The sequence below is a fragment of the Pipistrellus kuhlii genome, unplaced genomic scaffold (assembly GCF_014108245.1).
Source record: "Pipistrellus kuhlii isolate mPipKuh1 unplaced genomic scaffold, mPipKuh1.p scaffold_m20_p_15, whole genome shotgun sequence".
NCBI lineage: Eukaryota > Metazoa > Chordata > Mammalia > Chiroptera > Vespertilionidae > Pipistrellus > Pipistrellus kuhlii.
The window spans coordinates 26124112-26243369 of NW_023425460.1; the positions used below are offsets into that span (position 1 = coordinate 26124112).

At 40.3% G+C, this 119258-nt stretch overlaps 1 protein-coding gene across 1 annotated transcript; it reads left to right on the forward strand.

The window, feature by feature from the left end:
* The first annotated feature begins 9044 nt into the window (after positions 1–9044).
* Positions 9045–67778, forward strand: HECTD2 (HECT domain E3 ubiquitin protein ligase 2). The gene is made up of 21 exons (XM_036438543.2): positions 9045–9292; positions 23729–23858; positions 33108–33243; positions 34186–34288; positions 34869–34958; positions 37907–37971; positions 40923–40968; positions 42086–42195; positions 44441–44589; positions 45213–45336; positions 47679–47775; positions 51231–51338; positions 52192–52324; positions 53206–53294; positions 57794–57952; positions 59965–60039; positions 60524–60611; positions 60697–60803; positions 62112–62227; positions 63559–63702; positions 65335–67778. The coding sequence occupies exons 1-21, from the start codon at positions 9146–9148 to the stop codon at positions 65453–65455; spliced, it is 2337 nt and encodes a 778-aa protein (XP_036294436.1). The 5' UTR covers positions 9045–9145; the 3' UTR covers positions 65456–67778.
* Positions 67779–119258: the final 51480 nt, after the last annotated feature.

The window sequence follows — 119258 nt, forward strand, 5'->3', positions numbered from 1 at the left end:
TAACTGGTATACCTAGTAAAAGCCCTGCCAGACACACTTAGGGAGGATTAATAACTGTCTCTTCTGCATACTCACAGATCTTTACATACTTCTCTGTAGTTTCTTTTCACACTGTGCTATGGTAAATACCTCTACTCCTAGACCAAGAAATCCACAAGAGTAGGAACTATGTCAACATTTCCGTATTCTCAGAGCCTACCTCAGTGCGAAGCATACTATAGAATCTCAATGTGATGAACAAAACTACCTGAAAGGAACCGTTTACTGCGCTAATACCCTCATGTCACCACTAGAGAGCAGTGTGGTCAAGATTAAACATCACTCAGGCCATTGTCACTGCTGAAAAAAAATCGCTTTTAAAAAGCTCTATCTCATTTCTCAGATTCTTTGTATATTTTTGCCATGCCTTTTCATCAATTATGTATCTAAATTTGAGGAAATATTCAAAAAATGTAAAAAGAACACTTGAAACAGGCTAAAAGGAGTCTAGGGATGGACTGCCTAGTGTGGAGAGAAGAAGTCACATGCTACCAAGGAGATTGGAGGTGCTCCTATTCCTCTCAGCTATGAAGCAGCTCTCTCAACGGTACTGCTGCATCTTTTCACATGGAAAGTGCTTAACCCTTCACATTAATTCCAGGGTGAAGCATCATGGCCTTTACGAAAATACTGATGGGGAAGAGAATAAAGCAGTTGTGTGCCAGTGCTGAGAATACAAATCAAATACAAGCTTCAGTCCAAAAAGTTTCTGCAGAGCTACTTCGGAAGCATAGCAATTCTATGCTACACTTGGTTTTCCTTCTGTTTATGTTTCAGGCCACTGATGAGATAAGAACTCAAGGGGCAAGTTTCTAATGAGATATCTCCTTTGAAAATGTAAGTCAACTTTGGGAGAAACTCAATTCAGCCGTGGTCCCAGATGACACCTCCTCCATGAAACCTTTCCTGATCTTCCCAGCTAAAAGTAAGCTCTCCCACAGTTCACTCCCACAGTCCTTTGTGCCTCCCTCACCTTCCACCTGGCATTATACTTACGTAGGTATGTGCCTTGACTGGCACTCCTACAGGCAAACGCATGTCTGTTCATCCTCATCATGCAAAGAGTTTCTATTAATATCTTGCATGTAGTAGGTGTTGAGTAAATTTTGTTTAATAAAACTAAGTGGAATTGAGTTTGTGTTCCAGTAATTAGGAATCTCAATGCTGTTTTTTGTTTTTTTAATCTGTTTCCACTTTCTCTTCACACAGTTGATTTAGAAGTAGCACTTAATCAGTTTTAAGCCCAGATAGAATCTTGTTTGATTTTAAAATGTCCTATTATACACATTTAGAGTCAGTGCCACAATTTAGCTAACAGTTACGTGTAGGTGTACCTCAGTACTGTTGCAGGTTGGGTTCCAGACCACCATGTAGTAGCACAATATAGCAAGTTGTAATCTTTTTGCTGGTGGAGGGTTTGCCTACAACTTGTAAAAAACACACCTGTGAAGCACAATAAAGCAAAGTGTGCCTGTACTTATTTCACCTAACTTATTTAATCTGCGTTTTTAGGAGTATGAGGTTTATCAAGATCAAGTAAATCTGTATGGCAGTTTTTGATAATAAATGTATGGCTTTAATGTAGGGGTTACAAGTGTGAAATAACCAATAGTTTCAGTTTCCTGTATCTACAGCTTGCCTCTGTCTAGGGAACCAGTGGACTAGAATCCTTTTACCTGGAATATTCTGGTTGCATTTTCCCTGAGGATCGGTTTTCTACTGTGGTATAAGAAAATTAGCAATAATTTAGCTGCTAAAGGCAAGGGCCTTTGTGATCAGCTGGACTAAGCTGGGTTCTCTGCTTAGGGTCTCACAGGGCTAAGGCCAAGGTGTTGGCCAATTGGCTCTTATGTGGAAGCTCTAAAAAGAATCCACTTCTAGGTTTATTCGAGCTGTTGGCAGGTCCAAGCTCTTGCAGTTGTAGGGCTGAGGTCCTTGTTTCCTGGCTAACAGTCACTGAAGACTCTTTCTATCAGCTCCTTTCCTATTCACAGACTCCTCCATCATCAAAGTGACCAATGGCCTTTGGAGAAAGGGGGGCAGAGAGAGAAAAAACATCTATTTGTTGTTTCACTTATACATGCATTTATTGGTTGCTTGTTGTATGTGCCATGACCAGGGATCGAACCTGTCATCATTGATGTCTCTCTCCCCCTCTCTCTTCCTCTGCCTCTCTGAAATCAATCGTATATAATAAAAGCCTAATATGTTAAGTGTCCGGCTAACCAGTTGGCCGTTCAACCAATCAAAGTATAATATGCTAATATATATGCTAAGGCCGCTCCACTGCTTGCTATGATATGCACTGACCACCAGGGGGCAGATGCTCCAACGGGTATGTTAGCTTGCTGCTGGGATCCAGCCCATCCGGACTGAGCAAGATGGGCGAACATGCCCTGGAACCCTCCCATGGTCCTTCCCCGGCCCCGATTGTGCAATGGTGGGGTCCCTCGGCCTGGCCTGGGCCCTCTCACAGTCCGAGACCCCTTTGGGGATGTCAGAGAACCAGTTTTGGCCCAATCCCACAGGCCAGGCTAAAGGACCCAACTGGTGCACAAATTTGTGCACCAGGCCTCTAGTAAAAAAAAAATTTTTTTAAAGAGAGAAATGGAATTATGCTAATTAATTCTGAGCCAGTGCCAACTCCTATTCGCAGGCTCAGAGACATGCTTCTAAAACACATGGATAAGGGATGAGGAGTGTGCATTCACCAGAAGAGGGGGAAATGGATGCTGGGAAGGAACCACAAGGCCCACTATACTTCCCAGATTCTACAGTCTCCCAGATGGTACAGTTGCATTCCAGAGAGCACCATTCTCATGGAATGCAATGTGAAGGCTGCGCTTCCCCATCCCCACCTGACGATTTTGCAATTTGACAGCCCTAATCTCTGGGCAAAGTCTGAGTCTGTGTTTCAATAACCTACCCAGCGAGTCTACCTCACACAGTTTCTACCGTGGGAGAAACTGAGGGCACTGACATTTAGTCTGGCTTTCCCGGACCTATCAACAAGATCCTCATCAGCAGCGATTGACAAAAGAGTTTACCAACCTTATAGGGCCAAGACTAAGATCCAGACTGGCCTTTAGAAGTGCATTTCCAAAAGAGGTTTGTAATCAGTGTAAGTATAGAAGCCTATGATCATCAAGGTAGTCATGGAACTTGTTGACTTTCCCCAGGGACTTCTTTAAGAAGTATTAAAGGTATTAATACTTCTAGGTTAAGAGCATTTTTTTTTTCAAGAAGTATATGTTTTAGTGCCATTTAGTATTCTGCCACTAAGCAAAGCTCCTGCACAGTTAAAGTAAGTATCAGAGATAAGAAACAATAGTCCACAATCATCAGAATACATCAGTACAGATCCCAGAGCCAGGAACTCTTAAATGTTCTAGAAGGTGTCCTCATGCTGGCAATGCCTGTATCACTGGACACCGCTTCTATGAAGGAAAACATAGTAGAGTCGCCCCAGGAAAGTTTAATGCACCTCCTTTTATGCTGAGAGGAGACTTACCATGAGTGCACCCTGTGAATGCTAATGCCTATTGCCTAAACAGTGACACTGGGAACCCTACTGTAACATTTGTCTGCCCTTTAAAAAGAAACTCTGTGTTTCAAATTTACTATAATAAAATCTTCCCAGATGTCTGCTGTTGCTCTCCTGACCAGAACATGACTGTCACAGAGTAACATTTGCAGATTCCCACGAAGCAGTCTCTGAAGCACTTAACAGTCAACCATTCAATAATGTTTTCCAGCCTGTGGGCCTTGAGGTAGCAAAAAACCTCTGGAGGCAAAGGAATTGTTAGCCAGAGATTACTAACTCGGATTGCAGCCTGGATAAACAGTGATTGGCTCAGTATTTCTGGTAGAAAGTGTTCCATTAGAATGTCAGGCAATGGGGAGGTGCCAGAGAGGCCTGTAGTAACAGTCCTTCATTGTGGCCCAATGTGTGAGTCTTCAACATCCTGAGTGGCATACAATTATAGGTTCTATAAATGAATAAAATGCACATCTGTTCCTGCCATTGACAGTTTTTGAGTAACTATTTTGTGCTTTGTGGCGAGTAAAGAGATGCAGTTTACTAGACATGATTCCTTAATTTCCCCTCTATAAATGGGTTGAGTCCCTACACTACAGCACTATTGAAAGTAGGTTCCTGAGAAGAATACGTTAAGTTAGATTTATTAAGAAGCATCATCATTTGCAAAGCACTTATGTGTGTTTACTCAATTTGTTTCACAACATCCATGCAAGAATAAGGAAACTAACTCAAGGACAGAGTGATTTTGCCAGGGCCACATAATTAAAAATGGCAGAACCAGAATTAAAATCCAAGTTTCAGAATTCCTAATTTTACTCTTTCAAATATCTTGAGTTGAAACATAGATGCATCTTTTCTAATTCTGAAGAAGTTTATGCTTTTATAAATGTCATTACAATTCCTAATAACCTTAGAATTAAGATGACATGTTTCATTTGATTGGGGTTGTTTCTTTACAATGGAAACGTGGTAAGCCACTCAACCAATTTACCAGTTCTGGTGTGTGTGTGTGTGTGTGTGTGTGTGTGTGTGTGTGTGTACTGTGTAACAGGAATGTGTTCAGCTGCAAATGACAGAAAAACTGATTAACAAGAATTTAAACAAGATGGGAATTTGTCTCACAAAACAAAAAATCCAAAGGTAGGCAGTGCAAGCTGGTGCATCAGTTCCATCATTTCAGAAATGTCCAGATTTCTTTATCTTTCCACCACGCTGTCCTAAGTGTTTTGACATTTATCCCCGTGCTTGCAGCCTCATAGGGACACGACTGGAGTACCACATCTACACACGTCCTCATTTCAGGCAGGACAAAGGTAGCACAAATCAGACTAACCATCTGAATGAGCACAGCCCATCACTTGAAGCATTTTTATAACTGTTCTTGGAAACTGTAACTCTTCAGAGACAGTTACATTAGGCACATCAAGAAAATATATTTTTTCATTTACTCTTAGCTTGCCAGGTGCCTCCTCGCCAGCGCACTCCAGACAGTGTTCTGTACATGCAGATCCAAGGAACAATTAGGCAGGCCCTTCCTCTCTACTAGTAAGCCTAAGGCGTGACAAACAACTAATGTGGAATGTAATAGGTGTATACGTGTATGTGCAACATACTCTGGCAGCAGAAAGAAAAAACACACAATTGATTCTAATTAGGACATTAGAAAAATGCTTTCTTTGCAAAGAATTCAAATGAATGCTATACTATGGATTTCAAAGTTTTGCTTTGAAAGACCATTGAAGTATTGTTTAAAATATATTTTATTGATTTCAGATAAGGAGGAGGAGGAAGAGAGAAGTAGAAACATCAGTGATGAGAGAGAATTATTGATTGGCTGCTTCCTGCACAGAGATTAAGCCCGAAACCCGGGCATATGCCCTGACAGGGAATCAAACCCCTGGTTCATAGGTCGATGCTCAGCCACTGAACCACACCAGCAGCCAGGCACCACTGAAATATTTTTAAACAACGGACGTTTAAGAAGTCATGTATTTTGAAAAGGTCTTTCTGGTAGCCATTGGAATAGGTAAAAGACTGAAGGCAAGACCAGTTGGCAAGCTATATAAATAATTTGGGTTAGAGATTTAAGGGCCTTGACTAGGTCAATGGTCATGGGAGTCCAGAGGAAAAGAATCAATTGAGGTCTGGTTCAAAATATAATGTTTGATGATCGTCTGTTCTTCAGTCTTGGCTCTATATATCATTATGCAATTTTTTAAAAATTCATCTTCTAAAGATAGATTTTTCCACACCACGGGGGGGTATTCTAAAGAACTGAGTTGCACAGATTCAAACAGTAGGTGAGTATGTTCTTTTTCTCTAAAGACAAATCAAGAAGCCTTATTTATGTAGACAGATAGAGTAGATAGATTAGATAGATAGATAGATAGATAGATAGATAGATAGGTTTTGTAAAGATATGGACCCAGGTCTTAGTGATTATCTGATGTTGAGTAGTATCCAGAGTTTAGTTTTTTCATCTTGCTAATCTGCATTTTCTATCTTTTTCTATAATGACAATGTATTGTTTATGTAAAAAAGAAAAGCTATTTTTTTAATAATTTCAAAAGCTATAGTCATTAAATCTGAGGTGTTTTAACAATGTTTTTAACAATATCAACATGGCTAAAATAAGTTTATTTCTGCAAGTGTGCTACTTTGGGACAAAGCTCAAGTTGAAATGTGAAAAAAGATGATTTCTTTTAACAAACAAACCAAAAACTCACTATTTCAGAGCTATTCCTTATTAAAGTATTGGTTATAAAGCACTCCTAAATGGCTTGTCAGAACTAACTTCACTACTGTTCTCTAGATTAGTATCACTTGTAATTTGGTCTCCTTTTCTTCTGTGGAAGTAACCACTTCTCTAACCTTCCCAGCCCTCCCTCCCCCAAACTCCCATTCTCCACGGGCATAATTAATGAACACAGGCTTTCCATCCGGATTTAGGAATATGAAATATTTCTCCTGACTCATTCCCAGTTTATGTTTGGATGCCACCACTATTGCACTTCTCGCCGACTCTTGCATAGCTGAAAAGTACACTTTTGTACAGAACTCTCTGTATGTCCTGCTCTCTCTCCCATCTGGGCTGCCAGAAGCATGTTGGTGGTGGTTGGGAATGTGTTTCTCAAGCCCACTGGTTCCCCTGGAACCCTCACTGCAGCTTTCCAGGGCCCTGTCCTCTCCCCTTCCCCCCGCTCAACCCCCACCTCAGAATGCAAGCCCACAAAGGAAGGATGGGGTGGTGCACTGAAAGCAAGCTATTTAATAAAAAGCAGAAGAAAACATCAACAAATTAAAATTTCTGACTTGCCTTATTCTGCCAATATTTAAGCATTTTTTCTATTGAATGTGACTGAGTGTACAGACATACATACTTCTATTTAGTCTCACACATGAAAAGAGAAAGCATAAGGCATGCAATTCTCATCCAAACATTTTAATCACAAATTTCTAAATCCAGTTGAAAACAATAGAAAAGGAACATTTTCCCCCTAGTATTCTATCAACCTTGCTTGGTAGCACAAAATATATTGAATTGTAGTTAAAATAAAAGCTTCCATTTGTAAAATAGCATTTACGTTATTGCTGTACCAAAAGATCATACTGACTTGCTAAAAGTATGAAATAAGTGTAGGTGTCTTTGTATGGGATAAGTATTTCAGAGGCTTAATAAGGAAAAGAAAATCCTGGAAAATAATTTTAAAAAAATATTTTAAGCCCTAACTAGTTTGGCTCAGGGGATAGAGTGTTGGCCTGCGGACTCAAGGGTCCCAGGTTCGATGCTGGTCAAGGGCATGTACCTTGGTTGCAGGCACATACCCAGTTGGGAGTGTGCAGGAGGCAGCTGGTCGATGTTTCTCTCTCATCGATGTTTCTAACTATCTCTCTCCCTTCCTCTCTGTAAAAAAATCAATGAAATATATTTTTAAAATATTTTAAGAAGAATGCTTCAAAGTAATGTATTTATACATAATTTCCCTCCAAGCCTAATTAGCAATGAAATACTTTTTACTGACTATACAGCATATACTCCATACCTTTTGCTAATATTTTAAAAAGATTACTGCAACTATATTAAAACTAGAAAGTTTTTTTCTAAATGAAAGTTATAATTTAATGTTTATAAGGCAGTATTGAATACTACCGGTAATTGTTATATTCATTACATTGTTGCCTCAGATCTGCTTGTTACAAACTTTGGGTTTGAAAAACATGCAACTTCATCTCATGATGCACTGTAACTTAGTTACGCTAATAAATGAAATATGTAAAAAAAAAATAGATAAATGCCATCCCATCCTTCAGTTTCAGAGGTATTTTTGGTTCTTATATTTGCATTTGGGTATCCTTGATCTGAAAATTCAGTCATCCTCGAAACAAATAAGAAAGCCACAATCTAAAACCCTGAAGGCCTGAATGCCCAGGAATTCCCTATTTTCAATAGGGGATACAGCATTTTCTTACTCTCCTTTCATCTGGTCAGCAGGTGTCTCTGCCCCAGCTTCGCGCGCCCCCCCCCCCCCAACTCCCATTCCCAGAAAAGGAAAAAGAGGGGGCGATAAGAAAGGAAAGTAAATTGTCTTGTTGGCTTGGTGGTGGGGATAACGGGTGTTTTAATTTCACAACTGAAAGCTTTCCTCTCCAGTTTTAAAGTTCTTACCCATGGTAATGATGTGACATTTTATGGATTACGCAGCGGAGTTTGGGTCTGTCCATCTGTAACTTATAAAAGGAAAGGAACACGGAAGGGATAGAAGGATTGGAGGCAGTAAAAGGATGCAGGGAGAGAGCAAGATGCAGGCGTGGGAGCGGGAAGGGAGAGGCGGACTTGGCAGTGAAAGGGGTTAGGAAAGAACAGGAATGGAAAGTGTGGCCTGGCCCTGCGCTGGCGAAGGTGGAGCCTTTGACGTCTCACTCCCCCCTTCCACAGGCTTTTTCTTCGTAGATGGGGGTCCTCAGGACATCTAGAAAGGATCGGCCACATGGAGAAGAAAGGCTGTCTCCTGAGGATGCGCAGGCAGGGGACGCAGGCCTCTCTTGGGACGAGGGAGGGGGCGGCAGGGATCAGCAGCGGTCCGGGACAGCCTGGTGGGCGCAGGGGAGGGGAAGGCCCCAGCCCACATCCTGAGGGTCTGGGGGTCCCCAGCTCGGCGGTCCCTGAGCTACACGCGCCCTTTGGCGCTCTCCATCCATCGCCAACCGAGTGAGACCCTCCGGTAGGGACCCTCCACGCCGTCTCGCCAACACTCCGCAAACGTGGCATCCTGGCGTAGGCGGCGCACCTCCACCCCCGGGGCCTGGGGATGAGCGGGTGGGCGGGATGCGCGGCTGGCGCCCCAGACTTCCGAGTCCGGAGCCCAGGCGGCGGGGGCGGCGCGGGGCTCCGGCGGCGGAGCGGCGGGCGCGCGGGGGCGGCGGGCGGGGCCTCGGGCGCGGGGCGGGGCGGCGGGGGCGGCGGGGAAGCGGGACCGGAGCCCTCTCGCGGCCGCGGCGGCAGCAGCGCCAGCCCAGCCGCAGCCCGGACTCCGCCGCCACCTCGCTCCCGCCGCCCGAGCCGACATGAGCGAGGCGGATCGGGATCGGGTGCCCTCGCCCGCCGCGCCGCCGGCGGTGGCGGCGGATGAGAGGAAAGGGAAGAAGGAGAAGGAGCCGGAGCGCGAGAAGCTGCCGCCCATCGTGTCGGCGGCGGGCGCCAGCGCGACTGCGGTAGGTGCCTGGCGGCGGCCCCGGGACACTCCCATGACGGGCATGGGGAGGGAGGACCAGGGGCATCCGGGGGCCGTGCCTCCTCCGGGATCCCGGCAGATGCGCCCAGGTCCCCTTCCTGGGGCCGAGTGCGAGTTGTGCCTTGTGGACCCCCGATCTCTTGGCCAGCCGCACCTTCCACCCTCGGGAAATGGGGTGCCCGGGTCCGCGGGCCGTTCTCCGTTATTTTCTGGGTGGAAAGGTGCATTTTCTCTAAGGACCAGCACCTTGGAGTGGGCGTTATCTGTTGGATGAGCTAAGGCGCCAGGCAGGCGGGAGTGGGTTTTCCACTGAGCTGCCTGCCTGCCTGCCTACCTCTGAGAAGCGGAGATTTGCTCCTTTTCTTCGCTTTTCTTTCCTTCCTCCTCCCGACTGAAGGGCTGTGCGGCGAGTTTCCACTTCAGTGAGACAGACCTCCGCGCGGCTGTCAGGGAGGTGGGAGGCAGATGCCTGGGTGACGGTTTTCTTTTTCCTGCGGTGCAGACCTGTGGGGGGGAGTGCGGAGGCCTTTTTAACCTGTCTGTTTAAACTGAAGTTGCCTAAACTCGGCAGGGATGATTTCCCAGGTGGATTTTCTTACGGTTTATGTGATGAGCGCTCTCAGGCTGCAAATGCATTTTGCCGGATGATGTAATGGCACAGCCCCCCTCCCCTGTTTTCACCGGTGGCTATGACTCTGTTACTTGGGAGCACACAAAAATATCTTATTTTTAAGATTATTATTTGAAATCATATTTATACACTTTGAGAGTTTGCTTCGGTCCATTTAAAGATCATCACTTGCCATGCGGCTGCCAGGGACAAATAGGAAAAGTTTGGAGAGCAGGACACGTTTTTTGTTTTTGTTTTTTAATTCCTCCTTGCAATTCGTTCCTTAAACCCTCCCTCTTTCATGACTAAAAACTTAAAATAACTCATTCTTCTTTACAGTACTGGGAATGATGTTTTGATTTGGTAGGTTTTACAAAAATGCCTAACGGTCATGCTAACTGGAAATTGTTAGAATGAGCTCTTTACGTGAAAGCAGCGCAGCCAAGTGGGCAGTAATAAACGACACGTTTTAAAATGTAGGTCCAGCTGATCGGTAAATTGGAGTTGGTTAGGAATCACTTGGGGAAATGCTTTGAAGGAATATGTCACCCATCTGCCGGCAAACCCAGTTCCTTCTGTTGGTACCCCGGCTTCCAGAGAGGATCTAGGGAGTTAATAACTTGCAAATAGCTTGTGTTTCCACAGTAGCTGTTCCAAATTGATTAAAACAATGCATGCATGTGCTTTCAGAAACAGGTACCTGAATTGATGTAGGTCCTCAAGTGATCACCCTCCCAAAAATATTCATTTATCTCAGTTTAACTGAAAACTTGCCGGTTTGGAATAAAAACTTGGAGAAATTGATTCAGTGTGGATTCAGGTTACAGACTGTTATCTGAAACCCTGGGGCTTTGGGATTCAGAGTTTTTCAGATTCTAGAAAGGGAATGGAGTACATATATAATATCCAATATTCATCATAATCAAGCATATTGAGAGCTCTTCAGTGAAATCTAAGTGTGTTTATGCTAAATGAAGTGAAGTCAGAGTATAAGTAGCTTAATATCAGTTCAGATCAGGTTGGATTGTCAGAGCTCAACTAAGGTCTCTTTTGTCACCAAATGAGTTACAAAACCCTTTTATTTTCAAGAGCTTATAGGATTTTGAAAATGTTAACGGATTATGGATTTGTACTACTAGTGAAACAAAAGAAGAGTTCAAGTTTTTTTAAAAAAATTTTTGACTTAAGCTTTGAAAAAGATAGACTAAATTAGGAGATTATCAGGATAAGAAAAACTAGAGATTCTGAAGGCAATTTCTGGTACTTTACAAGGTCTTTCAGGGATGGTAGCATTTTTTCCCCTTTTTTTTTTTTTAATGCATTTAGAATTTATGGGTCTTTGAATTGACAAGTTTGCCATTAGCACCGACGTTTCGAATCATCACAGGAGGGAAAATGACTTTTTCTCAGGTTTTGCAGCAAAAGTTACAGGAGCAAGGGGAAGATGAGGAATTTGATGAGGAGGAGGAAAAGGAAGAGGAGGAGAAGGAGATGTGTGTATGAGTATATGTATTTGTCAAAGAGAGATTTCTAGAGCACGAAGTCTGAGTTACAGCAGTGAAAAGCCTAAGTCAAGAAAATATGTGCTTGGTCCTCTAGGGCGAGGGAGCCAGGACTGCTGGGATGGTGACCGAGTTCACCAGCAGGTGAGGAAGCCTTGGTGTAAGGGCAAGGAAAGGCAGCTATTAGTGTCTGGTTTGGTTTTCAGCCTTCACATGGATTAAACAAGAGCTTCTTAGAGTTTGCTTAGGAACCTGATTGCTATTAATAACTTTTTTCTTTGAGTCATTTTATTTTTAAATATATACTTAAACTTTTAGAAATATATGTTTTTATTGGTTTTAGAGAGGCAGGGAGAGGTAGAGAGGGTTAGAAACATCAATGATGAGAGAGAATCATTGATCAGCTGCCTCCTGCACGCCCCTTCTGGGGATCGAGTCTGCACCCCAGGCATGTGCCCTTGACCAGAATCAAACCCGGGACCCTTCTGACACTTTATCCACTGAGCCAAACCAACTAGGGCTAAAAATATATTTTAATAGATTTCAGAGAGATAGAAACATCAATGATGAGAGAGAATCACTGATCTGCTGCCTCCTGCACGCCCCCTACTAGGGAGCAAGCCCACAAACCTGACCAGGAATTGAACCATGACCTCGTGGTTTGTAGGTCAACACTCACCCACTGAGCCACACCGGCCAGGTTCTTTGAGAAATTTTAGTGATTCTTCCTTTTTACTCCAGGTTAACAGCTCTGTTTATGTAGATTGTGTTTATGACTCAAATAATGTAGTCCTGAAGTACTAGCTTTTTCCCCCAAATTATCATGTTTTAATGAAAGTTTGGAAATAATTTAGAGTGGTAGTGCCCTAAAATAGCTAGAAGGTCAGGTTGTGATGAGCCTAATTAAGCCTGAAGAGTTAGGACTATATCCTGGAAATTTAAAAACAGGTGCAGGGGTGGGATTGATGGTATTGGCAAGAGGAGACCTAAAGTGATTGATCCTAAGATCACCAAAGTGTGAAGAAGTCCATTCTAGCCAGGAAGTACCTAACACAACAGTCTTAAAACTGATGGACCATAGAGTTACCTTGGTAGGATGTTAAAGTCCTAATATTACAGATCTCGTGCTAGAGTGCCTTATTTCAACCTTTGATGCACAGTAAAATAACTAGGGGAATTTTCAAAGCCATATTTGTCCAGGCCTAAATGTAGGCCAATTATATCACTTTCTGGGCATGGGACTCAGGCATTTTTAAATTTTTTTCCAGGTGTTGCTAAGATGGAAAATTGACGCTTCATGTACTGAATTAGAAGCTCTATGAAATCTGTATTTTAAACAGATCTCCCCAAGTCTACATGGTTTGGGGAGCAGCATTTGGACTGGTGAAAGGTATGGAAGCACAGCAGAAATCAGGTGTGGTGGGGGAATGGCGAGAATTAAATCAGTTTGAGTTAGAGATGCCCAAGAGGCTCAAAATAGAGCCCTCACAGGACTGTCAGTGTCAAGGTTGGCCTTGCAGCTGTGGGGAGATGATGCCAGTCCACTGAGTGGAGAATATGGAATTTGAAGTAGTGCATGGGAATGAAGGTCTGATGGCGTAAATATTGAATCTACTGAAGTTGACAGCTTCGAGTGGAGCCGAATATTGTAAACTATTATAGTTGCTGATGTAACACAGAAGTTAAAAATATTGGTGGATGGGAAATGAGAAAATGGTCAAAGGAGGAACAGAAATAATAGTGACAAGTGAGGATGAGTTTGTCTACTTCAACATTTACATCAGGTAAGCAGGGAAGGGAGGTTTTCCACAGGATGGGGTAGCAAAGAATGAAGTCATGTTCAAGAAAGAGCTCAATTTTCCTTAGGTCAGGAGGTCAAGGGCAATGGAGGAAACCAGTTTGGGATTTTAAAGTGAAGTTTCCCACATGAAGACCAGGAGATGTGTCAAGTATGTGGACAGTGAGGGGAAGAATTTGAGGGAAAGAAAAAGGGCGTGGAGAGGTATTGATGGGAAGTCGGTAATAAGAATGAGTAGTCCGTATATGTTGTGTTGGATGTACATCAATGGGCTGTGGAGCCACTGTGCCAAAATGTGGCTACCAGTTACCATCTATTGTTCAGCTTCTGGGTAGATGTTACAGAAAACACAAAGAGAGGGGACTTTTTGTTTTCGTTTTCTTCTGTTTTTCAAAAAATGTTCAACTTCAGGGTGGGCAGGGCCAACACATGACATCACAAAGCAGTGTGTGAAAGCCATAGAAACATTCTGAGCCACAGAAACAGTTTGCAGTAGAGGAAATCAGAGAGAGGGCACTGTGCACAGCTGTGCAGAAAGGCCTGATGTAAAGGTGGTTATTAAGCTGCTGGCCATCAAAGGGTGATAGGACTCGGATGGGCAAAAGAAAGTGGGGAAAAGCAACCCAGTAGGGAAAGCAACATGAACAAGGCTTAAAGGGGAGAACTGGGGAGTGATAAAGCAAGCCCAATGGAAGCATGCTGGGACTGTGTGGGCCGTGGGTAGGACTGCATGGGGGCTGGAGCCAGATCACCAGGCAGAGAAATTTGGACATTTTTTTCCTGTGGTTAGTGGGAAGCCACTGGAGTTTCTTAAATAAAGGAACAGCATAATGAAACCAGTGGTAATGGTTGGCGGTACTTAGACTGGAGGGGGGAGGAGGAAGGGTGTGAAGGAAAGAGCTTTGTAGTTAATTCCTGAGTTAGTTGATGGGTACATCCACTAGGGTGGTAGCGATGTGATCAAGTGTGAAGGATAAAAGAATCTTTATGATGTGGAACCTAGCTAGATAACAGGAATGAAAGAGAAGGAAGCTTAATGAAAAGATGCTAGAGTTTCTAGATGAGTTCTGTTCGAGAGAAATGTTTACATAAAAAGGCATTCCAGCCAACATCACTACAAATAAACATATGTATGTGTGAACTTACATGAACCATGCCCATCTAAGTGTCTGAAACAATCTCATATATCGAAAATCTTATGCCTTTCGTCCATTATTTTCTAAACAGGCAAGATGACAAAGACTGAAAGTTATAGGGGTGAGGGTGTTTTAAACCATTTAGTAAGCCATGGATATTGTAAAAATGTGTCATGTATGATATAAGAATATGCCATATTTTATTATAAAATCATATAAATATATATGTATTATATATTTATTATATACTAGAGGCCTGATACACAAAGATTCTTGCAAGAATGGGCCTTCCTTTCCCTGGCTGCCAGCACCACCTTAGCTCTGGCCAGAGCCGTCTTTCCACTTTCCCACGCTGCCCAGAGGCCCTGAGCAGCTGGGTGGTGTGGAATGCCCCCTGCCACTTGGTGCCTGTGTATGCAAATTAACCTGCCATCTTTGTTGGGTTTATTTGCATACTCACTCCTGATCGGCAAGTGAGTATTGCAAAGGTATGGTCAATTTTTAGCATGTTTCTCTTTTATTAGTATAGATTATAAAAAATATATCATTCCTTACTACCCTATTCTGTGGAAAACCTCCCTTCCATGTTTATCCAATTTCAAAAATATTTCTCTGCTTTTTCTTCCATTTTTTCCTATTATTATAGTTTAGTCTTGGGTGAAGGGTCCTTTCTTGCATTGCAGAAATGTTAGACTCCTAAGCCTTATATGAATAACTAGATGTTCCTGAGTAAATATTTGTAACTTGGCGATATTTTGTAAGCACTCAGTAAACATTTGGGGAGGGGGGGTTTGAGTGTCTCTTAAAAATAATCACTGAGCCGAGACCGGTTTGGCTCAGTGGATAGAGCGTCGGCCTGCGGACTGAAAGGTCCCAGGTTCAATTCCGGTCAAGGACATGTACCTTGGTTGTGGGCACATCCCCAGTAGGGGGTGTGCAAGAGGCAGCTGATTGATGATTGTTTCTCATCGATGTTTCTAGCTCTCTATCCCTCTCTCTTCCTCTCTGTAAAAAAAGCAATAAAAAATATATTTTTAAAAAAATAGTAATCACTGAAATTTTACTAATTCAGTTGAATTGCAGTCCATCTGAAGTTTGAGCCTAGTCACTAAAGAAAGCTATATTTCAAATTAACTTGGTTTTGATCCAGATTTTTCTATTAAAGAACAAGAAATTGGTCAAGGAATGGTGACTACATCAAAATGTATGCTTTAAAAGTATTTTATTGCATATGGTAATCTATTGATGCAGTTTCTTCTTTTCCTGTTATAAATTAAGTGAATTAAACCTCTCATGCCACTTTGCCTTCCTGATAAGTCCTGAAATTTCTGGGTTTCAGGACCAACATTTCTTTTATATCAACATTTATTTTCAGTAATCTATAAGATTATTTGTATTGGGATGTTTTTGGTGTCAGAATTTTGTTTCAGAATCCACATCCTTATCTCAGCTTAGTCTCCTGTGAAAGATATAGTTTCTATCACCTAAAGAAAGCAATTCCTCTTGGGCTGGCATTACCGTATTTTTCAGACCATAAGACGCTCCGGACCATAAGACGCACCAGTTTTTAGAGAAGGGAAATGAAGAAAAAAAGATTCTGAAACAAAATAGTGTCCTAAAATATTTTATGTGCATTAAAACCCAACATCACAGTCATAAACACATGTAATCAACCCTGTAAAGTAAACAGCAGCATTTAGAACCATTTTAGAGCCGGGTAAGCACACAGAGACCACACAGAGCCGGGCAAGTAAAAAAACTTTTTTTAAAAGTATTTGTGTAGGCTATATTTGGACCATAAGACGCAGGGACTTTCCCCCCCCACTTCTGGGGGGAAAAAAGTGCGTCTTATGGTCCGAAAAATACGGTATTTAGATTGGGAGGGAAGTTCTCACCTTGAAAGTAGCTAACTTTTCACATCTTACTAGAAGGATGTAAAATAAAGCCCCAGCATCTTAATAGGGAACTGTGAAAACACATACAAAAAAGAAAAACAAAACAACTTGAGCCAGCAACAGGGCCTAAAAATAGTCTCCTTTATAGACTTTAAATACAGTGGAGGCTTCTCATCTGATGTGGCCCCAACTGGTAGCTTAGGTTAGTTTGTGTAAAAAGTTGGTAAAGCAGGGTTTATGTGCTTTTTATTTTAACCTAAAACTTAAAAATATTTTTTCACCAATCTTTGGGTATCTCAGGAAGCCAGTCACTTTTTTAAGAATTGATTTGGGGGGGGGAGGGGGTGGAGAGAGGAAGAAAGGGAGAGGGAGAGGGAGAGGGAGAGGGAGAGGGAGAGGGAGAGGGAGAGGGAGAGGGAGAGGGAGAGGGAGAGGGAGAGGGAGAGGGAGAGGGAGAGGGAGAGGGAAAGAGATTGATTTGTTGTTCCATTTATTTATGCATTCATTTGTTGATTCTTGTATGTGCCTGACCAGGAATTGAATCCTCAACCTTGGTATATTGAGACTAGAGGCCCCGTACATGCAATTCATGCACAGGGCGAGGGAGGGGGTGTCCCTCACCCCAGCCTGCACCCTCTCCAATTTGAAACCCCTCAAGAGATGTCCGACTGCCCGTGTAGGCCCGATCCCACCAGGACATCCCTCTCACAATCCAGGACTGCTGGCTCCCAACTGCTCCCCTGCCTGCCTTCCTTATTGCCCCTAACTGTTTCTGCCTGCCAGCCTGATCACCCCCTATCTGCTCCCCTGCCAGCCTGATTAATGTCTTAATTGCTCCCCTGCCAGCCTGTTTGCCCCCAACTTCTCTCCTCTGCCAGCCTGGTCACCTCTAACTGCCCTCCCCTTCAGAGTTGATTGCTTCCAACTGCCCTCCTCTGCAGGCCTGGTGCCTCTCAACTGCCCTCCCCTGCTAGCCATCTTGTGGTGGCCATCTTGTGGTGGCCATCTTGTGTCCACATAGGGGCAGGACCTTTGACCACATGGAGGCAGCCATATTGTGTGTTGGAGTGATGGTCAATCTGCATATTACTCTTTTATTAGATAGGATGATGATCTAACCAACTGAGCTACTGGGACAGAGCCTACTATTTTATAAAGTAGTTTTTCCGTGCATCCCAGATAGTCCCTGGACTCATTGGGATGGAAGCAAGTAACTTATTGCTGAAGTATTCATCTTTGGATTTGAAAACTAAATTTCACTGAGGTGTGGCCAAAGTGTTCAGAATGCCATTGTCTCTATGTACATATGAGAAATTACCAACGCAGGAAACTCAGTTCCTTTTCACTCAGACATCTTTTATTCTTTGTCTATAAAGTATTTTATACCATATTTAAATTTACCTTTCCAGTGAATCTCTTCTTCCAAAATAATGCAGGAAATTGTGAATCAGAATATTAATTCTGTTCTTTTTTCCTAAGGGTATATGTTGGGTTGGATCTAGTTTAGGAAAATCTATCTAGATCAGCTCTGTCCAGTTACAGTAATGTGAACCACAAGTGTATTTTAGAATTTTCTAATAGCCAGCCCTGGCCAATGTGGTTCAGTGTTGGAGCATGGTCCCTTCCACCAAAAGGTCTTGGGTTTGATTCCTGGTCAAGGCATATACCTACGTTTTGGGGTTTGATCTTGGGAGGAGCAAGTATGGGAGTCAACTAATCAATGTTTTTCACATTATTGTTTCTCTCTCCCCCCCCCATCCTCTCTAAAAACCAATTTAAGAAAAAAAATGTAATAAAATTTTTTTTCTAGTAACCACATTAAGAGGAATAACAATAAAGAGGTAAAATGATTTTAATAATGTATTTTTTAATCCAACATATCCATAAATTTACCATTTCAACACTTGATTATTATAGATGCATAATGAGGTATTTTACCTCTTTTTATACTAAGTCCTTGAACATTGTGTATTTTACACTTACTACAATAGTTATCTCACTTTGCACTAGTACATTTCAAGTGCTCAATAGTCACATGTGGCAAATGGCTACATTGCACAGTGCATATTTAAATCATATCTTCTTCCCAAGATTTCTTAGATTAATTCTTAGTCCTAATTACCCTTTATCCCTATTGTGACAGTCCTCAAAGTGTGGCATTCCACATCCTATATAATAAAAGCCTAATATGCTAAGTTTCTGGCCGACTGGTTGGCCATTCAACCAAAGTGAAATATGCTAATGATATGCTAAGGCTGCTCAACGCTGGCTATGATGCGCACTGACCACCAGGGGGCAGACAGTTGACCGGTCAATCAGTCGCTATCACATGCACTGAACAAGAGGGGGTAGATGCTCCAACTGGTAGGTTATCTTCCGCTGGGGTCTGGCTGATCAGGACTGAGCAAGACCTGCCAGACATGCCCTGGAGCCCTCCTGTGGTCCCTACCCAGGTGGCCAACCTCCCATGTCTCTTCCCCAGCCCAGCTGTGCACTGGTGGGGTCCCTCAGTCTGGCCTGTGCCCTCTTGCAGTCTGGGGGCCTTCAGGGGATGTTGGAGAGCTGGTTTTAGCCTGATCTTACAGGGGAAGTGCCACTCAACCAGAAGCCAGGCTCAAGGCTAGCGAGCACAGTGGTGGTTGGTGCACAGTGGTGGTTGGCGTGACAGCTGGAAGAATGCCTGATTGCTGACTTCTGGGGGAAGCGGGCCTACCCCATCAGTTGGACATCCTCCAAGGGCTCACAGACTGCAAGAGGGCACAGGCTGAGCTGAGGGACCCCTCCCTCCCGAGTGCATGAATTTTGTGCACCAGGCCTCTAGTCCTTTTATAAATACTTGAGGTCAAACTACTTTTACAAAGATACAGAGAGGTTATTTGTCTTGTCTTATTCCTGCTCATTCTTTCAGGAGTTGACAGAGTAGTTTTCTAGAGGCTATATGACTCGTGATATTGCAAAACTGAGTGCAGAAGCAGATGTAAGAATCCAGCTATCTTCTATTAAACCAGGTGTTAATAATTCTTCTGAAATTGAACATGTCCTGGTGACTCAATCCCCTTTGACACCTGGCATGCAGACACCTGAGCCAGTGCAGTCCATCTCCCTATTCATTTGTTACATACTGTCTCTTCAGTAAATAAAACCTCCAGTCTGACTGGTCTAAATAGCTACAACAATAATTTTCCTTGATATAATTTAACATGCAAGCATTTCCAGCTGTGTGCAAAACTAGTAGTTTAAAATATTATAATTAATGTATTTTGTAGACACAGAAATTCAATTTAAAATATCTTAATTCACAGACTCTAATATAATGAGATATTATGACTTTTAAAAGTTTCACTAGGGAACAGAACCAGCAATTGTTCCTGTTTCAGATTATTAGAGAATGTGAACAGAGCCCTGGCCGGTGTGGCTTGAACAGAAATGTTTTATCTCCTAAGGCAGTTTTTGAGGGTAGAAGATGAACAAAGTAAATTATACTAAAATTTTGAATATAATAGAGCTTGGTGTTCAATACAAAAGCTATTGTGGAAAACCATTAATTACCTTATTGGTGTCCGAAAGAAAAATATAAAATTTAACTCAATATAATCTGTTCCAAAGTAAAGGTTAAAAATAGGAACTCGTGTATCAAAATAAAACGTTATATAAGGCTGACAGTACTCAATTATGTGTTAGCAGGGGCAGAACTGGTACTCTAAGTATTTAATTTTTTGAAATTATATTATAATCTCACCTATATACTGTGTGATTATACTAGTATAGTCAGAAAGACCATTCAGGTCTATGTTAGGTACTTGTGAAATATGAACATGAAATTTTTCTGTTTATTAAACGCGTGGTCAGCCCTTGCTTAGTCATTTATTATGCCTGGTTCAAATAGTTTGCGGTTTTTCCCTCAATTAATTCTTAGAGTGTTTTTCCCTCGTGTCCCTTGTTTGTACTTATCTTCAGTCTATAAAAGCTGGTTGGGTATCTCGTTACCCTCTGTTCTTCAGCACATTCAGCCCTTACTTGTAGTCTGCCTACATTCCAGGACTTCATTGGAGTGCTCTCCTGCTGAGAGCTGAAGAACACTTCCAAACCCCCAGGAAACCAGATGTAATAATTATGGTAGTTGCAATTCTTAGAAGACTTGTAATGTTCTCTAATGTTTAATTTAGTCAGAGGTTTGAGGTAATGTTAATACCAAATAACTTCTTGATTTTATTCTCTAATTTTTAATTATTCAGTTTACCGTTGCACAACATACTGCCCTGCTTTTCCTCATGAAAGTCTTGGGTTATGTGTAAGATTTCTCTTGTGCAAGCTAGTATGGAGAACTGCCATTGTGAGGGTTTTCTTTTATTAATCTATAGTGCACTATCAACCTAAGAAACTGCATAATTAATTTCATGCTATCTCAAGTATAAAGTATACAGAGACAGTCACCTTACAAACAAGAGACTTATTGGGCCAAGGATTTTGTTTCATGTTGTCTAAGATTTTTTATTACAAGGAACAGGAAATCAGGCCATTTATGCTTCCTTTTGGGACAAAAAAAAGAGAGAGATTTAATGGAATGATGATGTAGATTGGGACCATAAAGCAATAGGAACAAAAACAGGCTGATCTCTGTGCTTCTGCTAGTCTCTCACTCTTGGTTGATCACTTATTCCCATGTCCCTCCATCTAAAATTTAGAAGAAGAAAAAAACCTCTTCTGACATCCCAGGAAGTATGTGTCCTTTGTGCCAGGCTCCCTATGTGTGGCCCACAGATGACACCTTTCAGTTGAGTGCCTATCTGCTCCAGCCCATGGCCACTGCTGCACAGAGGACAGCAGCGATTCTATGGGGACCAGAGAAGCAAACACTGCACTTGGCAGCTGTCTCTCTTCCCTCAAACCTTTGTACCTTCCAACCACTGGCCATTCTCTCCTTCCATAAAGCTTCTGTACAGAGCAACCCTGCTTATTGCTTTTGTCTTCTAAGGTCCCATTCATTTGTCCATCCATTTCATAATAGTTTCTGATATCCCATCACCCTGAATCTGTTGACTGTCCCCATGATTTCATAGTTGCTCATTCTTGAGACCTAACCACACTTCATCTTGTGACACTATTGACCACTTTTTTCTTAAAACTTTATCCTTTCCTAGTTTTTAGTACCATGCCTTCTTGAATATCTTATCTCTTTGGCCATTCATTCTTAATCTTATCAGCCCAGATTATACATCCCCATATTTCCCATGGTTCTGACCTTATATTCGTTTTGCATAACAGTTGCTACACAGTAGCATAATGATGATCCTATCAATTAGAAATATACCATTATTTTGGTGTGAGAAGCATGCTTTTGCCTAGTGAGTATTTGTTCCTATTCTAGCCATTTATAATAAAAGCCTAATATGCAAATTGACCAAACGGTGGAATGACAGGTTGCTATGATGCGCACTGACCACCAAGGGGCAGACACTCAATGCAGAGCTGCCCCCTGATGGTCACTGTGCTCCCACAGGGGGAGCTCTGCTCACCCAGAAGCTGGGCTCACGGTTGGCAAGTACAGCTGTGGTGGCCGGAGCTTCTCCTGCCTCTGCTGCAGGCTGGCAGTAAGGTGTGAGGGGTTCTGACTGCAAAAGCCCCAAGCTGTGAGAGTAATGTCCTGAGGGGTCCTGGACTGTAAGAGGGCGCAGGCCGGGATGAGGGACACCCCCACTCCCACCAGTGCATGAATCTCGTGCACCGGGCCTCTAATATTTATATGAACTAGTCTAGAATTTTCTCCAAGTTTTTACATATTCTTAAATTATATGCCTTCTTTATGGTGAGATGTCAAAATATGTCTAGTCTTCTGAAATCTGAAATAAAGCATCTTACTTTGTTTATTCCTTTTTAAAAAAAAATGTATGGATAGGTTCTCTGATTCTCATTATTACTTTACATTCAGACCTGAACTAGCTATTACCATTTTGCCAGCTTTGGCCCAGGCTGCTGTTGTCTTCATTCTCTGTTACTACTGTCTCAGTTCAGACTTCATTTCTTCTGATAGGTCTGGTCTAGCTTCTTGTATTAACTCCTCTTCAGTCTATTCCCTACACCCCTGCAAGAGTGGTTTTTCTAAGGTATGGATATGATTATGTCATGCCCTGCCTCTAAGTTCTCACTGATTTTTCTCTGTCCCCTTCCAGGGTAAATCTGTATTCCACAGCCTAAAAGCTCCAGGATAAAGTCCCTGCCTACCTTTCTAGTCTCATCGCACTGAGCCATTCTCTGTTCCGTATTCTATATTCTAACTACATTGCTTTCTAAATACTATTGTATTACTGCTCAGCTTTAAGTAACTAACACCCATGACAGTTATCAATGAAGAAAACATCCTTGATATATTAAGTTATTGTGGATATTTATAGCTGTTAACAAAGGGATTACTGAGGGGCCATTCACTGACCTCATTTTCCCAAATGTGTTATTTTTATTAAATAGTGTGTATAAATGAAGTCTACATTGAATCAAATTTGGTATTTGTTTCCACTATTATTTAAGATGTTCTGATAGAACAAAACATACAAATGAGCAATGGCCCAGTAGTTAAAAATCCTTACTTAAGTATTCCAATATTTATATCAAGGAAAGATTTCCTTTTTCAAATATATAGTTTATTTTGTTTTGTTTTTCCTAATTAACATACTAGTTCTGTGAGCATATTGCTTGAGCATATTGCTTCAATTTATCAAGATTATGCAAATAATGTTATTTACCAAGTTTATCTTTTTACCTGAACTTTTAAAATTGCATCAGCTGAAAACCATTTGGCTTAGTGAATAGAGCATGGCTTGTGGACTGAAAGGTCCTGGGTTTGGTACCGGTCAAGGGCATGTACCTTGGTTGGGAGCACATCCCCAGTAGGGGGTATGCAAAAGGCAGCTGATCGATGATTCTCTCTCATTGATGTCTCTAACTCTCTATCCCTCTCTCTTCCTCTCCGTAAAAAATCAATATGTTTGGGTTGTTGTTGTTTTTTTTAAATAAAATAAGATAAAATTGCATCAAAGGACAAGAAAACCTTCAGTGAATTGACCTGTGAAGTATGGCATGCATGTTAACTATTGAAAATATTTGTGGAGGTCAGAAAAACTGTTACCTAAATACAAAGTTAAAATAGCAGTTAACATAAATGGAGTCTGTACTTTGTGCTAATTATTTTATACGCATTTTCTCAGTTTATCTTCACAATAACCCTGAGAAAAGTACTATTATTATCCCTATTTCTAAACTTTATTGATTTATAAGCAGCTCATTTTATACCTAAATTTTCATTTTATACCTAAAACAATTTGGTGCCAGAAAAGGTAAGTCAATGATATATACATGTTTTGTCTATCTATCTCATATCATCAGAATAAAATCTCTATTATAAATGTTTATCATTTCTGTAATGAAATAAATATAGCTAGTAGGAATTCTGATGCAATGTTACCTTTTTTGGTTTTTAGGGTTTGGACAGAGGATCCAAAGGCCAAATTTCAACTTTCAGCAGTTCTGTTTCAACTGTCAGCCAGAAGCAAGAAGTTGCTGAAAACAGAAATTCACCCACACACCCTGTTTTCCCTAACATCAAGAACGGTAAAATAAATAAACAAATTTTGTAATTATAATTATTCATAGTATACATAATCTGAGTATCCTGGATGATATATACTTTTAAACTATTGAAAGAATAGTTTTTAATTACCCAGCATTGTTCTGATAGGTCTAGTTAATTAATACAATGAAAAAAAGATATAAACTGTGTAAATATTTACAGAAAGGAGCAAAATCATTACTTTTGAGTGATTGTTATATAGAATAAGAGAGTGAAATACAAAGCTTATGAATAATAAGAAAGTTTGATAAGGAAGCCAGACACAATGCAAATATATAAAAACTCAACAGATTTCCTTTATTTGAGCAGTAATCAATTAGAAGACTTGACAGAAATCATATTGAATACTTCAAAATAAACCTAAAAGAAAGGAAAATTTTAACATAAATATTACAGCAATGTCAGGTACACCCAATGTGCTCTCTATGTTTAGTAAATTTTTCAATAGGTTTTTTTTGGGGGGGGAAACTTAGGAAAATTATGCACAATTTGATCTATCAGAATAAATATCTGGGAGGATGCAAGAAAAAACGAGGGGGGAGCTCAACTGTCCGTCGAACCATATAGTATAGAGCTTTGCTACTGATGACACCATCACTAAGATAACCAACCAGATGGAAATAGATCATAAAGAATGTTAAGCACAAATTGTATTGAATTATTTTAAAACTAAAATGAGGTCGCCGAAACCGGTTTGACTCAGTGGATAGAGCGTCGGCCTGCGGACTCAAGGGTCCCAGGTTTGATTCCGGTCAAGGGCATGTACCTTGGTTGCAGGCACATCCCCAGTAGGGGGTGTGCAGGAGGCACACCTGGTTGATGTCTCTCTCTCATTGATGTTTCTAACTCTCTATCCCTTTCCTTTCCCCTCTGTAAGAAATCAATAAAATATATTTTTTTTAATGAAATGAGGTCAATGGGCTAAGCTGTTGAAAAAAATAACTTTAGATTAAAAAAAATACATATATACTATTGATAGAACACAGGACATTGTTTTTATAATAAAATTCTTGGGATGACAAAAATGCCAACAGCCATAAAACAAAAAATTGGTAAGTGTGAAAACATAAGAAAATTTAAAACTTCTATAGGAATTTTAAAAGTCATGAAGTTAGTCCGGCCAGTGTGCTCAGTGGTTAAGTGTCTACCTATGACTCACGAGGTCACAGTTCAATTCCCAGTCAGGGCACATGCCTGAGTTTTGGGCTCAATCCTCAATAAGAGGTATGCAGGAGGCAGCTGGTCAACGATTCTCTCTCATCACTGTTATTTCTATCGCACTTTCTCTCTTCCTCTCTGAAGTCGGTAAAAATACATATATTTTTTTAAAGTCATAATTTAAGTTCAAGCATTTCAGTCAGTGAAAAACATATTCTTGACTCATAAAGATCATGAATATATCTGTAAAATGAGCATTCCATTAGAAAAAAAGTCAAAGGGTAGGAACAGAATAATCAAAGCAGGAAATACGGACAGTTCATACATATGTGCAAGGATGCTCAGTCTCACCAGTATTTGAAGAAGTACAAATTAAAGCAAAGATTCATAGTTCCCAACTCATTTGCAGAGAATGAAAAGATTTATATCTGTATTATTGTCTGAAGAGCATGAAAATTGGCACTTTTATGAGTGGATGGCTTAAGAATGGATAAAAACCTTTCTGGAAGGCAAATTATTGACCTTATAGCCCTGCATGACATAAAGTGCAGTTTAAAATGTTCATATACTCACTGACTCCGTAATTCCATTTCTAGGAATTTATTTTAAGGAAATAGCATAACATGGAAAGAATGTACATTATTTATAATAGTTATATTTAAAGCAATCTAAGTGAATGGGCTAACTAAATTATGGTAATCCGTACTGTAAACACTATGATTCTATCAAGAAAAATGTGGTATGTATATGAAGTATCAAGGAGAAATGCTTTCAGTACATTGTAAAATGAAAAATGCAAGTTTTACATTAACAGGTGGAATATGACTCCAATTTTTTCAAGATTTTTGAGCATATAAAGAGGTAACAGAAACCATTCCATTAGTGCCTTCCTCAGAAAAAGTGGGATTGTGTGCATATTATTAATATGTTCTATTTCTATGTACAACTCTGTATTGTTTTATCACAGAAAATGTATCACAAGACAAAACAAATCTGCAAAAAGTTTAAATGTCCCTCACACCTGAGCAGAACAAAACAAACCTAGAAATGATTAAGGACATAGTTTCCGGTAAATTGGCTGTATCCATAAACTGCATGTGGTGTTGATTACTTCTGCACAGGTTTTTTGTTGACACCTCAAGTTGGTACTGAACCTATTCTACACTCTTTCAGGGTAGTATTTACATTATCCCATAACCTTCTTTGTGTGGACTTTTGGTTCAGATTTCCTAGCCCCTGATTCCACACTGATTCCTATAATCTGTTCTGTCTGTACTGGTATCTTGGTATCTGAACACAACTTGCTAACTTGTATGCCCACACGCTGCCTGCCACCTCCTTGGGTGGAAGTATTTTTTTTTTAAAATATATTTTACTTATTTTTTACAGAGAGGAAGAGAGAGGGATAGAAAGTTAGAAACATCGAAGAGAGAGAAACATCAATAAACTGCCTCTTACATACTTCCTACTTGGGATGTGCCCGCAATCAAGGTACATGCCCTTGACTGGGATCGAACCTGGGACCTTTCAGTCCGCAGGCCGACACTGTTTCCACTGAGCCAAACCGGTTTCGGTGGAAGTATTGACTGAATATGTCCACTTACTTGAGCTCCCACCACATGTGGGCTTTCCTCTCCACTCTCATCTGCACCAGTCTTGTGGAGTGTTGATGCAGCCCCAACAGAAACTGGAGTGTTTGTACCTGCCAGTCTAGAGGAATAGATCTCTTAGCAGACTTTCTTTACCGTCTTGGAGCTCCTAGCTGTTCTGTCCAGATGCCACCTGAATTCAGGTGAGGCATGTGGTTAGTATGTCAGGGCTACTGCAGAAAGAATTCTTTTACTGACGGGGAATTAGACTAAGTCTTCCAATGTAAACATGTTTATAATCCCTTGATCTTTTGGGAAGCCTCTCTTACTTGCCAGTAGCGTTCTCTCAATGATGCATCATTCCTGGCAGTTAGTACAGCTTTCTTCCCTCTTCTCTGATAGCAAGACCTGTGCCGGTATTTTCTAACAGCTTGTCGCCCAGTCTGATCTTCAAGTGGGATGAGAGAAGCTGCAAAAGCCCAGCGTGGGCTCGCCCAGCAGCTGAGGGATGCCTTTCCTCCTGTAGACTGCATGACGTGGTATGCCTGTGGAGTTGGCTGTCCTTTTCAAGATCAGCAAGTGTGGGAGTTTTACCTACTATAACAGCTGCCGGGATGATACATCTTTAGAGAAGTAATCTACATGAGAAGTGATGGGGGGAGGGGGGAGCACTAATTTCTCTCTTACTCTTTTGCATCCTCCTTTCTAAAGTGATTATGCCCCTTTCAGACTTATTTAAAACTTCTTTAAACAGCACAGAACATCTTTAAAAGGAATGAATCAATTTCTCCCCAAATCTTTAAAAATACCTTTGCACTCCTGGGTCATTCAGTAAAGAGTAGACACGAACTCTGACATTCATGTCAGGGGCCCGGCTCCTCTCCCCACTCAGTCTATCTCGTGAGCTGACTCTAAAAGAGCCCTGCATGCAGTTCACACACTCTGCAGAAAGGCATCTGGTGACCTCTGCCACGCTGAAATAGCCAAGGGAGGACAGAGTGGTCTTCGGCTCAAACGGTGTTCGGATCTGTGATTGGGGCCTTCGCAGGTGAAGTACCACAAAGTTTTACAGTTTCTCCAAGAGCAACTTGAGAGGCAGGTGGGGAAGCAAGCTGTTAGAAGAGAGCCTGCACAGGACGTGCCATCTGGGAAGAGAACGGGACTTGCAATACAGCAGTTGCTTTCAGATTCCTGTCCAAGACCTCACATGACCCCATCTCCACGTCTCCCTGGAGAATGAATGGATTTGGGACTAAATCTCTTAGATCCTTCCCTAGGTCAGAGTGAGTACCTTGCACATGGCTTTGCTTAACCCAGGCTCTGGGAGAGATGTACCTATCAAGAACTCCGAATACCTTGCTGCATTTCGTTATTTACTTGTCTGTGTCTTTACTGGTCTGTAAGTGCCCTAAGCTTTTCTTTTGAAGAGGGAAAGGGCCATCCTTTTTAATTTTTTATATTAAAGTTAATTATTTTGAATAAGTAACACATTTATGTGTTTCAAAAATCAAAACCATAAAAATAGGTGTTTCAGATGGCTCATTTTCATCCTCTTCTCTGCTGTCTTTTGTATTCTTTCCTGTGTTTTTTGTAAAAATGAGAACATGTAAATATATACTCTCATTTTTCACCTTTTCTTAATGAAACAGTAACTACATACACATTGTCCAGCACCTTGTTTTTGTGGGGTTTTTTAGTTATTGTATCCTGGATATCTTTCCATATTAGGATATAAGGAGCTTCCTTATTCTTTTTTACAACCATATTGCATTAACACATTAAAACTTATTTAATAAGATCTTAGTAAAAGAAATTAGTCGTGTTCATTCTTTTGCTATTGTAAACAATGACTCTATACATGTCATTTTGTTCACATACAGTTATATCTATTAGATATTCCTTCAAGTTGAATTGTTGGGTTTGAAAGTAAATACATTTACATCTACTTGAGTGTTGAATTCACCTGTGTAGCTCCAGGATCCAGATCCCCTGGTACATGGAGTCTTTACTCAGTACTATAAATTACTTACTCAGTGAGGAAGTATATGGGAGGCACTTTTTCTGGCTTTCTGGTCATTTTGCCCTGTTGGAATGTCAAACCCATCTAAGGCTATAATTAATTCTCTAAGTTATGCCAGAATAAGGCATCTATTCATCAGAGATGACCTTCTATGAAGAGGACTTTGGATATTTTCATAACTAGACCCATACAAGAACATTTCACCTATGCTTTTTTTTTGTGGTTTTGCAAACACATCATTTAGCTTAGTAAAAATTATATCTCCCCAAACCAGTGAATGTACGTTTTATTTGGCTCTGATGGCTAATATCCTGTGAGTCAGAGTCTTATCCCCCTCTTCCTTCATTTCTCTCTCCCACCTCAATTTTATTTCTTTCCAAATGTTCAGAAAACCCATGCTATAGAGTAATATAAACATCAACTGTGATGAGTAATCCACTCTGGTCTCCCCAGTTTCAGTTCCCTGCCACTAGTAAGTAGTCAAAAGCAAAACCAAAGTATTGAACTACCTACTCCCAGTAACTGGCACTGTGACCTGAGACAAACTTAATTCTCATGAGCCTTCATTTACAGAAAGAGGAAATGGGGCAATAAGAGTTATAAAATACCTTCTATAATTTAGAGGATTAATTTTCCAACATACTGATTTTTTTTCTCCCTGTTAAGTTTTGTTTTGTTTGACATTTCTTAATTAACTAGCACCTACTTCCATGTAAAGGTAGGGCTCAGTTTTGCTACTTGTTTTTATTTTATCTTTTATTAAAAAAATTTTTTTAATTAAATTATTATCTTTGTACATATACCATTGCCCCCCTCCTCCCATACATGCCCTCCCTCCCCAGAGTTTTATGTCCATTGGTTGTACTTATATGCATGTATACAAGTCCTTCGGTTGATCTCTTATCTACCCCAGATGCTACTTGTTTTTAGACATGATGGAAGGCTTCACATTACTTGATAGTGGGAATAACATGGGTTTTGTAACGTAACAGAGTAGTTTGAATCCTGGCTCTGCTATAACTTACCAGCTGTATGATCCTGGAAAAGTAACTTACCAGCTGTATGTAACCTCTCTGTGCCAGTTTTCCCATCTATAAAATAGGCTATTGAGGAGCGACCTCATAAGGTGTAAAGATACATGAAAAACAGCATTTGTAAGTGTTGGGTTCCCTGCCTTATGGAGTTTAGTGAACGTGAGCACCTGTGTTGTGGGGAAAGGAGTATAGTGGGCTGAGCCGCTGTGAGTGAACGCGTTCATGCAGCCCCACTTCCCTGAGGTGGCCCTTGAAGGTCTCCAGAACTTTGGGAACAACTGATTTAAGTCATCTCTTTCAAAATGTCAAAACTGAGACCTAAGCAGTTTCAATGGCTTGTGAACATTGTGAAAGTTAGTAACTGTCTAGTAGTAGGATCTTGTCCCTACTGGTGTTTTTTCCATTATTATCAATTACAAATTATTTGAAAAGAAACTTAGGGTGTAGCACTTTGCAACAGCGTATCACCAGCAGCAAACCTTTTCTATCAGCCTTTCCCCTCCAGCAGTAGGGGAATAAGGAACCCCAAGGCCCAGGTTCCTTCTACCAAACACCAACCTACACAGAGACTCCTGTTTCCCTCGGAAAATGCTGCTGCCATTTGTCTGGCTGGCCAGGAACAATCTTCCATCTCTTAATCATAGGGCCAATTTCAAATGTCTGTCTTCATTTTGGTGGCTACAGTTACGGAAAGCCATGTTACTAGTTTTCAATGAGAGTCAGCCTATGATAGCACCTTGAAAACACTGAGCTGGCAAAATGTGCCTGATAATCTCATGCCCTTCTACATAGTTGTATTATGATCTTTACATTTTTAAAAATATACTGCCAGCCTCCACCATGACTTTGACTCTTCTTGCACTGGCTTCAAGTGTTTTACTGAATGTTTCTAAGCAACCAACTAAAATTGGCAACACTATTAAAAGAAAGGGGAAATGATTACTGCTTATCCTTTTAGCACAGAGCGTTCCCAACTATTGGCTGAATGAAACCTAAATGACAGGTTTTCACTGATAAGTATATTTTTGCCTTTTTCAGTGTATTACAGTATTCTGCACTGCAGAAAAAGCTCCATCTGATAGAACAAAGATTCGCCTGTTCTATTTATAATATCAGTTTGAAATTTAATTAATTTTATCACCACAGTTATTGATTTTCTCTCTTGAATTAGACTATAATAACCATCTGGGAGAACAAGCTGAAAGCCTGTCTCTGGAGACAATGCCTTGATATTCGGGAACATGAGAGCAGCTGCAAGCTTTTAAACCTCCTTTTTTAATAGCTCAATGTCACATCCTGTAGTTTGGCTCTCATTCACTAATGTGAGCAAAGGATTCTGCTTTTATTTCTGACTCAAGTTCCATTAACATAGTACGCTACATTTCACATTACTCTTCAGTCCACATTACCTTTGGAACTAAAAATAACTCCCAACTGGGCCTCTGGTTCAGACCTCATCCTGTAATTCTCTTGGCCTTGGCATTACTAGTTCTCCTACGTAAGAATCTCACCACTCTTGGCTTTGCCAAAATCCAGTTCTCTTCCTAATTAAATTGCACTCTTTCACCTCAGCATGGTCTTAATAAAAATTACTGGGTATAGAAATGTGCATATATGTTCTGTGAGTGAATAAGTTAATTTATTTTTGAAATCAGAGTCTGTTTGTATCTAATAGTGGGTGTTTACAGCCAGGTTAGGAAAGGTGTGTGTGGGAAAGAGCAGGAAAGAATGCTATCTGGTGAAGAGGAAGAGAAACTGTAGAGGAACCTCAAAAGGTAATAGTAACAATACTGTTTGGTGTTGGAGAAAGGAGACTATGTATCATCTATTTCTTTCCCATTAGGAAAGATTTCTGAACATAAGAAATCATTTGTTGAGATAACCTAATTTTACTTTGCTACTAAACTGAGCTTCTGTCCAATTTGTACTTGAAGTACAAATTACTAGAAGTTGGATATTTTCATATGTAGTAAAGAATATAAAAACCAATTATAGACCTGAATGAAACAAGTTTAGTCACGTGTTTTATATTGTCAGCATCACTGCTCTCCTAAAGCTGATGAGCAGTGTTTCTTGGTGTGACCCTCAGACCAGCAGCATCAGCAGCATCTGGGAACATGTTAGAAATGCCCCTACCAGAGCTACTCAATCACACACTTTGGGGAAGGACCTCATAATCTGTGTCTTAACAGGCTCTCCAGGTGATTCTGTTATACAGTAAGTTTACAAACCCTTACTGTTGAGTCTAAGAAAATGTACTACCTTCTGTACTACCTTCTAATATGAAATTTACTTTATTATAGATCTTAACACTGATAAAATGTATCATAGTCTGCTGAGGTCAGTGGCAGACCCCAAGGATAGGTGCTTGTTTGGGAGAGTGGATAAGAGAGGCAGGAAGACAGCAGAGCTATGTTAGCGCTGCAATAAGTGATACGGCTGTTTGCTTACTTGAAAATATATCCTGATTATATTAAAGGAAAATTAAATTCAAGATATGTACATTTCCTTATTGTATAATTTAGAGTCTATAAGATACTAATCTATTCTATTGGCTTGGAAATATCAATACTTGAGAAAATATAATAACCAATATAAAATGCTTAGAGGATGGGCTCAACAGCACAATGAAAGAACAGGAATTAATGAGATGGAATATAGAGCAATGCAAATTACCCAGTCTAAACAACAGAGAGAAAATAGACTGGAAAGAAAAAAAAATTGCTCAAGAGACCTGTGGGACTATGACAAAAGATGTTACATCCTTGTCATAGGAGTCTTGGAAGGAGAGAAAAAAGAGCATAGGCTGAAAAGTACTCAAATGAAGGCTTCCTACATTTGTCCAAGAGAGATAAGCCTCGAGGTTCAAGAAGATGAGCAAACCGTGCACAGCATAAACCCAACAATATCCACATTAGGACATATAATTAAATCTCTAAAAGTAAAGCAAAAAAAAAAAAAAAATGTTGGAAAGCAGCCAGAGAAACATGACAACTTACCTAGACAGGGGAAAATCATTCGGATAACAGCAGATTTATCGTAGTAACCATGGAGACCAGAAGGAATTGCTGGGAATGCAAATAAATGATTTGGGCATATTCAAAGAACTAAGAAACACTTAAAACACTGAATCTCACTGAAATATTCTTTGAAAGACAACTTTTGGGGAAAGAGCAGGGGAAAGAAACTGTTTTACATCTGTAGATAACTTTTAATGTAAGATACAGCCCAATATCTGCTATGGGTGAAGTTGGGGTAGGGGCGATAGACATACTGTAAGTGCCCTTCCCTATGGTAGGTCTTTCTGTCATATGACCCCAAGGTGAATGCAACACAAAATAATTCATTTGTTTTCTGTTCATGTTAAGTTTATAATGTGGAGAAATTTTTATGATTAAATTACACTGAATACTTTTTTATGCTTCACAGCGACAGACCCACCACCAGTTTGCCTTGATGTTAGACAGAAGCAGCGTATCTCTACAGACGCATCATTGGAAATAAAGGCCTCAGTTCCTCCAGAGTCTGCCCTTCCTGTCCAGCCCAGAACTATGAAAGACTTTCAGTAAGCTGCAGCTCACTACTATATTAGGCATATAGTTATCGGCATGTCAGTACTTTATATCATTTAATAGGTTTGTGTGAGCAATTGATCTTGTGGATCATGATAAGGTATTAGCCAAGAGTGTAGTCACAAAAGACTAGATGTCTCAAGTGGAAGGTGAAAATAAATATGTAAGAAACAGGAGGGGTAGATGATGTCGCAGCAAAAGAAACACTAAATAAGAGAATATGAATCAAAACAGGCAAAGCAGGAGACAAAGGTAGTAATAAAATAATAGAATGTTTCACTTTTTTAAAAGTAAGATTTTGTATGCTATGTAATGCATGAACTATTAAATCTATGTCACTACTAAAAAAATTCAACTGAATATTTGAAGGAGCAAAGGAATAATGAGAAAGAAGAGACAATATAAACAGTATCTCTCAAGACGTTGGGCTCTGAAGTGAAGAGTATTACTTGTAATAAGCATGTCAAGAATGAACTTTTCAATAAGCAAGTAAATGGAAAAACTAAAGCCAGATTAATATCTCAATCTAGCCGAAACCGGTTTAGCTCAATAGATAGAACGTCGGCTTGGGGACTGAAGGGCCCCAGGTTCGATTCTGGTCAAGGGCATGCTACCTTGGTTGCGAGCATTCCCCCAGTAGGGGGTGTGCAAGAGGCAGCTGATTGATGACTCTCTCTCATAGATGTTTCTAGCTCTCTATCTCTCTCCCTTCCTCTCTGTACAAAATCAATAAAATATATATCTTTTTAAAATATCTCAATCTAATTAAGGATTACCGATCCATAAATCATATTTACATTAACTGGAACATGTTTCTGTATTCAGCTTCATTATATCAAGTTGCATGTTTGGTGACATTTATGTGTAAAGAAGTAATGCTATTTTATCTGAATAATATTTCCTTCTATTATAGTTAGTGTATGTTTTCATTTTAGGGAAGATGTAGAAAAATCTAAGTCGTCAGGAGATTGGAAAGCAGTACATGATTTTTATCTAACAACATTTGATTCTTTCCCAGAACTAAATGCTGCATTTAAGGTAATAATACATAAAACACATTTTCCATTTTAAATTTTAAAAAAATAGACAACTTTACCCCTTTTTTCTACCTAATATTGACTTAAGCAACTGTTTAAAAAATATATATGTATTAATTTCTGAAATTACTTGTATCACAAATATTACTTAAGTGATATCTTAATTTGTATTAAATGCTAATATTTGTTTCCATTCTTTCAGTTTTAAGTTAAAATGATTCTTTTATATTCATTTATTTGGGGGGGAGGATTACTTCTTTTTTTTCATTTTTTTTTATTAAGGTATTATATGTGTACATATCTTACCATTGCTCCCCCCACCCCACTCCCATACATGCCCTCACCGCCCAGAGTTTTGTGTCCATTGGTTATGCTTATATGCATGCACACAAGTCTTTCAGTTGATCTCTTATCTCCCCCACCTCTCCCTTCATTTTTTATTTTAGCAGTTTTGCCCTGAATGTTCTTTATTATCATACTAGAAAATATTAGAAATTATGAAGGAACTATTATGATTCAAATATGACTAAGAACAGTCCTTAAAATTTTATATACACTTAATTCTTTAATTGAATTTGCAGAAAGATACTACCACCTCATTTAATACCACTGAAGATTCTGGGATTAATGCTAAATTTGTGAATGCTGTATATGATGCCTTACTTAATACTGTAAGTATTATTTATGAACATATGCAAGTAATATAATTCTTTGTCGCTTCTGTATTTCAAAAGCAGCTACACAAATATTGTAAAAATCACTCTGAAGTAATTTTATAGTAAATTTAGTTGGAATTCTCAGAAAGTTAAATTGTTTTTACTTTTACAACTAAATGAGAATTAAGCAAAAAATGCATTTATGTCCAGTCCCTGTATTAGGGAGGCTTACTAACGTAAAATTATGCTTCACTTAAGCAAAAGGATGTCAGTTATTTGATTGTATAGGCACTGAATTGAACCTCAGATGAGTGGTTTTCAAACTTTATCATATATCAGAGTCACAGAAAGGGTTTCTTACAATGCAGACTTTCAGATTCAGAATGTCCGGGTTAGAGCCCAAGGATCTGTGTTTCTAACAAGTTCCCAGGATATGTTGATGCTCCTGATCCAGGGATCACATTTAGAGAATCCCACGCTATAGATCAGTATGTGAGGAATTGACATCCTTTCAGTCCATGAGCATGGTATATCCCTCCAATTATTTAAAACTTATTTAAATTTCTCTTGGTAATACTTCAGTTTTCTGAGTAAAGGTCTGACATATCTTATGACATTTACTTCTAGGTACTTGATTTTTTTTTTATCCTATTGTAATTTCATTTTCTAATTGTTACTGGTATGGAAATAACTTCATATATTTATCTTCATCTACCATGCTAAATTTATTCATTAATTCTAACAGTACATCAGATTTATGTGGATACTCTCTGTAGACAATCAAGTTGTTTGTGAAAAATGAGTTTTCTCTCTTTCCAATCCTTGTACCTATGTATGCCTGCATAGTTGTATTTGCCTTTTATATATAATTTTAAATAAGTTATAGCAGACATTCTTGCTTATTGCTAACCTCAGTACTTCACAATTAAATATATGAAAGGGTACTTAATAACATTTGTCATTAGAGAAATGAAGATAAGATTATATATCCATTTAAAATTAGTAAAAAATAAAAATTAAAAAAAAAATTAAGAATCTTACCAAGAATAGGCAATATTGTGGAGCACTTAGAACATCTGTAGCTTGATTGAGTAAGTATAAACAAATACTTTGGAAAACTGCTGGGCATTATTGCTAACACATTTTGCTTATGCATACATTGTGACCTAAAAGTTTCACTCCTGGGACACTTCTCTGACTTGGAATGATATTAGTATTTTATAGGCATTTAAAAAATTAGAAATATACAACATGAGGGAAAAATCCTTTAAAATGTAATATAGTTAAGAAAAAAAAAAACACCTAGCTATACTTCGAATATTAAAATCATGTCTTTAAAAAACTAAGCCAAGTAACTTTTATACTACACAGTATTTTATGTATCTTCAGCCTAAAGATTTTTTTAAAATACGTAAACAAATTTTTTGTTTTTCTTAGTTTTTGGCATTAAGACATAATAATGAACTCATGGACTTTAATAGGTGGATATGGATGTGTGTGTGTGTGTGTGTGTGTGTGTGTGTGTGTGTGTACATGTGTGTGTTTCCTAACCCTATTCTCTGAAAGGGCCTAGAAGCAGTTAACACCCAGTAGCAATGAGCACTTTAGCATGCATGGTTTCTACCAGAGCTCCCTGGAGAAATGGCTAATTCCAGGACTGAGATAGGGAAAATACAAGATGAACCTATCAATTTTTCACCATTAAAATTATGTTGACTCAAGGATTTTTGTAGGTATTCTTTACCAAACTGAGGAAATTTCCCTCCATTCCTATAATAGTTTGCTGAGGCTTTATCATGAATTGGTGTTATATTTTATCAAATGTTTTCAATGCTACTGATATGATATTTTCTTCTTCAGCTTATTGATGTGATGAGTTACATTAATTGATTTTCAAGTGTTGAGCCAGCCTTGCACATCTGGAATAAGTCCCACTTGATCATGGTGTATAATAATTTATATACATTGTTGGATTTGATTTGCTAAGACTTTGTTGAGGATTTTTACATATGTGTTCAGAAGAGATATTGATCTGTAATTTTTTTCTTGTAATATCTTTAAGTTAGTATTAGGATAATGCTGACATCATAGAATAAGTTAGGAAGTATTTTATCTTCTGTCTTTGGAAGAAATTGTAAAGAACTGGTATCCTTCCTTTCTTAAATTTTCAGTAGAACTCACCAGTTAAATCTTCTGGGCCTGGTGTTTGTTTTGCAAAGTTATTAATCATTGATTCAGTTTCTTTAAAAAATATAGGTCCATTCAAATTATCGCTGTCTCTCTGTGTGACCTTTGGGAAATTGTATCTCCCAAAGACTAGGTCTGTTTTATCTAGGTTTTAAACTGTGGGCACAGAGTTTTTCACAATATTTCTCTGATATCCTTTCAGTGTCCAGTATCAGTACTGATGATCCTGTTTTCAGTTCTGATATTAGTAATTACTCTCTTTAATCTTCCTTTCTTGGTTCATCAACTTTATTAATTTTTTCCAAAAACTAGCATTTGGTTTTATTGCTTTTTCTCTATTAGTTCCTGTTTTCAATTATATTGATTTCTCTTCTAACCTTTATTATGTATTTTCTTCTGATTACTTGGACTTGATTTCCAGTTTTAATTTCCCAAGATTAACAGCTTAAATCACTTATTTTAGATATTTTTGTCTAATACATTCATTCACTACTTTTGCTGTATCCCACAAATTTCAATAAGTTATATTTTCATTTTCTTACACAGCTAAACAAGTTTACAATATGACCCAGAAGTCGTGCCTAGTTGTCTACCCAAATGATTCAAAACGTATGTCCACCCAAAAACCTCACACAAATTTTATAGCAACCTTATTCAAAATTGCTGAAAATTGGAAGTAACCCAGATATCCTTTAATAGGTGAATGGATAAACAATGTTTAAAAAGTCACTCTAGTAGCTAATCCTAATTATTTTATGGTTTTCTTTTGCCTACAGCCTCAAGACATTCAGAAGACAGTATTAAAGGGAATCATTAACAGCTTGTTACGAGAATGGAAAGGGTAATTGTAATTAATATCTAGCTAGTCAGTACAGATGGTTAGTTTATACATCTCATACATCTTATGTTACATAAGTATGTATTTTACCCTGAGTCAGTTTTAGTTGTAATAAAAACAAAGATGAGAAAGAAGTTATAAACAATTTACAAAAAAAGTTTTTAAACTTGAGATTTGTGACTTCCCAGGAGGGTCTATGGGTGGGCTTCAAAAGATCTCTGAATCCTTTAACATCGTATGTAAAATTTGTTGCATACAGACATGAGTGCTATACAAATATGAAATAATATGGGCATTAAATTTAGTCTTGGACTTTTTCATAGTCAAAGCAAAATTTTTTTTTATTTCTAATATAAGGAAATGTAAGTTTAACAGCTAAAATGTTTTTTCTTAGAATCAAATATAGAATCATTATTTAAAGAGTGATGGACAATGCAATTGATAATGTTTTGAACTAAGAATATGTAGAATATAAAAATATGCTTTCAAAAGTACATATTTAAACTGATATTGTTTAAACAGCACTGTGATTTCAATAATAGCTTCGATAAAGCCATAAGAATACCATAATATTATAATTTACATGTTTATATTAAACCCAGTCTAAAAATATTACCAAACTAGAATTCTTAAATATAATGTCAAATGTACCTTATATATTTTAAAAACATTGTTCAAAATTTAATAAATTTTCAAAGAGATGCCTAGTTATTATAGAAAATTTTTAAAAGCCAGAGTAGTGTAAAAAAAAAAAAGTAAAAATGTTTACATTTTGCTATTTTTGTCTAGTCCTCTTTAAAATAATTAAAATAATAATATATAATTTCATATGATTTTTTAACTTAAACAGTGTTTTTCCTAATTTATCATTCTACTAATATATTTGCATTTTCCTTAAATTTTGTATTTTTGGTTGAACACATAATGCTTCATTAAAAATGAAGAGAAAATTAGAATGTAAAGAGCATTTTTAGGAGAATGAGAAAGTACAGTGGTCTGAAACTGCTGGGATCTCAGTCCCCTCTAATAAGCTTCCCCTCTCTGCTCTTGAAAAGAGTGTCCAATACAGATTAAAATGACAATGTGATAGGACTCATGTTTCTGAGGAATGTGTGTTCGGTACCTAAAAATCTTGTTTTATTTTGGATTTATTATAACAACAAAATATAGTTTATTGACTATTAATGGGCTAAGTACCCTCCGAACAATTTTACATGTGTTTCTCATTGAATCTTTACTACAATTCTATAAAATAGGTAATATGATTATTTTCATTTTACAGTTGAGAAAATTTGCCGAGTAAATTGCCCAAAATAACCCAGTAAGTCAGGATTAGAAGCCAGGCAGTTTGGCCTGTGATCTTAACCATAATTTCTATAGCCCGAACTGTATACTGTACTGAAATACTAGTGCATAGGCCAGAGAACTGGAAATCACAATGGTGCAGCTATAAAATGGGAAAAAGTAGGACTCTCCGTCACCAGAAATTTTAATATTTATGAATTGCCTTGAGTGTTTTAAAATATTTTCAAAAATAATTTCTAAAACATTAGTCCATTTAGAAAATAGTCTGAAAATTATGTAGAATATTACAGACAGAAATGGTTTCTATTTGACTTAAACCTAAAATAATATAAATCACTATTTCATTGAGATAATTCTCCTACAAAGAAATATTACTAATTTTAAAATGTTATATATGCAAGCATATACATATTTATTTCTAATTTTAATATATATATGTAATACACAGTTATATTTCAGATTATGTGGCTTTAATTTTGAAAAGGTCATCTAGTACATTTTGGGCAATGATTTATATTTTCATAATTAATTTATAACTATAACAGAAAAGTAAATCATTATTTCATCATTTTATTTTCTTAAAGGAAATTTAAGGAGATACTTGGAGATGAACCATTTCCCCCCCAACATTGAATTTTGAAAAATTTCAAATTACAGAAAGTTAAAGATAGTGAAAACTCATTCACCATCATCTGAATCCACGAGTTGTTCACTTTTTGCCACATTTGCTTTTAACTTTTTCTCCCTCTGCATGGAATGTGTTTTTAGTAAATGGAAGGCATCATGATACTTTGCCCCTAATTACTTCAGCATGTATTTCCTAATCACATTTTTCTCTGTGACCATAATACACTAAATATTCATTTAATACTCTCTAAAATACAGTCCATATTTAAATTTCCATAATTGGCTCAAAAGTGTTCTTTAATATCTGGATTTTATTTTTCAATCCAGGATCCAATCAAGGATCATTAATTGCATCTAGTTATCACATAGGGGAACCATTTGTAATGCAAGAAGTTACTTACTTCTGAGTGTTTGTCAGTGTATTTAATAGATCTTGAGAGGGCAAGTAACAGTCATCAGCTTGGGGAATAAAAACTTGGTCAAATTTGATCATGTGGAAATCCAGATTAGCATGGCACAGGTTAAAAATTAGTTGCTTTTCAGAGGTATTCAAAATAAGATTCTTTTCATTAGAAATGTACTAGATGTATTCAAAGTGTGATTTGACCTGCAGACACTTCTACATCTTTCGCTTCAGTAATAGAACTGTACTCACAAGCCTATTTTTTCAATGCATAAATACTTTTGATATCTGTTATCCTTTATTAAAACAAAAACATAAGTATTCTAAAATTGTTAATTATTTTCCAGACTCTAAACTGTTTCTAGAGTTAATCGTGATATTTACCTCATAAAATATAATAGAAAGTTAACTCTGTTTTTAGGTATCTTTAGAATCAGCCTAGAATAGGCACACAGGAACCTATATTCTCAGCATATCAGAGATATGTTACTGTCTCAATAATAATATATATTTACTTAAGTCTAGTTTTTGGCTTTTATCAACTAATTCTCACAGAAATATTAATGGATCATTTTTTATTATATACTGTAATCTCTAATCAATTATGTTTCTTTTTCAGTCCACGGACAAAAGATGATCTTAGAGCATATTTTATACTTTTACAGGTAAGAAAGCAAATTAGTTATCTAATTTAACCCTCAGTCTATGCATGTATATAGGTGAAATTATATCAAATATTAAGTATTCTTCTCAGCAACATTATTGCTACTTTTGGATTGTAGTTACTTGTAGTTATAGAAAAAAAAGCTACAAAAAGAAACAGTGGGAAGCTAATTTATCTTTGGGATTAAATTTTTAATTCTTGCCTTCCTGCTGTGGTATTGGGCACAAACAGAAGAGAAGAACATCTTCCCCCTCCAATTAATCTCCTTTCTTATAACTAGAATGGGCTCCAAAACGTTCTTTTATTTTCTAAGTAGTAAGTTTCCAACTTCTCTATGAATTTTCAATAAATGCTTGAGCTAGAATATGAATAGGAAAATCAAAGTGGTTTATATTTGCAAAACAAAGATGATGAACTTATTTCTTCTTGAGAGCTACAGATTCACAGATAGAAAAAATAAAGTCCAGACAAATGAAAAGTAATTTTTAGTTTTTACTATTTTTAAGGAAGAATTATATTATTACCATAGTTAGCATACTGCATCTGTATCATTCTTTACAATTTGCAAAATGTGCAAATATGTTACTACCTCATTTAAAGGCAAGAAAAAAATTAATTAAATAAGACAGTGTTTAGTTCATTACTGTGTCCAATAAGAAGAAATATGCAGGGTAAAGATAGAGAAGTGGGAAGAGAGGAAAAAAGAAAAGTGTGTGGGGGGAGGAATAGACAAGAAGTAGTGGAGAAATGTAAGGAAAGAAAATAGGGAGAAAGGCAAAACTGGGGGCGGGGGGATATATATGTTGAGATAGTGAATGCTAGAAAACAACATGAAGCTCAAGTTTTTGAGGACATATATTAGCAAAAAGCTCTGCTCACTCAGACTCAGGTCTGTCTCAATTCTGAAGCTCATGATCTTTCCACTGTATCATAGTAGAACCAAATCTCTGCTAATTAAATAATTAAACAAATAGATTACTGTTTTAAAGGATTTCACCTAGTATTTCATACTTTCAAGTCTCATCTTCTGAATTTACCACTTAGCTCATTAAGCTTAGTGTCTTTCTTTTTACATGTTAACAGTATTTTAACACAATTACTTCTAATATCTTTTTTAGAATCCTCAGTTTAATAACACATCTACATACGTCATCTATGCCCACTTGCTAAGACAGATAGCTGCCTTAGTGGAAGCTGACCATCATTTCTTAATCCACTGGGTTAAAAAGTAAGTCCTTCTATGATATTAAGAACTTCCATAATCTTGGAGTTTTAAGTTTGCTATGAATTAAATATATTTATACTTATACTTCACAGTGCCTCAAAAGGCAATTATATACATATATATATATTGTAGTACTACATAGAAGGTAATTAAAAATCTGTTTCTAATGTTGGTAACCATTTTGCTTGTACAAGATGTGGTTGAGATTTCTGTCCACTGCTCTTGCTTTTATACAGTGCATTTCTATCACTGGTATTTCAAACATCTCATAGATGGTGCCTGGATTTGCTCAGACATTAGTATTTTAAACTGTGTCTTTTTATTTCCTGTCTCTGTATCAATATAAATGCCACCATTATTTATAAGGTGTTTTTCCTTCCCCAAAAGCATCTTTATAAAATGTAGATTAGCCATCAATATCAATTTATGAAGGTTCCATACTTTTTTCATAGTATACTCCATCAACAAATACTTTTCTTCATGATTGGTAACAATTATAGATACAAAATATTTTCAAAATTAATTTTAAAATATAGTCAATTCTCATTATTCACAGTAGTATCCTATATAATAAAAGCCTAATATGCTAAGTGTCCAGCCTTCTGGTCGGCTTTTCAACAAAATCAAAGTGTAAGATGCTAATGATATGCTAAGGCCACTCAACCACTCGCTATGACATGCACTGACCATCAGGGCGCAGACACTTCACCCAGTAGGTTAGCTTGCTGCTGGGGTCTGAGACCGAGCCAGACAGGCCAGATATGCCCTGGAGCCCTCCTGTGGTCCCTCCCTGGCGGGCCAATCTCCCACTTCCCTCCCTGTCCCCAATCATGCACCAGTGCGGTCCCTCAGCCTGGCCTGCACCCTCTTGCAGTCTGGGACCCCTTGGGGATCTTGGAGAACTGGTTTCGGCCTAATCCCTCAGGCCAAGCCAGGGGACCCCACTGATGCATGAATTCGTGCACTGGATCTCTACGTTCTATAAATGTACTGCAAACAGTGAATTAGTGAATACTAAACTATTGCCCCTAAAGGAAACATAGCATTAGGCTCCTGCGAGCTTTAAGGTCAACATTTTCATCAGCTGATGACTACAAAACCTTGCTTTACCTGTACTTCTTTTTAATAACATCTTATCCTATATAATAAAGAGCTCATATGCAAATGGTCATCACACCCTCACGCCAGGGCATCTGAGGCTGTGACCCCCGCCCCGGGGCCGTGGGACCTGAGGCCAGGTTGGGGGAACTGAGGCTGCACTGCCCTCGCGCCCCCACCCCTGCCCAGCGGGTCTTGTCAGGGGTGGGGCCGGCCATGTCTGGGTCTCACACAATTTTGAGGCACATGCAGGTGGGCAGGGTCTTGACTCTGAGTCCCGAGCATGCCCCTGACTGACAGGAGGGAAATTTTCATATACATTTTACTAATTTTCTTTCATCTTTGACACTTCTATTATAAAGAAAGGGCAAATAGCAATATTAAAATATTTCCTCTAATCAATTCCCTTTTAATGTGCACAAATTTCATGCCCCAGACCACTAGTTTAAGATAAATCATTGTTTCATTAACATTGAATTTACAACCAACAGCACTATAATTCATGTCTGAACAAATGCTATCTAATACAAGTGTATTCTCTGTATGGCATACAACATCCTTGTACTTAGGAAGACTAGACAAAACTTTAACACTACATTTGGGGGCCATTTTAAAATAGCAAAATCACTAACAAAAAGCACAAAAATGTGGAAAATGTGACACTATGCAGACTGCTTACAGCATGAGAGCTAGAATAAGACAGTGTTTCTTTTTCAGCATCAGCTGAGAATGTGCACATTGGGCAACTAAAATTTTTTGCCACTGTTTGCACATCTACAAGTGACAGTGAAAGAGCCACATTATCAATTTGGGGGTTACAATTAATTTTAGCAAATAGGTGAGTTTGCACATACTGAATAATAGAATTGACTGTTAAAAGCCTTTACACACCTGAGTTTTGAGCATAAAATGAAATGTTTTTTGCTAATACTAACTTTATAGTAATATTAATGTTTATTTCTTATTCAATTAAAAAGTAATAATCCAGGTGAGATTTTCCATCTTTTCAAATGTTTGGCAATTTAGAAATAGAATTTGGGGGAATATTCTAAAAGGTTATGCATATAGAATGCACTTTACTATCTAATGAATATATTGCCAGAATAGACAATGTGAATTCTGATTGGAATTATTTCAAAATCTTTACCAGATTATCCCAGAAGAGGTTCAAACAATTGGTAGAGAGATTGCTGCAGTTTATTTCTTTACGACTGTTTCCGGCAAAGCCTGAAGAATTTCCACCCCTAACAAAATGTTCCTGGTGGATCCCATCAGCATCTAAAGTGCTGGCTTTACTTAGTAGGTTTTGTTCTTCTATCTTCTTTACTTTTCTTTTGTTAAGAATTCCATTTCTGGGGACCTCTGTCATTAGAGACATTTTCATAAGGATCTCTAAGTACTATGGAGGCATTCGTACATTTTAAAGCATTTCTTTGAAGTGGAGAGTTGTAATTTACTTTCTGTCTTGATAATGGAGTTCATGGTTAATTAACAAGCAGGAGCTAGCTTTGTGCTTTTTATTGGGCAGTATTCTGTGTTATGGCTATCAACTGCAAATACTCAGCTAAGTAGTGACTCCTAAGAACAAAGAACTTCCGTGAATTCCTGAGGGATGCTAAGGAGAGAACATATGGGGGTAAGGGGAGGGGGGTGAGGGGGAGAGGACAGAAAAAGTAGAGGGCCACCTGGGTGCTCCTTTTACGATATAATACAATCCCCGCCACAAGTTCTTTTGGGGGGAAAATTTATTGGCTCTATTTATCACAATTATAAAACTACTTTTTCCATTGGAAGCTACAATTGCTTAAAATAGGAATAGGTAAAGACTACTTGGTAGACATTAAAATTATTATTATTATTATTATTAGAGTAAATTATGTACATTTTGGAAAAGATCATTATGTTAGAGTTTATCTTTACAGATACTGCAAACAATTTGGTTCACCCTCCCCTTATTCCTTATACCGATTTCTATAATTCTACCCTGGATCACATTGACCTCATGGAGGAATACCACACCTGGCAGAGCTTTGGAAACTCCCACAGGTACAGTCAGAAGCTCATGTGGTTACTCACCTAAATGAAGTACTATTCAAAATAATGACTGGGCTTTAAGTTTGTGTAAATAACTTTATTAAATCTACCCATACCTTTACATATAAACTTATAAATGTAGTTTAATTATTCAGCCTTGAAATACTATAATTGTGAAAGCATTTTATTTTTCTGTTACATTTTGAATTCGTATGCATGTTAATTTGTTTTTGGTTTGATTAATAACATCTTTTTAAGAAGGGAAAGGTCCTATCTAAATATGCAATTTCTTGTAGCTTCTTATTCTAGATGCTATTATTCTAGGACAGGGATTAACAAACTTTGTCTATAAAGTGCTAGTACTGGATGGTAAATATTTTTTGCTCTTTGGGCTGTACAATCTCTGGTCTGTTGCAGCACAAAAAGACAGCCTTAGACAATATGAAAATGAATGCGGGTGTCTGTGTCCTACAACTCTTCATTCACAAGCACAGGCGATAGGCCATCTTTGTCCCATGGGCCATAGGTGCCAGAGCCAGATCTAACACAGCGATTATACACATGTGCACGTACACACATACACTCTCTTTTTCTTCCTTACTCTGTAGGGAAAATGGTTGGCCTTTACAAACAGTATTTAGAAAATTGATGTTAGAGAAAGTTCTTTACCACAAATGATTACAATGGTATACAGATTTTCAAAACACATGACCAAATTCTGTAATATACTGCCCCTTATATCCACACTTACTGTCTGAATTAAACCAGCAAGACAATCCCAAACAATTTGTTCCCAGACCAGAAGATATACTGGAGAGTTCATAGAGACTGACTCAGAGATAGGGGATGGATGTAAGTAGCCTCAAACCGCAGACTAGTTCATAAACTGGTTCAAGCTTCCAGGGATTCTTTCAACAAGAATTGGCCTAAAACATAAAATGGCCCTCAGGACACATTTCAGTCCATATATGAACACTCGAACTGAATAAGAATCCCATTTCTGGCGACCTCTTTCAGTCTGATGAATACTTTCTTGGGAAAGTTTATTTTACAAAGAAAGTTTTTTTCTCCCACTTTAATATAATTATAACGTAGATAAAACCACAAACCAACTCCAAGAGTTATTGTGTGTATTTTAGTGACAGCTTTTAATACAGAGCACCTCTAACCACTGTACCACAGCAAGGTACCAAGAATGAATAAGACTTTTGATCCTGTGATCCCTCCAGCCCTTGGGAAGCCAGTCTGGGCCTGGGGTGGGATCTGGAGCCCAAGGCCAGGTCACCCCTGGCCATGAGCAGCCTCAGCTGTTTATCTAGTATCTCATTCACATAGTATTATTCTTCTAAGTGCCAAGACTAGGGAAAAATCTCAATCTTTTTGTTTTAAAGTGCATCCTGCTAAGTTCATTTCACTTATCCTACTAAGTTCATTACACTCATTTCTTAATATTTAGTTAGCACTTAGTGATTCAAAATCATTAAACGTTAGTACTGAACAACTCTTACTATTTTTAACAATTTCGATCCAGGGGGAAGCTATTTCGTTTTCATTTCATATGCTACCTCCTGTGTCCCCATAGTGCCTTCAGGATGCCTTGCCTGACTGCACTCGGATGGATTCCAATGAAAACTGATGGATGCACTGCAGCCACTTCTGATGGAGTCTAACTCCTGAAGTGTCAGTACTGCCAAGCTAGTTCTTTCCAAATGCCTCTCTTTGGCTGTGGCTTTTTTACATAGCATAGAATGAGCTCTGACCACCCCCCCCCAAAAAAAAAAGTTGTTTTCGTTACTTCTGATCACAATGTTGTACCTTCACAAGCATGTATCATTTCATATTACTCTATCATTAAGTGCAGTACTAACAGTAACATACTTTTATTGGTCTTAAATTTATTACTCTGCTTGTTATTACTATAATCATATAAGATTTCCTCATTTCTAAAGCTCTCACATCAGAAATATCCATTTAATAATGGATTTTTATAATTATTTTCTGTACTTGAACTTTCTATCCTAATCCTCCTTCATCAACACTCTGCCTCTTGGTTCTGGGGTTGGCCTTATTTTTCACAGGTAATGATGTTCAGGTGACTGTACATAAACTGGAATTACTATGTAACAATGTAAGTAGTTAGCACATATTTCATTAGATGTAGCTTCCTCCCGAAAACAAAGGTACTGCACCCCTGGGACTAAGAGAAATTGTGTACTTGAGATCATTTTGTAAATGATAAGACATCATTCAAAAGTAAAGTGTTATATTGTTAGAAGGGGTACCTTACATTCCCTTAGTAAAATTTTGCTAAAAAATACACAATTTTGCCTTTTCTGTTTCCACTTGTTGGGCAGGTTTTCCTTCTGTCAGTACCCATTCGTTATTTCTATAGCTGCAAAAAAAATCATTATTCAGAGAGACTCAGAGCAGCAGATGATAAGCATCGCAAGGGTAAGCCAGCTACGTATGCATATTTATGCTGACTATAATCAACATAGTAAATAACTTAATAAGTCAAATGTCTTATGAATTGTTCTAGCATAATTAGGAAACGTTAAAAGTAAATTCACATTATATTCCACCCAGAAGTGTTTAAACCTGTTTATAATGCAGGAAAAAAGATACCCCTCACCAACTCCTGATTGTTATAAATATAGCAGGAATATTAAATGTGTCTCATAAATCCAAAGAACTAGGAACTTGTTGAACATTATCTTGTAGATACCATATTCCAGCTTCAGTAATGAGCAGAGAGCTCTGGTGAAGATTACAGTGAGGGCAAGGAGTGTCCGTAAGAGCAAACCATTGAAATGTTTTCTTGGTTTTATGAAAATCAAATAGAAACAACCAAAAAAAAACAATAGAAGATGTAATAAAACATGTATTCTTAGAAAACTGATATGTCCAAAGAAGGTAAGATATGTTTTATGGTTTCTTAGGGAACCAAAGTGCACGAGGCCCATAGAAACTAGGGGGCATCTGTCAAGGTGGCTTTAGTGGAGTTATGGAGCAGCACAGAGTTTGTCTCTGGCCTGCCCTCACTACTCCCTGCCACTCATGTTTCAGCGCAGCACAATCAAGTGATATACTTTAGTTAGTAGGTGTCAGATTAAGTGAGCTTTTTTTTAATTAGAGCTTTTAGACTAGACACTTAAATGCTCACGTATTTTGAGTATCTGGTTTTGGAACATGATTTCTTACAACTTGAAAAATTAGAGGAAAGGTTGATTGCAGTCTTTTTAAAATAAAAAGAGACAGAGTAAAAAAAAAAAAATTAAAAAATGCTTTCCATGTCTTGTCCAAGAATACAAAAAGAATGCTAAAGCATAAATTATGTTACTTCCAAATTGCATACAAAATAAGAATTGTTTTTTCTTCAGTAATTCAGTTCCCAGAAAGTAAGTACTTTTTTGCTATCACAGAGCTGGACAAGAGATTTGAGGGACTGGTAACATCCCAAAGTCCGTTTACACCAAGTATGAGGATATTAGAAGAAATGTTATTGACTATGTGCAAGAACATAGCCACATTACTCCCTTCCCCAAAAAAATTCAATAGGTATATTTAGCACAGAATTTTTTTTATATTTATTTTAATGATTTTTTTTTTTATAGAGAAGAAGAGAGAGGGATAGAGAGTTAGAAACATCGATGAGAGAGAATCATCGATCAGTTGCCTCCTTCACACCCCACACGGGGGATGTGCCCACAACCAAGGTACATGCCCTTGACCGGAATTGAACCTCGGACCTTTTAGTCCGCAGGCCAAAGCTCTATCCACTGAGCCAAACCGGTTTTGGCAGCACAGAATTCTTAATCCTGGGTAGATATGGCTCAAAGATTAGTCTATATAACTAGTCATTTTTGACAATTTTTAAAATATATATATTTTATTGATTTCTTTTACAGAGAGGGAGAGGGATAGAGAGTTAGAAACATTGATGAGAAACATCGATCAGCTGCCTCTTGCACACCCCCTACTGGGGATGTGCCCGCAACCAATGTACATGCCCTTGACCAGAATCAAACCTGGGACCTTTCAGTCTGCAGGCCGACGCTCTATCCACTGAGCCAAACCGATTTCGGCCATTTTGACATTTTTTATTAGTTGCATTTAAGCAATTCATGCACCTTTTTAGTATTTTGTTTTTACATTTTGTATCTAAAATGTCACTATTACTTCTTTCATTTGAAGCACTTTTTATTAAATACTAGAGGCCCGTGCATGAAATTCCTGAGCTGGGGGGGGGGGGGTCCCTCAGTAAAGCCTACGCCCTCTCATAGTCTGGGACCCCTTGCTCCTTACCACCCCCACCTGCTTGCTGCTCTTTACCGCTTGGCTCGCTGTTCCTCAGCGCTGCTGCTGCAGAGGCAGGAGAGACTGCCACCACCACGGCTGCCACACTCGCAGCTCTGAACCCGATTTCTGGCTGAGCAGCACTCTCCCTGTGGGAGTGCACTGACCACCAGGGGGCAGCTCCTGCATTGAGAGTCTGCCCCCTGGTGGTCAGTGTACATCATTAGTGACCGGTCATTCTGGCTGTTCCACTGTAGTGGTCATTTAGGCTTTTATTATACAGATGAATTCCTGATGGGAGGAATAGTCACTGAGCCTTGTCATGTTCAATTATCATACTAGTATAATGTGTAGGGGGGTCATTTCCAGTATGATGGCTTCCCAGGAGGTATAGACTGGGAATAAAAGGTAGGAAAGGTAGTTTGAGCATAAATAGTGGGGCCCAGAGAAGAGAAAAACTACTGAAAGCCTGTAGTAGTAGAAATTGGAGAAATGAAGAAGGGTCTGAATTAGAATGCTTTATTATAGTAACCTACTAAATCATAAGAGTAGGATTAATCATAGAGATTTAGGGATATTAAAATTTTATCTACTGAAGCAAATTGCTGCATACATTTAAAATGTCTGAAATTAAAGTCTTTAATCTGCATAATTAATTTAGTTTGCTACTAAAGATGAATAGTCTGAAATTTAGAGAAATTAAGTATGCAAATATGTAGACTTTATATGATAGAGAATATTTTATATAGTCCTTATATTTTTTTAATGTATTGTTTTCTACATACTCAGTGCTTGTATTTTGAAAGAACAAAAATAGATATTTTCAGTCACCCATGTTTCATCACCCAGACATAACTTTTAACATCTTGATAAATGTTCTTTTGATATTTTTTATCTATATTTTCTAGTAGGGGCAAGAATTGTATCCACAATTTTGTTCCCTGCTTTTTTTCAGTTGTGCCTTCCTTAAACATCTTCCACTTACACAGTTTTTATGACCATCATTTTTGATAGCTGTATTATATTCTATTAGATAACAAATTCAGTATATTTCTAAAGTTTTGCTTTTATATAATAGTAATGTTATGATGACCATCTCACTGTATGAAACATTTTCTGTTTTTTATAATTCCTAGAAGAGGAATTACTGGGACAAAGATTATGAACATTATTAATGTTTCTGATAAATACTGGCAAACTACTTTCTAAAAGTAGACTAATTATGCTTTGAGAGTAATTTAGTATCTTAAAAAACCTTAAGCCAAGTTTATCATCCGAAGTATATGTTTCAAATGTTCCCACACTATGCTTTGTATTTATTAAACAGAAAGCTTTGCTATTAAAGAGATATGTGGAAACTAAAACATAGCACACTTTGCTGGTGAATTATTTTTGGTCCTCCATTTTGGATCCCCTTTGGTTACCATTGTTTCAAAACAAAATAATAGAGCATTTTCCTAAATCAAAATTCCTACAACTGAGTTTATGAAATTATTTATTTGAGATATGATATAAAGAATAATAGAAGTGATTTTTACTAAAGTTTAAATGTTTTAAGTGAAATTACAATTTAAGTAAAAGTGAAAATGTTTGCTTTCTTTTTCAATTAGCAAAGTCTGGTGGATAAAGTATCTCGAAGACAGAGACCTGATATGAATATGTTATTTCTAAATATGAAAGTAAGGAGGACACATCTGGTTAGTGATTCTCTTGATGAGGTATAGATCATTTATTCAAAATGGTTTCATTGATTAAAGCTTTAAGTACATTTTATAATTCTAAAGATTTAATAAACTATCTTATTTCTCTATACTAGTAAATGTGCTTCCTTATATTTTAATACCATAATTAAAGTCAGTTCTGTATTCATAATTAAGCCCATTTTCATATATTTATTAAGAGGTTGTTAATTCCCCAGAAAGGGATTTTATATAGAACAACTATATGTATAACCATGTAACCTAGACTGTAGACCTACCTTTCTTACTGGTTGGGTGTGTAACATGTCATTTTAACTTTGCCAAGCCTCAAATTATTCATCTAATAAAATTAGGAGTCCAATCTATAGGGCATATTTGGTCAATTAAGGGTCAAACCTACTTTGATTTTATGTACTATGTATTATAGAGCTTCATGCACGTACAATTCTTAGCCAGATCTGCATGTAGCTATTATAAGTTAAAGGCTGGTTTAGTTATGTGATTTTTTTTTGAAGTTTAGTATTGAAGGCAAGTTAAAGAAATGAATTATTTTATATTATAATCTGCTAAATTAGAATCTTGGAGACAATATGAACCTGGGAGACAAAGTACCTGACCTTCTCTAATTCTGTTTCTTGAGCTATACAACAAACTTAATAATACCTAGTTCACAGTGTCTGACAGATTCACTGGATGGATGATGGATAATCGATGGATGATGGATGGATGGGTGGGTGGGTGAGTGGGTGGATGAGTGTTTTGTGACACTGTAAATAAAATTCTGACTATCTAACACATTTCCCAAATTTTAAAAAGTTAATTTCCTTTTTCTGCCATTTGTTCTCCTCTACTATATACTTTCTTCAAATAGTTAACCCGGAAAAGAGCAGACTTGAAAAAGAAGTTGAAAGTTACATTTGTAGGGGAAGCTGGTTTGGATATGGGTGGTTTGACTAAAGAATGGTTCCTTCTTCTGATTCGCCAAATTTTTCATCCAGATTATGGTGAGTATTTAATTTTTATGAATAGTATTTCTTCATAATTAGATTTGATTTTTAGGCCCTCTTCTTTTTAATCTACCTTATGGTTTTACAGATTTTTTTTGTCAACCATAAATCTTGAATAATTTTTTAAAGACTGTTATTTAAATTTTTAAAATTGACCAAATTGATATCAAAATTTTATTTTATTGGGAATCCTACACAAAATAAAGACTTGAAAGTATATATTTGCAAGGGCACATCCACTTCCTTTCCAAATAAGCCAAATGCATGAGAATTTAATTTGTCATTGAAATAAATAACATTTGAAATTTTAAAAACTAGTTTGCTCTTCTACACTAATATTTAAAGCCTCTCTCATTAAACAATGAGACATTTTAATGAATAAGAATTCATTAATTTTTAAGACAATCATTTGAAATTTAAGTTTTATTTAGAAAAAACATATCTAATCATTATTTTTCTTCAGAGAGTTTTAAGTGTTTATTTTTCTTTATTTTGTAATGTGTGTGTGTGTGTGTGTGTGTGTGTGTGTGTATGTGTGTATAAAATCTTTCTGGTAATGGGAATTAGAGATAACATGGATAAATTGAAATCTCTACATAATCCTCAAAATTAATTTTGATTATAACCAATAACTTATAAAACTAGAGTTTTTATAAGGAAAATCCACTGATTTTCTGTCTTTTTACCCCATATTTCAGGATATCAATAAACAGTAAAATGCTCATGCATGCTCTCTAAACATATATTTGATACATTTTTAATATGAGAGATTGTTTGTATTACTAACTTTTTTGTTTCTAACCAATGAAATATATATATATTTACCTCTCTGATTTTTAAATCAGTCACACTAATGAAATTATGTTTCTTTTTTTCAGGCATGTTTACATATCACAAAGATTCACACTGCCATTGGTTTAGCAGCTTTAAATGTGATAACTATTCTGAATTCCGATTGGTTGGAATTGTATCCTTTAAACTTTCCACTAGGAGGTGCTAGGAGACTAGATTTTTAAAATATTTTTATCTGAATATTGGAAAACTGTTCTCAAGCATTTATTCAAATTAAGCATGCTTACCAACTTTACTGATAGATTTTCAATAATCTTTATTATTTGTAATATCACAGCTACATGTCAGATTTAATTAATTGAAAGGAATGACTAATTTTTTGTTTACTTGAAAACCTTATCTCAAAATAAAAATATTTTGTATTTCATATATTATCTAATTTGTCAGAAAATTAAGACTTAAAAATCAAAGTATCTTCTGTTCGTGATGAAATGTTTTTGTTCTAAGTACAAATTGAAACAACTAACAGAAAAATAGTTTATTTCACTCAGTTTACCAAATCAAAATTATGTAAATTAAATCTAGGTCTTTAATCTGCCCCTCAAATCCTAAAGTATTAATTAAAAATTAAAAATATTGGGGATATTCAAAGTATATGGCATTACTTTAAGTATTGTTAAAGTTATATAAATCCCTGTGCCATCCTCTGACTAGAGAAGGCATCTTGTATTGGGTGGAAATTGGACAAGATACCTTTATATTAGCTTTTTTAATCGAAGAAGCATAATTGTGAAAGGACAGAAGAATAAATAAATGAGCAAGCACTGGAAATACATATGTTAAAAGAGGGAAATAGCTGAAACCAGTTTGGCTCAGTGGTAGAGCGTCGGTCTGGGGACTGAAAGGTCCCAGGTTCAATTCCGGTCAAGGGCATGTACATTAGTTGCGGGCACATCCCTGGTAGGGGGTGTGCAAGAGGCAGCTGGTCGATATTTCTTTCTCATCGACGTTTCTAGCTCTTTCTCTCTCCCCTTTCCTCTCTGTAAAATATCTATCTATATATATATATTTTTTTTAAAAAAAGAGGAAAATATTATCCACCTTTAAGAAGTTTGCCAGATGACCAACATGCAAGATAGTCAGTTCTCATAGTCCAATGACCACTTGACATTAATTGCTAAGGAGTTCTGAAGAGAAAAAGATTAAATATAGTCCTTCCACAGAAGGTAGACATTTAAAGATGGAGCCATTCTATCTGACTAACAGGTCTGTAAAAGAATAAGACAGCCCTGCTGGCATAGCTTTGCGTTTGAACATCAACCTATACAGGAGGTCACGGTTCGATTCCTGATCAGGGCATATGCCCAGGTTGTGGGCTTGGTCCCCAGTATGGGGTGTGCAGGAGGCAGCCAATTAATGATTCTCTCTCATCACTGATGTTTCTCTCGCTCTCTCTCCCTCGCTCTCCCTCCCTCCCTCTCCCCCCCTTTCCCCTTCTCTAAAATCAATTTTTTAAAAAGTTTTACAGCATGCTAGTAAGGTAGAAGAATGACTAGAACAATGGCTGTGTTGTGCTGTGCCTGTTACAGTGCAATGTGTAGGTCCAATTGACTGAAGCAGAGGGCACCCTGGGTGTTATGCAAGACAGCTTCAGAAGGAGAGTTAAGAGCTACCTTCCTCTCTGAAATCAATGAAACATATATTTCTTAAAAAGAGCTATCTTACGGAGAGCTTTTAATATCTTTGTTGCATTTGTTGGAATAAATCCTGAGAAACGTATATGGAAATTGAGAAACTAAATGTATAATATATAGAAATTAAGAAACCTTAGGAAAGAGGGTTCTAAAAAAAAACTACACACTGAAATGATAACTCAATTTGCAATTTTGTGTATATTGTCATGTCTAAAGGTCCAACGTGCCAAGTTCCACAATAGAGAACACTTAACAATTCTCAGACTTTTGTTTCTATTGTATTTACAGTAATCATTTGTTAATGTTTCAACTTCACTGAAAGCCTGAGTCATTGGTGCTTCTCATTACACTATGAGCTGTTTGGATTTCCTGATACATGTTTGTCACACTTCACATTCTCATCACAGTTTACATTGGAGTGATATTTTGATTTTTCAATATTTGTATTGTAGTATTAGACTTTACTGAACCATCATATTTTTAGAATGTTATACTAGTACATACAATCATTAATTTGCTTGTTTTCTTTTTTAATGTTTTTTTTTAATAAATTGATTATTTTAGAGATAGAGGAGGGAAAGGGAGAGAGAGAGATGAAAATATCAATTGGCTGCCTCCTGCATGCCTCCCATTGGGGATTGAACTGCAACCTAAGTCTGTGCCCTGAGCAGGAAACGAACCAGTGACTTCTTGGTGCATGGGTCATTGCTCTACCACTGAGCCACACCAGCCAGGCACTAATTGTTTTCTTTACACTAGACATTAGTTTCTATTCAGTCATTACCCAAAAGAGCATATTAAGCATATTTACTTATGTTGCATACTTCAAGTTAAATAGTTACGGTAAGTTCTCACTTAACACTGTCAATAGGCTCTATGACTTTAAGTGAAATGACATATAACGAAACCAATTTTACCATAGGCTAATTGATATAAACAAGAGTTAAGTTCCTGCAGCATCTGATCAGCATTACAATGAAACAACACTGATTGAAACAATGTTATTCAAGGACCTGCCATAAATCTAAAATTATTCTAACCACTACATCTCATTGTTTTTATCTCACACAAAAATAATCTGTAGAAAATAAGACTGATGCCTTAAAAGCATTAGAACATATAGGAAAAATGTGAAACAATAGTGGATTGTGATCATGTAAGTGGTGGATCATGAAGGTGAGGAGAACTACTAGTAAACATTAAGAATAGGCATAATGATTGAGAAAATGTAGTTAGTTCTAATACTTCATTTTTAAATATGTTAAGGCTTTGGCATTTACATGAGAAACCTATAATAATAAAAAAAATTTTTGAAGACTGCATGATGATATAACAATTTTTTTTAAATATGATGCTTATATCACAAGGGCCATTGGAACTCAGAGTGTAGTACAGTGCAGGCTTTTCAAACTCTGTTTATAGCACATGACACCTCATCCCCATTCCTGCTTCAACCAGAGCACATTGTTTTAGTGCGAATGCAAGTTTCCTGTAGCAAATCCTGTAAGGCTACTTCCTCATCTGTTAAATTATAATTAAAAGAACTTTTTAGAATGAAAAGTGCATAGAACTTGTCTCTAAAGTGTTGAATACTCATAAATATAACTACAGTAGTATTACGGTTATTGCCATTATTGCTATATCACAATTAAAGACATATAATAGGACTTCTTTTCAGCATCTGTCCCTTGCATACACTGCTCAGTCTGTTACTTTGGTTACCAATAAAATAGCATATCTGTTCCTTAAATTATTAACCTCATTCTGTCTTAGCAAATTGAAATACAGGCTACCTTCTAATTTTTTAATTGTTCACAGTAATTTGTCCAGCCCATACAATAAGATTTCCTTTTGAGCCTACAAAAAGAATAACTTCTGTTTAATAACTTGATATAATAATCTTTGATAGTTGAAATATGAAATTTGTTATAAAACCCCTCTTTCAGTAAATGGATGTTACATTCTGCCATATAACTGATAAAATACAGTTGGCCCAGAGGCTCAGTGATTGAGCATTGACCTATGAACTAGGAGGTCACAGTTTGATTCCCAGACAAGGCATAAGGGCAGGTTGCAGTCTTGATCCCCAGTAAGGAATGTGCAGGAGGCAGCCGATCAGTGATTCTCATCATTGATGTTTCTCTCTCCCCCTTCCTCTATGAAATCAATTAAGAATATTTTTAACATATAACTGGGCAGAGTTTATATATATATAACATCTGTAGGTTTTAACTTTAACCCTTGGAGTAAACTTCAAGTATTAAAGGCCTTTCAGATATTATCATAGGAGAGTAATTGTCCTGTTAGCTAATCAACAGTATGTATGTCTCTGTATGTGTATCCATATGTTTATTCAACTCAGGTCTCTTTAGTCTGTATTTAATTTTAAAATAGATAAAATGGTCACCAAAATTAGTAGTATGTTCTTCAGTGAGTTCTAAATAAATTGCTGCTACTACTTATAAAGTCACTATCTTTGTTTAAATTTAGAAAATGATTCTTATATATTAATTTTTGGATATGTGTGAAACTGTTATTTGTTGTGATCTTAAACTTTTCTAAGGAAATCATAAATACTATCAACTAATTCCCTCCTTTTTACATGACTTGGTAATCAAAGAATTATGTGGGGAGATAAATGAAAGGAAAGGAGTATGTGACAATTCATTAAAAAGTCAGTATTAGCCCTAGCTGGTTTGACTCAATGGATAGAACTGAAGGGTCCCAGGTTTGCCGGCCAAGGGCACAGGCCTGGGTTGTGGGCTCAATCCCCAGTATAGGGCATGCAGAAGGCAGCCAATCAATGATTTTCATCACTGATGTTTCTATCTCTCCCTCTCCTTTCCTCTCTGAAATCAGTATTTTTTTTTTAAGTCAGTATTAGATCTGAAAGAAATATACAAAAACAGACTGATGCATAATTTAAAACTCATTTGCTGTCATGGATCTTATGTTAATACTTAACATTTAGTATGCATAGCTTATGGGACTAGCTGTTTATAACAGCATTACACTGGATATTCGTTTCCCCCCCTGCTGTTACAAGAAATTATTGAGCCCTCCCATCGTTCCTAGTGATCAAAATACACCAGTGGGCATCTGCAGTGTCACCACTGATGACTTAAGTCAAATTATGCCTGTAAGTATAAAGCTACTAGCATCGTATTCCTTAATGTTAGCATCCTCTACTTGCATAGTCTTTCTCCTTCTAATGCTATTCTTATCTTTAAATATGGTTTCTCTCTACTTTTGTAACACATCTCCTTTTTATCTAGATTTCTCCTTTCTTGTGGAGACACTTTGCAGCACTCTTCAGCTCTTATACCATAGACAACAGGCTTAGAAGTCAGAGATGCAGAGATTTGAATCCAAGCTCTGCCACTTATTAGCTCTGTGAACTTAGCTAAGTTGTTTCAAGTTTCTGAGCTCTAGTCTCCTTATATGAATAATGAGATAGTAAAACTCATGTATTTGGGGGATTGCAGGAGATAAGAAAGCACTTATTAATGATTACTTCTATGGATCCTTATTAAGATGATACTGTGCAGTATTGTTAACCGTGTACGCAACAACTCTTAAGACAATACAACATGAACTTCATGGGACTGTCTCATAATATTTCTCAGTTCAAAATTTAGATTTCTGGTCAAATTTAATCTAAGGTAAAAATTTAGTAGAAAAACAGATAGTATGCACATCCTCTTGACAATTCCTTATATTTTTTTACTGCTTGCAAAATAGAGCAGGCTCTGATTAAGAGATAGCTTCTATAGTCTTGTCTCTGCAACATACTGTACTTGGCTGTGATCCTGGATGAGTCACTTAATTTTCTTATCTATAAAACAATGGACATAGACTAAGCTCTGAGTTACTGTCTCATTTTATATTTTTGGGATGTTTTTTGCCCTACTTATTTAGTTTTTGCCAAATCTTTTACTGATAAATTTCCTAATTTTATTAGTGATTTTTGTCACTAAATTGCCCAATTCTATGATTAAAGCTATTTTAATTTGATTCATTTAGACCCATTTTTTTATATTTTTAATAAAATATGGATATTTTATAAATGACTAAATACCAATATGTTGTTTGATATTATGGAGCTGAAGATTTCCCTGAGCCTATATTCTTTTAGTAGCTCTTTAATAACAAATCCAGATTGTGCCTATACTATGAGATCGACTATTGAAAAAAACTGTTTCTGTACATGCATCAATAAAGATTGAAAGCAAACAGGAAAATTGCTGCTGTGTTAGGATGCTGGAATGTGGGAATTTTTAAAAATGTTTTATAAATTGATTATTCATTTATTAATTTTAAAAGAATCTATTAAAATTGGCACCTAATATCCATTTCATAGATGGTAAAAATATACCCTAAAATTTTTAACTGCTTTTTTATTCAATTTTTTATCATATGTATTTGTATACCCTGTTTTCAAGAAGAGGGAATAGGAAATTGAAGAGAAACATATAATAGATAAGCTTCTTAATATAAAGACATCTGTGACTACAGGACTAAAAGAAAGTAATCAAAATATTGCTCAATGAAGACTTCAATATGGTTTTAATAAATGCGGTAATTTTCCATGACCAAGTTAATGAATATTCCACTGCTTTTCTGAGAGGTGAGCTATGACTTAGAGCAACAGAACTGTCCAGAAAAAAAAAAAAAAGAAAGAAATCTTCCCAACAGTCTTATGAGAATTACACTGGAGAGTTTATGTTGAAAACAGAGGAGAGGCAGCATAACCTAGAATTTGTATGTGTACTATCTTTTTTGCTTCTGCTAAGCTACTCTCAAATATGCTGTATTAAATAAGACCAGGGTATTCAAACTGTGCAAAAGTACTATTCTGTAACTTCATACAGTTTATTTAATTATACATTTACAAAAATCATTTTGAATGTTTAACTGAAGGGTAATAAATATTTTAGAGCTAGTGTATTAGAGGTGAGGGTCTAAGATTGACAGTATTGATAAAGACAGTTCTCGACAAAAATTGGGGTTTGAAAATGCAAAGGCTGAGGTAAACAGGTCTACAGTCCTGAATGTAGCAGATCTGAGTATATGAAAGTTTATCTGCTCTATCTCACATGTAGGTAAGACCATTTGGTTTAAAACCACAGATAATAGATTTCTTTTTTATAGGAGCTGGCCCGTGGATTAAGTGAACTCCTGTCATATGAGGGCAATGTTGAGGAAGATTTCTACTCAACATTCCAGGTACAAGTTGCTTTCTGTTAATCATGTATTTCATATATGAAAAATGCCATTTGTTATGAAAAACTCATTATTAGAAAAGATGAAGAGGGTTAGTCAACACATACCAATAATATCTCCTATCACAGAAGATCTTAACCTGATGAAGTAGATAATGAAGACACAGGAGAAGGAGCAATCGATGAAAGTGCTTAAAAAAATTCATCAAAACTCATTTCCACTCTGGAACCTACCAATAATTGGAAAATGGAAATTAAAGTAAACAATATAGCTCCAAAACTTAAATGGCCACAGGTGTTTTGTGAATATCAGTAAAGTGTTCAACATTCAATAGAGGGGGTTAAATTAAAGACTTACTTTTTTACCTGACAATGCATGTGATTTGTACTAAGATGGAGAAAAATTGCTTTTTAAATTTTACAAAGCTGTTCACTAAAGCCTGTTATATCAACCATACCAATAAATTTCTTATGGACTCTCCCATCAGGTTTTTCAGGAAGAATTTGGAATAATTAAGTCCTATAATTTAAAGCCAGGTGGTGAAAAAATTCCAGTTACCAATCAAAATAGAAAAGGTAAGTTACATATCTTTTCTTAATTCAAATACATTACTGTTTACCTTTTACTTTTACTATGTAACGATGGAAAATTGCTTTTCAGAATATGTACAGCTTTATATTGACTTTCTTCTCAACAAATCCATCTATAAGCAGTTCGCTGCATTTTATTATGGATTTCATAGTGTGTGTGCTTCAAATGCCCTTATGGTGAGTTTAAATCTTTAAATTATGCTTTCAGTTAGGTTTTACAGTGTGACAATAACTGAAAAATAATTCCTTAGATATTTTAGTAGATAAGCTTTTAAAATAGAAAATGTTTTCTACTTCTTAAAGGTTGAGCTAGAAATAAAAATTGTTCTCCCATTTCAGCCTTAACCCTCTGAAGGGAAAAAGGACCAGTCAGCTCCATTTTTCTCCCCTTGTGCAATGTCTTATACTATGTCTTTTAGGGCTTTAAAAAATTCCCCCAAGCGGAGTGGATGAAGAAATCCTGTGGGCTCAAGGTCTTAATACTGAGGGGCAAAGCACAGAAAACAGTTAACACATAAGCTCGGGGGCTAAAGCCACCTCTTATTGACTAAGGAACATATTTATAACTGTTTCTTGTCGCTTCAAGAATTCCTTGACAACTGAGTTGTCTTTTACCCAGAAAAAGTAGTTTGTCTCCAGAGTCATGATGGACAGATAAGTCATGTTTGCCTTATCTGAGGCATGTGAACATGGGGCAGCCTCTATCTAGAACTCAATGTTGAAAATATAAAAGCACTGTTTTCTAAAGAACTGGTGCTCTTCACCCCAGCTGTCCATGGCACACACTATCACGCCACTTTTATTTTCCCTAGGTTTATTATGAGAGTTTGGAGTAAGGTCTTTCATTTGAATTACTTTCATAGGAGAGAGCCGGTTTCACAGTAACCTTTGTCACATGTATTGTTGAAAGGACCTTTGAAAACAGTTTTGTCTGTGACACACTGGTAATTGTGGGGGTGGAGGGAGAGAAAAGGAATTAAATGGCATAGCATGGTTTAATTTTCAGTTTTAATCTCCTCAAGTGGAAGACAATATGTAGGTAATAAAACCAGTGAGTAACACAAGCAGACTGTATGTAACCAAGTACCTAAACTCTACAGTGCACACATCCGGTGCATTACTGGAAGGGACGCGGAGGTATTGGAAGGAGCAGGCAGATCAGTAAAGGCTGAGACAGTTTCAAGCTGGGTTTGAGGGAAGAACTGTAATTTGGATTCATGATTGTTTTTGTCATCTGCTTGTTTTTCTAGCAAACTGCAATTAATGTTTGCAAAAGGAAGAGAGAGCCTTAGTAGTTTGACAAGATATATGAAACTTTTGAAAGCAAAAATATCTTACCTCAGTAGGGAAATTATAAATGGATAATTTTTAAATGATTTACTGTAAGTCATGATTTTTGTAGTTTGATTCTGTGAAAATAGTTCCAATTTCACTTTTTAAAATTATCACATTTTATTGTCATGTTTGGTAAATAATTATTGGCAGCTGCTTCGCCCAGAAGAAGTTGAAATCCTGGTGTGCGGAAGCCCTGAACTGGACATGCATGCTCTGCAGAGAAGTACTCAGTATGACGGCTACGCGAAAACTGACTCGACTATAAGGTAGCGAGGCTGCAGAAGAGGGGATAAAAGACAAAGTGGTTTCGTTTACTTGTGTAACTTACAATCTCAGGATCAAGTCAGTCAGCTGAACTACTGTGGAGTTCCACATCGCCTTATTTAATTTCCGAGGAGGGAGTAATATAAATAAGTTTCTACGAAAGTATAGAAATTTTACTTTTCAAAAATTGACTTTGGTTCTAGAATTGCAGGGATACTAGACATCTAAATAGGATTTTAATAGCAAATGTGTTGAAAAATAAGAAAAATTATGTGGGAGAAAACTGGCTGTTGTCCTATCCACTCTTGGGCCACTTTTATAATTTTATAAAAATTTATTTTTATAATAAAGTGAATCAAAAACCTAATTCTATGTAATAAAAGGGTAATATCCAAAAGGACTGAACAGTGGAATGACAGGTCACTATGACACACACTGACCACAGGGGCAGATGCTCAACGCAGGAGCTGCCCCATGGTGGTCAGTACGCTCCCACAGTGGGGAGTTCTGCTCAGCCGCAATTTGGGCTCATAGCGTTCCTCGTTCCTCAGCAGCACTAAGGATGTTTGACTGCGGCTTAGGCCTACTCCCCATGGGCCTAGGCCTGTGGTCGGCAAACTGTGGCTCATAAGCCACATGTGGCTCTTTGACCCCTTGAGTGTGGCTTTTCCACAAAAAAACACTGCCTGGGCCAGTCAATTTTTTTTAAAAAGTGGCATTAGAAGAAGTTTAAGTTTTTAAAATTTGGCTCTCAAAAGAAATTTCAATTGTTGTACTGTTGATATTTGGCACTGTTGACTGAATATGCCAACCACTGGCCTAGGCCATCATTCAGACATCCCCTGAGGGCTCTTGGACGGTGAAAGAGTGCAAGCCGGGCTGAGGGGAGACACCCCATCTCTCCTCTACCCCCCACCCCGCAGCCCCCTGTGCACGGGCCTCTAGTTCATATATAGAAGCTTGTCATTCCTTAATTTCATAGTAAGAGTACTATGTATGTTTAGAGAAGTTTTGTTTTCTTAGAGCCTACTTTTATGTTACTTTAGTCCAGCAATTTTCAACCTTTTTCATGCCATGCCACACATAAACTAGTTACTAAAATTCTAGTTTTTTGCTGATCTAAAAAAAAAATAGGTATAATTTTGATTCATTCACACTGGTTAGCTATTGTGTTGGCTGTTTCTTAATTTGACAGTCTAGGGGAAAAGAGGTCAATACCCCTAGCTGAGTAAGTATTGCATATTTTAAAAATTCTTGCAGCACATTGGTTGAAAATTGCTGCTTTCTTATGATCCTCAAGACATTCATATAAATTTCCTTTGGTGTTCTCCAGATACTTTTGGGATGTTGTACTTGGATTTCCTCTTGATCTTCAAAAGAAGTTGCTTCATTTTACTACAGGAAGTGACAGAGTCCCTGTAGGAGGAATGGCTGATTTGAATTTTAAAATCTCAAAGAACGAAACTTCTACTAATTGGTAAAATTTCCAGATTAAAGTTTTATTTTTAATCTATAAGTTTTGCTAATAATGTTTATAATTAGAGGATTCTTTCATTCTGAAGTCATCTTCATAGAGAAATCTTGGGAGTAAACATGGCCTTTAAATGAGAGAGGCCCTCTATTAATTTTCAAGCATACCAATACTAACTGATAATAACCCCTTTCCAATAACTTTTTGCTTTGCTAAATCTACTGCTTTATGATCTCTTATAGGACTAGCTTGTTTTTAGTAGTACAGTGCTTAACCCTCGTTTTTATCTAAAGGTGTTTTTAAGATGGGGGTTTGGCTATTATTAGTAGTACTAGAGATCCTCTAGTACTAGAAGTACCTCTAGTATTAATCCTCTTTCTTTTTAGTCTAATGCTCTTTGCATATAAAAGTTTTGATGATTATGATGGCTTTAAATTATCCTAATATATAAAAAGCTGGGAACCATCACAACCGAAACCACTGAACAGATGACCAAACAGCAGCCTGTGTGAGGCGGCAAGGCCATCAGGGGGTTACTGAGGGGCAACCAAACGACTGAACAGCAGGCTGTGTGGGGCAACCAGGGTGGCAGGGAGGGCGGTTAGGGGCAGTTAGGCAGGCAGGCAGGTGAACATTTAGGAGCTTGTGGTCCTGAATTGTGAGAGGAAGCCAGACTGGGCCTAAACCAGCAGTCAGACATCCCTCGAGGGGTCCAGGATTGGAGAGGGTGCAGGCTGGGCTGAGGGGACCTGCCCCCCATGCACAAAGTTCGTGCACTGGGCCTCCAGTTTTCTAATAATGTTGATCTACTTCTTTTCCTAACCTGTAATTTCTAAAGCTGATTTGAGTAGCCACTACTTTGATTATAATCATTTTTCCTGCTGCCCTATATATTTCCTGAGTTCTCTCAGTTCTTCTTTTCATTCTTGAACTGGATTTTGTCCTTTCCCACTGCTATCACTGACAAATATTCTGATGGTGTGGAGTTCATAAATACTGAAGGAAAGAGTCTAAGAAACCTTTAGAAATCTTGAAGATGACAATGTCATCAAGTAGAGGTTGGGGGAGCTGATCACTGGTGTCAGAGAATGAATTTGGCATGTGCATTGAGGACAGCAACAGTAAAAGTATGGATAGCAAGTGTCTCAAAAAATTTCTGATGTTGTTTCTTCTTACAGTCAAGATTGAAATAATAGTAATAGTCATACTATCTTCTATTCTGCTAGGTGTTTTATATAGATAGCTCTTTAAATCTTTGAAACAATCTAATTGGATAGTTTACAAAATCATGATGATGAGAAAACTGAGATTTGGAAACATGAAGCCATTTGAACAAATGACAGCTAGTGAGGGTGACAGTATTCAAATTCAGATTTGTCTGAATCCAAAAATAATGCCTCCAGAATGAAAGTCTGATGAGACCAGAGATGCTGACTGTCTTGTCTATAAACCTAGTCCCATTTCTGGAAGTGTGTCTGACACATAGTAGGTCCTTATTAAGTATTTGTTCACTAAAAGAAATAATGAGTCATCTCTTGGGAAAGTGAGGTATTTGAATGGTATTTTGAATGTTGCTCAGCAGGCATTCTGCATATGTTTTAAGGTTTAGTATCTTTTAAAATATTTTTCTTTTCCTAGGTTGCCTGTGGCTCATACCTGCTTCAATCAACTTTGTCTTCCCCCCTACAAGAGCAAAAAGGACCTGAAACAGAAATTGATCATTGGAATTTCAAATTCAGAAGGTTTTGGACTTGAGTAACCTAGAAGACTTGAAACATATTTTATATGTAGCATTTACTTCCCTCTTATTGTGCCTTTAACCTTTCATGTTTTTGTCTCAAAACACCTTGACAACAATCACCAACTTTAAAATACTGATTTTTAAAAAATATATATATATGAATATGTTAGTGGAGGCATAATTTTCTAAAAACACAGACCTTGATTGAGTGGGGGAAAGACAAGATGGCAGAGATAGGTGAGTTCAGTCATTCTTTTTTATAGCACTTTATCATTCTCCATACGTAGTTTGTCGCAAGTGTTCCACTGGGGAGCAACGTGCCATAAAGAAAGCACCCATGGGATGGCACAGTGGGACCTAGTGGCAGATTGTATGCTGCAGGAAACAGTAGCAACACAGATAGCTGCATTAGCATTCATGTAAGGCATGTAGCCATATTTTCATATAGAGGTAAACAAAAGTATAACTGCAAATGCAATATACAGGGTTTTTTGATATACTGACTTTCATCTTAATAAGATTCAACTGTTGCTGAAAAGAATGTAAATAACTCCATAATAGCCTGAGAATAATGGGATTTTGATAGTGCCATTTATTGCTAAAGATTTATTTTTACAAAGAAAATTCAGGGTTTTAGATGTGTATACAGCTTTTACAAATCAATAAAGATGATTGTACAAGAGTGTAACTATTTTCAGATTAATTGGATTCGGGTTATATTCTTTTAATTAATGTTAGTCTGCATGCACTTTGGCACTAGTTACTTTAAGTATAATGTAATATTTGTATAATAATGATTTCTTCTTAAGGGATGGGATATTAGAACAGAAATCAGATAAATTAAGTCAGTTACAAGCACAAAAGAAAATAACTGTTTGATATATACTTTGATTGATGTACAAGGCTTATTTCTAATATTTTTTGATCACCAGTTATACTGCAACACTAATTTTTAGAAAAGCTTAGGATAAAATATTTGACAAAAGTGAATAATACAATAATAACATTTGTGTTAAAATGATGTACTTTGTATAAAAAAATCAAGTTCAACATTTTGACCAAAGTGTTTTGTTTTTCACTGGATTGTGAATATAGGAAATTCAAAAGTACCCTTTTTAGAGTTTCTAATAAAGGAGCATGTAAAAAGAAACTGTATTTTAAGACAGACAGTAAATGGTTTTCTTAATTTATAGCAAATGAAGCAGTTTTATTAGCATGCTACAAATATTTCCTAATCAAGACTTCTCTATTATTCTTGGATAGTTTTATTTCAGAAAACTCTGAAGATATATTTGCAATAATAATGAAGCCAGCATTTAGTACCAGCATCTAGTTCTCACGCAAATAATACCTTCCCACAATTTTTTCTGAACTACGTTATTTTCTTACTGCTATGCTTCCTGCACCCAACCAGCAGAATTCTTTTAGGGTGGAGGAACTCATCAGTTTGTTTTCCTGCAGTTCTGAAGCCAACCCATGAATCTTTAAGGAAAGAAAGTTACTCCTTGGTTTATTATTCTCTTGGAAACATACGCGACTCTGCTTTTTCATTTGGATATACTGTTTAAAGATTTTCTTAAAATTCGTGGAAAGCCTAAGGGAGTTAAAGGCATGTTGGTTTTATTTTATTTGCTCTGCTTTTAATCCATATGCAAATAAAACTGCTTCCCTATTACACTGCTTGAACTAGAAAGCAAGATGTTTAATGTAGGTTACTACTAACTAATAAGCACAAAAGAATCATGTATAAGAAACCAGACTTAAGTGTTTTAAGTAAAATGTAAACAAAGTTTTTTTTTGTAGAGATGGAAAATTGTACTGGCTTGGTCTGCATGTTTAGTGATGTGCTTGTTTATTGATAGTTATGTCACTTTTAAATAAGAAGTACACAATCAGCCAGACTTTTAAATGACAAAATCCATAAATAACGGGAAAATTTTTGTTGTTTGTTTAGTTAAAATGTATAACCATGTATCACTTAATTGCACATTGCCTTTATTTATTTATGCTGTTTTTGGTTTACAGTGTAATAATACCTCATTTTTTTAAGAAAAATACCACTACTGTTCTATTTCGTTAATTTAAACAGCTAAAAATTCATATAGTTGCTTTTTATATACACTGTTAATGAATTCTTGATTTTTGTATCTGCCACAGTAACTTAAAGCATTACAATATTTACAAAATGTCCTGTCCTTTTTTAATCTTTAATTAGTCATATTTTTGTCTGTATGATCAGAAGTTTTTAATGGTTCCTGTTTTTTGTACAAATCTGTATTATATTAAGTTGTTAACTTCTGAATAAAAATTTTCAAGTATTAAAGTTATACAATCAATCAAATTTCAGTTTATTTTTTAAATATTAGGCAATTAACTAAAACCATAAGTTTAAAATATCTTATAAATGCCAACTATTCTCTTCATTATACTGTCTCTTAAATTACTACTTAGGAAAACTGCTAATATAGATGGCTTCAAAAATATGTTGTTATTGACACCAAATATAACCAATTCTTTAACATTTTTATTCTGAAACAATGTAAATCCTGTGTTCGGATGGTCACGCAAATATTCCACCAAATAAATAATGCCATGGAGGTGACCCAGAAATTAACTCCCCCCAGAAAGTTACTAAGTATGGCATTCCAGTAGCAACTTCAGAGCTTAAGTATTTCTCCCCAAAACTATTAGTCCTCCCCTCCCCTTTTATTTTAATTGCTCACATTCCCTATGCTTAAGAAGAGAGGCGAGTATGAGAATGTAGGAAAAATGTCTTAGTGGGAAAAGACAGGTAGCTCTATGTGAGAGAGACTAAGGTGGGTTGTTTTCACAGAGAAGGTGCAAGATCAATTTACCCAAATGGCCACACAAACTTTTAGTCCAACTTAGTTGGTAAGAATTGAGCTTTGGCCTTAGCTGACTTGGCTCAGTGGACAGAGCATCAGCCTTGGACTGAAGGATCCCAGGTTCGATTCCAGTCGAGGGTACATGACTGGGTTGTGGGCTCGATCCGCAGTAGGGGACGTGCAAAAGGCAGCCAATCAATGGTTCTCTCATCACTGATGTTTCTCATTATTGATGTTCCTATCTCCCTTTCCCTCTCTGAATTCAATAAAAATATATTATTTAAAAATAAAAGAACTGAGCTTTGGAGCTAGACTGCCTGGTCTACTGTTTTCTTGGGCAAGTTACTTAATCTCCCTGTGCCTCAATTATCAAGTGAAAATAATGTGTAAAATGTAACTAATAAACCTATATATTTCATTTAAAGGACTGTTGGGAGGATTAAATGAGTGTGTGAAAAGAAAAGCTTTTACACAATGATTGGTGTAGAGTAAGCAATATATTGTAATAAATGCAGGAATCATGATGCTAATGTGATATCTTCTTACAACCACTGCTTCTGAGGCTAGGGTGTTTTTGACTATCAGATATTAGGTGCAACTATAGATAACAACACAAAGTGCTTTTGAGGCATTGAAATTGTGTTAAAATATTTCTGACTCTAAACAGTTCTTTAGAATTTATAGATGTCTCACTAGGCAAGGGTTTTTAATACTATTTTACAGATTGTGTAACAAGATGTAATATTAAAATTCAAAAATAAAAGAACAGCTTATTTTTAATGAAACATTTTTAGAGAAAATTTTCAGAGAGTAACAATAAAACCATATTCGCACTTTCAGAGCTAACAAATGTTAACATTAAAAATAAAATATGACAGATGGAGAAACCCCTTTTTGTGTGCTTCTCAATCCCAATATATTTTCTCTCTTTTCCCCATTAAACTGCATTTGGTGTGATTACAAATGACTCTGTAATCACCACACAGTATCTTTATAGTTGCATATCTAATATCATACTCTACCTTTATAAACTTATTATACTCAATATTGTCTTTTCTAGATTTATCCCTAAATATACAGTTAGATATAATTCCCCCATTTTAATGGCAGATTAGAATCCTATTAAATGAATATACCATAGTTTGTTGAATCATCCCACATAGGATTCATTATGGTTATTGAATTTATATGTTTCAATTATAGAAAATTCTTCAGCCATTTTTTTTTTCTTTGAATATTGCTTTTCCCTGTTCTCCCTAATCTCCTGTTAAATTTATGTTGGACCCACCACCTCATCAACCTTTCCATCTCTCTCTATACCTAATCTGTTGATTAACAAACAGAGAGTGGTTGTTTTGTTTTGTTTTTCAGTGGCTGTATTTTTCATGTCCTAGAAATTCTTTTGGTTCCTTTTCAAGTCCATCTGCTCTTCTTTCATACTATTTCTTATAGTTTTCTCCTTTAATAATTTCCAGTCTGCTTGTTTGATACTCTCTTTTGGATTGTTCTACTCTCTTCAGTTCTTGACATCCTAATTCTTTATACAGTCATCTTCTGACCCGCACAATGATTTGTTTTCTTATGTACTTGTAATTTTGTATTTTTGCTTTTTTATTTTTGTGTCCTAAATAGTAGAAATGCCTTACCAGAGTTTCATGTTGTTCTCAACCAAGGCCCTACAGTTTCCTACACCAATTTTGATGTTCACTTCTTGGATTATAGTCCCTTTTCCACTTGTGTAACTTTGTGTCCCCTCAAATATGGTGGCACAGGTTAGGGCTTATGAGTAGGGTTTTTCTATCCCCATTTCATAGACAAAGCAATCCTTTTAAACTGTTGCTTTAAGAAGCCGGATCAGTTTTGGCTCCTCACCTTGAATTAGGCCTAAGGTATGCCTATTGAACTTATGTGGGCATTAAAATCCATTAGAGGGTTCATCACCCTCATAAACTACCTAATCCTGCTTATTACTTTTGGCTTTTTATTTCTTTCTCATTTCCCTTAAATGATGACTTCCCTTCCTTTCAATCTTGGCCATTGGCATTTTAAGATTTTTATAGAGATATGTTGTCTAAAATGTATAAGAGTTAATAGTAAATGACCTCTTCCATTTTAGCACAGCCTGTACAAGAATGCCTTGATTCTTTTCCCCAATCCTATATAATAAAGAGCTAATATGTTAATTAGACCAAATGACATGCTTGATGACCTTCCAGACGAAGCTAAGGCTGCAAGGGCCAGCGGAGGTTGTGAGGACCAGCCAAGGGGCTGCGAGGGCCGGCCAAGGCTGCAAGGGGCTACAAGGGTTGGCTGAGGCTGCGAGGGCCGGCCGAGGTGCTGTGAGGGGCTGCAAGGGCTAGCCAGGAATGAGAGGGCTGGCCAGGGCTGCAAGGGCTGGCCGAGGCAGCCAGTGCTGCAAGAGATGAGCCTCTTGCATGCATTTTGTGCACTGGGCCTCTAATCCAATATATAAAATTTTTGAGTACATTGTTCTCTATAGATTATTTGTACCAGTGTTCACTAATTTGTTCATTTAACATTTGTTTATTGAGTTCCTATTATATATTTTTAAATACATTTTTGTTGATTTTGGAAAGGAGAGGGAGAGAGAGAGATAGAAATATCAATGATGAGAGGGAATCATTGATTGGCTGCCTCCTGCACACCTCACACTATACTGACCAGAAACTGAATCATGACCTCCTGGTTCATAGGTCAATGCTGAGAAATGCCAGCTGGGCTAAGTTCCTATCCTACCCTATCTAATAGAATAAGATGCAAATTGACTGTCACTCCAACACACAAGATGGCTGCCCCCATGTGGTCAACGATGGCTGCCACGAGATGGCTGGCAGGGGAGGGCAGTTGTGGGTGATCAGGCCAGCAGGGTAGGTCAGTTGGGAGGGACCAGGTCTGCAAGGGAGGGCAGTTAGGGGTGACCAGGCCTGCAGGGGAGGGCAGTTAGGGGTGACCAGGCCTGCAGGGGAGGGCAGTTGGGGGTGACCAGGCCTGCAGTTGGGGGGAACCGGCTGGCAGAGGAGGGCAGTTGGAGGGGGGGGGAGGAACCAGGCCTGCAGGGAAGGGCAGTTAGGGGGGACCAGGCTGGCAGGGGAAGGCAGTTAGGGACAATCAGGCTGGCAGGGGAACAGTTAGGTATCCATCAGGAAGGCAGGCAGGTGAGCAGTTGGAAGCCAGCAGTCCTGGATTGTGAGAGGGATGTCCTACTGCCCATTTAAATAGGCAGTTGAACATTCCTCAAGGGGTTCCAGATTGGAGAGGATGCAATCATGAGGGACAACCCCTCACCACATGCATGAATTTCGTGCACTGAGCCTCATATTATAAACTGGGGGCTGATCTTCAGCTCCATACATCACTTGCTTATTCTTTACAGATGTTAAGATGCAGATATAATGTTGAATACTTATGTTATGAAGCACTAAAATGTGAACCTCAGCAAGAAAATATTCCCAGAATTTCCATGACAATTATACAACTCAATGTTTTCATGCCATTTAGATATTATAACTCTGAATGCATGGGTATACATACAATAGGAGCATTAGTCACCACTGAGTTAAGCAGGTAGGTTTGTCTACAACCTGACTTAAATTTTCCTATGTGCACATACAAACAAAAAAATTACAATAGAAAGCCAGAACTATCTCAGTGGGGTTTCTCAAGGAGCACAATCTTGTGCTATGTTACCACTTGTATATAGGCCGCCTCTCCTTATAAGACTCAATATGCCTTCCTTACTTGTCTGTTCCTGTCATTGGCAATCTTACTCTCCTGCTTCGCTTGGCTTGTAAACATAAATCTTATTTTTATTTTTCCTTCTCTTCATAGCGACCGGTCATTTTGCTGGTCCATCAATTTAAATATTGCCCTTTTATTATATAAGATGTTCTTATTCTGTGCCTTCTTAAGTTATCTTAAGATATATCTGTTATCTGACTACCTTCAAGTCCAAAGCCTAGCATTTGTTCCACTTTTATTTTGCATATTCCCTAACACCAACTTCCAAAAGGTCTTCTGACACACCTTACTCAGTCCCATCTCTGCTCAGCCTAATGCTCCTAAGGTGCTCTTCCTGCTCCCCTTCAACCAACACCTCCCTCATTTCTATCCCAATCCAGCTCAGGTCCTCTGCTCTCCACAACCTTTCTGGAACAGAATTTTCTGTCTGCAACCAAACCTCGCCCTGAACCATCACGGCCACACTGCCCCTAAACAAAAAAAGCCAGCTGGAAGGCAAATTTTCCTCTTCTTCATAGCTATCCACCTTCTTTTCTCAAGTGGCACTTAGTATTTTCAAACCTGTGTATGGTTCAATGTGTGCATATCAATAGCTTGAGAACAGGTATTTCCCTGTGTCCCCACCTAGCAACTAGCACAGTATGGTGTCAGTAAACTCAGATAAAATCCTACCTGACTTGTTGACTTGACTGGGCAGGTGAAGCATTCATCAAATCAGTGGAGTGGACCAGAAACCTGCATGAGTAAACAGTTTCATCTTTAGCAGCCTATTGCCCTGACTCACACAAACCTGCTCACCTGCTGGCTGTGAAGACCTCAGTGTCTTACCGGTCTACCCACCTAACTAGTTACCTATAAATTATTGGAACAATGGAATGATTCCATTGATGGGGGAATCTTGCTCCTCTTCCTACATACCAACAATGAACCATGAAAAAAGGCTTTTGATTCACCTCTCTCCTCAGGGAGTGTCAGAATGAGAACTTGTTCTCTGACTGCTGCCTCCAAGGATAGGGCAGCTGCTTTTTGATTGATACAAGCCTGGTAGCAATGGGCCACGTTTCACAGGGTCTATGAACAGAAAAGCTGCCCCCAGCTTTGCTCTTCTCTCTAGTTCTCCCAGAATTTCTGGCCTACTTGAGCCTAAATACAGTAGGCACGTGATCTTTGGTTTCCTCTGATCAATGGTCACCTCCCAGAGACCCACCATTCTCTAGTTCCTCCATTGTCTCTGGGAGGTAAGTGCGAACAGGAGGTAAGTCAGGGAAGACTAAGTTGAAGTTACAAATAGATTCCCCAAACTCAGTGGCTTTATATAATAGTTCATCTCTAACTCACTTAATAGTTCCAGGTAGAGAGGTTCGGGTCAACAGGGCAGCTCTCCACTATTATGATGCCCAGGCTCCTTCCATCTGTGATTCCACCAATCCCTAGGGCTTCTTTGATGTTTGTATCCAGCAGGCTGCAGGAGAAAGCATGATGGATTACCTAGGTTTTCATGGGCCAAAGCTGAAAACAGCACAGAGCACACTCTGCTCCTGCTTACACTGCACTGCAGAGAACCCAGACTGGATTCTCAGGAAGGAGATGCAGACATGAAGTTTGGGAGGTGCTGGAAATTTATTAGAAATCATTACCTGTAAAAGGATGGGGGAGGAAACAGAATTGGGCAAAGGGAGAACTCAAGCTGTAACACAGTCCTGACAGAACAATGGCGAACCCAGTGGGGAGCTCTAGAGCAAATGGAGCCTGTCAGAGTCTTCCTCTACTGGACTGAAGTGACCAGGCTTCCCTGACCTGCTTCAGGCAGTCAGGCAGAAAACAGCCATACCTTGGAAGGGTGTGACATTGGGCGAGGTGGCTTTCTGCAGCTGAGGACTGCCCTGAAGGAGCTGACAGCCAGAGACTGTCTACTAACTGTACCTCCTGCACCAGGGCAGCAAAACCTTCCTTGAATGAGGGTCTGGAGGCACACCTGCATGTCTACCATACCTGAACACACCCAACTGCAAGAGAATCTGGAAAACACAGTCCACCTCTGGGCCAAAGGAGAGAGAGAAGCAGAGTGGTGACAGCTAGCAGTCAGGGATGTTGTCGACATGATTGACAAATTGATTTTACAAAGGAGCCTGCATGTGGGCATTAAAGGACATGACAGATAGTCTGACCTCCGTTTAGCCAGGTGTGTTTACCCCATCTTCTAGAACCTGAGGGGGATGGCCTGACAGACACAGGAACCTACCCCTGCAATAATGTCCATCAAGTGCCCGGACTAAAGGTATCTGGTCAATGTGGCTCCCATCAGCAGCTTTTATTGCTGAATTGGGCTTCTTTGAGAGCATGAACAGTCCAGCTCATCTGTACCCCAAGGAAAAGGGGGATATAAAACAGCCTGAAAACAAAGGTACTTCATGTGTCCCTACTTAGCAGCTGCCCTTAGTTATGCCTGGGCCCATCAGCCTTGACCTCTGAGGTGCTGAGGACCTACAGTCACTTTCTGGGTCCAAGACAGACATCTGGAGACCTAGAAAAGAATCCCCCACCTTGTACCAAGTGACATACTTTTCTCTTTTGACCGTCACTTCTGAGGCTCCAATTGTCAAAAAAAAGGTGGGAAACCCTCTGCTTGTCACAGTTAAGGACACAGCCACCTGGCCCTCCTCTTTAACCTCACACATGAAATCATTGGGAAATTTCAAACCAAGCACAAGTCCTGACCAGCCAGGTAGCTCCTGATCATTTGGAACCACAGAAAACCAGGACTGGGTACCATCCCACCTCCCTGGCAGACTGCTTACAAAGATGGGTAAAGGTCAGGAAGGTTGCAAACGTGGCTGAATGGGCAAGTCTGGGCCCATCTCCTCATCCTTTCACTTCTCAGTGATACCCAAAGCTTGGTATTCCCTTTTAGGGAACAGAGAATCCATCACAGAACCATCTCAGTCCTGAGAAGTCCCTAGCCTAATCAATGACCTCATAGAGCCTCCAGGATGCAACCATTCAATGGTGCGCAAATAGCAAGTCCACCTACTGTTGGCCTTTTAAACCTTGGGTCTGTGGACCTACAGAATCCATGCCCTTCCCCCTGGCAATCAATGGGCTCCCCTCTGTTATTTTTGTTTTTTATTTTTATAACCTATAATGACTTCTGCAAGCTGATTCTAGCTTACCCAAGGGCCATGTTATACTGAATACTGGGTTAGTTTCTGGACATCTGCAACTACAAATGTGTCATGATCTTAGACAGTATTTGTGTTTGAATCCAAGAGAGACCAAGGCATTTCAGCATGCAAAGACACATGAATGAAGATGGTGTAGTTATTAATGCTGTAACAAATCACCACAAATTTAGAGACTTAAACAACCTGAAGTTATTATCTTACAGTTCTGGAGATCAGATAATCCAGGATAATCTTCAATTTCAAGATCTTTAGCTTAATCATACCCACAACATCCCACTCACCATATAAGGTTGCATATTCACAGGTTCTTGTGATAAGACATGGACGTCTTTGGGGGGCCACTATTCTGTCTACCACACACAGTTTTCCATTAGTTCAAACAGTTCAATGGCAGACAACATGGGCATAATAACAGAGAATGGTCAAAATGGCAAAGTGAGTCTTTTCCATTTATTCACTAATTTCCTATAACAATACATCTATCATTCCTGTGGTTCTTTAATTTAACTATACCTGAAGTATTTCAAAAATAATTTGATATTCTTTTCCTAAATACAGCAGAAATAATATTGAAAATAAAAGGAAATAAGCTTTATAATCTTCACCAGTGGCCCTGTCCACTCGTGCACATTAAAAGGGGATTCATTAGAGGAAATACTTTAATATTGCTATTTGCCCTTTCTCTGTAATAGAAGTGTCAGAGATGAAAGAAAAATTAGTAAAATGTATATGAAAACCTCCTGTCAAAGTCTGGGGCATGCCGCTCACCCAAAGTCAAGTCCTGGCCCACCCTCTGTGCCTCAAAATCCTGTGAGACCCAGTCCCAGCCAGTCCCAACCCCGTCAAGTCCTACCCAGTGGGGGAGGGGGGGCCCAGCCTCAGGGTCTCCGTCAAGCCCCGCAGGGTGGGAGGCAAAGCCTCAGTCCCTCAGGTCCCTCAGTCCCTTAGCAGTCCCCCAGAGCATCGTCAGGTCCCCCAGCCCAGTGCCAGGTGGGTGGGGAGGTGCAGTCTGAGGTCCCGGGAGGACAGGAGGTCACAGGCCCAGTGCCATGCAGCCTCAGGACCCTGCCGATTGCTCCAGGAACTCGGCCTCTGCTGTGGGTACAGTCAGGGTGTTACGAAAACCCTGACTCCTCTGGGGGCACTGTCACCTTTGTGATGGTCAATTTGCATATTCCCTCTTTATTAGATAGGATGGTTTCTTCCCTTTTCTAGCCCCCCCAGTGCATTAAGATCTCTTCTTGTTGAAAGGAATCAAATAGATGGACTTGTACACAAAAAGCAACCTTCAGAGCAGCATGTTTAATATGATCCCATTTCCATAAGATAATAGATGCATGTTTGTTGCCACATAAGAAATACCCACAAGAATATAAACCAAACTAATAACAGTGTTACCTTGGGGACTCTGGGCAGCAGGCAGGAGGCAGCAATAGGAATCTAGATATTTTCACTTTCTAAATCATAAATTCTATAATGTTTAATTATACTTTTATTATACCTTAGATATTATATTATTATACAATTATTTTTTGTATATATTTTGTTTTATATGTTAAATATTTTATGTAAATATTATATAACATATATAAACATATTTATAACCATAAAAAAAATAGGACTACTTATTTATGTTAAAAACGAAAAGGCTCTTCTAAAATATAGCTTTTCCTGGAGAATACAATCAACCAAAACTTTAGGATTCTGCCCAATCAATGTGAGCCTTAGGCTTTACCTCTGAGTGCTACCTATTCCCTCCTATCCAATTCCTCCTTAGAAAACTTAGATCTGCCCCCTACCATTGCAATCACAGGAAATGTAGGTCAGGTAATAAGTAACCAGGGCTTATTTTCTTTGGGAAATAGTACACTCAAGCAAAATAATCCAGTTCCCACTTTCTAGGGCAGAATCCTAGAGCTTTGTCCAGGGGAGGGACCCTGAGGTCACTGAAAGCAAGCCCCTCGTTGTACCCAGAACTAGGTCACCAGCTAGTAAGCAGAAGCGCTGGGATTCAAGCCAGGTCTGTGGGACTCCTGAACCATGTTCTTGCCCCTTGATCGCCCCTGGCCAACTACTGAACATGATCTTTCCTGGGGCTCCAAACTGGGCCCCAGAGAGCTGGCAGGGCCCCGGTATGCAGTAATGGCTCCACTCATACCCCACTTGGCCTTGACCTGGGACACTAGTGACCATGGGGAATGATTTCGAGCATGTCACCCAAATAATTAGCCCTGAGATAGGCATGTCACAAACAGATCAATGGTTTTGGGGAGTGGAGTGGGCTCTGGGCAGCTACTGCAAAGCAGCACCACCTGCATTAACACTGCAGTCTTGGCAATTTCTTAAATAGCCTTTGACTCTACATGTGGTTGTATAACCAGGCCATTCTCTAGACTAGGGGTGTCGAACTCAATCAGAGAAGGGGTCAAAATCTAAAATCCAGCCTAAATCGTGGGCCAAATGATTTACTGAACAGTCATAAACTGTCATTGTGATGGAAACGCAGCAGAGTGCAGTGATGACAGCGCGGTGCGGGCCACATTGCATGGCCTGGCGGGACGGATTTGGCCCGCGGGCCTTGTGTTTGACACATGTGCTCTAGACTCTAGTGTCTAGAGTGAACGACTGACGGACCCCAGAATGGTTCTGGCCAATGAGAATATCAGTGCAGACAAATGGGAATGGCTTCCAAAAATTATTGGGAATGTTTACATCACCCACCCAGCTTCGGGAGAGCTGGAAGAGTCTCGGTGCAGAAAAGCCTGAGGTCCATGCAGAGGAGAGGGCAGAAGGTCACAGGATACAGCAGCATGTGCCCCAGGGCTCACCAAGGAGCAGGAATCTAGGCAGAAAGGCAGCCTACATGGCAACCAGCCTAGAAATGCTGCCTGGGGTTTTCTTACCAGTCTGTGCCGGTGCTGGTGTGGGGGGAAGGAGGAAGGGGAGAGGGAGAGGAGGAGAGAGAGACTGCATATGAGACCACACTGCATACGAGACCACACTGCGGTTAAGTGTGTGTGTGATAAGTGGTCCACCACCGAGAACATAGGGTGAATCAGGAAGCCCTATCTTCCAAATGGAGGCATTTCATTCCGTCTGAGTTCCTATGTTCAAAGGCCTGGGCACTACAGGGAGGTGATTTCTGTATCACTAAAGCTTGATTTGTTAAAAGGCTTGCTTCTTTCTTGCCTCTCTCACTGTAGCCAATTATGACAGTCTGGCTGCAAGGGACGCCAGAGCCCACACAACCTGGACCCTTCCAAGCTGGGTCAGACCTCAGAGACCACCGGGGAGGGAGCAGGGTCACACCATCGGGGGCTCTGTAGGCAAGATCACAAAGGGGATGAATGGTTTTAGGCCCTCCAGGGCTCTGGGAGTCATCTCGGGAGAGTAGCCCCTTTTGCGCCTCAGTTTCCCTACCCAGGGGGTGCCAGAAAGCAAGAAAAAGCAGGCGGTCCTCCGGAGGCCCAACCACCTCTGCAGTCTTTCCTCCCTCCTCCACCCCTGGACCTCCCTTCCCTTCCCGAGGCTGGAAGGCTGCCCGCCCCGCCCCGCGTAGGAGTGGGAGCCATAGAAGGAGCTAGAATAAGCCAGGCGCCAGTGTGGGAGCCAAGGGCAGGATGTGAGAAGGACGAAGACTGGACAAGAAGAGAGGGAAGGAGAGGAGGTCGTGCGCTCACCTCTCCCTCCTCTTCCACGGTCTCAACTTGGACTATGTCGCCGTGAAGGTGCACTAAACCGCGTGGACACTCTTCGTGGTCTCCTGTGTGTGAGCGCATGCGTAAGCGTGTGCGTATGCGTCTTGTGCGCGCATGCGTAAGAGTGTGCGCACACGTGGGCACGTGGGCTCCTCAGCAGAGGGAACGGAGGTAGGAAGGTTTCTGCTCTCACTTTGGAGACCTGAACTGTGCGTCTGGTGCGCGTAAGCGTGCGTGCTTCTAGTGCGCACATGCGTAAGAGTGTGCGCGCACGTGGGCACGTGGGCTCCTCAGCAGAGGGAGTGGAGGTTGGAAGGTTTCCACTCTCGCTTTGGAGACCTGACCTGCACAGGCGAGGGAGAGCCTCGCAGCCGTATACAGAGACCAGCTGAGAGAGGGGCTGCCTTGTTTGGCATTGTCACCTGGCCTCCGACTTGCAACTCCCCCAGTGTCCCATGGGCGAACCTCAGGGCCTCCAAAACTCGAAGTAGAAGCAGTCGCCCATCCCACCAACCCCCTCAGGAGCAGCTGCAAGAGGAGCTTGGGGACAGGGGGCATGCTCCACACTGTCACACCCTGGCAAAGCCAGGGAGGGCCAGGCATGGGCTGGCCAGGCATGGGCTCCCCAGGCAGCTCGGCCTTTCCCAAGCCACTCCTCTTTTCAAAGTTTCTTGGAGTTCCAACAGTCATGTCAACTTGCAGAAAGGCCCGTGGTTGCATCATGACGCGTCATAGACAGTTTGGGAAAGGGTTTGACAATCCGGGCTCCTTAGAGCCACATGGTTCAGAGCTGAGGCATGTGATAGGGACAGAGGTCTTCCTTCTGCCTCTGCTCACTGTGCCTGATGCCTCTAACCAAGCTACTGCACGGGCTTGGAGGAATCCCTCTGAGGTCAGAGGAGTGTGGCTGGAGAGGGAGAGGTGTGTGGATAGGGAGGGGGCTTTCTCTTACTGTTACAGAAGACAGGAGAAGAACCAAGCAGCACTTAGAGAGATGGAGTTACACTTAATTATTATTATTACTCGGGGGCTGAGAGAAAACTTTCAAATTCTGGGCCCCAACGTGGAGGAATTTTTCCTATTTATATGTTTTTTACCTTCTTTGTCTCCCAAATTTGGGTTTCTTCCAGTCCCCTTTGCAAGTTCTTTTTTACATTTCCTTTGCAAGTTATTAAAGAGACCTATGTGCTTTGAGACCTCAACCAAAGGCTTGGCCTGTGCCAGCGCTAACTTCATCTGAGGAAGATTTATGGCTTTTCAGGAAGAGGGAGTAGTCTTATTTCCTCATTATTTAAGCAAGCAAGCATTTACAGAAGCCAAAATAACAGGGTTAAAATTTCAAACAGCAGTTTTTATATAAGATGGATGCTTCATTACCACCCTCGCTGACCTCCCTACGCCTCCCTAAGCCCTTGTCCAGGCAGTTAACACCCAAAGCACTAGGATCTCCACTCCTCTACCATCCCCTCATGGTCCTCTGTCCCAGTTTACCACCCTCTGCTTCTAAGATCTCAGGATCCTTCCTGCTAACTTCAGCCCCAAAAACTCTGCCCAAGGACTGACTGTACATGCAGGTTTGTCTATAATCCAGTTCTGGGCTGCTTTCTCTGCCACCTTGGAAATCACAGAGATGAAGGAAGGTCCAACTCCACCCTAACAAAGCTTTCTGCCTGGGAGAGAAATGGAATCTATATTCACTAGTCCCGTAGAGTTTATGACACAGGTGCTGTAGGGGAGAATCATAACAGAGCCATCATTTCTAAATGAGTAGACCTGGGACAGCTCAGGAAGGATCAGAGGGTAAAAAGATGATGAGCAAGGACTCTTGAGTCAGGCAGGCTAGGGAAATCTTCCACTTCCTACTGTGTGACTTTAACCCAGTACCTGTTAACACTCTGAGCCCAGTCTTACCAGTAATGTAGGGATAATACCCACCTCACACCGTTATTGAAGACTTGCTGAAGATTGTGTACTTGGAACTTGCTTCTTTGTGGATGCTCAATAGGCATTATTTCCACAGAGGAGGAAACAGTGTAAATGCTCTGACGCCAAGGCCTACAGTAGAGGTTAGGACATGGGCTCTGTGGAATCAGAAGAACTGAGTTTGAATCCTGACAAAGTCGGTGGCCTTACTGAACTTCAGTTTCCTCATATATAAAATGGAAATGATAGCCCTAGCCGGTTTGGTTCAGTGGATAGAGTGTCGGCCTGCAGACTGAAAGGTCCCAGGTTCAATTCCTGTCAAGGGCACATACCCGGGTTGTGGGCTCAATCCTGGCATGCAGGAGGTAACCAATCAATGATTCTTTCTTATTGGTCATTTCTATCTCTTCCTCTCCCTTCCTCTCTGAAATCAATAAAAATCTATTTTCAAAAAATAAAAATAATAAAACGGGAATGATAATAGGACCCAGCTCAGAGGCCTGTTGGGAGGACTAAATGGAACACGCTTAGTTCAGGACCTGGTATTTAACAAGCACTTAGTGTCAGCTATTGTCACAGCTTATGGATTCATGTAGTCTTATCCAACTGGTATATATTACTTACTGGCCCAAAATCCCAAATGGCCTACTGGATGGACATGAAGTGAGGGTCTCTTGGAGAACAAACACACCCTTGGTCTCTGGTGAGCCCTTTTATAAAAAGACCATTCTGCCAAAGTTGCACAAGCTCAACGATTGTCAACAACCTGCCTATTGGCTCCTCTATCCCATGAAACCAACCTGTTTGTCTGGAACTTTCTTCCTGATACGTGTTTACAAGTTCAACTTTAAGTAATCAATAGTATCATCAATATAGTCAGCCCACTCTTCAATTTAGTTAGTCTAAACACAAGTCAGGTTGGACTTTGATCTTGCCTCTGAGCTGTTATGATAACACAGTAGTAAATAATGTCTGCCCAGCCTATGCAGCACCTTTGCCACTCACTGTCACACTGGATCCCCACAACAATCCCATGAGGCTGATGGGGCAAGATGTCCCAGCTGGCTGAGAGTAAACAGACCTTCAGCAGCTGCTCTAGTTTTTCTAAGTTGTCATTGTTTTAGGGGTCAGCAACATGGAGAGGGGAGTCTCTTGAAAATTGGCACTTATAGAAACACGCTGCTGTGGCTTAATTTAGGGGGTGGCTTGGGGAACTAATAGCCACCCCGGGAAACACCAGACCTTCTATATCATCTAATTCAACTTTCTCATTTTACAAATGGGAACAGCTGAGGCCCAAAGAAAACGAAAAACTTAACCAGGGTCATAAGATGGTCAATGCAGAACTGGAAACTTAAAAGGTTTCTTTATTGCAGAACTTGTCAGTCTTGATTAGAACAATGTACATTAATTTCTAAGAAGATTATTATTTTTTAATTTTTCTAAAACTAAGTCCTCCCCCAAAAAAACAAACAAACAAACAAATAAAAAACCCATGTATTAATGTCTTGATAAATAACACAGGTGGTGTTGGTATCATCTTGCCTATCTATAATACTTGCATCTAAAAAGAAATCATTTCTTAAGCCAAATATCAATCATGATTAAGATTAAAAACAAACAAACAAACAAAAAAAAAACACGGACTTCTTGAAAAGAAATAAAACCTCAAGAAAGTTTCACATGAGGAAGAGAATACATTGGCTATAGGGCCTTCCTCACTCCCTGATGCCTGGAACTTGGTTACCCACCTACAGTAATAGCAGGTAAAGCTTGAGGGAGTATGCCAGATTATATTCTTCAAAGAAGCCTGCAAAAATCTCATCCCTACACATTCTCTCTCTTAAAAAGCAAACTTGCCACATTTCCATCAGAAAGCAGAGTCGGTTCCCCTTCCCCTTCAATCTCAGTGACCCGTGACAGCTTCGACCAATAGAGCATGGCAAGAAGTAACACGGAGTGACTCCTACAGCCGAGTCATAAAGAATAATGTAGACTCTACCTTGCTCACTGGCATACTCAAGGCCAAGTAAAGAATCCAACTACCCTGAGGCTGCCATGCTGTGGGGAAGCCCAAGCTACACGGAGAGACCATAGAAGTGCTCTGGTCAGCATTCCTAGTCTTCAAGTCATAGCAGCCAAGGCCCAGTCATCTGAGTAAAGGCAAGTAAAGGCGCCTACTGATTATGATAGCCTCCACCAGTCCAGTTACCCCATTCTTCGAATCTTCTCAGCTGAGGTCCCAATGTCCTGGAGCAGAGAAAAGCCATTTCCTTTGTGCGCTGTCTAAAATCCTGACCCAAAGAAGCTGTGAGCATAATAAAAATGCTTGTTGCTTTAAGACACTAAGCTTTGGAGTAGTTGGTTTTGCAGCAATAGTAACTGGAATAGGGGGAGTGTGTGATAGGAGCATGAATGAGCATATTTAAATTGAGGGGTTAGGTTGCAATCAATATTATATTTAATATCAACACGTGATTCCCTCCTGTATATTTTTTTGATTGGCTTCAACTTTTTGAGCAGGGACTCATTTATTCAATAATGTGGATTAAGATCTAGCTATTTGCAAGGTCAAAAGGACAAAGCACAGATGTGGTACTACCTCCACGGAGTTTCTATTCCAGGTGGACACTTATTCAAATACTAGTATCGCACAATTGGAAGTACTCAACAGGAGGGAGGGTCTAGGAGCAGGAAAAAGCAGAGAAACCCCTTGGTAACCAGGAGATAAATAAAGCTCTAGATGCTTGAAGCCATGGAGACAGTAAGTCAAAAGGCTTAAAGCCGGAAATGGTTATCCAACCAGCTGTGAATCTGAAAATCCCATATGTGGTACAACATTAAGTTGCTATTTTAGAAATTCTTTCATCTTTTTCAGAGGCATCTCAGGAGCCCTTCCTTCCTCTTGGAAGGCAGCCAGTTCTCTGTAGAAATCACTTCATCAGCAGGATGAGGCATTACGCACGCAACTATATAATTCTGGAAGTGTAGCTTAAAAATACTCTCTCTCGAAAGAAACATCGCAGAGCAGTGTTTCTGTAAGCATAACTGGGCTTTGGATGCATTTTTTTCTCCCCTTTTTTTTTTTTTTTTGCCTTTGAATGTCAGACTTCTGGCACCTGCAGGTGAGTGTGGTGCAACATTATTGATTTTCTTAAATGAGTGATAATTTCACTTCTGAGATACTGGGATTTTTTTCATTATCACCAGTGTCCCTGGCACCATTAGCATCCTCTGAAAGGTTCACTTGAACTTATTATTATGCATTGAGTATCTGTGTGAGACACTGTATCGGGAGTTGAGATGGATTAGCAAACAAGGCAGTCATAGTGTCTGCCTTACCTAGCCTGCACTCTAGCAGGGACAGCATACAAACAATTGTAAGAATAATAGGTATTACAAAGAGAGAGGAAGGTACAGAGTGCAAGTAGCGGGTCAGAGAAGCTCTGGCTAAGCAGACACTAAAAGAAGGAGTAGGAGGTAGGCAGACAGAGCTAGTGGAGGAAAAAGCATGACCAAGGTCTGGCCACTAGAGAACTGAAGGCACTTAGGAAAAAACCTCTGGATGAAGAAAGCAGATGGGGAGCAGCATGAGATAAGGTGGGCAGGGCTGGACTCAGGCAGAGCCTGTGAGCATGTGGAGTATTGGGATGTCATCTGAAGCACAATGGGCAGTGGTGTGAGCACACACTAGTGTCTTTGGAAAGATCACTCTGGCTTTAGTATGAAGTATGAGTTGGCGTGGGTCAAGAATGATATCAGACCAGGTAAAAGGCTACTGTCAGTCCAGGTGAACAATTTTGCCAGAGGCAAAGGGGATGTAGAAATAGGAGTTGGGAAGCCGGAAACTCTGACATTTGTTTAACAAAACACTCTGATGGCCCTTTTCATTGTAGTAAGAAGTGGTTCAGAGGTGGAGGAGTTAGACCAAGGGAACTAAGTTCCTGGCCTAACAGTGTAAGAAGTTGAGGTCTTCATAGGCAACCTCAAAGGAAGGGGTGAGGAATGGGCAGACATTGATGCAATCAGAGTAGAGGGGAGCCCAGCAAGATGGCAAAGGGCTGGGATTCTGGGGAGAAGCAAAGACCAGTGAGAAGTCTCAGGTGATGGGGATAGGAGAAGGCATTTAAGGATCTGGGTTCTGCACAACTGTACTGTGTTGCTACAGTTTAATGAGTCCTCCACCCACACCACCCCACCTTCCAATTCCCTCTGAGTCCCCTGAAAGCTATGTGCAAGCAGCATTTGGAGGAAAGGAAGGGAAATGAGCCATGATCTGTGTGTGGGTGGGCACTCAAAGGAGAAAAGCAAGTGGCCTTAAGAAGAGGATGATGAGACTTTACAAAAGCAAAAATTGGACCAAGAGGTGACCATGAGAAAGGCACAGGACCCCGGGATTTCCTGCAAGGTGTGGAAAGGGAATTTGAGGCATTTGTGGTCAGATAGCACAGATCAGGTAAAATGTTAAGTAAAAACTCTGCTTGCAGACTTGAGATTCTGATTTGAAACCCAACTATGAGAAGTAATTGATCTTTCTAGCAGTGGCGAGCTCCCTACGAGAATATGCCTCTCATAAAGGATCTCCTTCATCTCTCTTCCCTCTCCAGAAGAGAAGAGATAAGGAAACAGGAAGACATGCCTCGTACAGAGTGCCACTTCCTGTGTCATGGGTGTGAAATGCCTGGATATTATCCAATAGCCATGCCTGTAGCCATGTGCACACTGGGGTCTGGTGTGTTCGCTGCTCCACTGTCTCTGCCAAGTACAGGAACAAAAGCAACAGAAAGATGCCCTCAGATGGAAGTAGCACTAAAAACACCCTGCATTGGGATGAGTGGGAAACCATCCTGAAACACACATTTTGGAGATTGTGTGTGTGTATGTGTGTGTGTGCGCGCACACAGTTAAGGTAGAGAAATTTGAATATGGACTTGATATTAGTGATATTTAGGAATTAATTATGTGTTAATGGCATTGTATATGGATGGATTGATTTTGGTTTTTGGTTTTAAATCTTTTCTGTTACAGTAATATACTGAGGTATTTATGTGTGAAATAATATGTTACATCTGGGGTTTGCCTTTAAAATATCCAGGGGAAGCCTGGCTGGTGTGGCTCAGTTGGTTGAGCATTCATCAAAAGGTCACCAGTTCAATTCCTGGTCAGGGCACATGCCCAGGAATGATCCCTCGTGGAGGAGTTGGGGGAGGAGATGCAGGAGGCAGCTGATTGGTGTTTCTCTCTCCTTCTCTCTTTCTCTCCTCTCTCTCATAACATTTTTTAAAAAATAAACTATAAAATGTCCAGGGGAAAGAACATACACAGAAAAGCCCCAGATCCAGATGGCTTTCCAATAGTATTCTAGGAAGAATACCAACCCTTTAAGAAGAGATCATTGCCATGCTATTTGAATTGTTCAGAGTACTGGAGATGGATTCAGTTACTTAATTGTCACAACATCCCTATGAGGCAGGTAGTAAGTATCCTTACTTTACTTATGAAGTCCCTAAGTCACAGAAAATAAAGAATCTAGTTCAAGGACACATAGTTGGATCAGGGAAACAGATTTGAAACCGGGTGACGCAATCCCACCACAAGTGCCCATAACCTAGGGCTTCCACATATGGTCCTTGTGAATAGCAACCCCTGTAGTTGTGCAGAACACAGCACAACCTTCAAGAATGTTCACTTGGGCCTATGTTAACCACTATGTTCTTCAGCCATTCATAAATAAATGAGTGAGTGAATAATTGCATGAACAATGAGTGAGTGAATTCTCTTCTTTGCTTCTTACTATTGAATAGGTTCATTCTCAGCAGATGTGTTCCCTAAATCCCGCCTTATTCTCAAAAAGGCTGAATGCAGAGGTATCCATGCCAAGACTGCAGTGATTAAGTTCCAGCAACCTCTTTGCTAATTCTGCTTTATTGCTTGAAACAAACCAATTATCAAAATTCCCTGATGGGAAATGAAGTGATGTTGGCCTGGCTCCTTTTGGCTATCCTGGCTTCCTCTAACTGAAAAGGATAGTAGTCAACCCCTGACAGAAACGCTGGCCTGAGATAAAGGAAAAAGCCACCGACGCAGTGGGATGCAAAAGAAGCCAGAGGCCTACCCACCCAAAATTACTTATCTCCCCGGACTTCTGTGCTTAAAACTCTTGCCATTAGCTACTCTTGCCTGGATGAAGGCCAGTTTTGGGAGTGTTTTTTTTAAATGACTCTACAGCTAACACTTAGTATCACTTGCACAAGAACACAGATTTCTTCCTCAACAAACTAAGAGAGAGTAGGACCAAGAGGAATGGCGCCCAGATGGGTATGATGAGAGAAAAGAGGTGAAGAGAGGAACCCCAAAAAAGTCTCAAGTGTGGAGCTATGTGTTGGGAAGAATCTGCCTCTGTCTAGAGACATTTTGGAAGGAAGCATGGCCTGTGAAGATGGAGCCATGCAGCGTGTGGACATTGAGACCAACAGAAGGAGGATCTGGGATACTGGGAATTATAAAAGAGAGAAGACTAAGAAAGGGATGTGATGGTTGTGTTGGTTTTCATTTTTGCATGTCTAGCATACTCTCACAAGCTCTTCCCTTTGGATTCTTGGGAAATTCCTCCCCATGTCATAAATAACTCCCCAGTTGAGGCTGTCAGTCACAGTGTCTGACCTCATCTCAATGAAATGAGTATGTGACCCAGGCTAATCAATCTTCCATGAGATTGCTACATGGACATTGAGAGAAAAAGGTCTGCAGTTAGCACTCTTTTTTTGGTTAAATTTTAATTTTAAGTTTTCAAAACAATTCAAACTTATGGAAAAGTAATAAGTATGATGAACTTAGTATGCCCTTCACCTAAACTAACATTTTGCCAAAATTGCTTCATCATTCTCTTTTCTCTCTGGATACTCTATTCTATTCTGTGATATCCTAGTATTGTTGCTACTATTATTTGAACTATTGCTGTATTTGATATGCTTTCTGAAATCAAATGGACACCTAAAGACATCCTGCAACCAGCACTTGCAACATTTTGTCACTTGCAACCAGTGATTCCTGACTCATTACAAAGGTAATAAAAATATATGTCACAATTGGAAGAGAAATCTAAATTGTAAGGAGCCTTACTGATAATCTCATTCAAATCCACCTACCTTGAACTTTGTTCTATGGAAAGAAAGCCCACAACCATCATCGAAAGGAAGTATAGGAGAAAATTCCAAATGCCAGTGACATGATGACCAGCATATCACCCTAATGTAGGCAGGTCTGCACTCTGAATAATGGTGAATGGTCCCACACTTACAAGTATTGGAGGTTCAATGGATGGTCTTAGCGGCCCAGAGCTTCTGGTCCCTGAAGTTGGCTGACAGTTCAGTAATGAATTTCTCACATTACAGAATAATCAGGAGACATGACTCTCAATCGATTTTCCCTCTGTTTTTTAAATCTGAATAGCCACAGGGTCTGTGTCCTTGTAAGGAGGAGAAAATAAAAATGACTCCATAGAACTGAATATCCAAGTGTTTGCCACAGTGTTGGCAAAACCCAGCATGGCCACAGAGAATGACACTTGCCTAACTAAGACCTTGGAGGAAAATTCTGGACTATTCAAGCACTTTTGCCTCTTCCAAATCTCTTTAATATACTTTCCCCCATTTTAGTCCATTAATAATTCTAGTCTTGGTTTGGGACAGAGATAGAAGAGAGTAAAAGACACGGTCCATGCCCTCAGAGCCTGCCTATAGCTAGGGACAAAAACAATTGGAAGCAAAACTGTGGGTTCTCTGAATGGTGTATGCAGGGGAATCAGGGAATGGGGTGGTCAGTGGGGGCTGACATGACTGAGGAGACTTCTTGGGACATGACTTGAACTAGGTCTTGAGAGATGAATTGGCTTTATTTATAATATATTTTTATTGATTTCAGAGAGGAAGGAAGAGGAAGAGAGAGATAGAAGCATCAATGATGAGAGAGACTCATTGATAAGACAGCCAGGACATCAGCTCTCTCCTCCTTTCCTCATACTGGGGATTGAGTCTGCAACCCGAGCGTGCACACAGATCGGGAATTGAACCGTGACCTCCTGGTTCATAGGTTCACACTCAACCACTGAGCCACGCCAGCTGGGTGATTAATTACCTTTAGGTTCATACAGGAGGGATGGGAAGTGTGCATCCAAGCAAGGCACAGAGGCAGAGAGGAAGTCAGTGCATGCAGGGCCCATCGGGGAGGCCAACAGGAGAGGAGCAGGAAACCTGGCGGGTAAGTAGGATGAGGTTGGGAGGGAGGCTTAAAAACAGATGGAGAGTAGAGCGAGCAGTTTGAGTCAGATGGGCCCTGCCAGCACACAGGTCGCTGATGCAGGCTCTTGGGCAGTGCTGTGGCTGAGGTCCACAGGGAGAACTGGGGACAGGAGCATCACTGGGACACCCCCAGAGCCCAGAACAGAGGCCTGGGTTTTGGAGTCTGGAGGGGAGATGGGCAGACTGGAGAAGCTCAAATAGTGGCAGAAAAGGGTAGAGCTGCAGGTTTAGGCACGGAGAGGAAACACAGACCAGAAGGCCTGGCTCTAGGGCTTCCCAGCCAGGACACCAGAATTTCCCCTTGTGCAGGCTGAGGACCCACACAGCTGCTCCCCATCTGCGTTAAAATTCACATTTACACCCCGGGGTGGTTAGGAAATGGCTTGGCAAGGTCTTTCTCTGCTTTTTTGAAATCTCTCTGAGGAAATGTCTGCTTCCTCTTCCCTCTCTCCTCCTTCCCAAGCATCCCTCTGCTCTCTCCCTCCTCCTTCCCCACCCTCTCCTCTTTCTCTCTCCTCTTGCCCTCCTCCTCGTCTAATTCTCTAGCTTTTAGGGGAAAAGCAGCCACAGTCCCCTCCCACTGTGCCCCCAATTCCTGGAGGACAGACCCACCCTCTCTCAGAGCCCAAAAGGTATCAGGAAGATGCCTGAACGCCTCTGCCTGCTGTTCCCACCAGCCTGACTCCCATGGCCCCATCCATAGATGCCTTTCCAAAGGAGAGGCTCCAGTGACACAGGGAGACCCCGTTTCTCTTAAAACTCCCCAAGCTGCTGCCAACCAGCTTGGGAGGAGAGGGGACACAGTAGCATTTAGGACAGCCAGGACATCAGCTCACTAGGACAGCTGGCTTCTATTCAAAAGGATCAAGTGGTTTTGATCTCATAAATATTTTTTGTTTCTTAGTCATCCAGTGAGTATTTACAGAGGACCCGCTGTCTGGAAGGCCTGTGAGGGTTGCCAAGGAGGATACTAAGCAGTTGATCCCATGGCTCTGAGCTCTGTGGCCATGCAGCCACCACAGCCCTCTGTCGGCCTTGGCATGTCTCCTTAAGGGGGTAGGGCTGCCTCTCCTTGCCTGTGTTCCTGCAAGTGGGTGCACACACAAGGCATACACACACAGTGACTCACCCAGTTGGTAGGAATGGATGCTTGCAACTCTAGATGGGAATTTAAAAATCCGGGTCAACATGGAAGCCAGCGGTAACCACTTCATTGAGCCATGGTCAACTCCATTAATACATCTGGTGCCTGTGAAATCCTGGATCTCAAAAAGAGTGAGAGCCAGAGAGGGAGGAGGGAAAGAGGCAGGGGGGGAGGAGAGGGGAAAGAGGATGGGAGAGGGAAGGGAGAGGGAAATGGTTCTGATGTAGAAGGCATTTGACCTACATAGGCTGAGATTTCTAAGCACTCTCTTATGCAGCTGTCCTCCCAGAAAAAAACACTGCTCACAGCGCTCTGCACACTGGAGGTGCCCACAAATGCTGTGCAAGGGGATGTGGATTTTCCCAGAGGAGCCTCTAAACCACCAGTGGTCTTGGCTGCAAGGTGGCAGCTTCCACTCCAGCCTCTCCCATTTGTAATTTATCCAAAGCCATTTGGTGAAGCTCAGAGCCCTGAAATAGCCCCCACCTGCGAGGCAGGTGATGCTTATGTCAAAACTCTGGAGCAAGGTGCACAGCCTTGAGGGATCTTCCCAAAGGGCAAGGGTTGGAGGATGTGACCAGTGTCTGGAATTCACTCCCAAAGCACCGTTCTCCCTTGAGACTCCCTCTGCAATACATACTCATGCGCACCACCCACATAAACATGCAGACATATATGGACCTGTGTGCACACATTAACATATTCACATGCACACATACTGATACACACTTTATTTTTCTGCTTTGTGCACTTTTTTTCTAATTAGGTAATGGGCTTCTGACATAGGCAACTATTACAGAGCTAGTGGTTTTAATGTAAAAATTTTGATCCCTCAGTGTCAGAAGTTAGTACCATAGGGCATATTCTTCTCTGTCTTTCTCTGTTAACATATAAACATTCATCAAGGAGTTTTAAATCTAAAAAATAGGATCATTACTAAACTTGTGTTTTCAGCAATTTGCATCTTATTTAACACCATATTTTGGTCATTCCTTCATCTCAGTACATATCTAACTCTTTTCAGTGGCTGCATACACACACACACACACACACACACACACTTAATCCACATTTACTTATGTTAACATAGACATGTGTGTATAATTATACATACACACACTTAATCCACATTTACTTATGCTAACATAGACGTGTGTATAATCACAAACACACACACACACACACACACACACACATCCCTCACCCCAAGGTGTTTCATGCTGGCACTGGCCCCACCCAGCCTGCCAAACATGAGGTTCCTGCTGTGTGGCTTCCCCTTACAACCACCTCTACACCTCACTGGCTTAACTGTCAGAGGTGGTTGAAGGCTGAGCATCAGAACAGGCTGCTTTTGAATCTTCCCAGCTCCTACTCCATCATCCAGGGGTAAAATCTTTAGCCTGGGAATATGGACCAAGCACAGGGCCAGCAAACATATTTGGAGGCTGCTATAATGATGGGAGGAAAGAGAGGAAATGGAGGGGATCTCTCTCAGAGCAGCAGCAGGGCCCTCCCCACCCTGCCAAGCATAAGGATGAGAAACCTGGGTTCCAGTTCTAGCCGGGACACTGATTCACTGTGTGACCTCCAGCAAGCCTTCGCCCTCTCTGGGCCTCTGTTTCATCTTCCGTAAAACAAAATGTGAGCACTGACTGATGTCCTTAATGCCCTTCCAGCATAAACACTGAGTCCCGTGTCTCCCTCTGTTCCGGGAGCTCCCTCTCACATTTATCCTCCCCTGGTTCCCTGCTCCCTGCCCCCTCAAGCTTCAGGGTCACTGGGAGGGACCTGGTGAGGCCAGGGGAATGGCTTGGTCTAGACCACATGTGTCAAACACAAGGCCCGCGGGCCAAATCCGTCCCGCCAGGCCTTGCAATGTGGCCCGCACCACGCTGTCATCACTGCACTCCGCTGCGTTTCCATCACAATGACAGTTTATGACTGTTCAGTAAACCATTCGGCCCGCGATTTAGGCTGGATTTTAGATTTTGGCCCCTTCTCTGATTGAGTTCGACACCCCTAGTCTAGACAATCAATTGGCTGACAGAGAGCTGTCTTGAAGGCCAGAATCAGTCAAGCATTTCCTACCTAGGCCAAGGCAAAGCCTCGCCACTCCCCGGCCCATCCCCTCAGGCTTGCTCTCGCTGTGCTTTGGAACCATGCTGCACAGCAATTACACCTGGTGACACCACGTGGTTTTTCATCTTAACTTAAAAAAACAACAACAAAAAAAAAAACAGGTAATTTTCAGCAAACTCTGAGCACTTTCTATCTTCCCTTATTGAACTTGGCCCTTAAATGTAGCTTCTACTATTACTCACCTTCATATCACCAGGGTCCAGATCGGTCCTGAAATATGCTAAGTGCACAGTAAATATTCCTTATCTTACTAATTTATTCTAATTACAAATGGGATCTATTCTTGTTGTTTAAAAAAACAAAAATCCCATACATGAATGATTATACTTAGTATGTGGAGAGTTTCCAACTCTTTCTCTGTCTTCCCTATAAATTAATATTCCTTTTTCTGATTCCCAGTTTTCCGTGGTCATAGTCCATTCATTCCTTCTTTCCTTCATTCACCAAATAGTTACTAATTGCACACTATGTGCTAGGAACTGCGTTCATAAATATATTTAAAATACTAAACTCTAAATTTTCTACCCTTGCCCCCTTCACAGGTGTTTTCAACCCCCCAAATGAAGAGAGGACATGGGAATAATCATGCCCAGATTCAGACAGTTGCACCTAAATTTCCACCCACACTGACCTACTCCCTTTCTGCCTCCTGCCCATACTCCTCCCTCTGACTGGAGGCCATAGTGGGCTAGGAAGAGAGAAAGGGGCAAAAAAGAGAAAGAAAAAGGAAAAATATTGCTGGGTACCCTTGGCTTTCCTTGGAATGGACAAGTGAAATAAATGCCACCCAGAAAGACAAAGGTTCTGGGTCTTCTTACACCCAGCACCACCAATGCCAGACCCCTTCTAGAAACATCTAAGTGCTTTGTGAGTATCCATCCCCCAGAAGTAGTTAATCCCGGTCTTGCCCAACCAGTCTCAGCCCTCACTGTTTATTTGGGTTGGGTTGGGAGCAAAACCCATGGCCGCCCGCAAATCAGGTTACTGGCACAGCCTGCGGGTATTGATTGATTCAAAGATTACAAACAGTTGAGCAAACAGGAGCATGTTAATTTTTAATTTCACTTTGTTGATTGATGGTCAGGATTTCTTTTTTGTCCTGTGACCTATAATTACCCGGTCAGAAAGAACAGGCAATCATTGCCCTGCAATGAAAGTCCACTCGTCTGGCCCAAACTGGACTTTTTAAAGCAGCCTCCATATTGATTTGGCCTCAGTCAACAGTTAGAGAATCAAGGGATTTCCTCTGATTGGGAAAACCAGAGCAACCTAAGACCCAACCTGAGCAGCAGGATCCTCTAAGGATTAAAGAGGAATTCCCAGGGGAGGTCTTTGAGCTTTGGACTTAGGGTAGGGATGGGGCCTTTCTTCTAACCAAGGAGAGATGTGACAAAGAAATGGTTTTCTCCATGGCCCCCAATTAATGATGTCACCACTTACCACAGACACCCTCGTGTCCTGGAGCCCAGGTTCTTCTCACCCACAACAGGACGTGAGGGCAGAAAACAGCAGCAATGTATGCATCACCCCATCCTCCCGGGAGCTCTGCTGTTCAGTGTGTCTCTTAGTTCACATCGACCTCCTGCCATTCCTGCAAGGTCATGGTCAGCACCCACAGGTGTGGAGGAGGAAACAGGTTAGCTGGCCTGCCCGAGGGGGCACAGTTCTTTGTATCTTCAGGGGGCGCAGTCACGTAATGCAAAGATCTGCCACATACTCTTGCTTTTTCCCTTTACTTTTTAGAGGCAAAGTGATTTCAGTTTAAAAACCATGATGAATTTAACAGATCAAGAAAAGCCTCAGAAGCAATTTTTCCCATCTGGGAAGGAATAGGTTCTTCTATTTCATGCCATTTGTCTACCCTGTCATTAACTGCAGAGAAAACATCCTATCACCGTCCTTTGTGGCCTGAAGCCATTTACCAGGAGGAGGAAAAAGAGGAAGAGGAGGAAGGGGAGGAGGAGGAAGAGGAAGAGGAGGGGGAGAAGGAGGGAAGGTGAGGAGGAGGGGGAAGAGGAGGGAGGAGTACGAGAAAAATGAAAAATTTGGTCAGAGCCTGAGTAAAACTTAAAAGTTTATCAGAGACCCACTGAGCAGGGATCCACTCAGTTGGTTATTTTAAATAATTCCCTCTAGAATAAGACTGTTTGAGCACACATGAGGTATATATATCACCAACTTTAACTTCATTCACAGATGTTGAAGAGTGACTAAAAAAGGAAGGGAAATTTTGTTCAGTGCTCAGAGATGAATGCACCAAATTACACAAGCCCCACCGAATTTGAGAACTGAAAGAAGACTAAGAAATCAGTCGAGTAGGTCAGGACTTGCATGTGACCTTTTTCTGGAGAGCAATTTCTGAGTTCCCTTGAATTTTATAATCACAGGAGACATTATAATAATTCTTGGTGTGGCTAGGGAAGCAAAGGGTGGTGTTTACTGAGCACATAATGCTACCATTTACCTGCTTTTAAGTCTCCCAGTCTCCCAGTGCCTGCAGTAGCATTTCTGTGGAACATCAATCTCGTGGTGTTCTCCTCTACAAAGTTTCACATGGTGACATATGTTTGGGAAATGCTACACGTCATATCCTACTCTTAGATATTTGCAATGCACACCCACAGAATAAATGCTGTTGCACAGAGAAGTCCTGGAATAAAGAAAATGTCATGGGACCTGGCTGGGTAGCTCTGTCGGTTAGAGCATCATCCTAATACTCCAAGGTTGCGGGTCCAATCCTGGGCCAGGGAGCATCCAAGAATCAACCAATGAATGTACAAGTGGAACAACAAATCAATGTTTCTCTCTCTCTCTCTCTCTCTCTCTCTCTCTCTCTCTCTCTCATGGGGATTGCATATCCTCAGTTGTTTTTTATGAGGATTAAATAAGCCAGTACTTGCAAGGGCTTTGAACAATGCTTGGTGCACTGTAAGTGCTCAATAAGCATTAGAGATCATTCTGGGACCCACCACCTTTTTGTGTATCCCTCAATGACACTGCACTCCACACAGTAACAAGTTACTTCCTTACACATTTGTCTCTCCAAAGAAATCATGATTTCTTCAAAGACAGGAGGTCTCTGAAATTCCTAATTGAGACTTAGCACAATATATGGTCCTTGACTAGTGTTCAATAACTGCTTTGTGAATGAGTGGCTGAATGATCTTCACACTTGAGGAAACTGAAATTGCAAAACGGTGAAGTGAGTTTCACAGCATCAAATAGACAGAAAGTGCCAGAATTTGGAATCTGGGTCTTTGACTTTTGAAATCAGGAGCTCTGCAGACACCTACAGATTGCTTCCCACCATGTGACAGCATTCCTATTATTCAATTTAAAAAAATTTTTTTGAAAACCTACTATGTGCCAAACACTCTGTTGGGCATCTGTGATAAAGAGACACAATCCCTGCCCTCAAGGCATCATATAACCTTTCCCTAAACCAAAGCCTCCAGGCGGGGCTCCCTACATCCAGGTTTCTGCCCCTCAGAGCACCATCAGAATGACTTCTTGGTCTTATAGGCTCCAAAAGCATAACCTCCTAGGAATAATATCCACACTCCCGGCCTGATAATGTGACAACCTACTCACAATTTAATTTTATTTACCCACATAGGCTGATACCTGACTACTGGCAAATTCAACCCTCTCATTGTGGGGACAAGACTTTCTACCACCCCACAAACCACACGGCAGACTTATTTCCATCCCTATACCTTTATTCCTTTGGTGCCTCCCACCCGACAAAGTGCCTCTGCTTCTGGGTTCCTGCAGGTGAAGGATCAGTCTAAATCATTCAGAATACTTATCTGCCCTAGGGATACATCTCTGTCCTAGGTCCAGGTCATAGCTCCTGTAAACACACCTACCTGCCAAACCGTGTCCCTGTCCCTGTCCCTGTCCTCAGAACTTGGTTCTAGTGGTTTCTAAACCCATTACTATTACTGTGTTGAGCTCAAGTCACAAAGCCAGACTCCCTTTCCCTATGGTAAGCCCTCCTCTAGAGAACTTAGAGCAGTGGTTCTCAACCTTTCCAATGCCGTGACCCTTTAATGCAATTCCTCGTGTTGTGGTGACCCCCCAATCATAAAATTTTTATTGTTGCTACTTCGAAACTGTAATTTTGCTACTGTTAATGAATTGTAATGTAAATAGCAACAAAAATAATTTTATGGTTGGGGGTCACCACAACATAAGGAACTGTATTAAAAGGTCACGATGGCATTGGAAAGGTTGAGAACTACTGCCTTAGAGTGATTTTCTGCCAGTGAGTTGAAGGTACTGGCCATTCCAGGCCAACCCGATCCGATTCCCTTCAGTTTCAAGCTCTGCAAAAGGAGGTTGTGCTCCTGTCCTTTCCCACCCAGAAGAATCCTGGGCCTTGTATGCAAATTGACCCAACCTTCTTCAGAGTGCTGCAAGCCAAGGAGAGAAGCAGTTGCCATTATGCCACAAAAGAAAACAAGTCCCTATTACAACTTTCTCCCAAGCCAATAGGTGTCCGCTGTATTTACTTAATAAAGAGACACCATTTGAGTGACTCTTCATGAACCAAGGTGAGCAGCTGTGTTCATTTTAGAGGCGTGCTGGCTGCTCCCCTCTCTAAGTTGTTTTTTAGCTTGTTCTCTACCTAGTAGCATATTACATAGCCATCTCCTGCCTTAACCTTCAAAGGCCCTGAAAAATCAAAAATCAAGTCTCTCTTTTAAAATTTCTATTGTGCTTATATACAGTCCATCTTTTGATTCATTTGCTTATCGAACAAATAGCTATTGAGCAACAACAATGTATTGGACCCAAGCACTGGAAACGCAAAATTAAATGGGCCTCAGCTTCTGCACCCAGAACCTTCCTATCAATTGGATTTTATATCAGCCTATGTTGGTCAGTTGCCAAAGCCCTGTGCCCACAGCTGTAATGCCAGAAGGCCACTCTATTGCAGTGAATCTGCCTGATGACAGATAAGGTTGTAGCTACGACCAAATTGCAGTCCAGCTTCTGCCTGCCGTGGTCATTAATAGTACCTCTTTCTGCTTCCCACTCTATCAATACCTGCTCTATTTGAAGAACTATGAAAAAGGATCTCCTACTATCCTATAGAAATATTTGTAAGTGATAAGGCTAAAAGCATCTTAGCTGAGGCATACACACTCAGGAATGGGTTGCATTTCTGAAAAGGATATAACCTGGTGTATTCATCAAACAACTAATCAGTTTCACAAATGTTTATATAGCAACTGCCATAGAGCTTGATGAGGAGACAGTTTCAATCATCATGTTGAACTTTCCCTCTTTTATTGTTAGTTGCAGCTAACAACAAACCTATTATACATAGAGTTGTTTTGCAAATATGAATTTCTCTTTGAGAGAAGGGGAAGTAAAAGAAAAAGAAATTGCCCTAGCCAGTTTGGCTCAGTGGATAGAACGTCGGCCTGCAGACTGAAAGGTTCCAGGTTCGATTCCGGTCAAAGGCATGTACCTTGGTTGCGGACACATCCCCAGTAGGAGGTGTGCAGGAGACAGCTGATCAATATTTCTCTCTCATCGATGTTTCTAACTCTCTATCCCTCTCCCTTCCTCTTGTTACATTAGACCAAAGAAAAACCAAGTGATGCTTCAAAGAAGAGGAGGGACACTGTTTAATACATCAGAGGACTCAGGGAATAGCTTTCCAAATCTGAGTGAAGAAACATTCACGGGGCTTTCCTTTATATCTCCTTCTGGTCTTTGTCCCACAAATATGGATTATGCTTCCGGTCCTTTTCACGGGCCTTGCAAGAAGGCGCCCAGGTGTTGGTCTGGCCTGGTGCCAGCATTAATAACTCTCCCTCCAGGGCAGTGAACTGTTCACAGTAACAGGTTCTGCAAGACCAGTATCTGGGAAGGAGGTAGTGACTTAATTATAGGTTATCAAGAATGTACACTGAGCTTGCTGGCATGGATTCAGATCACTATCCCCCAAATATCAGGGTTATATTGGAATTAGCTCTGTTTAGCCTTCTCACTCTCTGTAAAAATAAATAAATAAATAAAAATAAAAAATAAAAAAATCAATAAAATATATTTTTTAAAATGAAAAAGAAGTGCCTGGAAGTATGTGGGTAGCTGCCTAAAGAAAAGACAGTCGATTGTAGTTGAGTGAGATTCTGGACATTGAGAAAACTCTCCCCAGTCTTGGGGACCCAGGTGGAGGAAACAGTACAGATTTCTGAATAGATTCAAGGCGAAGGAACCAACAGCATGTACTGGCTGTTAAAGAGCTGTACTCAATGTGCAGCCAGAAAGGACCCGTTTCAAGAGCTGGCACTGAGCAGACGAGCTGGCCAGACTGGACAATGAACAGAATGCATACAGGCGGGGTGAGCCGAACTCGGAGACATTGGAGCGTACCTGTAAATTACCTGCTTACACATCGCATAGGCCCCGAAATTCCTCACAGGGGAGTCACATTCAGCTCTGGAAAGGTCATATGTTTCAGAGATGACTCACCACAAAACAAGTTTAAGAAGGAAAGAAAAACAAGAAGTCACATCTTAGGCCTTAGCTCGCAGGCAAGAAAAGGAAAAGGTCTCAGTTTCTTTGGGACGGGAAGTGACCAACAGTGAAAGGGGAGCCTCCCATTCGAGGTAACATCACCATCCAGGAACTGACCAAGAATTGTTTGTCTGCTGGAGGAGGGATCACAAGTTCTCCGATCACAAGTTGGCAGGGAGAAAGCATGCTGTACACTTTGTCAGGGTCCTGGCTGCAACCTGGCTCTCTTCTAAGTGGTGGATCCCACTTATAAAATATATTTAAGAAAGAAAGGAAGAAAGAAAGAAGGAAAGGAAGGAAGGAAGGAAGGAAGGAAGGAAGGAAGGAAGGAAGGAAGGAAGGAAGGAAGGAAGAAGAAAAAGAAAGAAAGAAAGAAAGAAAGAAAGAAAGAAAGAAAGAAAGAAAGAAAGAAAGAAAGAAAGAAAGAAAGAAAGAAGAAATTGGAAGAAGGAAAGGAAAGAAAAGAAGGAAGTAAGGAAGAAAATGAAAGAGGGAAAGAAAGGAAAAGAGAAGAGAAGAGAAGAGAAGAGAAGAGGGAAGGAAGGAAGGAAGGAAGGAAGGAAGGAAGGAAGGAAGGAAGGAAGGAAGGAAGGAAGGAGAAAGTTGCCCTAGAAGGAAAGCTCAGTTGATTAGAATGTTGTCCCAATATGTCAAGGTTGCAGGTTCAATCACCAGTCAAGGCACATACAAGAATCAAACAATGTAAGTTAGTGGAACAACAAATCAATATCTCTCTCTCTCTCTCTCTCTCTCTCTCTCTCTCTCTCTCTCTCTCTCTCTCTCTCTCTTCCTCCCTCCCTCCCTCTCCCTTCCTACCTCTCTACAAATTTAAAAAAGAAAGAAACAGCAAGTTGTCTGCCTAGGAGGGAAATGGCCCAGGGTATGACATTGTGACTCACTGCTGGCCCTAGTCACTGATGGAGTTCATGCATATTTATAAAAGGGTCCTTGGAGATGGAATAATTATGTGATACCAGCCTCTTCTGTGTCCAGAGGGGGAGACAGCAATTTACCTGGGAGCAGATTTTTATATTTGTGAGAAAAATTACTTGAGTCACCTTTAATCCAGAGAAAAGGAAAAAGGAATTTTTCCTGGAGGCTAGCCAAGGCTGCCCTTTGTATGCAGAGTCCTGAGTCAGTGTGGCCAGGAAAGGATGACAAGCAATTTCCAAAGGAGCCCTTCTGGAAGGGAAGGAAGGAACCAGAACCACACCCCTCTTCCCAGAGAGGTAGGATGGTCTTGAGTAGCCCCTAGGAGGAAAGAACAACAATAGTCTCTGGATGAACTTGACACAAGGTAGAGTTTCGTACAAAGTTAAGGCAGTTGGTGTGTCACAGGGTGAGGACATTGGACACAGGGTCCCTTGGGGTTCCAGCCAGCCTGATCATGCTCTGGAAGCATCCGTTGAGCACATAAGAGAACCGAGAATTATGAACCTGGGTCCAGGAGTGCTGCCCAGCTGTGATCACCCAGAGCTCTCTGCACTGTTGGACCAATGCCCGTGGTCAGTGAGGGATAAAATGCTATAACCAAAACATTGACTCTAGTAGAGTAATAGAGCATTCCAGTTCTCCATCTGCCTAGATGTGGACACGGTATTGATAGCCACTTGTGATTTTTGGCTCATTGTGAAGGAGATGAGCTTCAAACGGAGGCTATCTGACTTTCTGCTGCTGAGAGCAGAGGAGCTAGAGCAACTAACTGGGGGGAAAAGAAATTGAGATGTGACCATGTTGTACTTCAACCTAACGATGTGGTTAAGGTTTTCCAGAAATGAGAAAGATATGCCCAACAATGTCTTACAGCAATAAAGCAGGTGACTGGTGAGTTACAATATGGTAGGAAGAGGGAGGAGCCTGAGGAAAAGGGGCCTTGCCACAAAGGGTGCCTCAGAGAGGATGAGGAGCAGGGTCACCATAGCAGGAAAGACCATGAAGATAGGCTGATGCCATGGAAGAGACACTTCCTCTATGCGAAAGGCCTACCTTGGCCATCAGCTAGTCCTCATCTTCCACTTCAAAAATTATAAAGATATTTAGGATAGTTAAACTGTCACACAGGGATTTAATTTTTATTTTTAAGGCAACAGAGAGGGTTCCTGTCCTCAGCCGCTATCACTGACCCAACTAGAGTAATGGGTCACAAGTCCCCTGTGGGCCCTGCTCACGCCACTTGCTCATGTTCATATGAGCACTCCCATGAAGGTTAGCTAATGCCCAGTGTTCCAAGACTCGGCCGTTTCTTGGCAGTGGCTCCCTCCCAGCTTTCATAACACCCTTCGGTGATAGGCAAACTGAAGTGGCGCCACTCCCACACATTAACACCTCCTGCAGCCAACTCTTCTTGAACTACTCCCAAAGCATCTTCAGAGAGGAGACCCTCTTCAGAGTCCCGCTGTGCCAAGCGCCATAGATGCCACCCCAAGGATGACTATGGAGAGCCAGACTCTGCCCATGAAATAATCCAGACACCAAGGACACCAGCTTAGACTCCAGTGACAAGGCCCAAATGAATGTCCAGAAACCCCGTACTTGTTGAGGCTTGTTCACCATTGGGTCTCCCTGGCACAGTACTTAGCCCATGTAGATGCTCAGCAGATGTTTGTTGAATGAATAAAAGAATCATCAAGTCAGAAGATTACGATTTTCTCTGGCCCTCCCTGTCATTAATTGATGTGTGACTTAGGACAAACCACTTCTCTTTGGGCTTCAATTGCCTGTTTAAAAACTTAGATAGTGAGGTTATGTAAGTTGTTCTATGGTACTGAGAGTTCCTCAAGAAATGAAATATATTGTTCACTAAGAAATAAATATTTTATATTCCTAAGACTCCATTCCTTTTGTTATTTGGGTACACATTTGGATTTTGCATAAGATTTTTTGAAGCTTTATTTCCTGATCTATTCTGAGCCTATTCCAAAGGAATGATCAAGTCAAACTGCAAAAGTGAAATTAATTGCCACTTTGTTCCACCTCCAGGTAAAATTGTGACAGAGACCAAGGAGACTAAGGTAGATTCCTTGTCCTCTGCAGACCCCTCATTCTGACACCACCCACCCTTGGACACACTAGTGTGTTGGGCCATTAATCAGCTGGATCCCAATCCTAGCACATGCCTCCACATCGAGTCTGTTTTTCCTCATATCCCCTTCAGAGCCTATTATGTCAGCTTATATGTTGGATTAATCAAGCCATGCTAATGCCTTAGGATAATAGCCCTGGTAACAAGGCACAGAGCAGGACAGTGATTTGTCCAAGGCCAGAATCTAAATCCAGGTTTCCCAATTCTCAGGCTACGGTTCATTCCACGGACCAGGAGTTCATACTCTGGACTGTACTAGTCAGTAAAGGTCTCCAGGAGGGCTTTGTAAAGTACTGTACGCGGGCTCCACCCCAGAGTCAGATTTCATTTGTCTGGAGTCAGGTGCAGGCATCACTAATTTTTTTAAAGATTTTTATTGAAGTATAACATATACAGACAGTACTTGGGTTACAGACAGTACTTGGGTTATATCGGACTCTACGTACGTCGTTTCATGATTATGTCGTCATCTCCCATTTATTTATTTTTTTAGCAGTTCATCGCCTTAACCACTCGGCCACCTCGTCCCTTATTTATTTTTTAAAAAAGTTCAGTCATTTCAACGTATGTACATTTGTGTTTTATGTTTTTTTTATTATTTACTGTATTTACCACAATTAAAGGTCAGAAATTATCTTTCTTTTTAATTTTTTTTTTTTTTTTTTTTTACTGTTTCACTTCATTACTGCTGTGTATGTGCTCCATGTGAGTGACGTAGGTGCTGTATACAGAAAAGTCAATAAATTAAAAATGCACATGTTAATAAACTTTCACAAACACCCATGAACCTAGACCAACAAACAGAAGATCCCTAGCACCCAAAACTCCCACCAAAGATAATTGCTATTATGATTTCCAGCACATAGATGACTTTACGTAAATGAAATATACAGAATGTCTTCTTGTACACCTGATTCCTTTTGCTTAGAATTATACTTATAAGATTCATCCAGACTGTTCATTCTCATTGCAGTACAGTATTTTGTGGTGTGAATCTACTACAATTTCTGATCCTTTCTATTGTTGATCACTACATCAACACATTTCATTTGGGTAGTTTCCAGTTGGGGATTTTGTAAAGAGTGTACATCCTAGCACATACCTTTTAATGAGTATATGTATTGTTTTTTGAGTGTGTGCTTAGAAATGGAATTGCTATGTCATTTGGTAGGCCTATGTTTAGTTTTAATAGATACTGTGAAACAATTATCTAAAGTGATTATATCAATTTATACCCCCAATCTGAATTTAAGAGTTTCAGTTATTTCCAAATCTTCACCTACACTTGTTATTGCCAATTTTATTGTGTCATCATTCTGGTGAATGTGTGAGGATATTACATTGTTTTAAGTTTCCCTAATGACTCTAATGGGACACAAAGATCAGAACCTCTGCTTTATCCCTACACTCATGACCACCTGTGATTTAAGAAAATAATGCTCTTTCTTTTATAACTCAGGGCCTTTATAATATTCTATAAGCCAAACCCAAAGTCTTAGGCCACTAAAATAAAATTTTTTAGAAAAACTTTTTCTAATGTATACAAAAAGTAATTGGTGGACAAAAGTTTGCTTAATTTTAAGTTCTCCAGTAAATTTTTCTTATATTTTTTGGCATCCACTGCTACTTTCCACTAGTGAATGCTAGCAATCAGCAAAAGAAACAGGAAATGAGACAATAACCTCTTCCATGGAATTATAAAATATGCAGTTGCTTCTGTAAGTTTTTTCGGTAACCATAGCATTTTCTGCTAAGTGTACAAGTTTCTCTGTGTTCAAGAGGCCCTTAGCATCCTTCCTCTTCCTCTTTGGGATTCCATCTTCCTCACAGCTAGGAAAAGGAAACCCTATGTACCACGTGATCCTCTCCCAACTACAACTGATTGGAACAAGAGTAAACATCTGATTCAAGTTGGATCAGCAGAGCCTCTCTCCTTCACAAATTAGGAATTAAGATTTACAGGCTGGCTGAAACCGGTTTGGCTCAGTGGATAGAGCATCGGTCTGTGGACTCAAGGGTCCTGGGTTCGATTCCAGTCAAGGGCATGTACCTTGGTTGTAGGCACATCCCCAGTGGGGGGTGTGCAGGAGGCAGCTGATTAATGTTCCTCTCTCATCAATGTTTCTAGCTTTCTATCCCTCTCTCTTCCTCTCTGTAAAAAAATCAATAAACTATGTTTTTAAAAAATTTTCTACTCCCATTTCTTTGGCTAACACGTTATGTGGCCACACCTATGATAGTCAATGGAGAAGCATGTTTGTTGTGTGCCTGGAAGAACCAGAATGTGTGTGATTAGTCTCAACAAAGAATGTAGTGTGTGTGATCACAATGTTATACTGTTTACTTTTCTGCTGATAAATTTGATTCTTATTTGTATGATGGGATTAAGTAAATTCATGGTGTCCCACAGGTGCATTGGCACCTGAGTTCATTTGAAAACTGCTGACCTTAACCCGTGGTGGGAATTCCAGTTAGATGGAAAGTTATTGGGGGCTGGCTGAAGCTCACATGCACCACACCACACAGACCACCTTATCCACCATGTCTCAGGCCAGTCCACTTCCCAGCCCAAGGTGTAGATCACATGTGTCAAACACAAGGCCCGCGGGCCAAATCCGTCCCGCCAGGCCTTGCAATGTGGCCCGCACCGCACTGTCATCACTGCACTCCGCTGCGTTTCCATCACAATGACAGTTTATGACTGTTCAGTAAACCGTTTGGCCCACGATTTAGGCTGGATTTTAGATTTTGGCCCCTTCTCTGATTGAGTTCGACACCCCTAGTGTAGATGGACTATTGTATTTTATTGATTTTTTACAGAGAGGAAGGGAGAGAGATAGAGAGCTAGAAACGTCAATGAGAGAGAAACATCGACCAGCTGCCTCTTGCACACCCTCGACCGGAGATGTTCCCTCAACCAACGTACATGCTCTTGCCCAGAATCGAACCTGGGACCTTTCAGTCCGCAGACCAATGCTCTACCACTGAGCCAAACCGGCTTCGGCTAGATGGACTATTGTAAATCTGCCTCTAGTTTGGGTTTTGACGAGGTCAGAACTAAAGAAATGGAGCAAAATAAATAAGCCATTCTGAGGAAAAAGAATCCAGCTTGGTGTTTTGAGTCCTATCGACCTACAATAAGGACATTAGTGCCACCACGCCAGAGGGAGTGAGGGTCAGTGAACACTGCAATATTATGTCATGAATAGGCTGTAAGTCTCAAAGAAGTTACCTTTCTTTTCTGGAGCTGTCCAATGACAAAGTTGGAAAAGAACAATTTTTAAGCATACAACTCTTTGTGGAAATAGATCATAATCAGACTCCCAATGTGTAAAATCTATTCAAAGTGATGGTAAAATCTATACAAGGTGATAGTACAACCCCTTACACCATACAGCAAACAACAACCCCCCTCAAAAAAAAAAAAAAAATAGAATCTTCAGAGCTCCAGGGAACATGACTTGAAAATGCCAGGATTACACAACCTCAAAGACCCTGTCCAGTGGTTGTTATCCTAGCTTCCATGCCAGCACCTCCTGGTCCCAAATCTAAGGCAGCAGCCAGCACACAATCCCTTTTCCCTGGACTGTGTGTGGCTCAGCCTGGCCCTCACCCCTTCACTCCTCCTACACCAAACAGCCTTTCTCACCTATTTCTCATGCCCTGAAAACCATATTGCAGTCCTATAGCTCGGTCCCCAAAACTGCCAGCAACGCTGACATTTTTTGCCTCTATATATGAGAGGTCAAGCCATGCCTGTGATTTAGAAATCCCACAAGCCAAAGGCCCTTTGTTTCTTTGCCCGGGTCCCTTTCCCACGTCTGTTCTCATCAAGCGCAATTTCATCATCCCAGTGTGATGAGGCTCGCAAATTACAGTGCAAGGAGGCTCCTGACCCATCTGAAAACTCCTTGGTAACCCTCCAGGTAATTAATGAGAACTCTGGGAGGCACTGGGGATGCCTCTGGAATGTTAAATAAAATGGCTTTTATTCGGGCTGCCTTGCTGTTGCTGCTGCTGCTTCCATTCGCTCCATGAAGGGGCTGATTGTGCTGTTGATGGGTGAGTCTGGAACCTCACTTGCCAACACGGCCCAGGCCTTCCCTTGGCCTGTTGAGTTGGTCTTGTGTCAGGGTGTTTCTGGTGGAAGAAGGACAAGACCTTTATTTTAAGACTCTCATGACAATCAGAAACACCCTTTCCAGTCACCGGCATTTAAAATGCTGTACCATTTGCCAGGACGCCCTGTCTTCATCTAGGTCATTTGCTTTGTTTTTATCTGAGCCATCCTCTAGCTCAGGGGTCCTCAAACTTTTTAAAGTGGGGGCCAGATCACGGTCCCTCAGAGAGCTGGAGGGCCGGACTATATGAACTACTAATTCCTACTGTAACACCTCGGCTGTGCTCAGTGCCCAAAAAACCTGGCGGGCCGGATCAGACTCCTCTGCGGGCTGCATGTGGCCCACGGGCCGTAGTTTGAAGCTGCTTGTTATTTACTCAAAGAGTGGTCTGGATCCATAGACATCACATGGGAACTTGCTAGAAACACACAACCCCAGGTGCCTCCCCAGGCCTACTGGGTCAGAACCTACATGTTAACTACATCCCTGGGTCATTACTCTAGAAAACTGTATAAGTTTGAGGGACTTGGTCAGCGGTGAGAACTCAGCTGTTTCAGAAAAGCACATCAACAGAGTGCACTGGTAAAAGAGTCGAGGACACTGGCTTCCTGTTGTTCCGATTTGGCCACTAATTCACTGGTGACGTTGGCCAAGTCACTTAGCCAGTCTGGAATCTTTGATGAGCTGGGCTCCCAACTCTCCAAGTGCCTGCTCTGAGGACAGGAAGCAGGAAGGTGAGCTCTCCCCTGTGTGCTGAAGACATGGTTTTATTGCCAAACATTTCACAGAAAACTGTCCCCAAGAGCTAATTAAGACAAAAAGAGGAGCTCCAGAACCACTACCAGAGTCATTTTTGTTTTGTTGACTGTCCCTCAGCATTTAATTGTTTTATTAATGCCAGTCTCTCTATGGCAACTCGCTGCACTCGGTTGTCTGCGGGGACCTTGGGTACCTCTCAGCTTTTATAATATGAATGATCGTGTCAGCCTGCCTGCATAGAGGGCTGTCATGAGGATCTGCTGGGAAAGCACCTTGAAAAGTCTGACATGCTGACACACACACAGCAAACTGGCAGAGCCTTCTGGGGAAGGCCACTTGGCAATATGAAAATTTAAAACCTTTAAGGTATGCTTACCCTCCCATCACGTTATCCACTAGGCGTAGACCCTGGGGGAAAATCATGGATGAGTAAGAGGCTGTTTATCACCATAGCGCTGTTAGTAATAGTGAAAAATTGTAAACAACCTAAATGTTCAACCACAACCTCCTAATAATAAGCAGTCAGTGGTGGCACCCCATAACCGAACTCCATGAGCCATGGAAACAAACGATGCTGAAGATGCTAAGTATTGAAAGATGTGGACAACTGTTTTTGATTTCTCACTGGTTAATGAAAATACACTGAAGACTATAATACAAAGTATGATTATGTTCTGTTTAGAAATAAAGTGTATAAGTATGCATTGGAAAAATATGGAAATCACAGTACAGGCCTTCCCTTGAATTGGTCTCGTGTGAATACTGGTACGCTCTGATTTTGGGTAGTGTTACATTCCTCGTTATATTCCCGTTTGCTTTTTCTCTATTTTCTATAGTGCAGGTACATTACAATTTTACAAGGAAAATGTATTTTTAAGAAAGAAAGGCACAGCATTCCTTACAAATTCGAAGCACTGTTTTTACCATCATTGTACTCATCAGTGGAGAAAGCTGCCCTCACACCCACCCTATGAACAGACTTTAGACAATATTCAGCATATGCAGGGGGCAAGGAGAGCTCTGTCTTGCATTCAGGGACTCATAGGAGAGCGAAACCAGGAAGGAAATCATAAATTCTTCCTGGAGAACAGAAACAGACTCTCACTGCCCTGCAAACGGAAAGGCAGCAGGAGGAGGTGACATGCCTCCTACAAGGCCATCAAATCCAAAGCATTACTCTGAAGCCAGGGGGCAGGGGGAGGGTGAGAAGGTGGGGGGGGTACTACAGACAGCATTTCTCCTATCTTCTTGGGCTGAAAGCAGCAAGGCCAATTGACCTGCCAGATGGCCCTTCTAAAACCCAAAGGAAAGTTATTTGTTTTCAAGAGTGAAAAGAAATTTGATTCTATGAGTCTTCCCTCCCAGTTCATTGGAAGGTAGGTGTGTTTTCTTCATTTTTAAGTACCTCCATCTGGAATAGAAGAGAAATAACAGTAAAGGGAAGCCTGCTTTGTCTTTTTTATTATAAATAACCAGAGGCTCGGTGCACCTGACCTGTGGGGATTGGGCCCAAACCAGCTCTCCGACATCCCCCAAGGGGTCTTGGATTGCCAGAGGGTGCAGGCCAGGCTGAGGGACCCCACCAGTGCACGATCAGGGCCAGAGAGGGACCACAAGAAGGCTCCAGGGCCCGTCTCACCCAGTCCCGATTGGCTGGCCAGAACCCAGCAGCAAGCTAACCTACAAGTCAGAGCATCTGCCCCCTGGTGGTCAGTGTGCATCATAGCAACTGGTTGAATGATAGAATGGTTGGACACTTAGCATATTAGGCTTTTATTATATAGGATGGTAGTGGTGGTGGTGGTACTTAGTGTTGATGGTGTTAATGGTGGTGGTGGTGGTAGTGGTGGTGGTTAAGAGTGGTGGAGGTGATAACAGAGGTAGGAGTGATGATGGTAATAGCAGTGATGGTGGTAATAGCACTGATGGTAGCAGCAGTAGTAGTAGAGGTAATAGTGGTAATAATAACATGTGCCAGGAATTTATCAGTATGACTTTATCAAAATCTTCATGGCAGCCCTATGAGATGGATAGTGTTATGAAGGAGGAACCCAGGGTTCAGAGAAACACAGAGTCCTGGCCCAGAGTCACATAGTTAGTAAAAGCTGGATCCCAACTAAGTTTGTGAACTCCAAAAACACTTCCTTCTACTATACCACACCAGAAAATTAAGATGCTGCTAGTTCCAGCTATATTTATCAAAAACCTGATGATTACAGGCTAATTCAGTCCTGGATTTGCACCCATACATGGCCTGAATGATCTACAAGAGTCCAATTACACTCAACAAACGCAGGATGCTTTTTTAAAAAATTCAATGGCTTTCTACGTCAATAATGAGACTCTCAAAATATTTTTTCCCACTAAAGAACCACTTCACTTTCCAGGAGGTATTATTCTTCTGCCTGGATAACGTATCAGGCAACATTCCCTGATTTGGCTATCACCAAGTGGGAGGCTTTCCCTGGTTTCTCCCCTGCTAGCACGCTATTTGCTGATGAGAAGAATTTAATATAAGATTAGTCCACTCTGACGCTTGCCAACACTGTTTGGTTCAAAAGAATGAAAAGAAAAAAAAATTTTTTTCAGCTTTTATAGAGTGATGTGTCAGGTCTGCCCCAAAAGGAGCCAGGCCAAGAGATGTTGTGAGAGTTTAAGAAACTTTATTACGTTTTCTCACAGTGTGCTGAGACCAGTGTGTCGGTGTTAGCCCCGGGGGGATAGTTAGATTCTCTTACATATGGTAGAAGTATGCAATATAGGGTCAGGTTGTGAGTGCATGAGTCGGTCAAGCAGAGAGGAAGGCACAAGTCAGTTAAGAGAGGAGAGTGCACAGGTCAGTCAAGCAGAGAGGAGTTCTTATCTTGCTTCTGCAGGCACCAGCTGTCTGCCCCAAACTATGGGAAAAAGCTTAAAACAGTTCTAGAGGCCCTGTGCACGAAATTCATGCAGGGGCGGGGGGGGGGGGGGGGCGGGCTTCAGCCCAGCCTGCACCCTCTCCTAATCCAGGACCGCTGGCTCCTAACCACTCACCTGTGTGCCTGGCTCATCACTCCTACTCACTCTGCCTGCCTGCCTCATTGCCCCTAACTACTTGCCTGCCTGCCTGATCACCCCTAACTGCTCACCTGCCTGCCTGATCACCCCTAACTGCCTCTGCCTCAGCCCCACCACAGGGGCTTCATCCGGAATGATGTACAGAAGGTTGTTCAGTTATTCAGTCTAATTGGCATATTTATGCATTTATAATTATAGACTAGAGGCCCAGTGCATGAAATTCGTGCAAAGAGTGTGTGTCCCTCAACCCAGCCTGCATCCTCTCCAATCTGGAACCCCTCAGGGATGTCTGACTGCCCATTTAGGCCTGATCCTGGTAGAGACTTTAAGAAACTTTATTACTGATTCAATAGGAAGCATATTAGACAGAGCCCTTGCACCAAAGGATCTTAGGGAGGAGTGGGAAATGCATCAGGAATGCTCTCAGCTGCAAGTAACAGAAAACCCAGCAAGCAGTGACTTTTTAAAAAGTGAGTCATTTTTCTCTGTAATAACCAGTCTGTGGGTAGACGGCCTACAGCTGGTTTAACAGCTTGGTTATGTGATCCTTGTGTGTTTCCCTCTTTCCAATTAAAATCTTCAGCATGGTGGCTTTTCCATTTTGTTTACCACATGTCTCAAGATGGTGATGGTGGTCACAGTTCTAACATTATATCTATGTTTAAGACAAAAAGAGAGGGGAGGGTGGTGCCAGCAATGTCTGATTATTTTATTCGGAATATAAAGGCTTTCCAAAAAGTCCCCTCAGCTGACTTCTGGCTAGATTGCATTGGCCAGAATGGCTACATGAACTGGCCCTTGCTGTAAGGGACCCTGGAAAAGTATCTGGTGAATGGAATTACAGTGAATGACTGACTAATCCTGGTTCAACCTCCGAGGCTAGGCCATTCACATCCTAAACAAAACCAGGTCATCAGAAGAGCTAAACAAATAATGTTTTGTGGGGAGAGAGGAAGGAAATCAGGTAGCTGACACAAACTGTCACAATGAGTAAGATTTAAACCAGCGTGAGGAGTTAAGTGTCTAATGCTGTAAATACTTGACCATTCCAACCGTGCATGAGGCTGAAGATGTACCTTGGGATCCCAGGTACACCACTCTCAGAGGGAACACAGTCCCAGGACCAGAGACAGCAGGAGCTGTTCTGGAACCAGTGGTTGACAATGTTGTATGTGAGTGTTCTTATGTGAACGGCTGCCTCCATGTGTCCTGGGCTTATAACCTGTCTGATCACCAGGAATCTAGAGGTCTCTTTGCTCCCTGTCACCATTTCTAATTCCCCGTTTTTTAGTACTTAGAAGCTTTTCTTTGGACTGTGAATTTCTAAGAAATGACTCTTTCCTTCCTTAGGCTTGTGCTCCCTGCACAAGAAAAAAATATGTAGCCATAATGGTTAAAGAAATGATGGTGTCTCTTTACAATAAAATGCTATTTGAAAAAAAAAAAAGATACATATGTACTACTACTTATAATCCTTCAAACAATTTAAAAAAAGAATTAAAAAAATAAGGGCAGTGGAAGGCAAAATAAAAAAAAATGCCATTTGACAGGTAGAGAGTGTAATGCAATTCTATATGTACTGATATGGACATGTTTTGTTAAATGAAAAAAAAAAAAACAAAAAAAAACCCAGATTGCAAGACAGCACGTAGAGCATAATCCCATGTGTATGATAAACTCTGTGGTGCTGGTAAAACATGCCCAACTCCCTTTACCCCTCTGCCCTGGAGCGTGGGCTAGATTCAGTGACTCACTTCTAATGAACAGAATGAAGCAGAAGTAAGTGGTTTCAACTTCAGAGACCAAGTCATAAAAGGTTCTATGGCTTCCTCCTCACTCACTCTCTCTTAGATTGCTCACTCTGGGAGGAAGTTAGTTCCCATGTCACAAGGACACTTAAGCGGGCTATGGAGATATCCATGTGATAAGAAACTGAAGCCTCCTGTCAACAGCCATATGAGTGAGCCATCTGGGAAGAAGTTTCCACACATCCTGTCAAGCCTTTGAATGATCGTAGCCCCTGCCAACATCCACACCTCCAAGAGACCCTGAGTTATAACCACCCAACTAGGTGCTCCTGAACTCTTGATTTATAGGAGCTATGAGACATTAAGTGTTGGCTATTGTAAGCCACTATGTTTTGGTATAAATTGTGATGGAATAATGCATAACTAATATGACCTCTTATTTGCATATCTATTGATAATAATAAGGCTCAAGCTATTATTCTGTGTTAGTTATTGTTTTAAAAATGCCAACATTGAATCCCCACAATAACCCTGTAAACTAGAGAACGATATTATCTTTGACAGAGGAAGAAAGCAAGGCACTGAGAAACAAATTTTCCCAATTACTATTGGTAACGCTATTTGAACCTAGGCAACTTAGAGTGACTACTTATAACCTCTTACACTAGGTTCTTGGAAACTGTGACTTTAATAGAAATGATGTATAATGAAACCAATGTTATCATAGACTAATTTTATAAACAAAACTTCAATTCCTATGGCATATTTCTGTTTCACAAAACTTATCATGAAACTTCTAAATAAAGACCCAAAACATTTCTAATCTTAGAAACTGAGATAAATGTGAGCTATGCGTGCACTTAAGAGACGTTAATAAAAACAAGATCATTGTTTTCCAATCTGTTCATTCCAGTTCAGGGTCCCAGGGGGAGGAGTCTATCCAGGCAGCTCAAGGCACCAGGTGGGACCCAACTCGAACAGGATACCCTTCCATCACAGGGCCACTCACACACACCACACTCACTCAGACTGGGATGATGCAGATATGCTGATTTCCCTCACAGGCACATTCCTAGGATGGGGGAGGAAACCAGAATCCTCAGAGAAAACCCATGCAGACATAGGGACAATGTGAAACTCCACACAGACCTGGGAGGAATCAATTTTTTTTTCTCATCAATGTTATAATGAAATGACATAATTTTGAGGACCTGTTCAGTGTACTACTATACTTTACTATACTATACTATACTATACTATACTATACTATACTATACTATACTATGTGAGTGTTGCAGGTATTGTGCTGTTCTGTGTGGTATGAGCATAGAAAAGTATGAAAGACACATATCAAACTGTTGGCCATAGTTACTAGGTTGAATTAAAGGGGAGAAGGGAATTTTCTTCTTCTTCTTCTTCTTCTTCTTCTTCTTCTTCTTCTTCTTCTTCTTCTTCTTTTCTTTTTTCCTCAAACTAATCCGGTATTGTTCAAAGGTTTTTACAAGAAAAAAATGTATAAATGTAATACTTGTGTAATTACATTTTTAACTGAGCTGGCTGACAGATGTATGCTGTTCAAAGAAATGAAGGATTGAGGAAAGAATAAGCACATCTGACCAAGTACAAGTCATCAGCCATGGACTTGCTTAGGAGTGAATCAGATGGGCACCTTCTGTGGATTTGCAAACATAGAGGGAGAATTCTCAGCCTCTCCAGCACCTCCAGCCCCTGCAACCCTTCCAGCCCCCCCAGCCCAGAGCTTCCTCCTTTCCCATAGCCCAGGAGGCCGGTAGAAGGTACACCCTCCCTAACACAAATAATTTTCTCAAGATGAGTCCTGCATGCTTGTTAGTACATGATATATGGAGTCCTATCTAGAGACCACAAATAGTGCTGGTGGCCAGGACACAGGGAATCTATTTTCAGTCTGGGCCTCAGCCTGGTTCAGGATTAGACTCTAAGAGCAGAATGGTTGGGATTCCTCCCCATGTGCCTGAGAAGAATCATGTGGCCAGTGTACTCCCTGACACTATCCTTGTCATTGTGGTGAAGATATATTTAGCATCTGGCCTGTGACAGAGTTGTCACTAGAATCTCCCTGCCTTGGCAACTCCAGGGCACTGATCCTAACCTAATCCTGTCTATATTTGCAAGCTCGTTTTGGGAAGTGATGATAAGAGTTATCTTTCTTTTGCAAGACTATCAGATCAGCCAGCACTGGTTACACTTTGGGCATGGGGTGATGGATGGCCTTGAGCTTTTGATATGTGAGAAGTCACACCACTGCCCACTCCACTCCCAGATGGCTATAGTGTGGTAGAAGGTTCACCCAGCATGTGGGAACAGGGTTGTCACATGTGAGTGTCACATGTATTATGAAAAAGTCCAAAGCCTAGAGGGCGTGGCTCAGTGGTTGAGCATTGACCTATGAACCAGGAGGTCATTGTTGGATTCCTGTTCAGGGCCCATGCCTGAGTTGTGGGCTGAATCCCCAGTATGTGTTGTGCAGGAGTGAGCCAATCAATGACTCTCTCTCATCATTGATGTTTCTATCTCTCTCTCCATTTCCCTTCCTCTCTGAAATAAATAAAAATATTTTTTTAAAGACCCAAGAAGGCTTTTTCCTCACCTCTGAAAGAAAGGAAACAGTGGCTCAGACAACAAATTTTTGCCCCAAGAGTCTCCATTTCTTAAGCAATAACTGCAGTGATGTCATTAGTTGATCCCAGTAATCTTTCCCACTGAGCCCTCAAAATTATCCATGGGAGATCATCTCTAGAAGCCTCTATCAAACACTACCAGTTGCTCTCTAAGATAAAAATTACGAGCCATCTTTGGGTTGGAAGGACTAAGAAAGACATTAGTGGAAGACTTGACTAGGAAAGGGGTAGGGGGGACATGGTGCCAGTTTCAGAAGGTAGAGGTAAGGTGAGAAAGCCTGGGTGCATTGCATTGGCAGGGAAGAATCAATGAGGGCTGAAGGCTGGGATATGAACATTAATAAGAGTTGGTGGAGCCAATGGGTTCAAGACAGAATTACAAGGACTTGAACCTGTGACCCTGAATAAGTTCCTTTGATACTCTGAACTCAAATGCCCTACTTTAAAAATGAGTGAGCAGGACTGGAAGCCTTTATGACCACTTCTAGCTCTGACATCCCAAATAGATGTTATTTACTATAGTATGAAATTCAGTGACTGCCAATTGTAGTGACCTTAATTTTCTCTTCAGGGTCATGTAGAAGAGATACTAATCACTTCCAAATATCTTTACCCCATTTTTCATGAGTAAAATAACTTCAGGGTTTTTTTGGGTTTTTTTTTTTAGCCAAGCTATACCATTCAGCTAAAAGACTCAATTTCCCGGCTTCCCAGAAATGTAACAATGTTCTATCCGCTAAGATGTAAGTAGAGGCACCATGGGAAACTCTCCTTAAAAAGAAAGATGGATAACACAATCTCTGCCTTCGAGTTGCTTAAACTCCATTTTGAGAGAGAGAAACAAAACACTGGGGAAATTAGCATACACATGACAAAGACATATATGCCTTTGTTTTTCATCAGTTGTTCTAAATGTTTCAATCAGTCTTCTGGGAGCAAGTAATTGGAAAATCTTTTAACTATTAATTCAACAAATATTAAACTCTCATTATATTCCAGATTCTGCCCAATTGATTATAAACAAAAGATGACCTCGAGTGCTCCCAATCCAACAAACACACCATATTGATGTAATATTTTAAGGAAAAAATACATATTTTTCAACTTCTATTGAGTAATGAAGAGTTAGTAACATAGGAACTTGCAATCCCACCTAGTAACAATTTCTGGAGCTGAATAACAATGCCTTCTTTCTAGGGGGTTGTGTTCTTCAGTTTATGACAATTGTCACCACTTGTTTTCCTTACACAAAAGTACTCTATCCATTTCATCACTTCCTAGATGGCCCTCTAGGGCATTTGGGAGTCATGACCCCTGTCCGAGAAGCTGGAAAGGGAAGTTCTCATCATCATCAAAAACACACATTTATTGAGCACTAACATACCAGAACACTAAATTTGTAATATGGTAGGCTCTAAAGCCAATTTTGAGCCTCTATCTGGTATTTGGGAAGAGAGAGAAAGAAAACGTGGGGGAAAGAGATGAGGAGAAGCAGTACAAAAAGACAATAAAATCCTATTTCTTTATTAAAGGGTCCTGCTTTATAGTTGGCTGTCCGAGACATGGTGTGATACGGCTCTCTAGCATCCATCTTGGACAGGAGAGTTAAAGCTACACTCTGGAAATGATTGATCAGAGATGTGGCAGGAGTCTGAGTCCCTGATGACTTCCTGGAACTGCCACAACCAGTATTCTGTGAAAGAATAAGACCTTGGGGTGAAAACCGTTATTTTGCATTTCCTGTCTCATGAAGCCAAACCTGACCTTTCTGATTCCAAGATGCAAGTCCAAATCCCAGACCTGCCTGAGAGATCCTCCTGGTTGTCCCCTGACCCCCACCCCACTTTATGCAGGAGCACAATCTAGCTGCTACTCAGTAGACAACCCCAGATACTTTCTTTACTTCCTCATTACCTCCTAGTAGTCACAGGGATCACTCCAGCCACTCCAAGGGGTCACCTAGACACCAGATAGCAAATCTGATCCTACCTGGCCATAGATTCTACAGGCACCCTGTAGATTCTCAATAGATATGTGTTATAGACCAGTGGTTGGCAAACTCATTAGTCAACAGAGCCAAATATCAACAGTACAATGAATGAAATTTCTTTTGAGAGCTGAAAACTGACTTCTGCACATGGGCCATGAAGTTTCAATTGCACTGTCTGTGCAAGCCCGCACGTGGTATTTTGTGGAAGAGGGGCCAAAGAGCCACAGTTTGCTGACCACTGTTAGAGACAATTATCAGAAACAAGGGATCAGAGACAAAATGGGCACCAAAACCCTATCACCTCTAATTTAACCATCACTTCCAGCCTCCTATATCGCTGTATCGTTCTGTGCACTTGCTGTCACTTTTGCATTCAGACCCTGTGCCACAGCTGGAATTCCAGCTGTGCCCTTTACCAAGTGAATAACGTTGGGCAAGCCATATGCCCTCTCCAAGTTTCTTTTTCTTTCCATTTTGTAAAATTTGAAGTAAAAACAGTTCCTTCCTCAGAGAACTAAGTGGTTGTTTCTTTATGAACTAAGCAGGACAAAATAAGTTCCACCCTCATACAATTGAATAAGCAATACACCTAAGAAGTCCTTGCCTGGGATGTAGAGAGGGTAACATAAATGAAATAGCGGCTGTTATAATTATTATTAGCTTCTTACCGCGCTACCTAACCTTTTCCCAGAGCTAGCACACTGGCTCATTTTGCTCCTTTGGAATGAGTCATCTCCTGTCATCTCGCCTGGGATAAATATGAGAGACCAGTGGGCGTCAGTGAAACGTGGAAGCGAGCAAGTCCTCAGCGAGAATAATCCGCCGTTAGGGATGATAACAGAACTGCCCCTGACCGAGCAGGTGTTGTGCTGGACCCTTTACATGCCTCTTCAGAGCTGATCCTCACCTTGCTCTATCATAAAAATGTCCACAATGATTCTTCACGAACCACTTATTCTTCCTCCAGAATCAGAAGGGGGAAATGTCACCCTGCCCAGTGTCGCTCAGTGGTTAGAGCAGCACCCCATGCACTGAAGGATCACGTGTTCGATTCCCAGTCAAGAGCATGTACCTGGGTTCCAGTTTACCCTCCACCCTTGGTCTCGGCATGTGCAAGAGGCAACCAGTCGATGTATCTCTCTCACATCGATGTTTCTCTCTCTTTCTCTCCCCCTCCCTCCCTTCCACTCTCTCTGAAAAGTAATGAAAAAATATTTTCAAATGAGGATTAACACAAATCTATAATAATAAAAGCATAATATGCCAATTAGACCAGATGTCCTTTCGGACGACCTTCTGGACGAAGCTGGGGCTGCAAGAGAAGCCTGGGTCCCAGGTGCCGCCAGCCAGGGGGAAGGAAGGCCTACACTTGCATAAATTTCGTGCATCGGGCCTCCTCTGACGTGAATAGCTATGACCTCATGCGTTTCCCTGCCTAGCTGAGACCAACGGGATGACATCATTGTGTATATTCATTCCTTACCCACGTGTCAGCCCATTTTAACTTTTTTCAGGGTGTTTATATGAGCATCTGTGTGTTTTCCATTTTCAGCCCAAGTGAGCAAACTGTCTCTTAGCTTATTAGGGTGCACGCTGGATATTTTTGGCGGTGTAATTGTTCAGGAAATAGTTCTTCCCAGAGAGAAAGGCAGACCGGCACTGGAGGTTGGTTCCAGAGACCCTGGAGAATGGAGGAAGAAGCGACTAGGGAAAGAGCACTAGGGTGGCTGGCACAAGCAAATTGACACTAGGCATCTTAACCCTTCTGGGGCTCAGTTTCCTCTTCTGCAACAGGAAGACATAGGACCCCAGGATCTTAAGTTTGCTTCCTTTACTCATTAAACAAGTAACTATTAAGCTCCTGCTGTATGCCAGGCAGAGGGGATACAGTGGTGACCAAGACAGCCTGGGTTCTGCTCTCACGGAGCTTACATTCGTGTCTCAAAGAAAATAAACAAAGAAAACCCTTCCATAGTGAGGAGCACCAAGAACAGAACAAAGAAGGACCATGAGCTAGTCGGCGCCTTGGGGGCTGGGGTAGGGGAGTCACTTTTGATGGGATGGCCAGACAGGCCCCTAAGGAAGCCATATGTAGGCTGAGCCTTGACCAAGGAGATGCAGCCAGCCCGGGGGAAGAGGGTGCCAGGCAGAGGGGATCATTGTAAAAGCTGTAGACTTTTTCCTTGGGAAATAATCTAGGTCAGGAAACAGGAGCCCCTGAGCTGGCCCAGAGGGGGAATTGCAGATTGTACATATCCTGTGATGACACTGACCCCCAGCCACTGACAGCTCCCCGCAAGGCCTAGCACGGTGAAGTCTGAATCACTGCTGAGAGCCAGGGGCTGAAGGCAACAGAGATGAATGCGAGCTGACCTTTCTGAGCGCAGTGACAGTGATGAATGAAGGGAGGTTTGGACGCCTGCCCTTGACTATAAGAGGAAACGGGCGGACTGTAAACTGAGGCTCATGTTTTTGCAGCTTAAGTTTCACCGGCCATGCAGTTTCTAGAGCTGTTTGCCCCCACAGAGCATGTCAGGCATTTGGACTGGCTCTCTGGTTTTAGGGACTACTCAGCTATCAGCCGAAATCTCTAAGCCTGGAACTTCACAGAGCTTTCAGCCTCTGCGGGGGGGATGGGTCAGCCTGGTGAGCACTCATTGACTGAGGCAACAGAAAGGGCCCTGCCTGGGGTCAAAACACTGGAGTAGCAGCCCCAGCAGCGCCCACAGGAGTCAAGGAACCTCTCCAGCGTCATAAACAAGCGGGCATTTGCTGGGCCCTGGTGTGGTGTGGGCTCCTCACATAGAGGAGCCCATTTAACCATCACAACCCATTGGGGAAAGGACTACCATTATCCCCTCAGGACTAATGAGGCTGCA

Coding starts and splice junctions, on each gene's coding strand:
- HECTD2 (XM_036438543.2), top strand. CDS start 9,146: ATGAGCGAGGCGGATCGGGATCGGGTGCCCTCGCCCGCCGCGCCGCCG. Junction 47,776..51,230: donor AGATGATAAGCATCGCAAGG/GTAAGCCAGCTA, acceptor TTTTTCAATTAG/CAAAGTCTGGTGGATAAAGT. Junction 57,953..59,964: donor ACTTAAGTCAAATTATGCCT/GTAAGTATAAAG, acceptor TCTTTTTTATAG/GAGCTGGCCCGTGGATTAAG.